A 118,759-nucleotide genomic window follows, 5' to 3' on the forward strand; every position below is an offset into this window, starting at 1 on the left:
GAGCGTTACACCTCATCAGATTCCTCCAGGAGAAATCAATTTTGTGATTTTTTTCATTTATATATTGCCCTTCTTTTGAGTTTGTTTACACCGTGAGGGGGGGGGGGGTCTTAATATATTGTATTGTAACCCGTTTTGATGGCTTTTGTGGGGGGTCCCACGGAATGAGTGAAGCTCGCTGCTTTTGGCAATCGACGCCACACGGAGCCAGGGGCATTACATTTCTGTTATATATTGCATATATGTTCGACGACGTTTTGGGCAATCCGGCCAGGCGGCTCAATTGTCGAGCGGGCGCCTGGCAATCAAAGGGAGGAAGGTTGCCAGATTCAAATCCTGATTCGGGGCTTGACTCAGCACACCATCTCGACGGGGTCGACTAAATAAGTACCACTTTGCCGAGGAGTCAACAGTGGTTGTCCTATCGATATATTCGCCCCCGCCATCGGAATGCGGAATTTACCCAACTGGCTCAGCGCTGTGAAGATGAGATTATCACCGCCTCGCTTCTTCTTGTTTGAACGGGAACCATTATTTTTGTTAGGTTCAATATACCTTATATCTGCTCTGAACAAGAGAGATCTGCGATAAAGAGGGGTCGTCGCCCTAAACGTCAAGCGCTTACACTTAAAATAAACGCGCTGCTCATTTTCATTGGTCATAAATAGATCAAAGTTTTTCCGCATAAAAAAATAAAATGCATGAACCCAAACGTTGCATTGCTAAAATAGATGCACACTTTATTTTTTTTATTTTTATGCATTAAAACGACAGTAATTACTCTAATCAAAATTAAGCATTTTTTAATGTCAACATGGCAACACATCTAAATTATTGACAAAACTATTGCAAACCAATGGAATTACCGTAACGTTAAACTCCTATCTTGGTAAACTTTTGGGGAACACTTTTTTTGGTACATCAACCTGTGCGGAGCAAAATGTATCAATAGTTTGTTGGGTCGCGGATAGACGAGTAGGCACATGAGTAGTAGCCATAGCCTTCTATTATAAAAGCCCGGCATTCCGTTTGTCCGTCAACTAAATTATAAGAGCCTTTCCGAAGGCCTGAATCGAAAAGTAATAGAAAGTGCCCACCACCCCCAGATGTCGGGGTAAAACATTTATCCAACAGGTTTACAAAAACTGTCGGACCCCCAAATTGTTTTCACTCCCCCCCCCCCCACCAAAAAGACATTTATTTTGTGGGCATATATGCCTACACGCCCTACATGCAATAGAGTCAGTAGTATCTGCACACATGGGGGGTGGAGGGGGAAGAAGAGAAGCGTGGAGAAGCCCCTCCGCAGGAGCTAGAATAAGGCGGCCGCACGCCTCCGAAATTCTAGTACAGTTTACTAAATGTGGTGTGCCGAGTGCGGAAATTAATCTTGTCGCGGTTTTGGACACGCAGCTGAAATCAAGCCTTGGGTATATGTGTCACCTGGAATACGTAGCAGGATTTTCTTCGGCGAACCTGTCAGCAGCAGACATGTCAGTCAGACCTGTTAGATGCATATCTTTTACCCCAGGATTTTCAATAGACAATGCACAGTACTATTATATTTTCAAGAAGATTTTAAAACCAATCAAATTACACTTTATAGCTTTGAAACTCCACCTGAATGCCAACATTCAAAATCGTGACTTTTATAAATCCCAACTCTGCTACAGCTCCAAGCCATTGCACTTTGTCTATGACCTCTCCGCTGCTCAAGATTTGAAAATGTTTCCCCATTGAAATTTTGAATAAAAAAATAAGAATGAAGTTGGGAACTTTGTTTTTAAATAAATCATGTTTCTCATCTGTATGGACAGATATTATAGCTCCAACCTATACGCTTATCCGAGACCATACTGACAACCTCAAAAACTAATTTGGATTAATTAAATCGTATCTTACATTCCACCAGGTGCTTTATCTTTCAAACTATTCCATTCATCACTAATCTTTACTTCAATACGGCTTATTACCCTCTCAACAACGCGAGAGACTCACGAGGCCATGTTTATCTTACATGCATACACATAACTTAGCCCATTACCCACAACTTTCGATATTTTAAATTTCCCTACAATATTGTAGTGCATTGCACATAGGACACATACAATCGCATTCCATTGCTTCAAAAATCTTGGTTACACCTCCACAGCTACGCTGTAAATTCTGTATGACAACTTTACTTGCTATTTTATTTGACATTTCCCTGTCTGTTTCCGTACGAGTGCAATAATAATCGTAAATACATGTTGATGTCTCTATAACGTAATTCTAATATGAATGGTTTTTAAAATAACTTATCCATGCCAACTTTTGTTAGACGTCGCTTGTTTGGTTGAATATTTATTTGTGCACTTTTCGACATTTGATCTCATTTCTGTTTTGTTGTTGATGTACTGTACTTGCTTTTACGTTATTGCTTTGGTCGTTTTGGTGACCCAGGTCACTTTTACAAAATAGACTATCCTTAGTAAAGTTTTTATTTATTATATCACTTAAATATAATATATATATGAATATCGCGTAGACTATCTTGTTCCTGTTCTCTTGAGTTCTCACCTGGATAAACAAAATCAACTTGAATCTTTAACATGAATTACGTTGCTATTTTACCAAATGTTAGAGGTAGGAGTACTACAGGTATAATAAAGGGCTCAGTAATCCCAAAAGTATAGTATTGTAAAATTAAATGCACCTTAAAAGTAAATGGTCACCATTCAAATGTTACACTTGAGCTCATGGGGCAAGTGAAACAGAATGAGAATACAAACGCGAGTAATAACAAAAGAAAAGATCGGATTCTTCTATCGAAGTCATCAAACAGTGACAATTAATCAACTCGTTACACACCTGTGCTATGCGTAGGAGTGCAATGGTAAAGCACGAACCGTATAGGCTTCATACAAGTGGAGTATGTCCGTGATTGAATCGTCGTCCCCCGGGGAGATTGAGTTATGAGATGAGCTCACGAGCAGGCGCGGTGTGGAACGGCCACACCACGAAGCTTTATTTTGTCATGAATGTGTCCTATGATGAAAAAAACATCGCTCGAAACGGCGCCTATTACTGTATACATTATCCTTTGAAGGCAGCATTTATTGAGGAATGTGTTTAGTTTGTTTTTATTGTGCTCCTGTACCACTGCCAACGCAGCAGCAGCACCAAATAATGCATGCTGGTGATCATTGTATGCGGGCTTAAATGTTTCGTGGTATAAACCCTCCTAGTGGAAGTAGTGATGGTGCTGGTAGTGGAGGTCTATATGCTTAATTGGTGGTAGTGGATGTAATAGTGGTGGTGGCAGTGGAGGTAGTGGTGATGGTAATGTTGGTAGTTGTGATGGTAATTCTCGTAGTAGGGGGATCACGGTGGCGAGATGTTAACTCCCTCGTGTGGTATGCTGGAGAGTTCGATTCCGACGCCTGTATATTTGGAGTTTGCATGTTCTCCCCGTGGTCGCGTGACCTCCCGTTTTCCCCTTAACATTTATCAACATGCACTTAGAGTATTTAGCTTCTGTACATTTCCACATGATAAGCCACTTAGTTGAGCTATCATTTGTGGCCAGATCGCTTCTGAAAAAAAGAGCTATATAGCTCAGTTGGTCTTACCTCGTAAAATAAAAAAAAGTTTAGTTTTATAGTTTAGTCCCACCATTCTCCTCCCCTCCACCTCCCCTACAACGGGGATGAAGGCTGGGTTGGGTGTTTTCCGGAGCTCAACTCCAGCTGCTGCTGAAACGAATCTTTGATTGTATTATCCACATCATATTCTTGGTTCTTTCGGTAAAGTCACGAAAGCTTTAAATCAAAATGTATCCACTGCATCAAGCAGCACGTGCCCGTACTGCTGCGGAGGCGTCACGTGATCCTCGCCGATGCCTCCCCCCACCCCACCATCTCCCCCCCTCCCCATGCACCCACCGCGCCCACGCCATCCCGCCACCTTGAACTCTCGCAAGACTTGTCCGCGAGTTCTCGCGAGACTCGCCGGTGGAGCGGAACCGGAAGAGGAGGAGCCTCGCCCGCCATGCCAGTGGCCGTGATGGCTGAGAGCAACTCGGGCGGCTTCCACAAACTCCTGGAGCAGTGCGAGAGCCAGGAGCTCGAGGTGAGCGATGCCCTCCTCCTTGCCGCCGTCATCGTCGTCGAAGGGCAGCAGCGGACGGAGCCTGACGCTCGGCGCCGACCCGGGCTTGGTGGAGTTGACGGCTAGGCCCGATGAGGCCTCAGGCGGCGAGGTTGCCGGTCTCGCCTAGTCGCCTGGCCGGGGTGGACTCGCGCCGGAACTCCGCCGGGGGATCTAGCCGAGGGGCCGGGTCTGAGCCGCGCCCCCGGGCGTAGCCGTGCAGCACGCGAATGGTTCTGCGAGGATCGCGGCAGGCGTCGATAGTTCTTAACGAATGGAGGAGAGACGGGGGTTGATGCGCGGGGACCGAGGTGCGATGTGTTGGCCTGGCGTGCGGCCGAACGCGCCGCGGTTGATTGAATGGGAGAAGGGGCATGGGAGGAGCAAGTCATTCTCACGGGCTCTCGTGTCGGTTTGAGTGTGGCAGTGAGTGTGCAATGCGTGTTGGTGTGTCGACGGTGTGGTGGGGGGGGCATGGACTGCACGACCAAACTGGTAGTCCAAGTTCGATTCCCACACACGACCAACATCAAAGGCGAGTTATGTCCGAACCGGGCCTCTCCTAGGTCTCTAACGCGTGCTAAAATGAGTTAACTGGTGTGGTGTATAAACATCCGCCACCCCCCTCCCCCTCGTGCGCCGTGTCGGCCTTAATAGGTGCAAGCTTTAGTTACCCAGCATCCTGTCGGTGTCAACGTTGCATGATAGATGCGGCTATACTACCCCAGTGGACAATTTAAAATAGCCCACAGGTGCGACTACTTTCACCAAACTCAAACGGTGGACCACAGTACACCACTGCCTGCTTAAATCATTCGCCGGGAAAATTTCATGCATTCACCAGACTACTCTTGCATCCGTCCACTGGCTCGTTTACATCGACATGAACATGTATAATTAACCCCCACTCCAACATACAAAAGAAGACGTGTGTGTGAACCTGCTTGTGTGTTTGTTCCAGATATTCAGTTAAGACTGACTTGGCCAAAGGGAGGCATATGACGAATTCTGATATCACTTTTAACGGATGTTAGCAGCGCTTTAGTGTGGTTGTTGATGGTTCGTTTGCGCCGTTCAGGTCTTAATAGGTCCTCACTCTTCCAAAAGTCTGTCGTTATAGGCTATCGGGAGCATATTTGCTCCTCGTGTGTATTTCTGGACATGCAAACCATTCGTGGAAAGTTATATTTACACTCGCCTAGGCGTCCTCCCTAGGTCTACTCGGGCGTAAATTGGTTTCTGGTGCTATGTATAAACTAAGGAAACAAAGATAATCTATCTGGGCGTGGTGCTAGCCCCACTACCCCATAGTGATCCTTGCAGGTGTTGACAGGTGTTTAAGTCTCTTTAACAGTCTGCGCGAGCTGAGTGTGCAGCCTTTGACTGTGTGCGTGGTGGTGTTGTCATGTGTCTGGCTCCGTCAGTCTCCAGGTGGCGTGGCCTCTCCTCAGGTGTATGGACAGCTGCTCGCACTATATCTCTTAAACAACGACGTGTAAGTGCTTTGCCAGTTCTTTAATGTCCTGCCAAAGTATTTGTTTTTAAATCACCAAATGAATTCATGATGGACGGAAATGTTTTGAATCGTTTCAAGTTTTGACCTACAATTCATCCCGCTCACTCGGCTGTCCACTCCAGCATATGACAAAGTTAGTCAATAAACAAAAATACAATATGACACCGGTCACTTGCTTAAAGTTACTGTGACCACATGAAATGCTGTCACATTCTGATGTGCAGTGTTGTACAATGTGCAATACGTTTTTTGAATTGCCGAATTATCGTTTGTTTCTTCAGGAACAATGCAAGGTATCTGTGGAAAAGAATCCCTCAGGCAATTAAAACTGTAAGTACGATCAACTGTTGGAATATATGTTTTGTTTATAATGACAGGAGTGCACAAAGTTAAACAAAGTTACTGTCAGTGTACAGTATTAGCAATTAATTGTATTGATTTGCAGTTGTGTGTGTTAGCAGCGCATGCAACTGTAGACTGGTTATTGTGACTGTCCACCGCTTTAAGCATATGCCGGGTCTGTCTTTCCCTTTGCGATTGCACCATTTGGATGCACAGTTTCATTCCAAGTTGAAGCTTGTGCAATACGTTTCCATAGTCTATGTCTTCCATTGCATGCGTTTTGAGCGCTAATGAAGCTGGTATCTCTTGCCACATTAACGCCACTTAATATTTATATAGCCTCTAAATGCAACCGCAAGATGCTTTAAGTGAGGCATAACGTTAAGAATGGTTGTGAAATAGGAAGAAGAGTGAGGCCCGGGACACATGGGAGAGAGGAGGAAGCAATATCATAGCAATGTACAGCCCTTTTGTCAATCCACTGCTGGATGAAGGCCTGCCTACACCATGCACATTATAGACATTTGCCCACTTCCCCTTGCTTATCACTGTGGGTTTATGAAGGCAGGAAACATAGACTTTGGAGCATAGTACAGCACAACAACGGATTTTTCTGCATTGCCCTCTGCCGACAACGTCTAACACGAATAGAAGTTTGAATTTTAGATTGCAGATTGGCTTGCGCAAGTGTAACATCCGGTATTCCGTAGTTTGTAAGGAAGTGATGCAGGCTGCACGCGGCGCGACGTGATGTGAGCAGGCGAACCCAGAGCTGGGGGCCGTGTGGTGCGTGGGGCAGCGGATGTGGCAGCGCGATTTCCCAGGCGTCTACAGCTCCATCGGGGCACAGTCCTGGTCGGAGGCTCTCCAGCCAATCCTGCACGCACTCAGGGGTGAGCAGCAGTGATCTCCTGTAGCATTTGCAGGAATCCCAAATGCGTCTGTGTGCGCGTGCTTGGTTATCTTTTTGCTTACTGTTACATAATGGCAGAGCCAGTCCTTGTGTTATTTCAGCTGGCAATTGATGCAGCTTTGTTTTTTACTTTGTTTCTTATTAATTTTATTGTTTTAATTTGTAATATCAACCGTTCTGTTTGCAAATATATAACTATCGTTACATTGTTATGTGGAATATATCAACTATTTTTAGTCATCAACTATTTGTTGGAGATATCTATTGGAGGGATGCAACTGAAAATATGTATACCTAGGATCTGGATGAAAATAATTAACAAGGCAGATAAGCGTAGGTTGGAATGCTTTTAGAGAGCTTTACTTTATAAAGGAAAGACATACCAGTGTGCTAAAAAATAAAGTTTAAAATGAGCACAAAGTACCAGATATTACGGTTGTAGTACATCATAAAAACAATGAACCTAAGTAAACACTTTTAATAACTTTTAAAAATAATTTTAATCAAATTGAAAGTCTTATTTGGGTTTTTTTTCTTCCTAAAGTTACTAATATCAAAATTGCTACACTTTGATGATTTAAATTTACATTTACAAGCAAGGCATTCATTTGTATGGAAATATTACATTTAATTTCTACTTTTTGTAAAGTGCTTTTGACTAAATAATGCGGAATGCACCCGATCTTGTCAGGTCTTGGAAGCTACGCAGGCTTGAACCTGGGTAATTCTCGAATTGGTGACCACGCATAACAGGTTCTATAGTATGCATGGCTACGCCATTGTTTTTTATGAAACCCGATTTAAGAGCTTATTGCTCACAGGGTAATTCAAAATAAACTGAACTGTTGTACTCTACTTCACTGCTCTGAAGTCGACCTTCCTCGCCTTTTGTTATCCCTCACTTATCAGCGTGGTGATATATGGTAAAATCGCTCCCATGACCGGCATGGCATGGGTAGGCCCTCATCTGGCAATGGATTGACAGAGGGCTGTAAATCTAAATATAATTTTGTATAAAGGCATAGATAGCCTCCTCAGTCAATGACTTTCAGAAGGCTTGTTATTTTTCTTTGGGTCTTTCGGTAAAGTTTCGATCGCAACAAGTGTCCGTCATCTTGATGACGAATGCTTGTATTGCGATCGAAACGTATTTTTTTTGTTATTTTCTTTGAACCTATCTACGAGACTTTACCGAAAGATATTCTATGGGTCTTTCAGTAAAGCCACGTAGATAGAAAAAGAATAAAAATATCACGACATTTCGATCGCAACACAAGCGATCGTCTTCAGGTGAGAAGACGATTGCTTGTGTTGCGACCGAAACGTCGTGATTTTTTATTATTATTTTTCTATCTATGTGGCTTTACCGAAAGACCCATAGAATATGTATTTAAGTCAATATTCATGGCTTATTCTGTTTGTGTCACAGATTTTCACAATGCAGGGGTTTATTTGTTGGTCTCACTGGTCATTTAAATGAGCAGGCAAAGGATGACTCATGCCACTGTACATTGTGACACTGGAAGCACTTCAATGACAATGAGTCGCTGGCAATAAGCTGACCCTGTTTGGTGTTTGTAATATACACTGATCAATAAAAATCGTCCAACAATGATTTATATTTTAATACGCTAACTGTTAAATGTAATTTTTATATGTGTAAGTATGTGTTTGTATGATAATTGCCTTTTTGTGGATGAAAAACTTTGACAGCTTGGGGCTGGTGTATTCCTTTGAGCATTTAACAAGGGTGACGTTCATGTCTTCTCTTTAAATACAACTACTGACTCAAAGCTACTCAGAACATCTACATTCAGCATGATTGTTTCAGATGTGTCCAGGTTTAAACTCATCAGCTGATGTTGAATGACCAGCTATTCAAATGAACATGAACTTATTTAAGCATTGTATGTTGACTTTTGAATGTAGCAATTGTGAATGAAGCCAACCACTTTTTGATAGATTTTTTTTGTTGTTGTAGTAAATAGACAGGCACTGATTGATTAAAATAAATAGTTCTGCTAATAGTACTTACATTAATTTGCTAGTGTAATAGTATTGTACTTGCATTTACCATTTCTACTACTCCAGTCGAATAATCAAAACATAAAACGATGGAACTTATTTGTGAGACAATAAAACAAGAATAAAAGTAGATTCTCGCGTGACATGGTTACCCCGAATCGTGAAAATCACAAGGAGGAGGAAGGGATGAATTGTTGCCTATTTGTACATTTGTAATATTGCTGGTGGCAAGTCAGTTGGTTTTTTGATAGACCCTGCTGTCCGCATGCATTCTTGAAATGCTCGCACTCAATTGTTTTTATTATTTTTTTTCTCCCCAGGAAAGCTTCACTGACTCATGATTCTCTTTAAGGAAGGTCCTGCCATGGTTTTGCAGGAGAAAGGGGGCGATGGTTTCTATGCGTAATCCAACTTGAGTATTCTTTTAGTCATTTTTCAATTTTGGATTCTAAACCCCCGGCACACAGTGGCCAACTTTTTCGAATGACTTAAAGTGATCTTTAATGTCCACTGTGAAGCAGACAACCACGTATTATTATGGTAAAATCGCTCCCATGACCGGCATGGCATGGGTAGGCCGCTCGATTCAAAACATGAACGTCTAAAAACGCGCTACCGCCGGGCAACATCAATAACCCCCCCCCCCAACTCTCGTTCACAGAAGAGACAAGGAAGAGGGCATTCTCGCTGGTCGCGCAGGCGTACACGTCCATCAGTGCTGACGACCTGGCGGCATTCGTGGGGCTTGCGGTGCCCGACGCCGTGAAAGGTACACGTGTTCCGAATGCTGCTACCCTGTGCCTTCCCTCCCCATCATCTATGGTGGGGGCGGGGAGGGCACAATAATTATTGTAAGGATAAACCAATATGAATAAAAACGTATAAATTGTCTCTTTGTGTGGCTTGCATTGTATTGTTATCGCTATTTAAATACTTCGGAGCATGCAAGCTTGTAGGAAAGTATGGCAGAATCCATGCGTATGCATGATTTTTCGTATTTGTTTGCCTTATTCTGCAATTCCATTCGCGCTGTTGCCGCCACATTGTTACGAGACAAACGTTGCCAATCAGAACTCTTAATGAGCAGTGAATCGCGCTATGTTACAGGATGGCCCCTGAAGATGACATCACCGAATTATTAGAGTCCCTTCAGTCAGCCTTTTGATCCACACTCAGAACGTATTTTTCATATTTCTTGCAAAGAGTGTTTATTACATATCAGTAATCCTCAGATTTTAATTAAATAAAAAAATACAATATGATGTCTTTTTGCTTCGTCAAAGTCATTGGAGACCAGGCTGAGACCATCAACTCACCTCGCATGGCTGATGATGGTTGATTGTGATGAACCAAAGTCGCTACCCAGATTCAAACCCAGGATCCTGGCAGTATTGGCTCAGTGCTCTAAATGGTATTATCCCAGAGCCAACCAGCAGCCTCTCCTGCCCACATAGTCATGAGGTGCACACTCGGATGCGCCATCAGCACTTGAAGGTAGAAATGTGACGTCCTGCTGGATGTCATTTGCTTGGCTTCCTAGCCACATTTTGCATGCTGGAATTTGTTTATTCAATTATAGTATTGCTTTAAGAAGGCTTTGCATAAAGTTATCAAATTAATCATTTCGCACATGGATACGCCTATATTCAATCTTGATTTGAAGCTTTAGAGTACGGATATATTATAAGGGTTTTTTCTTCCCAGAATCAGTTAGCTGCTGTATCCTCGGTTTGGTAGCCTACTTTTGTAGTTTTCCATACCGATCGATAATGAACCACTCGTCAGACCTGGGGTTATTTATAATAATAAATACAGCACACTGTTGTCTGACGTTGCAATTATGTTGATGTTGGAATTTCCGTTCGAATAACATTTACAATTCTATTTGACCTCTGTTCTGCAGGACACAGTCGCCAACATGAATATATGTCACTTGTGTTTTGACACTGCTACTTGGTGTTAACCTCTTTACGAGTTTGTTATTGTCGCCCTCTCCAGCGGTAGCGGAAGAAGGCTGGAATGCAGACTCCATCACCAGGATGATCGTGCCCAAGAAACCAGGTGGGGGCGACCTTTCTCCACTTTGCCCGCCCGCTGCCGCTGCAGCGTTTCCCCTTGGGGTGTGAAAGCGATTGAGCGAAAGTCTGCGGTTATTAAACAGCGCTGCACTCTTTAACAACATGTGATGACGTTCATGGTCACCTTGACTGCTGCAGCAGGGCCTGTCATTGCCAATACCTAATTGGGCTTTTGTAAAAAAAAAGTTATCTTGTGTGATGCATTGTCTAAAAAGATAATTTCTATTATCTCTTGGGTGAAAGGTTTCCTCATTGCTTGGGCTTGCTCATTTTATAATTTGTCATTGCTCCAGAGGAAATTGGCTAGATGTGATTTCGGGCAGTCATCTGCATGCATTCTGCTCAAGGGTGCAGCACAATTACCTAAGCGATTGGTCATAAAATCTTGAATTGCCCCAAGCACCTTCCGTTGCAGACGCCTCTGCTGCAGTCAGTCGTTTCGAATCCATTTCAGCCGACGTGCAAGGAGTGAGATTATGACAACGTAGTGTTGCCGTTGAGTCTTAAATTTGTCCCGCAGCTGTTTCAAGACCTGCAGGTACAATGCCTTTCAGTGCGAATTCATTTTAAAGTGTGCCAGAGCATGTAAATACAGATGGCAGTTAAAAAGAATCCATGCCCGCAGGAATTGGCCTTCAGAAATATATGGAAATGCATAATTTCTGTAACCTTCACATCCAGTGAAATGACTTTGAAAATTGAGTCCATAGTTGTTACTAAAAGAGATGTAATATTTAAAATAAGCATAATACAGGGTGATTGCTTCCCGGTCAGGAAGTGGCTGTGTCCTTGCCCCGGAGCGGGCAAGACCGAGTGCCGTGGTGACTTATCTGGATGCAGCAGCTCTCGTTTACTCGGTGTGCTCGCTGTCTTGTTACAATTGTTGTCGGCTACGCGAACAAACATACTCCCATGGTGTACAGTGATTTTTTCCCTAAAGAAAGGCAAATCGCTTGGAGGCGGCGAGTGACTTTTCCCACTGGACTGGTGGATGCCACACCCTGGAGTGTTGTAAAAGCTATGTAAACAAAACAACGGAACGAGCAGTGACGTTGCTCTTCAGATGTTCCCCGTGGTGCCCAAGTGCTTCTATGGTCGTTTCCTCCATTGTCGGACTTTGCCGCTGAATTTAAGCTTGAAGCTCCGGATTTCTCTCTCGATGGCCATCCGTGACCAGCTCATTCACAGTGGCTGCATTGTCCGTGACCTTGCCTGGAACAAGTTTAGAGTGACCCTTGTGGGACACTGATTCTGGAAAGGATGAATTTGTGATTAAAAGTACATTAATGGTTATTTTTGGGCTTATGCGGCAATCGTTTATTTTGAGAAAGGTGGGCAAAAGCTAACCGCTAATGCTTGGCGCGTGCCTCCCTCTGATAGAGCCCCCGCCGGCCCCGTCAGTGCCCAGCGACCAGCAGCTGGGGAGGCTAACGGACTACGTCTCCTTTCTGGAGAACTGAGCGACAAACGACGCGAAAACGGGGCGGTGACGCTCAGCGATGCAGTTGCCTACCGGGGTCGGGGGAACGCCGGGGCCTGCCTGCCCCGAGCCCCTCACCACCCGCACCCCCCCCTCCCCACCCCCCGTCCGCCCGCCTGCCCGCCAGCCATCCCGCCCATCCGCACGCACGCACGTCTGCAAGAGGGCTTTTTGGGGGGGAAGGGGAGCAGAGTCCACCTCGTGCTGGCGACTGACCAGGAGGGACTCTCTCCATCCCGCCCTCCTGCACCTCCCAACACAGAGCTCCTCGCTAGCCTTCGTGCTGCCTGCACTGGCAGTCCCCCCGCCCCCTCCGCCTTCACCTCTCCCTCTCCCCACCCTTCCTGCCAGCTTTCTCCACACAATTCTTGGCTGCCGATGCAGATGTCGGCTTGGACTAACGTTTAGAGCGGGTGGGGTGATGTTTAACCACATATTACAAAATAAGCAGAAAAATTGGACTCCCGTTTGAGTGCATTGCGTTTGATTGAGTTGGGATGACGACTCGGATGTTTCAGCAGCTCCTCCAAGGTTGCCCTAACACGCTGCGTCATTGATTGATTTTGTCTGACCCTGTCTTTAAGTTTATTAAATATCATTAAGTCACATTTGTTAAAATATATATAATTAACCCTCAAAGTGTGTTTGGTCCTACAGGGGCGAAGAAAAAAATATGGGGAAAAACAAATTACTGCCCTTATTTTTCACTGTCCCAGGATTGTTTTGAAATTTCAAATGCACCAAAAACAGCAAAGCAAAGGAGCGTTGGTTCATATGACTGGATTGTTATGTACTGTACATGCAAACGTATTGTTTTGTTTTATTAAAGCTGTAACCCCAATTTATTTTTACCCGACTGGTTGCTGTACTTTTATGCAACCTGCGTGTGAGAGACACGAAAACAAAAAGAATTGCGGACGGCACGAGAGACGCGAGAGCGTCGCACGTTTATAAAGCGCGAGTTCGGGGCCCCGCTGGATGCGCGACACTGCAATAAGAGAGGCTGTGATTGCTCGAAGCTGGGCAAATATTCGCGTTCTAAAATTGTTGCACGTTACTTTCGTTTCGGAAAACTTTGACGGGTTTTACAAGACCCTGTTTAACGAAAACCTTGGCACTGACAGCAAGTTTAATGGAACGATAAAACACCACAGTTTTTTTTGCAAATGAATTTATTCACGTATTTATGTGCTACTTTGTTCAAATATGGTGCTTGGTTATGATGGCTTTGGATGATTGCCAGACACAAAAGTGGACATTAAAGTGCCACCTCTGTCTCATTCCTTTGTCGACCTTTCCGTAAAATATTAGTCGCCATTCACCAGAAGTTCTTACAACAGACACTTAACATGCAGATATTCCAGGTACAATGTTGGATATAAGATTTCACAAGAAAGTAATCGTCAGTGCAATTTGTCTTGAGACTAGTAGCCTAGTCCAAAATTGTTCATCTGTCTTTGTCAGACGGATGCCTCTTGCGTTCTTCCTCATCTCTTAATCTCGGACACATCTGGCTTATCTGTGTGTGTTAATTAATCTCGGACACATCTGGCTTATCTGTGTGTGTGTGTGAATTAATCTCGGACACATCTGGCTTATCTGTGTGTGTTAATTAATCTAGCCGGGCATACAATTTTGTTCCACAACATGAGCAGTCGGGCGGTGTGAATCTTGGTGGTTTTTTCTTAAGAAAAACTTCCGAGAGGATTTGGCTTGCAGATGGGATGAAGTCACGTGAGTGGCGGGGGTTGCACAATTAATTGTACTCGCCAAGTTATTATTTTATGCCATGTAATCTTTCCTCAATTGAATGTATTCATTGTAATTTGAAGAGCAAAAAATAAGCCTTAACACAGCTTGAAGTCAAAATGAAGTGTTTTTTTTTTTTAAAACAACCCACGCGCACTGGCGTCTATTGTTTATAGCTGTGATTCAGAGAGCTGGCGCGTGTGGCGTTGGACACTGGGGAGTGTTGCCACCTTTTGTGTCTGCGCGTGAGTTTGAAAGCCAAAGGGAGGAGGAGGAGGTGGGAGGGCCTTTTGTGAGCCCAGCCCGAGCGAGCGTTCAAGAGGGTTGATTGGAGGCGCGCCTTTCACCGGCGGTGCTGCTTTCCATATTCAAAAATCGTGCTTCCGCGCGGTAATGGCTCTTGTGTGCGGAAAGCAGGAGTGTTCTCGTCGCTTTGTCATCCATCGAGTAGACGCGCGAGCCATTGGAACTTTGCAATTCGAGGCTTGTTGCGTCCTTTGTTTAAAACGGCGACAGGAAGGTGCACGTGAAATGTCCCAGGCGTCGATAATAAAGAGGCGTCAGCTTGGCTGTGGTGAACAGGAAAACTTAATTATGCACCCGAGATGGTTAGCTGTTCAATCTCCCGCATCTTACCTTTATTCTTAACCCTTAAGATGTGTCACCAGCTTCAGGGAGTCGGTGGGGATGAATACCACGGTGCCATGTGCGCTGGATGCTGGAGGTAGTTACCAGCGAAACGTCGGGCTGCTCAAATTGTAAATGTGTGGATTTATTCTCCAACACACTGGTGGGCTGAAGTAGTAACTAATTGGCGTTTTGTTTACGTGGCAAATCCCTTACTAATTGTGTGTGTCTGGTGGTGGAGGGTTACGACACATACTTACGCGATGTAACCCAAAAACCTTTATTATGATAAATATTGGTCGCGAAAGCCTACGTGTTAAACTGGAGGTAGTGAATTTATTACACTATGTAACACGATTTTTGCCCCTGGGTAGTAAGTGTTATTTTTTAATTGCGTATGCCTAAAAAGTATAGAAAATGGCTATTATTCCCCACAAACTTTGCATTTGTGACCAGGACCTTATGTGAAGGAATGACACAAATGCACACCACGTTTTCTCATTGAACATAGGTCAATTTTAAAATATTACTGTCCTGGTCACAAAAGCAAAGTTTGTGGGGAACAATAGCCATTTTCTGTATCTTTGAGGCATAAGCAATTAGGAAATAACACTTACTCCCCAAGAACATTTTTTTACAGTGTTATTAATGGAGTGGATTATTAACTTTGCTTTTGTGTCCTGGTCACAAAAGCATAGTTTGTCGGGAATAATAGCCATTGTCTGTACTTTTGAGGCATAAGCAATTAGGAAATAACACTTACTACCCAGGAACACATTTGTTTGTGTTACACTGTTATGGTGGCCACCGAAGTGTTGTACCTCCTACTGGTGTAGAGAGTGGAGTGAGGAGGTCTCCGACCTACATTAGTTGTACACAATGTACAGCCTGCGCTCGTGTGCAGATTTGTTTTTAACAGATACCCCTGGGTCCATCCCGCACCCAAAAAATACTCGGAAACAAGAAGTGGCCGTACATCGCGAGCAGGAAGGACCCTCGTGAAATTAGCGTCTTGAGACTCGGCGCGTTGTACACAACTGTATATAGTTGCAGCATATTTGTACCGTGTCGTGTGTGCATGGCTGGCATTACTCGCTGTTTAAAATGTTAATACATCGTTGACACTGATCCAAAACTTGGAAAGCTGTCGTGCATTAAACTCCCGAGGGACAGCTGTCACGCCGGCCGTGATATGAATAACGTGACATTCTAGAACGAAGGCCCCAAAACAACAATAACGTTTGTTGCACACGCCACTGCATGTACAGCCCCCCCCCCCCCGCTCCCCCTCGTCTAAAACCATTCCGTACAAAAAAGACCGTAGAGGATGGGACAGTCTAGATGACAGTTTAACTTACTCCAGTCGTTGCGACTCACCTCGGCCCGCCTGTGTATGTTATATTCACCTTCTGTAAAGGCACATTTAGCCGAGGTGCTCGTGCGGTTCAGAGGGCTGAGCTGCCGCTGTTCAGATCCCGTGCTCGAAATCCAGGCAGCCGCATGTTATTAAACGGGGTTTTCAAGTGGAGTGAGATCATTGTCTCAGCCTCGTCACCAATGACTGCACAATAAACGTTCACACTAAACGTGGCTTCGCTCTTCATTTGGATACGTTCCGGTTCTGAGTATTAAGCATATCAGTTTGCCATGTGACGAACATCGCTCTCTCTATCGTCGGTGGCAAAGTACCGCTGCCCCTGAGTGTGTGGATCAATGCCCACTAAAATGTCAGGTGATGGACTCAATGGGAAGTGATGCCATGTAGAACAAATGCAGTTCATGAATACATTACAATGTGGATTTATGGTGCGTTTAAAGGCAACTGCATCTCAGGACGCTGTACAGAAACAGTGATAATATTTATTGTATAGAAGGATGAAATCATATGTAGAGTGATGGAAAAAAAGTATTTGATCCCCTGCTGATTTTGTACGTTTGCCCACTGACAAATAAATTATCAGTCTATAATTTTAATGGTAGGTTTATTTGAACAGTGAGAGACAGAATAACAACACAATCCAGAAAAACGCATGTCAAAAATGTTATAAATTGATTTGCATTTTAATGAGGAAAATAAGTATTTGACCCCCTCTCAATCAGAAAGATTTCTGGCTCCCAAGGTAACGAGCTGAGATTAGGAGCACACTCTTAAAGGGAGTGCTCCTAACCTCAGCTTGTTCCCTGTATAAAAAACACCTGTCCACAGAAGCAATCAATCATATTCCAAACTCTCCACCATGGCCAAGACCAAAGAGCTCTCCAAGGATGTCAGGGACAAGATTGTAGACCTACACATGGCTGGAATGGGCTACAAGACCATTGCCAAGCAGCTTGGTGAGAAGGTGACACCAGTTGGTGCGATTATTCGCAAATGGAAGAAACACAAGAACTGTCAATCTCCCTCGGCCTGTGGCTCCATTCAAGATCTCACCTCGTGGAGTTGCAATGATCATGAGAACGGTGAGGAATCAGCCCAGAACTACACGGGAGGATCTTGTCAATGATCTCAAGGCAGCTGGGACCATAGTCACCAAGAAAACAATTGGTAACACACTACGCCGTGGAGGACTGAAATCCTGCAGCGCCCGCAAGGTCCCCCTGCTCAAGAAAGCACATACATGCCCGTCTGAAGTTTGCCAATGAACATCTGAATGATTCAGAGGACAACTGGGTGAAAGTGTTGTGGTCAGGTGAGACTAAAATGGAGCTCTTTGGCATCAACTCAACTCGCCGTGTTTGGAGGAGAAGGAATGCTGCCTATGACCCCAAGAACACCATCCCCACCGTCAAACATGGAGGTGGAAACATGCTTTGGGGGTGTTTTTCTGCTAAGGGGACAGGACAACTTCACCGCATCAAAGGGACGATGGACGGGGCCATGTACCGTCAAATTTTGGGTGAGAACCTCCTTCCCTCAGCCAGGGCATTGAAAATGGGTCGTGGATGGGTATTCCAGCATGACAATGACCCAATGCACACGGCCAAGGCAACAAAGGAGTGGCTCAAGAAGAAGCACATTAAGGTCCTGGACTGGCCTAGCCAGTCTCCAGACCTTAATCCCATAGACAATCTGTGGAGGGAGCTGAAGGTTCGAGTTGCCAAACGTCAGCCTCGAAACCTTAATGACTTGGAGAAGATCTGCAAAGAAGAGTGGGACAAAATCCCTCCTGAGATGTGTGCAAAGCTGGTGGCCAACTACAAGAAACGTCTGACCTCTGTGATTGCCAACAAGGGTTTTGCCACCAAGTACTAAGTCATGTTTTGCAGAGCGGTCAAATACTTATTTCCCTCATTAAAATGCAAATCAATTTATAAAAATTTTGACATGCGTTTTTCTGGATTTTGTTGTTGTTATTCTGTCTCTCACTGTTAAAATAAACCTACCATTAAAATTATAGACTGATCATTTCTTTATCAGTGGGCAAACGTACAAAATCAGCAGGGGATCAAATACTTGTTTCCCTCACTGTAGAGGGGAAATGGAAGGTCTTGTGCCTGGACTTAAACGGGGGCAGGAAGTCAAAGGGCCGATTTGGATTGACAGCCCTCGTTTTAAAAATCGCATTGGGCCAACAGTGAAACCCCCTATAATGGCTTTTAACACAATGAATTAACTCATTATTCAGTTACACGATCCACATAACTCCTAAAGGCCAGTCAGTTGACCGATGAAAGCAAATGCTGTTATCATTTAAATAAACCAGTTACTCTACGTGAACGTTTACCGAAGCAGCAACTTGATACCTCACATCAGCGTGGGAAGGCAGGGAACTTGAATGTGCGTTTGCGCTTGGAAGTGTGTTTCGCTCCTGCACGCTGGCTCTCTGTTCCTGGAAGCTGGGCCCCCAGGCAGGAATGTTGATGCAAGTGAGACTTGGCGTTTACGTCAGAGGCGACATTAATTCGCAATGATTTGTCAAAGTCTTCATCCCTTTCCAAAATTAAACTGTGCATTTATTTTAGCCATTTTATTTTTTGCATTCGTTAAACGCGTATTGTAAAAACCAGAGCGTGAGACGCGCGTGTCAAATATTTTTGAGAATACTTTTCGTGCAATTCACAGTTGCCTCGTTTTATTTTAGGTTACTAATACATACAGTAATAACACTCGTAGTATTACAAGAGAATAGCTATTTTGTAAACCACTGTTAGACGTAAAGCACAATATTTACATGTATACAACCAAAGCTATGTCTGCATTTCCAATTACACTCAGCAGAAGCCAATAACACAACGATTGCATGGAACTCAGGGTTTGATATATTTAATACGTTCGGACGAGCTTGACTGAGTGACTTGTAAATTCCAATTATCTTTTAGATATGCTCGAGAGATGAATATTGGCACATACAAAATATTTGCTTATAATTTGAAAAAAATTGTAAACCTAATAATTGTTTTATTTGACCCAAAAGAAGTCACAGCCCAGAGATTGATTTTGTATCACTCATTGGGCAGGCTCAGCCAGAAGTTCGATATCGCTTTAAGGGTCACACACAACACAAATCCTGTATACGAGCTCCATCATCAGTGAACCGTGTTACAATTGCAAACCTCCAAACTGTGGTTAAAATCAGGCCAATAATGGGGTTCGACTGGCAGAACATTACATTTTACTCTTATCTGTTAATACATTACAAATCATTAGCAATGCATTACAAAACATGAACAGATAACAGTTATCAGAAATAATACTCATGGGGTGATCACAGGCTTGCGACCCAGTAATGATGATCGGGTAGGTAAGTAGATTAGTGCTAGGTTGAAGAATAATAATCAATAACAAACAAAACATTTAAAATCACAGTCATGAGCACTCCAGTGGTGGCCTCATTACAGAGACTAAAGTAAAACTCAGACCAAGTACGTATGAATGTTGAACTTCGTTTGCACCGTACGTAGCCAACAGTGGTTATCGGAGGTGCGGGAAGACTACAGTAATGACGCGGCAGCGATGCCAATTTTGTCTTGTGTAAGACAGGCCAGGTGCGTTGTGGGTTTTTATTGTAATGTCCTCAATTATAATGTCCTCATTTATAATGTCCTCATTTATAATGTCCTCATTTATAATGTAAAGCAACAAACCCGAGCACAGCCTTCACGGTGCGTTTGGGGCCGATGGCGATGTACAATGGAGGGTTTTTCCCAGGGACCGGCCGTCACGACCCTTGTCACGTTTAACCCGTCATCTTCGCCAAAGCCTGATGATTGTCAAACGCTCTCCACGTGTCGTAGAGAGAGCACACATTTATGTCAAGATACAAGCTCGGCCGCCTTTGTTTCCCGAGTAGCGATGTTTTTACGCAGCGCACTAGGTATTTGAGGCTGAGTCGACCTAGGGAATGCCCAGGATCGGTTCGGATAATCGTCACTGGTGTTGGCCGTGAGCGGGATTCGAACTCGGGTAGCCGAGTTTTGTAGCGCAGCGCAGCGCGCTAACCGCTACACTACCGCTCCCCACATGTACACACACGCACATCCACCTACAATATCTGTAACGTCAAATCGTAACGATGGTTGATATTAAGATAGAAACATTACGTGTGTGTATGCAGATGTTCGTGCCATGTGGCGTGGCCAGGGCTTTTTCAAATTCAGCTGTAAATCGTACGTGTGGTGTGCTGCGTGTGTGTCCCACTTGACGCATCGAGCGCCAATGACGTTGGGAAGTGTTTAGTAAGCATCAGGCGTGTGCAGCGTGTGACGACTTTATGTGTGTGCCTGAACGAAGAACACGTGCAAAGGCGGGTCGCGGTCGGTCAGGAGGAATTGATGAGAGAAGGAATCGGCTCTGTGCACGGATACAGCTTCGTGACGATCGGCCGCGGTTGATTCCATATTCAGATGGGCTGTCCGCTCCGAGCTTGGGAAACCCCGATTTAGATTCACACTCGCAACCACAGCGGTAGATGTGTTGTAAATGTGACCACACATTGGCACAAATAAGCCACGACGGCTATATACAGTATATATAATGCATATGTGGAGACTAATACTGAGCGCAAGTGAGGCACCATGAAAAAAACTATTTTACAAATCCACAGCGCCGCACGTGTATTTATTATTGTTGTTAATTACCCATTGTGATGCGGTGCCACGCACGTGGATGAACGCTCACGCAAAGCCGCATGCAGGGGCCATGCCAGGTAACGCTTGATTGGTGCAATACAAGTGGGCACACACACACAAAGCAGGCAACGTGCAAGCCACACAACGCCGTTCACAATTAATTTCACAAGTGTCTAAATTATTCATTATCTGTTTAAGTGGCATTTACATTGATTCAAGAGCCGAATGGCTCACAGGGCTATACCAAAATAAATAAACTGAAACTGAACATTTGCAACACATTTTTTTATTTGATATATATTAAACACGTCCCAGCTCTCCCTTGCAACATATACTTAATGGGATGTTACACGGTTAAATAGACGGCTGTCTCAATGCATTACTTACTGTGGAACTCCGATGATTATTCATAAATGCACTATCATAATAACTCACTACTGATCTTAGCCATAGCTGGGAATCGAACTCAGATTCTGCCGCGAAAAACGAGGAGAAATACATCATCTAGACCGATGAATTAAATATGAAGTACCGTCCGTTCATGTATGCACTTTACAGAACTTCCAAAGGCAGGTCAGCACCACACCTGAATACTGAACAAAAGAGTGAAAAAGGACGCTGGAAAATCACTGTCAGTGGTGGTAAGGGTCAGTGGGAGGCCCAGTGTTTAGTGGCTAGTTGGCTTAAGTTGTACAGGTAGCATTTTACACAAAGCTCATTGTTCCCACACTGTTTTGGCGCACTCCATTGCAACTCATGGACTTGGCAGTTTTTGTCCACTTTTCACGTCTCTCTCCTCCCATGTAGCTTCAGTAATCAGGGGCACACGAGAGTAAAGAGCAGTCGGCTGTATACGTTACACGGGGATTTAATACATCAACCGTGGTTTGTGCTACATCTTCCGTACCGGGAGTGTCCATACGTATGAAAACTAACTGGTAATAAAACAGGTGTTAAGATGTCCAAACACCAAATAGCTACCCTTTTAAATGGATCAAGCCTGCATTATGTACTTGAAGAAAAAAGGCTTATATGAAACATAAATGAATATGATGATTGCTTGTGTTGCAGTCAAAACGCCGTGAGAATGTTATTGTTTTATATTTTTATCATTTTATTGTTTCCCTTCTACGTGACTTTACCGAAAGAACCAAGAATATGAATCTCTGCAATCACGAAAGCTTTAAATCAAAATATTAGAGGCGTCAATTAATTGGGCGTCACAAGACATCGGGGACACGCTGTAGTTGCTTGCTATGAATGTCATTGAAGCCGGAGCAGTACCCCGCCTCTGAATAAAGAAGTGCGCATTCGCCGACGATTCACCCTTTGAAAATAATCTTACATAATCATCACATGCATTATGTCTCAAGTTCTCTATCCTGTCTCCTTTATCAGCTTCTCTTTCAGCCTACGTGTTACTTGCATTCCTCCTTTACATGCATGGCGCTCAGAGATACATGATTCAAGGACATCTTATACATTATTATTATTATTACAGATGCATTTTCTTATCATGTGGACATGCGAATCACACATTAACACACAAACCACAGACTGACACATTCCAATGTACGTACGTTGAACTTCTTTCGCGCCGTATGTAGCCTACCCTGCGATTCGGAGGTGCGGGGGAAGGACAACACACTAAACACAAAAAGCAGTTGTAAAGAAAAGAGTTTCCGGTTTAGACACTCACGCAAAATCACACACGCAACTCACATGCTAACAGACACGAAGTGCACGCAAATGCAACTCGCGATAACACACAACAACAATCGCCATTCGCCATTAAGCAGCGGTGATGTCACCACAGCGCTTGTGCCAGGCTAAGTGCACTTTAAGGCCACGTGAAGTGTGGAACGCCCGCTGGCAGGAGGTCACAGGACAGACCCAGGTGCCATGGGTTGACTGACTGAGATGACTAGCAGATGCTCCACCTGTGCCCCCTACTATGCCAACTTGCTGCGTTTATCCGCCTGGCGCTCCGCTCGTTGTTGTGAGCGTCGCTCCACTGCCCTCCGCTGTTGTTGTAGGGCGACTGCCTCCAACTGCCCAGTCGCAGCGTCCTTCACGAGCCTCTTCCACAGAGGCCGATCTTGACACCGCTGGTACCAGTCATTAGGAAATCGACGTAAAGACCAAACGCCCACACAACTCGCACGCTAGCACGTCACGCACATTCACCCAACTCACATTCTGATACCAGCGTGTGCGCAATGTGTGTCCCACGTAATGATCGATACCCCACGTGGAACGTGCTAAGCGATCAGTAGCTGCTGAGTTTCCCGTGGAGGATTTTTCCTGGTCGCACGTGACGAGTCGTAGCGACAGCCACAGCGCGAGGTACAATGGACGCGTTGTGCTGGTGTAGAAGTATCGATCACATTGCTCACCAAAGTGATATTACGCCGTGACTTGAGTATGTTATTGAACTGATTACATTGGCAAACAAGAATACCGGAGTGAGACCAGGGTGTGGGAACAAAACGTGAGTTTTGAAAAATGCTGCTGTCTACTTTTTGACAATGGCCCCTCCCCGTAGCAGAGAGATCACATCTCTTATGAAGAAGGCCCATTGCCAAAATGTTGCCTATTATGTATTTGTGTTCCTTTTAGCGCAGTGTTATTGACAAATGTGTTGCATGTTTGCTATTTGTGCAAACGCACCACTGCCAACGCAATTTCACATTTTCTTAAATACAATTTTGTAGGCTAAATGGTGCGATGCTGCCCGGCCTTGCTGATTGACACCTGCGCGGCCACGCAGTCCTGACGAGGTCACGGCCCGTAGGGTCGGGGCTCTCGCAGCCAGGACGGGCGACGAGGGTCCACTCGGGGGACCCGGACCCCGAGTGGACCTGGCAAGAAGACGCTTCCCGTAGCGGCCGATTGGCCGGACACCCCGATCCACATACCAGTTCGGGTCGATGATCTTGGAGCCTGCATCCCACACACGGCTCGTGGTCACCACATGTTACCCATGGACATCATGCCATCTCTCCATTGTGAAATCTCCAATATCGTCTCTCCCATGCCTTCTGTTCCCATGACCTCTGCAACTTTCCTCTGCGCCGTGCCCTCTGTACCATATCCTCTGTCCGAGGCCCTTTGACTCATGTTCTCAGTATCATGCCTTGTGTCTTATATCCACGGCACCGTGTTCTTCCTCCCATGCCATCTGTCCCATGCCCTATGTCCCATACGTCCTCTCTCCAATGTCTCGTGCTCTCTCTCCCGTGCCCTCCTCTCTCTCTCCTATGTCCTCTGTCCCATGTTATCCATCCTATGCCCTCTGACCTTGCACGTAGGAGCAGCAGGCCACGTGTGCAGTCGTGTGTGAATCTCTGTGCGCCGTGGGCTGGCGCAGGGGCTGGGCCCAGGTGCCCGTGAGTCCGCCCGCCCACAGCAGCAGCAGGAGCAGCAGGCCCAGGGCGAACCGCCACGAGCAGATCCGGCTTGGGCCCTCGAGAGCCGGGCCTCCACTGTGGAGCACGGTGCAGCACCCGTGCATTTGTCATCGTCGTAGTCATCATCATCATGGACATAATCATCATTATGAGCACGAGAAGAAGCACTGCTACTCGTACCACCACCATCATGACCATTGTAATCACATAGTTATAATACTATTATTAATCATCATGGCCTTCACCATATTTTTTTTATTGAAGCAGCAGCAGCAGCATCGTTACAAACATGATCGTAAAATTTTTGCAGCATATTTACCGCCACTAACACACGTGCAGCAACATGGTCACCATCGTTAGTTAAAATATTAAGAGAGTATGTGATTTTATTCTATAATGATATTTGATCACACGTAAATGTATAAAATTGTAATCCAAATACATGTAAATGTAATGCAATGCTCACGCTAGATGAGCATTACAGGCGTGCAAGTTACGTATGATTAATTATTGGTGTGTGAGGTTAGGAAGGGTTGGTAGATCACATGCCCACTTGTGATATTCCCAACGCTGATGGCGTGCTAAGAGCTCGGAGTAGAGCGAGCAATGTACGGGTCCATAATGGAAGTTTTTTTGGGTTAGATCGCGTAAAATATATAAATGTGTCGTTAAACCCGCCACCACCCGACACAGCCAACTAGTAATTACTGCTGGATGAAGCTAGTTGTAATTATTGGCGAAACGTCGTACTCAGATTGTAAATGGTGTGGGTTTACTCTCCAACACACCGGTGTGCTGTACTAGTGACTAATTGGCACGTTCTGTTTACGTGATAACCTTTACTATTTGGATTTGTCGGGTGGTGGCGGGTTTTAACGACACATTTATATATTTACGCGATCGAACCCAAAAAAACCCTCTATTATGGATAATATAGGTCGCGAAATCCTGCTACGTGTTAACCTCGCTGTACAGGTATTGAACCTATCCGTGCAGACCAGCTTTGTGTGTTTTTCTACCGGTTACTCGGTCTCCTCACAAAATGCAATGGAATAATTTGAATTAGATTAAACTTTAATTAAACTTTACCAAACAATCCCCAATGCAAGACTTGCTTGAACAAAACTATTCGACTCGGGTGTTTTTTTGGGGTAAATAATTCACGTAAATAATTATGATTCAAATATCTGGTCACTCATTCTATACCCTGATTCACTTGATTATTTTCTGGATAAATAAAGCGCATTATTACTATTTAAAGCTTTCGTGACTGCAAGGATTAATCTTCTTTGGTTCTTTCGGTAAAGTCACGTAGAATGAGAATAAAATAATAAATTGATAAAATAAAATAACACAATAATATTCTCACGACGTTTCGGCCACAACACAAGCGGCCTTCATCAGGTGAAGGGACGAGACTGTCTGATGAAGGCCGCTTGTGTTGTGGCCGAAACGTCGTGAGAATATTATTGTGTTATTTTATTTTATCAATGTATTATTTTATTCTCATTCTACGTGACTTTACCGAAAGAACCAAAGAAGATGGATTATTACTCTTTGGTTCTTTCGGTAAAGTCACGTAGTTAGAAATAAAATAAAACAAATCACGTGACGTTTTGATCGCAACACAAGCAATCGTCATCAGGTGGGACAACCACAGCAAGAAACAGCCGCTGAAGAAGCCTGATGATGACGATCGCTTGTGTTGCGATCGAAACGTCGTTATTTATTTGATTTTATTTCTACCTACGTGACTTTACCGAAAGAACCAAAGAGTATGGATTCCTGCAGTCACGAAAGCTTCAAATCAAAATTGCATTATTATTATTTATAAGGCACGTTACACTGCATTACAATACCTTTCCGAGCCTGGCACTGGAACTTTATAATCTCTCCGTATTATTACTGCATCATCAGCATTTACTGCAGGAATATTAAAGTCGCCAGCTTCCTGAGATGCGATCGCATTCAGATGCTAAAATATATACTATACAGGGTGGTGCAGATGACTTGTGACCCGCAATTAATTGACCACAAACATTTTTTTTCCCTTTGCATATTTTTTTAATATAAACCTTACTTGAAACTGAACGGGAGTCGCAAGACACCCTGTACATGCACGTGGCATTGGACGTTTCGTCTCACCTGTTGGCCGTGAACTTCATGCTGGGTCCCACACGCGTTGGTGTCGACTTGCACTACAACAACGGTACCCTTACTGTATCCGTACTCCCAGTCTTGCTGCCTCGCGTGAATGACAGATACGATGATGTGTGTGTGTGAACGTACCTCGCTCTCTGCCACTGCTCTTCTACACGCTCCGAGTGGACGAACTGCCTGCATCTCGGCTTTATAGAGCCACGCAAGTGGCTCTTTAACACAACGCGTCTCCCTTTTAGCAGGAAGGGACATCTTTTTGAGATTCCCCACCCCCTTTGCTTTTCGGCATTTTGACTATCCCTTTTGTGGGCAACGAAAGAGGAAACAAGCCCAGCCCTCCTCTGCCCCTATTGATCATACCGACGTCTAAGTATTGATCATACCGACGTCTCAGTATTGATCATACCGACGTCTCAGTATTGATCATACCGGCGTCTCAGTATTGATCATACCGACGTCTCAGTATTGATCATACCGACGTCTCAGTATTGATCATACCGACGTCTCAGTATTGATCATACCGACGTCTCAGTATTGATCATACCGGCGTCTCAGTATTGATCATACCGACGTCTCAGTATTGATCATACCGACGTCTCAGTATTGATCATACCGACGTCTCAGTATTGATCATACCGACGTCTCAGTATTGATCATACCGGCGTCTCAGTATTGATCATACCGACGTCTCAGTATTGATCATACCGGCGTCTCAGTATTGATCATACCGACGTCTCAGTATTGATCATACCGACGTTTCAGTATTGATCATTCCGACGTCTCAGTATTGATCACACCGACGTCTCAGTATTGATCATACCGGCGTCTCAGTATTGATCATACCGGCGTCTCAGTATTGATCATACCGGCGTCTCAGTATTGATCATACCGGCGTCTCTGTATTGATCATACCGGCGTCTCAGTATTGATCATACCGACGTCTCAGTATTGATCATACCGACGTCTCAGTTAAGTCCGTGGGCTTTCTAGTGGCACTCGAAGCCGCCTCTTGAGCCACGAGAAAGCACTCATCGACATCCTCTCTCTTCGCGTACCGCCACGAGTGACTCCGAAAGCGCCGGCATCCTTTCACGGAGGACAAATGATGTCTCCACGTTTCTACACAGCGTTCCCATCGTGATGATGTCCGTCACCACCATCATCATCTGCCATGATCTATCAACTGCTCGATGGAGGTCTTCCCAAGCTGTCGCGATCTCCCCACATAGACCTATGATGTAACAATCCATCCCCGACGTGTTTCCTCGAGCTGTGATGTTGAAATTCTTTCGCACCATACGTTGCTACCCGTGCTAATCGTAGGCGCGTATTTGTGTATATATCTATGTGTGTATCTGTGTGTGTGTATATATGTGTATATCTCTGTATGTGTATATATGTGTGTATCTCTGTGTGTGTGTATAAATGTGTGCATCTCTGTGTGTGTATATGTGTGTATCTGTGTGTGTATATATGTGTGTATCTCTGTGTGTATATATGTGTGTATCTGTGTGTGTATATACGTGTATATCTGTGTGTGTATATACGTGTGTATCTGTGTGTGTATATATGTGTGTATCTGTGTGTGTGTGTATAAGCAACCCCCTACCACCTCCTCGTTGGTGCTGGACGGTAACATTGTGGTGAGCAGTGCCATGGGGAGAGGACCCATTTCGATTGGCCATTCCCCTCATGGCGTTTGTGGCTACCACAGCGGCCAAAGGGGGCTCTGGTCGGGTGCGAAAACGATGCTTGTGCCGGAGGACCCGGGGGGACAGGCGTCGATGACGTCTCCTGGCCAAACCGCATTTTGGCGGAGCCAGGAGACTGAATCCTTACCCTCGGGGCTCCTCCAGAAACAGCAAACCAGTACTGCCTGGATCACTGTGGAATTCAGGAGGTCCGGTGGACCGGCTCTGGCTCCTGCCACCATGAGGGGTGGACAGTGCTCTACTCGGGGCAGGAGACTACCAAACAACAGGGAGTCGCATCTTCTTCTGAACAAAAGAATGAAGGGGGCGTGGGAGCGTGGCGGTGAGGTGTGGGAAGCTGTAAGCCCCAGGCTACTTTGGGCTCGCCTTTCCATCAACCAGAGGTGAGGAGTGGTGGTCGTGGTTACTTATGCCCCCACCAAAGATAAATATCAGTGGAGGGATGCAGGCAAGGCCGATGAGTCAGATGCCTTTTATGACTTGCTATCACAGTTGCTAGCTCAAGTGGCCCCTCGGGATAGAGTCATCCTGTTGGGTTACTTTGATACCCGAGTTGGCCATGATGCTGGCACCTGGTCTGGAGTGATTGGAAGGCATGGGCCAGATCAGCTGAATAACAACGGTAGGAGGCTGCTAGACTTTGTGCAGCACATAGGCTTGTAATTACCAACACGCTGTTCCGGCATCGGCGCATCCACACAACATCATGGATGCATGCCGGGTCCAATCAAGAACATCTGCTGGACTACATAGTGAGGGAACAGCGGATGAGGGCCCATGTCCTCGACACCAGGACCTACCGTGGAGCTGATCTGCCCACTGACCATCGACTTGTCATCTGTAAGATGCACTTGCCATTCTTCCACTCCGGTGGTGGCTGTTCACCAGAGACGTGCGGTCAGGGGAAGCAGAGCCTCACCTGTTATACTCCAATGAAAATAGCTGTTTACGAAAAGTAAAAAAGTAATCAAACAAAAATTAAGATTTTTCCGCTGATCTGTTTTATGTCATTTCTGTATGATTCCAATCATTTTTTTATCGTCAAAATCGCCAAATTTGCGGAGCTCCGCTGCAAATGCAGGGAGAGGTGAGGCAGCGACGAGCTCAGCCTCCCCTCTGATTGCGCAACACCTCAGGAACTGGATGGAGCGCGGGCAATAAGCGCGTGCCTGTTACTATCTCTCTGTAATGATTGGAATCATACAGAAATGACATTTATAACACAGATCAGTGCAAAAAAAAATTCTCAAAATTTATTATTTTATTATTATTACTTTTCATAACAGCTATTTTCACTGGAGTATTACAGGTGAGGCCTCCCTCCCCTGCCTCCCCTGACCACACGTCCCTGGTGTACACCCAGGACCCCATTCAAACCCATAGTGGCCTAGTCTCAGACCGCTGATGAAAGTTGCAAGCAGTTGCAGTTGGAGTTGGCATCGTCCCCCACTCCTCCTGATGTCGACGGGAAATGGCCGAGCTTTAGGACTGTGGCTCATGCAGCTGCAATGGCTGCCTTTGGTATACGGTCCAGACTTCCCCAGAGACCCTGACTGACAGAGGAGGTGTTCAGGCTGGTTGAGAAAAAAGCGACAGGCCCACTGTCATCGTCTACAGCATCCCACGTCAGAGAAGGAGGCGGCTTACAGCAGCCTTCGCTCGGAGGTTCGGAGAGCCGTGAGGCGCTGCAAGGATGCGGGTTGCTGAGGAGATCGAATCTGCCTCAGTGGCCCTCGATCACAAATCTGTTCTGGCACTGCCGACAGTTGTATTTGGGAGTATTTAATATTTATTTGGTGTTCTTTTAGTATCATGCTGATCATTCGTCCTATCTGACCAGCATAGCATTTACCAGAAGAGCAATTCATCTGGTACACGCCTTCTCTTGATAGCTTCGGCAATCCATCATTAGTACCAGATGTTAGTTTTGTATTTTATGCACCGTGCCAAATCTCACTCGGGTGTTTTGTTTTTCAAAAAATCTGTCAAGTTTATCAGTTACTCCCGCAATGTACGGTATACGTACACCTACGACGGGTTACACTCAAAGCTTATTCAATCCACACACAAACAGAAGCCACTGAATCCATCTGTAGACTCAATCCAAGGCTGTGCTGTCATCTTCTGGCCACCCTACAGCCCCACGCCTACAGCACTCGGTGTGTGCTGGGGTCACCCGTCAAAGTACGAACCATGTTCAAACATGCTTGACTTGTGAAATTTTACACGATTTCATGCAATTATGGTCATGTCATAAAAGGCGTAATTACAGCTTAGATCTTATTATGAGCAGTAGTGGTGATTATGGGTAGAAAATAAACAGGACAGGGTATTTATTACCATGCAGACATTGAAATAAAGTAACATTTTAGTCCAGCATATGGGCCATCTTGGCCAATATTTTATAGCAGCATTTGTTTACGCGAGACAACTTTGTACCATGCAGCTCTGAATCTATGAGGCTCGTCAGTAAGGTCGGGCCGTTTATTTTATCATAGTTATGTAGTTGTTTACAGAAACCCCCCACCCCCCACCCCCCCCCCCCGAACAAAAAAAACATTTTATAGAGGCTCTCTGAAGCTCTTTCGAGGGGAGACCCTTCCGCCAGCAGTGTCGTGAACAAGACATGGCAGCGCTGCGCCTTTACATTATCCAGGGGAATCGCCCCCCACCCTGTGTGCAGCCGCTGCCCCTTGCTTTACGGCTGAGAGGATGGACACCACTTGCGCACACACGACATCGACTCTCCACTCCACAGAATGTCCCCCGTCCGAAGCCGTGCGCCAAACACCTGGCCTCGTTGGGAAGCCCAGCGGCTGTGCCCGTGATCCTCATTGTGCACGCGCGGTGGCCAGCACGGCAGCCCCAATTGTCCAGTGGCAGTGGTGCTTTTAATTACCAGATGTGTAATTATCAGGAGCGATGTGTGTGTGTGTGTGTGCGTGCCCCGTCAACCGCATCATTGGGCTTGCGCCCTTAAGCATCTGCTGAAAATTTCTACAAAATTAAAAAAAATATTGTCTTATTAGCGACAAAGTAAAAAAAAATACATTCTAGTTAAATGAAAGTTGTGGAACCTCAATCCAGGATTGAGGTCAGCATTGTGTAAGTAAAGCGAGTAAGCTGGTCGAATGGCTTTGATGCATGTTGTCTCTGCTCCAACATCCGGTTGAGTGAATCTTCTTCGAGTCATCATCAGCAGCCATGGTCAATCCACTGCTGGAGGAAGACCTCCCCAAATTGGCTTTGCCTCTCACGATGCTGCGATGTAATAATCCACAGCCACGGCACTTGAACACAGACTGGTTTCAGTTTACGTGCCGAACGACATTTTACGTGATGATGATGATTTTTATATTAATTTTGGTGTTATTTTTTGTTATTTTCTTTGAACTTATCTACGTGCCTTTTCCCGAAAGACCAATAGAATATGAATTGCTGCAGTCGCAAAAGCTTTGAGTCAAGATTTTGGTGGAGTCTTCGGTGAATGGGCTGAGACCATCAACTCCTTGTGCTTGAGAGAAATTGTAATTCACAGGGCAGCTGCTTCGATTCGTGCCCAAAATCTCAGCAGTGCCAGCTCAGCACTCAGTCACCACCCAGCCACCTCAGGGAAAGGGACAAACTAAAACTTAACAATGCGTTTGTTCCTTGTCGTCACCGCTGACTGCCTTAGACCACAATTAACTTCGCTTCAGAGACCAGTTTAATTGTAGGTTGCTGTAATCCATATTTTAACCCAGTATCTATTAGGGGTGCTGTGCTGTTAATGATACAAACCCGTAATTTGATTTCCTGAAGGACAAAGCAATAAGATGGGAACGGAGATGAGAAGTCCCCTGATTTTGAGAGAGACCAGGCTCAAGTGACTAAATATATCCTAACAACACAGGTAGAGATGGGCAGTAACTGCATTGCAAACTACATATTTAAAGTATGTAATTTAAATGTGTAACTGCATTACATATGTAATGTATGTAATCCTAATTGCACACCTCAGAGTACACTTCCTCCTATAATTTGCATGTATTATCGCAGGTTAGAGTGTAACAAACGTGGAATTCAACATCATCATACAATAAACGTCATGTTCAATTCTTCATCATCATCATTATCGCCAGCCGTGATCAATGCACTGCTGGACGAAGGCCTCCCAAACCGGTCGCCATCCCTCACAGTCCGCGACAATCCATCTCGCAGAGTGCACACGCGATTATTTCATCGCTCCATCTCCCTCCGGCGAACGCGCCCTCTGTCTCGGGCACGTTCCCTTCCTTCGGCCGATGCGTCGGTTTCGTTGACGTAACGCAAAAACGTTTCCGCAGCTCGCGATGGTTCCCGACCGTGGCCCGGGTAACCTTGGGCCGCCGTGGGGACCCTTTCCAACTCAATTAGCCACGCTACGTCTGCTCGCGAAGCGTCGATAATGAGAGCACTGGCGAAACAGCTCGCACCCTAGCCATGTCCCATCGACTGTCCGTGTCTCTTAGCGGCTTCAAATATCCCGCGGGAAAGTTACCGCGAAGGGCACATCGATTAAAACAACAACAAATAACATGTTTTGCGAACTTTATTTTATTTTGAGTGACAGATTCAGACAGAAATCGGTAGGGAACCTTTGCCGAACTGTATTCAAGCATAACTTAAAAGAGGTGTCTCACCAATTGGCTGTCGTGAGGTTACTTTTCACGCCGTCTCACGTTCCCTGTGGAGTTGTAAGCATCGTGTTTGCTCTGAGCTATGTGCGCATGTAACTCTTTCTGCTCTGCACTGATACCATCTCCATTGTAATCATTTATAACCCTCGTTTACCCAGGAATGCCCTGGGTAAAAGAAAGCCTGTGAAAGCTTCACTCAACCTCGTGACTCTTTTTCAGGAGCGTCCTGCCAAGTTTTCGCAGGAGGGGGGAGATTATTGTTCGAGACAATAACTGTATCATCACAATTTAATATTTTTTTCCGTATTGTTTTTTTCTAATTAGACCTTCTAAATGTCTTCCTTGTCTTTTCCCAGCACAAACCATGTAATTATCAGTTTAACACGTGGGCTTTCGCGACCAATATCATCCATAAGAGGTTTTTCTATAGGTTAGATCGCGTAAAGATATAATTGTGTCGAAGTGTGGTCACCACATCCACGCCTCTATATAAGGAACAAAACAGGTAGACTTCTCCCCAAATCTGGCTGTCGCCTGATGAAGCTGGTTGTAATTACTGGCGAAACGTCGTACTCAGATTGTAAATGTTGTGGCTTGGCTCTCCAACACACCGGTGTGCTGTACTAGTGACGAATTGGCCACGTTCTATTTACGTGACAACCCTTACCAGTTGGCTGTGTCGGGTGGTGGTGGGTGTTAACGACACATTTATATATTTACGTGATCTTACAAAAAAACTATTTTAAGCATGTAATTATCGCCTCGATTACCTTCTCTAGAATATTAATAACCCCCGCCAAAGCTCTAATTTATTAATTCTACTTAATTTCCCCTCGAGACGTGGGTTTGGGGACTAAGGGGTATGCGACAGTGACCCACCCCAAAGATGTGGTACACACATGACAATTGTGTGTTGCTGCGTCTCAATAAGCAGCCTTCACTGCTTTCCTGCATGGCTTCAACATCCTTCCCAGAACGCTGATACAGGGCAGACCCAGTCACTGGGAATGTAGTGGTGATTGCCTTCTTCAGACGAGGTCACAGGAGGACACCAAGACCCGGGCATCATTAATGGAGCGGTGCTGCGTGATTGACAGGAGTTTGTGGGATAGCCCAGGTGTCACGGTTCCCCACTCTGTGTTTTAGCCGCTACATCCCATTCACCCCCTTGTCGTTGACACACACGCACACAAACACATTCGTTTTAGAAATCAAATTTTCGATCAATTACGCTCGCTATACATACCGAGGCAGCCGAACCTTGCCCGCGGGTAAAGCAGCTTTGGATCATCTATATAACCTCCGTGCAGTGTTGCCCAGGCCCGTGTACCCTCCGTGCCCCAAAGTGTAACAACCGCGCCAGCCCTTCGTGTCTGCACCGAAGAGCTTGGAGAGAAATCTTGACCCGCTACGCGTCGCTCTCCCATCTTTAGCCACAGGTGAGTGTCTCCGCCCGGCACCCCTCGTCACTGAGAAACTATAACGAAACTTGACATGGAGGCTTTCGCGGCCGATTTTTGGGGTTAAATCGCGTAAGTATAAATGTGTCGTAACCCTCCACCACCAGACAGAAAATTAGTAAGGGATTTGTCACGTAAACTGTTGGAGAGCAAATGTTGTGTGGATTTACTCTCCAACACACCGGTGGGCTGAAGTAGTAACTAATTGGCGCGTTATGTTTCCGCGACAAATCCCTTACTGATTGGCTCTGTCGGATGGTGCAGGGTTATGACACATTTATACTTACACGATCTAACCCAAAAACCTTTGTTATGAATAAAACGAAACTACATATTTTTTCATTTCGCCATGTAAGGCCCAGTGAGGTGAATAGCTCTTTTTCAGAAGCGATCTGGCCACAAATGGTAGCTCACGTGGAAATCTTCAGTAGCCAACTACTCTAAAGGCGTGATGTTGATTCTAAATGTGGAGGTGAAAACCGGAGGACTCGGAGAAAAATCCATGCGACCACGAAGAGAACATGCAAACTCCAAATACACAGCAGGCATTAGGGTCGGGATCGAACCCACGGCCTCCTGTATACCAGGCGAGGTAGTTAATAACTCATAGCCACCGTGATGATGAGAGAGAGAGATGCAAACTCCAAATATACAGCAGGCATTAGGGTCGGGATCGAACTCACGGCCTCCTGTATACCAGGCGAGGTAGTTAACAACTCATAGCCACCGTGATGATGATGAGAGAGAGATGCAAACTCCAAATACACAGCAGGCATTAGGGTCGGGATCGAACCCACGGCCTCCTGTATACCAGGCGAGGTAGTTAACAACTCATAGCCACCCGTAGCGCCCCGGCTTCCTCACACCGTCGCCATCCCTCGCGGTTCCGCTGCTACTCCCTCATCGAGCTGACATCGCCGCTCCATCTCTGCAGGTGGTCGTTCTCAAGGGCGTGCGTGTTCCCATCCTTCAGCCGTCATTCCATCACCAGTCTTGTCCATCAGCCACGCATTGGGTGACGCCGGGAGGAAGAGCTTATCGCGCGGATGGGGTTCGTGGTTCGGTGCCATCCATTGAGTCCGTACGCATGGAGGGGGGGGGGGGGTGACCCCAAATGCGTTCGCTTGCGTATGGGGGGTTTACTGACAATGTTCGTACGCATAGGAAATGCGGTGGGGGGGGTGAAGCCTCGATAATAATTTGTCTACATTGGCCTTCAAATGAGTTAGATAGTCCGGTGGTGGACTATCTGAAACACGTTAATAGTATTAATCCTTGATCGTTTCTGCGTGGATTAAATATCGGCCGTTCTATAGGATTCGGGGGGGGGGTGGTAAAATTCCGCGTGCGTACAGGGAGGGGGGGGGGTCAGGTGTTGACAGATTGCTGCGTGCCGACTCAATGGATGGCCCTTTAGTAACGCGGGCAGCCGGCAAGACGCAGCAAGCGATTACACTGCGTACGGCCCTTGTCGTCTTGAGTTGCTTCGTTCATTGTTGTTCAAGAGATTGAGATTGATGAAGCAATGTATTTTGGATGCATAGTTATCGATGTGACGGGCTAACGCTGGAGAGACTTGCCAATGTTCGGTAAAGTGAATCATAAAAGGAACGGCGAGATGAAAGGAGCGTTTAGCTGTGTCAGCAAAGCCCCAAAATCATCGCCAAGGCCACAGCTGCTGAGGAATGAGCAGAACGAGAAAGAGAGAGATAGATTCCTCACTACTGTACTTGCAGTGGAGAGGGCTCGAGCCGAGCCACGCTTTCCTGGAACGTTTCTGGGCCAAGATTTACATCTTGGCGAAATGTTCCAACTACAGGCACCATTTTGGTAATTGGCTCCATTCTTGGCGATGAAAACATTGGCACGGTTATATATATGTGCCTTTTTTTAATTGGATGAAAAGGATTATTCGACAAAACGTGAATCAGACGTCTTTGTCTCTCGTGTGGCCACACATCCGTGGGCAGATTCGGCTGGTGCAGGCACGGTCTAGAGAGACGGCTGCCCCTGTGTCGAGCTAAGGCCCCTGATAATTTGGTGGCAAATGGCAATAGTGTGATTTTTTTTGGTATGTAATGTACGCACGTACACCCGGCAAAAAAAAAAAAACCCACTCGTTTTGAGATAAAAAAATAAAGTAGTCGGGGAGCACCGCCTCACTGCCGTCTGCGAGTCGCAAAGCGATTCGATGTTGAGCAAATGCAGAGAGTGCTGCAACAGCGCGGCGTGTCCGGACAAGGTGAAGAGGGAGCGGGGTTTGTAATCCACCTTCATCATCACTTGCGGTAAGCAGAGGGCACCTGCAAGTCGTTGGCACAGAAGTAAAACAACAGCAACTGCAGTGCTCCACATACAGTAGACAACGCCGATCAGTGGCGGCACAGTGGATAGCACACTGCTCTAAGAATCCGGCTACCTGAGTTGGATTCCGGGCCAGGGTTAGCATCAGCAGTGAGTGATATCCGAACCGGTCCGAGGCACCTCCACCACCCCCGCGGTCTCCCCACGTCACCAACTCGCACTGATGGTGAAGTATGGTCAAAATCACCCGCACGGCATGGCGGAGGCCCTCATCCACCAATGGATTGACGAAGGGCTATAAGTAACATAATAACTAATTGTATTATTATACATAGTGGTAGATTTTGATGTGGTGGGAGTGTTTGCTGTGCGTGCAGTGTGTGTCGGGGGGGGGTGTGCTGGGCGGACGTGGGACGCGGAGTGGAATTGCCATGGGGAGTCACTCCGCGGGGAGCAGCTCGCGATGGGGTTTACTCAGAGGCGAACAGCCCTCTCGCTGATCATTCTCCGGGTCGCTGGTAGACTTCAGTGAGGTGGCACGCGACTAAGAACCCACATCAAGGGGCGGCATACTGGATGGATGCTTTGTGTGCATGCCGGACTCAATTTCTCGCCGGATCTTTTCCATCTCGCTGGTAGATAAGAATCTGAATATTGATGTATTTATACTGGAGGGACCCGGTGAGTTATCACGGTCATTTTCACAGATGCCCATTAAGGAGCAGGCACAAGGCTTGTAAGGCAATAAGGAGCAGGCACAAGGCTTGTAAGGCAATAAGGAGCAGGCACAAGGCTTGTAAGGCAATAAGGAGCAGGCACAAGGCTTGTAAGGCAATACGGAGTAAGCCTTGTGCCTGGATGTTGTGTGTTGGGTGTGGAAATATTATCCAGGTCGCTGGTACACCGGAGCCAGATAGCCCGTGACTAAGTAGCCACAGCCATAGCGAGGGGATGTATACTGGATGTGGTGTACCGGGTGTGGGTTATGATCAACGTATTATCATTATTATCTGGGACATACCCGGCCTAAATGAAGCGCAGCTTTTACTCTTCTCCCCGCGACTGTCTCCTCCTCCTCTCCCCTCCTCCTCCTCTCCCCTCCTCTCCCCTCCTCCTCCTCCTCTCCCCTCCTCCTCCTCTCCCCTCCTCCTCCTCCTCTCCCCTCCTCCTCCTCTCCCCTCCTCCTTCTCCTCCTCTCCCCTCCTCCTCCTCTCCCCTCCTCCTCCTCTCCCCTCCTCCTCCTCCTCTCCCCTCCTCCTCCTCCTCTCCCCTCCTCCTCCTCTCCCCTCCTCCTCCTCCTCTCCCCTCCTCCTCCTCTCCCCTCCTCCTCCTCTCCCCTCCTCCTCTCCCCTCCTCCTCCTCTCCCCTCCTCCTCCTCTCCCCTCCTCCTCCTCTCCCCGGGGTGAGGACCGCGGAAGGCGGCAGCTGCCCGGGCGCCGGCGCCTCTCGGCCGTCCGCGCTCGCCACTGCCCCGCGCCGAGGCGAGCGAGACGCGGCCGAGCGTGAGCGCAGCGGGAGAGGCCTCGGTGGAGGTCAACCCCCATCCCACCCCCAGATTCTCTGGCCCGTGCTGTGCGGTGGGCTAAAGTGTTTTTACTCCGTGAGGGGGTTGATGGATCACGGAGAGACGGAGCATTGACGTAGCGTTCTTAGCATGGGTCCTGGTATATATATAAAAAAAATTGTCCCACTTTGTGGGGAAGTCAGCAGTGATTGTACTATGGGTATACTCGTCCCCGTCATATGAATGTGGAATTTACCCCCACTGGAGCAGGGCTATGAACAGAAGGTGACCCTGGTTTGATGTCGATTTGAGCACGAAAAATACGTGACTTTGGCATCTTAAAGATAAAGGCGCAGCACTGCAATTGAACACTCGCGCCACTGCTGGCCTGAGGGCTTCCACTAGAGGGAGCTCTGGAGAGCCCCTGTGGAGGGTTTTCGGCCTACTCTTCTATACTGGCTAGACATCTTAGAAGACGTGGGAGTGTACACACTTCACCCTCACTACTAGCGGGTTGCCGATCAACTGACTCCCTTGTAAACATGCAACGTTGGGGTAACGTTGGGCTAACGTTGGTTGACCCTGGCCCAGCGTTGGTCCAATGGTAACCAGAATTTGCCCGTTTACTGAGCTGTGGCGATCCCGTTTATATTGCTTGGCGGCGGGTTTAAGAAGCTGGCCTTTGTGTTTCACTGCCGTGCCGGGAGATCAAACCGGCAATCTCTGCATTGCAAGTCCAGTGTGCCAACCACTACATCACGACAGTGTCCTCTGAGCTCTGGGGCAAGGGTGGCTTGGACCACACTGTCCCCTCTCGGTCGCCCGGTGCCTGGTCCACTCTGGCACGCGGATCCCGCGATGCAATTGCACCGCACACTCGCTAGTGACATCACGGAGATGTAGGGGCATCCGTTGGGGGGAGGGGGGGGCAGAGCGGCGAGTGGGTATCTGATTGGGCTACGTGTGCGTTGACATTTGAAGCGTCCCCTTTATACGTGTGGGTCTTCTTCAGGCACTCTTGTCCCCTTCTCACTTGCGAAAAAAAATAACAGACCACAAAATGCCAAACATGTCAAGGCAGGATTCTTCTAAATATGAGACTTGAGACTCGCTGGCCTTCGCTTTTATGAAACAGAAGACATTGTGCATTTTATTCCGTTTGGACATTTTTGTTCGTCGTTTTATTATTAATTACGGTGCTTATGTTCGATTACACACTCATGAAACATCGCAAAGCTGGTGTTTGATAATAATAGCAGTCTAAACGTTTCAGGGGGACGTATATTAAGGATTGTGAAGCACAGACCCAAAAGTCCAGAATGCCAATGCGACCGGCAACAAACTACGCCATTGAGGGTGCAATAGATGAACATGAATACAGATTTGTCGCGAGGGTGTCTAAGAACATGGCAAAGTAGACAACGGGAGGGAATATAAAAGTCAAGCAGTGCGATTAAAAAGAAGTGTCTTGACTGCCGAGCAGCAGGATTACACGAGGCAGCCTCCGTGGCTGATGGTGATGCTGGTGATGTTGTCGTGGTGTCACGATGGCTCGACTCTCAGGACGAACACCGTGGGAACGTGACTGTCCGTGATCGTTTAGCCACCCGATCGTTAGACGAGCCAGCCCTGGTGGCCTGTTAAATGCAGAATTTAGAGTTGGGGTGTGGGTCACTCAAGCGATGAAAAAGTTACCACAAATTGGTTTCAGGATTGTGTTGAATAAACTCACATTTAAATTTGTCTTCATTGTAATGACTTATAATACCCCTGCATACGTATGGATATTTCGAATTGCATTTCTCCAGTAATTCTGATGTTAAACTAAGCGATATAGTGATGTTATACATGACTAGATGTCAATCGCGATAAAGCCAACGCGTTCATCTTACTCTTAAATAATTTTATACTGCGCACAAAACCGGGGTCGGGACAGATTTCGCGACTTCTCGATCGCCGATTTGTCGTAACAAAATCCGTGAAGTGCCCTCTCTGTGCGCTCAAATTGGAGCTGATTTTGTACAAGTAAAAATCATTTTCGCCGTAAATGATCGTACGTATGCCCGCTAAAGTTCGCATAGCATGGCCGAGGAGCATGTGATACAGCTGTGACATTTCCAAAGGGACAAACTGCAAAAGTAAAAATCAACCCAATCGCCGAATCTAGTGAAATCACAAGCCACGCCAGCAAGGATGGAGAGCTATGAGATGCAAGAAATTAATTGTCGTAACTCTGGTTCATATCGCGCATCATTCTCACTCGATAAATATGCTATGTCCAGACGAGTTGTCGAGTCTGCTTAACTCCCTCTGCAGTCAGCTGTGTCCTGGGATCAGCTTTGAGTCAACTTGACTTCACCAAGACATTATAGATTTGAAACTTTCGTGACTGCAAGGATTCATACTCCTTGGTTTTATCGGTAAAGTCACGTAGGTAAAAAAAAAATCAATAAAATAAATGCAAACAACTAAATTAAATCACGTCGTCATTTATTTGATTTGATTTATTTTTTACCTACGTGACTTTACCGAAAAAAAAAACCAAGGAGTATTCACCACGACAGGCAAGTTCCTCCTCCCTCCCTGGGGACCCGACCACTTCGTCCCGGTGTGTTTGACCTGCGATCGGACCAGTTTCGTTTCTGGAGGGGTGAAGCGTATGGGTCAAGTTGGGCTCTGCCTGAATAACAAATTGTGGAGATGCCCCGGTGAAGTCCTGCGTCTTCTGACTAAAGACGGGTTAATCAGTGTCCTGCTGTGGGGACCGTGTTATTGTGTGTGTCCGCTGACAGCTTATTTTGACTGCTGTGTCTTTGTTTGTATGGCCTCCTTCTACCTACTGGGGAGACAAATGCAGCTGGGCGTTGTGATACGGGCTATGTCACCATCATTGTGCACTTTTTCCGACGTTAATCGGTGCTCGCGAACAGGACCTGCCCTCTCAGACTATGTTAGGCTACGTGGGAGATGTTCGTTGTTGTGTTTGTGTACATTTTGGACAGTATTGTGTGCATTTGGTTAGCGCAATGGACTTGCAAGCCAGAGGTAGTTGGATTAATCTCCCAGTGTGTGCGTGTGCCTCAGTGTTTGCACGTGCATGTGTGTGTACAGCCAGATTATTCCGCATGGCTACCGCTTAGCCGATGTTTTAATTGTAATAACCCATATTTAATGTAAAAAAATAGCTTGATGATTATCCTCCAAAAAACGGTTATTAATGCGAAAAATCATAATTTTTCACATATTTGGGATTTGTGTTCATATACACCATGTGCTTAATTTATTAACAACCGCTTGGTGTGGATTAATGCAGTATAGGATAACTTCGTTTTAAAACTACTCTATATCTACAAAAGAACGTTTATCTGCCCATGTATTTCGGAGGTGTAGATACACTCCGGATTTTCCGCCGTCACAAAAAGCGGTTCGTTTGTTTGCTCATCGCTGCCATGCGCGTGACAATCGCACAGCTCGTTAATGAAATGCATCCCAGCCACGCGGCGCGGGTCGGTGTGAGCGCGTGCGTGAGCGCGTCCCAGTTCAGCTGCGGGGGGTTCCTTGCGACTTAGTCGCGAGCCACCTTCTGATGGGTTGGCGCTTGGGCCGCCACACTGAGCACCTGTCGGCCAGCTCCTGCGGGCCGCTAAGCATCTCGGGTGGGGGGGGGGGGGGTTAAAGACACGAGCAGCGATGTGTCCCTGCGAGCGGTTTCGTGACCCCGTTGGCTGCAGCTCGCGCCCCAAGCGCGGTGGTCGGAATGGATCACGAACCCCGCCGAGCCAACAATCCGTTCCGACCGCCGTTCTCCCCCCCCCCCCCACCCCTTCGCTCTCGCGCGAAACGATTCAATACGATCCCGGGGGAATGCCGCACTCCCATAGGATTCCACGAGAGGGGTTAACCAGTCTCAGATCAGCTGAGCGTCCTTCATTTAACCGGGGCATTAAATAATGTGACGGCGACCTGGGTTTACATCAAATCCTTAAGGAACATTATTTTTTTTACATGTATAGATACCCCACTAATCTTTCGGAAGAAATGTAGGATACCTATTTATTTGCAAAGATTCTACACATCTCCCCACCAAATCAATGAACATATTAAATCTTCTAAACTCTCGCCTCTGTGAGATACAGAGCCATTGTTGGCACAATATTCAATCAGCTGTTGAAAATAAAGCAGGGGGGTCTCTAGAAGAATAAATAGAATCGAGTATCTATAAATGGATCACCCTGTGTATACATTCAGTGTTTAATTTTAATGTTAGAAATTGCCATCGGATTTTTGTCAACACTACTTGAAAGCAAAATTGTCTACTTTACAAATTAGGAATGTATGATCAATTGAGTCATCGATTCAAATACTATCTAACACACAACACGTGTGTGGAATTGTCCATCGAAGAATAAAGTCCGTATGATTTTAGAAACAGGGTATGCAACTTCGAATCGGTGGAGTGAATTGGAGTGTAAAATGAGAAAGAAAGCAAAAATAACAGTATAACAGAAACGGTAAAAGTTCAACAACAAATTAATCAAATCTTGAATCAAATAACGAGCCCAGATTTGTCACATTTCAGTGTTGGGGAAAGTGCTTTTGTAAAATCACAGAGGAAATAAAATGCTCAAGAAATGAATTGCCCAAAACCCGGCAACGGGCCGTCTCAAATCGAGCTCCGAGACTCAGTGAGGCTTGTCTGGTAAAAAATATATATATATATTTTAAATGTGTACATGCTCACATACAACGTGTACATCGTGTACACCATGTACACACAAATCCCATTTGTATTTGTTAAATGAAGTAGTCCGCATGCCGACCTGGCTACTGCACTAGCAAGAGGGTGGGTGGCTGCTTGCCTTGGGTTCCACAAGCCCCTTCTCAGCTCTACAAGGTTTGGGCTGGCTTCGAGCGCTTACTCATCAAAGTAAGGGCACAGCGATGGCTTGGGGAGGCTTTAACCCAGCAGTGGATTGATCATGGCCAAAGATTATGATTACTCATGAAAGTGCATGGCCATACTGTCATTGCCTGTATACGATAGCGCTCGGTTTCATTTTTTTACGACAATGCCAAGACGTGTGATGTAATCTGCTCTGGATTCTACTGAAAATGAAGGCATTGGTTGTGGAGAAATAATTTATTCTGAATTATTTGCCTTCCGTGGAAATATCCTAAACGACAACCCTTAAGAAGAGGCATTGTAAATCGACGTAAAGAATGTTTAAAACACTGTATGGAAAACTTTTGAATTACATTTTAAAAATTCACATTTCATTCGAGCACGTTGGATATTTTTACAACTTTACATGAGCGCGTGCGAATGGCTTTTTGCCCTTCTGCGCCGTGCAATTGTGCTGAATTGTGCAGGTTACACCGAGACTCTGTCGCGATTAGCCACGGGCTTTAAAGGTCCCTATCATCGTCATCGCCAGCCATAATCAATCCCCTGTTGGATGAAGGCCTCCTGACATCGTCGCCATCTCTCACGGTCCTGTGATGTGACGATCCACCGAGAATCTGCAAACGAGCTGGTTTTATCGCTCCAACTCCGCGGTGGATGTTTAACGGTCCCTAGACCCTCGCACTAATAATGTTTTCGTTCAATTTGTGCTTCATTTTTCCTCGTCCAGTTTCCCTGTTCTCCTGCTTGCCAACAAAAGCAGCAATGATTGGTTTAGTTCCGCATGAGCTCCTGCTAATGTACACAGTGCATGCGTCAGTGGATGGCATCCAGAGATGACAAATTATTAAAAAAAAACTTCCCCACCCAGACCCCAATATCTAAAACATCTGATCAAGGTGTCCCTTTGTGTAAGTGTCCAGTTGTCACCTTAACGTGCTCGGAGAAGCTCGCGACACATGTCCACCATGTTGCCCTCTTGCCGATGAAATCTCTCAAGTGTTCATCATTATTTATTTCAAATCCACCGAGGGCGCTTACGAACAATTTCAGAAAATATAAAAGTCACTTTGCAAAAAAAAAAGGTAGAAAAATCTGGATCTAAAGTAAATCGAGACGTCGGTAGACGCGGCCTCGTTGGTAGACGGAAGGGACCCCACGATCTTTGGGTTTTTTCGCGTTGCGGCTTCTCATCCGTTTGCGGACGTGCTGGCCGGAGTTGGGGGGGGGGGCGGGTTGCGGGTTGCGGGGGGGGGGGTGTGTGGAGGAAAGTGCGCTGTTATGAGTTGGCGCCGCCGAGTTGCGCTCAGACCGTGCGCGATGGGACGCGCGCCCTGCGTGAGCCCATGTTCAGCCCTTCCAGTCCTCTAGGCTGCCTCAACGCAGCGCCCTATCTCACAGTGAGTTTCCGCCACACCATGAACCCCGCCGCCGCCGCCGCCGCTCCGCTCGCCGCTGCCGCCGTCTCGTCAAAGTTAAACTAAGAGAGAGCGAGAGGGAACGAGACAGAGGAAAAGCCCAAACAAAGCGAAACTGGCCGAGTTTTCGCGACACAGTTTACGCTCATAGTCCTCCAGGTGATCTTTCCGGCGGACTGATTGTAAAGCCACTGCGACCGTTTTATTTTTTAAAAAAAGCTCGATACGCCTAAGCCAAGTGATGGAGTGGGTACGTCTAGATAACATTAATAACGCTCATCTGTGTGAAATGTCCTCTTGTGAAAATGTCCCGAGAGCGGTGTGTTGTACGTAATGCATGGTGTGAATACCGCGTAGCTTGTTCGAAGAAAAATGTTTAAATGCTTCGTTTGCAAGCGTGCAAAACGTGACGACTGCCGATAAATGGTTCCTGTGATATGATCATGTTGGTGATGTTTTGCTGAAAAATTATGGTGATATAATTTTAAAGCATTGCCTTGTAAATGATTTCGAACGAGCATTTTTTGTGCTTAATGTGGTCGGTAATTCTCGTGTTTTCCATATTTGAAAGGAAACAGGATTGCAAAGTTTGTGATTCTTATTAATCAGAATTGTACGTCTTTTTTTGTCTGTAATATAGTTTGCAAGTACATTTAATATCAAAGTAGTGGGGGATTGAAGTAAACCATTTGAATTGAACAAATATTAATCCAGCTTCTTAAAAAATGTACTTGTGATATACAATTCTAAATTCACGGACGATCCAGTGTAAGCCAAATATGTATCATGAGAAATATAGTAATTTCCTAATTTCATTGAATACTAAAAATGTTATTGTATCTCTTGGTATTTTCATAAAAACAATTAATTTTAAATGCTGGAAAATGTGTATATATAAATGCACGTACACATCTCAAAACTTCGCTCTTTTTTAAAAATAATTTTTAAAATTTCGTTGGAAACATAACGATTTTTCAATAAATATACACAGTAACAACCAGAGGATATCATAGTAATTTTAGTGAGTCATATTGAAGTTAACGTTATGTTTGGCAACAATTTTGTTGGCACTCAAAGACACAACTGTAAACATCTCAGTGTGCATAACCTGCAGCAGCACGCAACATGTCATCGCGTTGCATTATTAACCATCACCCTGGAGCCCATTTATGTCATCATTAGCATCCTTGATTGGCATTCAAGCGAGTAAAACAATCGTCTTCTGCTGAGCTAAAACATCCGAGATCGAGCCACGGTTTGAGAGGTCCTGTTTCGGCAACTGACTTTTAAGCGCGGTTCCTTTATTTATAAATGTACTTATTTGTTTTGATGGGACATTAAGAGCTGCTTGTCGCACGGATTAAAAGGGTTTTTATTTGGAGCAGCCATCGCCGTAAGCTGCCTAAGCGGCTTTCAGGTTTTGATTTTCGCTTGAGGGGCCTCTCCACTCCGGCCTCCGCAGCCTTCCCCACGCGACGCCGTTCCCTGCTCCCGCGGTCAGTAGGCCTCCCTGCTCCCATCTCCCCTGAGTGCCCCCCTTGCCACTCTCGTTGTCTGCGAGCCCCCACGTGGCTTGCCCCCTCCTCGGATTCTCGGTGGTTTCCTCCCATTGCGTGTCCCCTCTCTCCACTCGTGGGCCTTCCTGCTGCCCTCTCTGATGAGTCGATCCACCTGCCCCCCCCCCCCCCGACCTCTCTCTCTCTCTCTTTGCTCCACAAGCCTCTTCCCATATTTATAATCGTCTCTTTGTTGGCCACTCTGACCCGTAGCTCTCTACCTGACCCCTCTGCGTCCGCTCCGTTGGCCTCTCCCCACGCCACCGCGTCGTCTTCCCAGACGTGTGGGATCGCCCAGGTTGGCCCTCATCTGCCCGCGCCGTGGCCCTCTGCTCTCGCTTCGCGTGAGCTTCCCTCGCCCGTGCGACGACTCCACGGCTCGAGGGCTGCCGACACGAGGCCGCTTGTTGCCGCTCGGGCTCAGCGACACCGCACCCCGCCGGGGTCAGACTGCCCCACCGCTCTCCTTGCGCTGTGCGGGCGTCCGCTGGGCCAGCGTCGGTACAGAGGCCGCCCTTCGTTGGGCTCTTTTTAGGGGAATGTCGTTCTTTTTTTTGTGGTGGTTGGACCTCACGTCCGTGGGAAATCGCGAGTCGCTTGTAGCCTGAGCTGTGAGTGTTGCAGGCGGGGGGGGGTGGGGGGGGAGGCCTGCTTCGCAAGCGAGTATGTACCTTTTTTAAAACAAAACCAAAAAAATCATCGTCGCTACTCGAGTAAAACAGACCCGCATTAGTCTTTTCCACGTACAATTAAAATATAATTGATTCTGTCAGCATGTTGGCTTTCTAGACAAACGTCACTTTATTAAATAAGCGAAAGTGTGGAGCAGTTTTGACCGTTCGCCTGTCGTTGTCAGTGACATTAGTGGAACGATCCCTCCATCCCCACGACTTGGGCCGCCCTGTTCACTGTCAAGGCGACGTTGTAGACCAGCTCGCTGAGCAGCGTCAGTCCTCCAGAATGTCTAGATCGCCTCTTGTTCTTCCCGCTTGTTAAGAACTCAAGCGGCAATTGTTTGATTTACAGGCCTGCCTTTGCACTGCACCGTGCGCTAACACGCCCGTTCACATTTCGCAGGATCATATAATTTTCATGTACAGTTAGCAGTATGTTTTGATTGTAATATTTTGCTTCCTAAACTTTAAAAAAGGTGTTTAATGTATAGAATCAATTGCTATATATGTAAACCAAAATATCTCTCTATATGCATGTACGATCGCTTGCCTGCGTGTCCGTGGCACGTTACATGCGCTGCAGGAATAAGTAATGTAGCAGGTAATTTCACCGCTGTTTGGGGACGGGCGAAGCATAACGCTTTAGTGACAATACCTTCATCCGCTGGGATGTCGCTTGAGACAATGAAGGTGAAGATTGGCGTGAGGCGAGCCGCAGGCCACGCTTGGCGAGGCGGCGCCATCTGAGTAGGCGTCAAGTCACCGGTGGTAGTGGTGGTGTTGGTGGTGGTCATGGTTGTGGTGACATTGGTGGTGATGGCGGTGGTAGTTGTGGTGTTTGTTGGTTGTCGTGGTGGTGGTGGTCATGGTTGTGGTGACATTGGTGGTGATGGCGGTGGTAGTGGTGGTGTTTGTTGGTTGTCGTGGTGGTGGTGGTCATGGTTGTGGTGACATTGGTGGTGATGGCGGTGGTAGTGGTGGTGTTTGTTGGTGGTGGTCATGGTGGTGGTGGTCATGGTTGTGGTGACATTGGTGGTGATGGCGGTGGTAGTGGTGGTGTTTGTTGGTGGAGGTCATGGTGGTGGTGGTCATGGTTGTGGTGACATTGGTGGTGATGGCGGTGGTAGTGGTGGTGTTTGTTGGTTGTCGTGGTGGTGGTCATGGTTGTGGTGACATTGGTGGTGATGGCGGTGGTAGTGGTGGTGTTTGTTGGTTGTCGTGTTGGTGGTGGTGACATTGGTGGTGATGGCGGTGGTAGTGGTGGTGTTTATTGGTGGTGGTCATGGTGGTGGTGGTCATGGTTGTGGTGACATTGGTGGTGATGGCGGTGGTAGTGGTGGTGTTTGTTGGTGGTGGTCATGGTGGTGGTGACATTGGTGGTGATGGCGGTGGTAGTGGTGGTGTTTGTTGGTTGTCGTGGTGGTGGTGGTGGTCATGGTTGTGGTGACATTGGTGGTGATGGCGGTGGTAGTGGTGGTGTTTGTTGGTGGTGGTCATGGTGGTGGTGACATTGGTGGTGATGGCGGTGGTAGTGGTGGTGTTTGTTGGTTGTCGTGTTGGTGGTGGTCATGGTTGTGGTGACATTGATGGCGGTGGTAGTGGTGGTGTTTGTTGGTTGTCGTGGTGGTCATGGTTGTGGTGACATTGATGGCGGTGGTAGTGGTGGTGTTTGTTGGTTGTCGTTTTCGTGGTGCAGTGGCGTCACTAGGGTTGGTGTCACCCCTCGTACAGAATCCTTAGTAATATTTTTTGTACTAATGTTACTCGTAAATCGTAATTCCCGTATATCACTGAATGTAATGGCAATAGTAGTGACGTAAACAACTAGCAAAATACAAATTTGATTTGAAGCTTTCGTGACTGCAGGAATTACTCTTTGGTTCTTTCGGTAAAGTCACGTATAAATACAATAACTAATAGAATACGACGTTTCGGTTGCAACACAAGCAACCGTCATCAGGTGTGAATGAGCCACAGAGAGACACACAGTGAAAGACACACATAGAGAGACACAGAGAGAGACACACAGAGAGAGACACACAGATAGAGAGACAACACACATACAGAGAGAGACACAGAGAGAGACAAACACAGAAAGACAAACACAGAGACAAAAAAGAGGGAGACAGATAGAGAGACAACACACATACACAGAGAGAGACACAGAGAGAGACACAGAGAGAGACACACAGATAGAGAGACAACACACATACAGAGAGAGACACATACAGAGAGAGACACAGAGAGAGAGAGACAAACACAGAGAGAGAGAGAGACAGAGAGAGAGACAAACACAGAGAGAGAGAGACACACACAGAGAGAGACAAACACACAGAGACACAGAGAGACACATGGGGTAGAGACATAGAGAGACACACACGTAGAGAGAGACACACAGAGACACTCTCTCTGTGTCTCCTTCCCTGTCTGTGTTTGTCTCTCTCTCTCTCTGTGTATGTGTCTCTCTCCGAGCTTGCATTCATTCACACCTGATGACGGTTGCTTGTGTTGCAATCGAAACGTTGTATTCTATTAGTTATTTAATTTTCTTTCTACATGACTTTACCGAAATAACCAAAAAGTAAAATTACACCTTACAATTACAATATTTCCTTTAATTACGACCTCATTCTAAAAAAAGTTATTGATATAGGTTCACAGATACTAATTACCACAATATTGTAGCTAAAACACCAGAACATTTTGACAAAATCAGCGACTATAGAAACACGAGCAGCGCCGAACACAACAGCGCATGCTCGAAGCGCGTGCAGACGAAACCACGTGACTCGACGCGTCACTGCGGTTGGGTAACAATGACAGCTCTGACCGGAGCGCATTAGAAGGTTCGATAAACTCGTTTAAAAAAAACAACGGTTTTATTAACAACCTTGTTTAACTCATGGTCGAGAAGTACATCAATGGCGCCGGAGACACGCGGCGCCTGCGTTTTGTGCGAGCCGATTGCACAGTTTAGGGACCGTGGCGTTTTTGACCAACACAAAAATATATAAATAATTAGGCGTCCATACAAAATGTCAATTGCTTTAAAGTAGCGAATTAATTGATTAATTGATGCCGATTTTGCTACGGGCATGCATTGTCACCGGATCTGAGTACGTGTGCAAAATTAGGGATTGATTGGACAACGGGAAGTGGACGAAATTTTGATACAAGATTTGACCACGACAAACCGAGGAATCAAGTTAAGTAAAACCGTTGAAAAAGTAAATTAGCAACGAGTTTTAGCCTTGTAGGTATATTGATACAGTACATATAAGCTGGGCTTACGAAAAAAATGTTGTTATAACTACGGGGATATTTTTTTATAAAAAGTAATACATTTCTGCAGAAACACTGCACAAAAATGTTTTATAGACAGTCATTTTGGTGTCAGCTCCTCTGATGGTGTCACCCGGTGCGGTCCGCACTGGTGGTGGTCATGGCTGTGGTGACATTGGTGTGGTGATGGCGGTGGTGGTGTTTGTTGGTGGTCGTGTTGGTGGTGGTCATGGTTGTGGTGACATTGGTGGTGATGGTAGTGGTGGTGGTAGTGGTGGTGTTTGTTGGTGGTCGTGTTGGTGGTCATGGTTGTGGTGACATTGGTGGTGATGGTAGTTGTGGTGGTAGTGGTGGTGTTTGTTGGTGGTCGTGTTCGTAGAGGTCATGGTTGTGGTGACATTGGTGGTGATGGTAGTTGTGGTGGGAGTGGTGGTGTTTGTTGGTGGTCGTGTTCGTGGTGGTCATGGTTGTGGTGACATTGGTGGTGATGGTAGTGGTGGTGGTAGTGGTGGTGTTTGTTGGTGGTCGTGTTGGTGGTGGTCATGGTTGTGGTAACATTGGTGTGGTGATGGCGGTGGTGGTGTTTGTTGGTGGTCGTGTTGGTGGTGGTCATGGTTGTGGTGACATTGGTGTGGTGATGGCGGTGGTGGTGTTTGTTGGTGGTCGTGTTGGTGGTGGTCATGGTTGTGGTAACATTGGTGGTGATGGTAGTTGTGGTGGTAGTGGTGGTGTTTGTTGGTGGTCGTGTTCGTGGTGGTCATGGTTGTGGTGACATTGGTGGTGATGGCAGTGATAGTAGTGGCGGTGGTGATAGTGGTGCTGACGGCGATGGTAGTGGTGACTGCTCGCGGTATTGCTGGTGGTGATCATGTCATATAAAGGAATTGCAATATTTGACAGAAAGATGTTATAAATTTTGATCTCCAGTGAAGAGCTTCTGGAGATGCGGAATGAATCTGAGCGATGTTTCCGTGTACTGATTAGACGTTCCTTTGTGCGACGTTCACCGCATTCGCACTATGGCAGGCACTTGAGTCTCCTGTGTCGGTAGTGGTGGTAGTGACAATCGTATTGTTCACGATAGTGGAGGTAGTGATGGTGCTGGTGGGGGAGGTAGATGCTTATTTGGTGGTGGTGGATGTAATAATGATGGTAATGTTGGTAGTTGTGATGGTAATTTTGGTAGTAGGGGCGTCACGGTGGCGAGATGTTCACTACCCCGTCTGGTATGCAGGAGGTCGTGGGTTCGATCGCGATCACGATGCCTGTTTATTTTGCGGTTTGCGTGTTCTCCCCGTGGTCGCGTGGATTTTTCCCCGGGTCCTCCGATTTTCCCCTCCACATTTAGAATCATGCTTTTAGAATATTTGGCTGCTATACATTTCCACATGACACTCCACTTCGTTGAGCTATCATTTGTGGCCAGATCGCTTCTAAAAAAATAGCTATATAGCTCAGTGGGCCTTACCTGGTGACATAAAACATAGCTTAAATGAGTTTATAGGTGGTCAGGATGGTAGTTATTGGATTGGCGGTGGTGGTAGTCGTGGTTATCATGGCAGTGGTAGTGAGGGTGGTAGTGGAGCAGCTACCCCAGCGTTTTGACCGATGAGTTTTTGGTGTCCCACCACTCTTCAGAGCAGCTGGGTCCTGGATTAGAGCCATCTGTACAGCCACTACCCGGCTTAGCCATGCAAGGATTACACAAAACCTTATCTTTTTTATTTCAAATCAACATGATTAAAAGGTTTTAGGGTTATAAGAGTCCTGCATGGATTCAGCGGAGACACTGTATAAAAGGAAGCTTTTCAGAAAAACTTGAGAAAGTACAGTACTGTGTGGTAATTTTAACCTGCAAAAAAAACACATTGAGAATGCATAAAAACAAAGTCAAAAAAGCGATCAGCCTTTTAGTAGACATGATGTCTACAACAGGGGCCAAGTTATTTCATATGTGTAGCCCTGTATAAGAATGTCTGGACACAAATTAATAATACGTTTAACAGAACAGAGTTGGTGTAAAATCGACAAAAATTGATTGTGGAGATATAATAACGGTGGATATGTTAAGCGAGGCACAACTGGGACAAGGCAATGTTCAAAGCTGGCCAGTGAAGACAAAATCTGACCCCCCTCCTCTCCCATTCCCACAGGATCCAGTGGCAGCATCGGCGATACTTGTTAGTGCAGTCGAACCTAACTCGAGTCACTCAGGTGACGAGACGCAGAGGTGACCAGGCAGGAAGGTGGTGGGGGGTGTTGTGGCGTGCGGGGCGTGATGTGGTGGGGGGGGTGGGGGTGTTGTGGCGTGCGGGGCGTGATGTGGTGGGGGGGGGGGGGTGCTCGGAGGGACCTGATGTCAGTGATGTTTCTGTGGAAGCCGCAGTGATGTCGAGTGAGACGACATCAACAGCGCCGATCGATCGGCCGCGATCAAAATCGCCCTGAACGCACCCGAGCCTGCCGGATCTCAGAAGCCAAGCCGGTTGTGGCCTTGGTAGTACTCGGACGGGTGATGGAGAGTGTTTGCCAGGTGTTGTCGGCGTGGGGCTGGGAGGCACGCCGAGGGTCACCCCCTCGCATGCGTCGAATTTCTCCGGGTCCTCCGCTTTCCTCCCACACGAAACTAAACACTCGTGAATGGGAATGGCCAAACATCCGAATGCAGGACCCTCTCGATAAAGAGTCTTGAGGCTCGGGCTTTCCTGGACAGAGACCATTGTTATTATTACCATAAAAAACTCCAGGTTGAGCTGGTTACAAACTCCACCGTGGGTTTTGTAACCTCCGATGATGCGTGCCGGTGGATTCATCGATGTGGCTCTATCATCCCTTTCTACACCAGATAGGCTGTCGCAACAATGTGCGTGTGTGCTAATAATGAATTAGTTAAAATAATTGACGTGGAAAACTCCCTTGAGGGAGAAGATCTCCTTCGCAAGGGTGTAAATTGAGCACGAGGTTGAGCAATGGGAGCGGCGCTGCTGCTCTTCACGCACAAAGACAACGTCCACCCCCGCAAAAGCCACACAAGTTTGAGCGACTGCTGTTCGCGAGCCCTGCTTAAGGCTGCAACGGCGGCACAAACGGTGGTGGCGTCATCAGCGCCATGCTCGGCCACCCGCTGTCTCCCAGTGCTGACGTTGCATACCCTAACCGAGTACCCATGTAAGGCTGAATTGACCCAGAGGACCCCCAGGGCGAGGTCGGTTGTCGTTCACCGCTGCCGGACTTTGCAGCTCAGTGTGCTATCCACCATCATGCAGTCACTGGTCGGGTGTACACACACACACACAATAATACCTAGGATCTATAAGCGGTGCTTAATTTCTCCCTGAATACTTTCCTGGTCACTGGTAGACTGAAATAGGTGGCACATGGCGTGCAGCCACAGCCGTAGCAGGAGATATGCTGCATGTGGTGTGCCTTTTTACGTAATCATTTTCAGGACGGGAATCATCGGAAATTCACTCCTCGCGATTGTAAAAGAACGTACGCGCTGTCTGACGCGGCTGGGGCGCGTGTGTGTGTGCGCGTGTGTGCATGCAGGTGTACCCGTGCCTGCCGTACCAACCCCCTAGCAATCCCCGAAAACCCTGTCCCTCCAGCATCCCCCGCCGCTACATCCCGGGCAGGATGGAGGGAAAGATCACCGAGTCGGGACTCAACGTGACGCTCACCATCCGTCTGCTCATGCACGGCAAGGCGAGTGGCGGCACCGCACAGCACCGCACCACTCGTGGCCAGAGCTTAATTTCTCATCACAGAATGTTTTCTAGGCGTCCCCCCCCCCCAACTTTCCCACCCCCGCCCCCTTTCTCCCCAAAAGCGGGGAGTGGGGTGGGTGGGTCGGTGGTGGTGGCGGCGGGGAAGTATTTTCAGGAGCTCAGTCCCTGGACAGCTCCGAAATGAAGCCCTGTTCACGACACACGCACGGCAGGGATTGCACCGTCACCAATGGCAGGGGCCTCCTGTCGAAACTTATAGCCGACCTGTGCTCAGTGGGAGGTCGCCCCTGTCCTCTGTTGCCCTCACAGGATGGGACTTCGTCCTCCTCCCCTCCAGCCATCCGTGCTGGTGGCTCCCTGCCACTATTCAATTTCAGGCTCAAGTCTTTTCCTCTATTCTTCTGCCTCGAATATATATTTAAAATGTGTACTGTCTATATTTACGGTCTACGTGATGTTTATGTCACGCTGTTTTTGTGCGGCGTCTTAGGATGGAATTTTACTTAGACGCGATATAAATCCAAATCTGATTGGTTTGTTATGACCGTAACCTTCCCGTGTCATTACACTGGTCTAGGTTTATTTTCTTCTTTTCAGCCAAAAGTCCTGTTGTTTGATGGGGTTGATTGCTTAAACGTTCTATCTCCATGCTTCTCTATTTTGTGTCTCTTCTCTGGCCACATCCACCGCCCTCATGTCTCGTTCCACCACGTCTCCTCTACCCTGCACCAGTGCCACCTCCTCAGCTCTGTTCTTTCAGAATCACAATCAGAATCTGTATTTATACTGGAGGAATCCGATAAGCTATAAAGCTCTTTTTCACAGATGTCCAGTTGGGGCGGGTCAGAACGTTACAACAACAAACAGTACAAAAACACAATCGGAGTGCAAATTATAGGAAAGGTAAACATCCTTTTTCGTCTCTTCTTGGCACGTGCCCAAGTCTCCCTGACCTCAGGAATATTAGTTACCCTGCATGCTAAGGCCCTTAACTCTTAATTGTGCCTTTAAGTTTATTTCCAAGGTATTCTCCAAGAAAATAACGAATTTTACATTCAAACCACAGCACTTCTTAAGACAAACTTCAAGGTTCCTACACTATATCTCAAAAAGAAATGCAAAATTCGTGGTTGAATTAGAATTATGTTTTATTAGCTTGCAGAGCTTTGTTACATTGATTGGCGGGTGTGAAATGGTCACAGTTATACCGTGTAGTTTGGTAGCAAGTCAATTGCAGGTTACAGATGAAATCATCAGAGTAGAACGTTGAGTTTTGAAACAAAACACCTTCAACCGCATTCTCTAATCACATTACTTTTACAAAAGGGTGGCATTCTCTGAAACGAGAATGCTAAATAATCAAATAAACTAGTACAAGACATTTCGAGACATGAGGCAGGACTGTAAAGCCCTCACCCATTTCAAATCCAATCCAAAACGGATTGTTAAGGCTGTGGAAAGCTGAGGTCCTCAATGATCATTAACAGAAGGCCACGGGACCACCAAAAGGACAATAACACCCAAAGCCCTGTCCCCTTGATGGTATAGTAGGCCTTAATCAGGTTACTCGTTTCAAATTAATTTTGTTTAACCAGGTGAGAGCTTAAAAGACCAGGATAATTTCATTTGCAAGAGGGACCTGGGGAACTAGTCTGCTCATAGGCGGTGATGATTGCCGCTCTGTGTATAATCCCAACGTATAACGAGGCAATGCCCCATCCACAAATACGAAGGAGACATCACAGGGATACACACCGCTGCTCCTGATGCAGTTATCTGACTTGACCACCTCAATGTGAAGTTGTGGTTGTTGCTCTGCACCTACGTCAGCAGCCATACCAAAGAATATTGAATAATTTGCGGTGTAATTTTCTAATTTGGCTACTTTGGTACCTTGATGCTGGCACGCGATGGCACTGCTCTAGCGAATGATGTCAGGGGGTCTTTAACATCTCCCGTAAGGCAGACGGCACGTTGTAGTAGTATTGTTATGGTTGTCACACGGCGGTAATAGTGAGGGCGGCCGCTGGAATTCCGAGCCGTGAACCTCTGCACAAAAAGCAGCGATCGAGCCTCCGCTGGGCCGGCGTCACCGCCCCTGTAAAGCGCAGGTGCAGGAACATTCTCCAAACATCGCGGGGCTCCGCTTCCCGCACCTCCGATCACACCAACGTCACGGTGACTTACGCCGGGACGAACCCTTCGGCGTAACAGCGCAGCCGGCACAATGTGCCATTTGGCAGAGTTAGGGGGATCGTGCAAGAGAGGATGCGGTTTAGTCGGTCGATTGATCGGTCGATGGATCGGTCAGTTGGTCGGTCGGTCGGTCAATCGATGGCGATTGTGGTTGAGCCTTGTTTCGCTGAGAGACGTGACAGCACTTCCACTCCCGAACCAAAGCCCTGCCGCACAACAACGCCCGCCCTCGTCCGGCTCCCACTGTGCGGCTCCGCGGAGCGATCGACGACGGTGCTCGCTGGAAGTGTTTAACGCGGTGGTGGCACGCCCCCGCCCCCCCCCCCCCCGCGGTGAGGGCATTCATCGCTGTGGCGGCGTGGGTGTCGCGGTGGATGGGGAGTGAGCGCGGCGCACAGGGACACGACATGTGCGGCTCGCCGATGCGGAATGTGGAACAAGATGAACGTTTCACACGACACAGAGCAGGGCCAGCGGGTAATGGCGGGCACTTTCAATTTCAATCGTGCTGTATGCTTCTGGCTGCTTGACGTTTTGGGGCCCCTGGGCCTGTGCTTGCTCAGCGACTGTGATTTAAACAAAACTAAAAAAAACAGCCCTCTTCTGGCTTTATAAAATATTTACCCTGTTGCGGATTGTGGAATGTATTATTCATCATACTCTATCGAACAACAAGGCATGGGGAGGTCTTCATCCAGCAGTGGATTGATTAAGGGGTGTACATTGTTCTTATATTCTACTGTTGCGTGTGGCAATATGTTCAGGAGCTAAATCCCAATGTGGAAGTCTGCTCGCCACGACCAGAGGGCTTTAGCAGAGAGTTCGTGTCGTTTTGCTGTTCCTCCTCCGTTGAAGGAGTGCAGACTACAGTGGTTTACGATATGGTCCATAGTTTGGATTGCACAGTCACAATCACACCATTCTGGCTTTAATTTCATTTTCCTTAAATTAACATCGTTTTTTTTTATTACAGATGATGGAATTTAATTCGTTTTGGTAGAAATTAGGCGAGTGTGTGTCGATATGAAAGGCAAAACTGTCTTCGTGTCACTCCAATGTATTCTGTCTTGCCTGTTTTGTGTGTTTTTGAATTCATGAGTTTTTTGCATTTGGTTTCCAAAACGTCTACCCAACAGAAGCCCAACGTACTTTTTTGCAAATACATCTTCATGATCTCCCGTTGTGCTTTTTGTACGCTGCTTCGGTGTACATACATATAATAACGATGTCCATATAATAACGATGTCCATATAATAACGATGGGACAATAAATTGGAATGCAATTAATAAAAGGCCAAACATTTCACCCACCATGATGCAGTTAATTTCAAACGTTGAATACATTCGTGCAGTGGAAACTAAAATATGGCAACAAACGTCGTATTGAGTGCTATTTAAAACAGAATTCATCCAAGCGGGGGGGGGGGGGGGGGTCCCTCGCACAAAGTCAGAGACAACATGTTCACAATGGTTGAGGAGCAAAATATTTAACGAAGGATTATTTCAACACAACATCACTCATAAACGACAGTGAGAGTATTGACCATTTGAAGCTGCGTAAAAGCCGACACACACACCCCCTTGGGAGCAAGTTCAGGTGTGCTTATATCCGAAGCAGTGTACTTGTACCAGAAGTTTCCCTTTGGCTCCACCCCGACCCCACCAAGTCCAATGCAAGCACGTGGTTCTTGAGAACTGTGCTTATATAACGTGTGCTTTTCTCCAGCTGCTGCTGTGTTATGACCAGCGGAGGCATACACGGATGGCGTTTACAAGACATTTGCCACAGCGCACGTTGCGTGCGTGTGCGCGTACGTGCGTGTGCGTCTTTGTGCGCGTGTATGCGTGTGTATGTGCGTGCTTTTGTGCATGCGTGCATGTGTGTATTTGCGTGTGCGTGCGTGCGCGTGCGTGCGTCGGATGATTCAATCTGAATTCTCATGCGTCATGTTTTGTCTACTTTGACCAATTGCCGCAGCGGGGAGGCAGTTTTTGTCATTTGGCAGGGCCAGCAATCTTGATCAGCATAACAGAGTAATTGTGGGGTGAAAGGGGGGGGGCAATTTGTGGATAGGCTCACAATTGGAGTTTGTGACTAGTGGCAAAGACTTACATTTGTTTAGTGATGAAAATTAACACGTTACTTAACATTGAATGTGCTGCTCCATTATGTTAAAATTCATCCACACAGAGCCCCAGGGAAATGGTTGTATTTGCCATCATCTATAATATCTCGATATGTGCTGACAATTGTCTGTCTAGCTGTGGCATGCCGAAACATACGAAGGGGAATGAAATCATTTGCAAGACTGCTAAGACACACATTGCCAAGCGGGAATAATATCCTTAAACGGCCATGTCTTGTGTGGTACTACTTCCCATATTTGCTGTATTCCACTTATTCCATCAGTTGGAAATTCCACGTTCTCATTACGCAAAGCCAATAACTGTATTTCAGAATCAGAATATTTATTTATACAGAAGAAAAACAGCTATAAAGCTCTTTTTCAAAAATGTCCAGGAAGGGCAGGTCAGAACGTTACAACAACAAAGAATACAAAACACGATCAGAGTGCAAATTACAGCAAAGGTAGGCAAATAACTTTACAAAAATATCCAAATAAAACGAAACCAATTTTTTTGTCTTACCAGGTAAAGCCCACTTAGCTATTCACTTATTTTTCAAAAGCGGCCTGGCCATCACAAATGAAAGCTCAACAAAGTGGCTTAGCACGCAGAAATTTACAGCAGCCAAAAAAATAATCTGAAGAATCTGAACGCGCGTTTGCCGAGGGAGAATCGCACCGCGATTTGGTGTTGGTTTTCTGCGCGACGCGCGGAGGGAATCCGTCGCTGGGTTTGCCGAGCGGTGCAGCGCCGAGCCGCTCTTATGCCCGTGGGCCAGACAGGGCCCACGAAGCAAGATAATTTAATGAAGCGCGGGGCGGAGTAGGGGGGGGGGGCTTGCCGCTCGCTCTGCTCATCCGTCGGAACGGATTTCACGGGCCCGTCGCTGGCTCAGGGCCCAAACGGACGAGATTCACGTCCCTTTCAATCGCAGTGAGAGGCGAAGGGGGAAAAAAAAATATTGTTTTGTGTTATTAGTCGGGACTATTTTTTTTTCTTCCACTGCCTCCCCATCTCTCTTTGTTGGGCTTACAATGTGAGGACAGTTTTTCTTTTGAAATCGGGTTTTTTTTATATTTCTCAGAAGCAGGACAAAAAAGTGTAATTTTTTTATTTCGGTAAACATAAAAAGAACGCGTTTGTTGCGATGTGCGTGCTCAAGTCGGGGAATAAGCGCGCAAAGCCAAGTCGCACTGCTGTCAGCGAGCACCTAATAGGGCACACAGAAGGATCGTGAAGCGAGCAGCATATACCCAGATTATTTTGTCTCCGCAGTGCCCATGTTCATGACCATCTTTCTTTTAGGCTGAGTCAATCTACGTGAATCCCAAGCTGGGTTTCATAAACCACCCTGCTGCTATTGTTGTTTTCGTTTCCCCAATTCGATGTTTAGAAACCACGTGAAGAACTTTGTGCCTCTTTGTCTGACTCCCCTTCTCATGCACTTTGATACTTTCTCAATCTTAATGACAACGAATGTTGTCTGTGTAATCATAAAATATGTCCCACAAACACACGCAACGTTATTCAGTTAGGTACAGCATCAACATACACACGTGTGTCGTTTATTGCTTCAAAGCACTGGTCTTGTCGCCTTTTAATTTATCATGAGCTATTTTTACAGTCATCGTCATCACGTGATTTTGCAGTGTTATGTAACACGCATTTTGAAAGCACAGATTTAATAATTTATGAATAATCGTAATGAAACTGAACATTGTGTACGTGCTGTTGTGACTTTTGTGTCACTGCAGGAGGTGGGAAGCATAATTGGAAAGGTACGTCTCACAAGAAATTGTTGTCACATTTTTCAAACTCTTCATTGCTTAGTTCTTCACCTTCATTGTGGTCTGTTTTCATGAAATGTTTTAGATCCTGTGATAAACTCGAAATCAAAATAAACTATCAAAAATAGCAAACGCTATTCAGAGCACACATGCAACAATGCAATATCAACCGATTCATTATTTCTTAATGCTCAGAGGTCCTCCAAATATTTAGTTTCATGTCTTACTATTTTTTTTGCTCGAATCGCCGAAGGAAAGTTTATTGGTCACAAACGGCGCGTGCAGTCACGTAGAACAACAGATGCTTCATCCCACGTTGTCACACTCATCAAGTGATGCAGCAATTCGCAATTTATTTTGCAGAAAGGGGAGACGGTGAAGAAGATGCGAGAAGAGGTAAACTTATAAGAATTGGTTTTATCCTTTCTGGCGATAAAACAGTTTTTGTGTTAAGATGTTAATGCACCAAACAGAAACCTTTTGCAAGGGATCATGTCTGCATTAACCACGTGGCTATCTTGAGAGCCTCATCTCACTAACAGCGTTAGACCAGAGAACGCCAAAAGGCGAACAGCACAAAGACAACGCCACTATCGGGGTATTTATAGCTCGGGCAGAACAACTACGCCACGGGACCTCCCTTGCCAGAATCAAAATATAAGAATTGGTTTGATCGAATCTGGCAATAAAACAGTTGTGTTAAGATGGTAAAGGTCCTATGATGAAGGTAAACATCAACAACCAGCATCACACACAGCACGTTTAAATACCAACATCACACGCTGCACGTTTAAATACCAACATCACACGCAGCACGTTTAAATACCAACATCACTCGCAGCACGTTTAAATACCAACATCACAGGCAGCACGTTTAAATACCAACATCACACGCAGCACGTTTAAATACCAACATCACACGCAGCACATTTAAATACCAACATCACTCGCAGCACGTTTAAATATCAACATCACTCGCAACACGTTTAAATACCAACATCACAGGCAGCACGTTTAAATACCAACATCACTCGCAGCACGTTTCACTCGCAGCTCGTTTAAATACCAACATCACTCGCAGCACGTTTAAATACCAACATCACTCGCAGCACGTTTAAATACCAACATCACTCGCAGCTCGTTTAAATACCAACATCACACGCAGCACGTTTAAATACCAACATCACTCGCAGCACGTTTAAATACCAACATCACTCGCAGCACGTTTAAATACCAACATCACTCGCAGCACGTTTAAATACCAACATCACTCACAGCACGTTTAAATACCAACATCACTCGCAGCTCGTTTAAATACCAACATCACTCGCAGCACGTTTAAATACCAACATCACACGCAGCTCGTTTAAATACCAACATCACTCGCAGCACGTTTAAATACCAACATCACACGCAGCACGTTTAAATACCAACATCACTCGCAGCACATTTAAATACCAACATCACACGCAGCACATTTAAATACCAACATCACTCGCAACACGTTTAAATACCAACATCACTCGCAGCACGTTTAAATACCAACATCACTCGCAGCACGTTTCACTCGCAGCACATTTAAATACCAACATCACTCGCAGCACGTTTAAATACATCTGTCGCTACTGTCATTCTCCAGTTTTGCAGGTAAAGTGTAACCACGCTTTCTTGTGAGCATAAATGCTCAATGGACCGAATGCATTTGGATACAAATTCACCGCATTCCTAAAAAAGAATAGCTATTTTGTTTTCAAAAATGCGTTAAGCAATTCACTGTGGCCATCCACGTGTCCCCTGCGAGCCTCCTGCTATTGGATAACTCTTTCAAGTGAACTCAGCCACCGATGTTTTATTAAGAAGCAGGAGAAATAACTCGGTTGATTCTAATCAGAATGCATTAAAAAGATACTGGGTAACTTTGCCATTCTCCATAATGGAAATATTCCGCAATGGCCACGACTGGCTTTGTGTGCTGGAACATACACATTGTTTGTACAGTAGACTCCTGATTATAACTGTTTCTGATCAGATGGAACCTGTCACGTGTATCTTATTTCTCAGTAGCGTTCTGATTAAAAACCCTCTGTCATTGGATGGAATCCATCACATGCAGTTAACTCTGAGTGAAGACTTATTCGCCGCATCCAAGATGCATTTTATTTGGCAACATATCGAGGACGTACACATTTTCAGCCTGTTCACTGAATAGGACGTTTCCACTGCCATTCACCAAATTACTTTTTCAAACAAATATTATGAACATCAATGACAGTTATGCAAATATGAGAGTGTGGACTGGAAACCCGTGACATTGACCACGAACAGCCCAGCCTTGCTAACATCACCCATGCACTAAGCGAAGGGATGGGCAAAATACATCCACCAGGGCAATTAATATACAAATTGCTGCAGTAAATGTAACTTCAAATCAAATGGGCAATTACTTTGAGGTGTGTCATTTCCATACCAATTGCAAATGTAATGAAATTACATCGTTTTATTACGTATGATTTTGATACCGTCCATCACTGATTAAACACTACATTATACACTACATACCCTGCATTATACGCCGTGGCTCTACGGTATACGTGTCATTTGGCACGTTTAATATAATTTAGAACTGCCCGTCTCTGGCTCGGCAGCGAGAATGATCGCAGAGTGCCAGGGTTTAGGAGGCCTGAGTTGGCGAGCGAGCGAGCGAGCGATCGGTGAGCCCTGCGTGTGGGGTTGTGCCGGCGCGTTTTGCCCCCAGAGCGGCGCACGGATAAACATCTCGGAGGGCTCGTGCCCCGAACGGATCGTCACCATCACCGGACAGACGGATGCCATCTTCAAAGCCTTCTCCATGATCACCAACAAGTTTGAGGAGGTGCGACGATGGGACACGCAGCTCGCAAGTGCCTTGGATATCCAAATTATTATGTAACCGATGACTCTGCTGATTATCGCTTCGATTACACAACAGTAATTGGGTAAACAAAAAAGTACCTGATTTTTTAAAAAAATATGGTTCCGCAAGATGGGAGGTGATAGGCGAGGATTCATGAAATCATCTGCATCATCAGTCTCGTCACGCTAAGCGTGGCTTGTAGGGGGTTTCCTGCCTTCAGGAGGAAGGATGTGGGGCAGCTGCCATATTTAAAGTCATTGACCACATAGAACAATGAATGACAATTGTTATCCAATGAATCGACATAATCAACTCATAGTCCCATCTCCACTGCTCGCATTAAGCCTGTGGTGGCAGTGTCTACACAGCGGGAAGGACAGGCAGGTACTGTCAGCCTGTATATGTGCAGCGCCCTTGTCAATTCACTGCTGGATGACGGCCTCCCTATGCCGTACGAGCCATGGCATATTTTGTTGAGCATACTTCACCACACATGTCAGTATGGGTTGGTGAAGGCGGGGAGTGGGCTACATTGTGGGCATTGCCAGCAAAATGCTGAGGTTTATTCTGCTGGCTGACATAACCATGACGATGAGTGATATGTTATTGCTCATTTTATCATCAATTTCACTGCCGTCAGAGGATTATGAACCATCCCTCAAAGGAGTGCCCGGGGGTTGGGTTTTGACTTGTTCAAGTCAAGTCAAAACACTTCTGAAAATTGAAGTAAAATTCTCACACGAGTCCTTACTTAAAAAGTATTGACACTCATCGAGGACGTCCTGGATGAATAAATCACTAAAATTAGTTACTTGACCGCTGGTGTTCTCTTGCTGATGCGCGCATTGTGGTGGTGCTCGTCTCCGTTGTGGCGGCCTGTGAATTCCACGCTCCGATGGCGGAGCACAGTCTCATCATACGAGGATCACAGTGGAATCCCTATACTGAATAACGGCGGCATGAGCTATTTTGGGGCTCTTAAGTCTTGTGGGCTTTCTATGTGGAAATTGTAAAATAAAAAAATATGTCCCTCGAAGATTTCATTAAAAAAAAACCCTCCACAATTGACGTCACCTGTAAAGCCCCTACACCCTGGTGACGAGGACGCACCCAGGACCAGCCCCCCCGTGGGCGAGCAGAGAAAACGCGACACTCAATGCCTGAGTCACAGAAATAGTGCTGGCTATATGTACGTATGGATGTTGAACTTCTTGCGTACCGTACATAGCCAGCCGCGCTGATCGGAGGTGCAGGGAGAAGGACGACAAACTAACGCAAAGAAACAGTTGTAAAGAAATTCGTTTGTTCATCTTGGCGATTTAAAAGTGCATCGCTCCAGTGGCTTCCTAATATCGGAAGGAAGAGCGTTCCAGACGGCCGCAGAAGCGCATCTTCTGCGCCGTGCGATGATGCAGTGGCCGGGGAGGGCCCTCGCGTACCCTCACGTACCCCACTTCCTCACCAGGACATCAACGCCTCGATGGCGAACAGCGCGGTGACAAGCAAGCCCCCCGTGACGCTCCGCCTCGTGGTGCCGGCCAGCCAGTGTGGCTCCCTCATTGGGAAGGGCGGCTCCAAGATCAAGGAGATCCGAGAGGTGACCCTGGGGAGGGGAGGGGAGGTGGAGACGCTGACCAGCGTGGGTAAAGTATGGTGATATTCCAACCGCGGCCTGCACGCCGTAGGAATTGATGAAGGCCGCAGCGGTGCGCGCCCGGTGACAGAATGAGGACTGCTCTAACTTCCTCTGCGAGACCCAACGCACGAGAAGCTTCATACCCTGCTCAATGGGAGGTTGCGCTCGTGACCTCCCACCCGAGCTCACCATCCTCCCCTTGTCCTCCGCTACCCCCTGCTCCTCCTGTGTAAGGTGCTTTCGGTGGCGCTTTGTTTTTACAAAATAAATATAAACAACCGCCCTGCGTTCCCTGTCGTGCACACGTCCCGGAGTGCTGTGAGCGTCTTCAGATGCAGTTGCATGTAAATGCTAAAGGCGCAGCCCTCCAATTGCTCGCTCACGTGACTGCTGCTCGAAAGGTCTCCACTAGAGAATCCCTAGAAGCGGGTATGTGGTCTACTCTTTCATGCTCACCACACTTGTTGGAAGAGGTGGGTGCACCCACATTTTACCCAGCTCCCCGTTTGCTAAATGTGGTGTACCCATTTCTACTGATGGGAGGAGAGATGTGGTAGGGTTCGTGAAAACTCATTATCCACAGCCCCATATCTTGCTATTATCGGAGATTTCACCCATAATGCATCGCGAAGCCGCTGCCTAATGTTCACCTTTTTGCAGATGAGGGGAGCCACATGCCAAACTCATGCTATTACTTGGGGGGTTATTCACAAGTTTTTACCCAGCGGATTAGAGGCTGTAAAATCGCCGATAACCCCTCGGATAATAGGATCTACAATATTGGTCCCCATATCATTGCGGAGAAGAGGAGTTCCCCTGTAGCTCATTCAGAAATTGTGTCCGCAGCACCAGCCCTGGTGCGCCTTCCAGTCTCTCGTCTTTCACCCATAAGTCTTTGTTTCCGAGAACGGGCGGGCCTCTTATGAGTTCATCCATCCGCCCATTCGTCCATGCCTCTGTCTTTGCCCGTACATCTGCCCATTCCTCTGTTCGTCCGTCCATTCGTCCTTGCTCCGCGCATCTTTCCATTCCTGTGCAATCTGTCTCCTCGAGTGAAAGCTTTGACATCAGTCTTACTCCAAAAGCGACGCTGCTATTAATGGCAACACCCTTCACCAAGTGTTAGCCTACTTTACGCAGTCGCATCATCGCTGAGCAAACCGCCAAGCAAACGGCCAGCGCGCGCTGCGATCGGACGAGTTATTAATGCAGGGTTTGGGGGGGCCGTGTGCGTGCCGTGGTCGGTGCGTGGGGGGGGGGGGGTGTGCAGTCGACAGGAGCGCAGGTGCAGGTGGCGGGCGACATGCTTCCCAACTCGACGGAGAGGGCGGTGACCGTGTCAGGCGCCCCTGAGGCCATCATCCAGTGCGTCAAGCAGATCTGCGTCATCATGTTGGAGGTGAACCCCGTAGCAGAGGAGGAGGAGGACGAGGAGGAGGAAACAAAGGGAGAGAGGGAGTGAGGGGATTCAAGAGAAGCGAGGGAGGCGGGAAGAGGAGCCTGTGTACTGTTGCCCTAATTGCTTCACCACCGGCTCGTGACTGCAGGGGACATCGTGGAGGGAGACGAGCGGGCAGGAGGACAGAGGGGCTGACGACAGACACGCCGACACACAGACACTGACAGGCGGAGTGACAGATACACTGATGAACAGACAGTTTGGTGGACAGGCAGACGGATTGACACGCACACACACAGTGACAACAAAATTACCCAATTCCAGGACTCTTTGTAAATGATTACATATTCATCATGCAGATACGTGCATGCAAACCGAAAGCAAGTAAGAGCAGCAGCAATAATAATAATATGCACGCAAAGGTGATCTACAAACAGCAGTCGGTGTAATTGTGACCAGAGGATCAGCCCTCCCATTGTGCAGTGCGAGTCACATGGCATTGCCATGTTGTGTGTGCACGTAGGAGAGAGTCAACATTCTGGCCATTGTATTTCAGATGAACACATTGTGGGCAGACTGACAAGCAGACAGCCGGGTAGAAAGACAGTCAGATATGGACACGAATGGACATACAATTCAAGTTTTGCACAAACGCAACATCTGCAAAGTGAGAGTTCTGAAAATACAAAATTACATCAGAGAACAACCCATCAGAAGGAAACAAAGTTGAGACAAAGGAGATGTCCTGTCACACTGCCTCACGCCTTTCATTGCTTCACTGTTAATCAGAGCCCGGCATTGGCACTGTTACCAAATTTGTGTGGCACCATTGATGATTCAATTCACAGCAGTACGGGACTGCTGTGAACTAATCCAGGATTTTTGTTGTTTTGTTTTTGTCGTCCGAACACTTCACAGATGTATGAGTCACTTGCAATAAATAGCTAGTCGGGTTGGAGCCGCGCTTCTTTGTGAGCAAGTGAATGGCGTCACGAGGTGGGAGAAGTGATTAGCAAGATGGAAGGGCCTCTCTCCTGAAGAGGCTGACGGGCTTAATGGTGCAGCCTCTAAGAAGAGAAACAATACAACAGAGAAAGGGCCGCTTCGGGAATCCACCGCGGACCACCTAATGGCTCCTCCGTCGTGTATTTGAGAACGTAGCGACAGCTCGCCAGCGTAAACACACTTTGTCAGTGCTATTTAAGTTAACCGAACGTTTCGCTGGAATGAGCGTTAATGGAATGAAGATTCGCTGTGGATCGAATCATTAAGATCGATTCTTTCGCCCGTACACGTGTGTCGAAGCACAGTGCGCAGGGGTAGATTATTTGTAAGGCATATTCTAACGGGACTCACAACACAAAGCAGACAAGGCGACACAGATAAACAATTACGAGACGGGCAATACAAATGAAACACTGCAATTAAGACACATTTTTATTTATTTATGGAATTGGGACCCAAACTGAATTGTCACGATTGATTGTATAGCCAGGGTCATTAATCGTTGGAGGCCTAAAAACGACAAGTTAACAATACTGATAATATAGAAAAATATTGAAATGCCACATATTCATCGGATTATTTTCTCTGTTTTCACTCAAAGTCTCTTGTAAAAGAGACGTTTTTTTCTTACGGGGCTCTCAGACGGTTAACACAATCATCTATCTATTCAAGAAAGGCTCAGCTGACTCGTGATATGGTATTTAAATTTTTGGTGTTTTGGTGGAGTAAAGGTACAAAGATGGCTGGGCAGGTGTGGTATTGGGCACATCACCCCCTCGTGTGCAATTATGGCCCTTAACAGCTGCTCTCTAACAATACTTGCCCCCTATAGACTACTACATTACGCTGAGAGTGCCTCATTTTGTCAGATCTGGAAGGGTATGCAGAAATTGGCCTTGCTAGTAGTTGAACGGATGATCACCGTGCCTGGCTGGATGTTGTGGGTGTTGGGCTGCAAAGTGTGGCTAGGAGATGGCTGTGCTGAGCATCACCCGCTCATGGAGTGTCTCGCAGTTCTCCGGGTTCCTCCCACGCGAATCCCAAACGTGCCCTTCATCGAATCGGCCAAACATACCCATGCAGGACCCTCCCGATAACGTTTTGGGAGTCATTGATGCTTTTTTTTTTCCTGGAAGAATCATCTGCATTCGTACAGACAAAACAGTCGGCAGCATTTCCACAATGAACAGGGGCATCTCTGCGTCTGCTTGTGGCTGGGGATGAATTCCCGTGGTGTGTGTGTTTTTTGTTTTTGTTTCCTCCGGTTCGATCGCTGGCGCCAACCCCAACGACTCACTGTGTCAGTCCCCTCCAAAGGGAGCCACCATCCCCTACCGACCCAAGCCTCCTGCTGCACCCGTGATCTTTGCCGGAGGGCAGGTAGGTTTCCCTCGCTCGCCGGAACGCACGACGCAACTCACGACGCAACCAATTAAAACCACGGTGATGGGCCTGACCGCTGTAGCCGGCCAGGTGGCCCAGTGCAAGAGTGAGCGGGTCGCGATGAGAAGGTCGTGAGTTCAAATCTTCGTTGGGGGGGGTGGGGGGGGTGGGTTGACTCCATCCTCCCGATATAATGGGTGCCACTGTGTGGGGAAGTCAACGGCGGTTGTCTTACGGAGAGAATCACCCATGCCATAGGAATGTGGAATTTCCGACACTGGATCAGGGCTGTAAACAGGAGATGAGCACCACCTGAGTGTCCTCGACTCGACTGAATCATCGTAGCGATAATGACTCGGTGTCCCACGTGTTGCTCCACCCACTGGCAGCTTCCTCCGGAGCTGAAGAAGCTCCCCGTTCAATATCTATTGATCTTCTAAAAACCTGGGGCAATAAAAAACTATTAAAATGTGCACAGATATAGTCGAGTCCATGATTACAGCTACAAAAATACAAACGTAATTTTTTATCATATGGGCTTCTAAAACATTGCCAGGGGATTGAATTGTTTCACTCGTGGGACCGAGTCATCCTGAAGTTCTAAGGTGCGTTAAGTCTCATGCCAAACACTTACAAATGTACGATCCCCGTCATCCGAGAGCCAAATAATTCAAAAAGTAGGGAGAGTCCACTGCCAGTTACGATCACATCATCGTCAGCCGTTGTCCGTTCACTGCCGGATGAAGGCCTCGCCATGCCGTTGCCATCTCTGACGATCCCGCGATGTAACAAACATCACCAGGCTCATTTCATCGCTCCGTCTTCGCGGAGGACTCATGCTCAGGTGCATTCCCTCCTTTGGCTGCGACTCCTCCTTTAGTCATCGTCGAACCACCGCCGAGTAAGCCACAAGCGGCGCCGAGCTATGTTTGAGATCTCCTTTGGTTCTTTCGGTACAGTCACGTAGAATGAGAATAAAATAATAAAATAACACAATAAAATTCTCACGACGTTTCGGCCACAACACAAGCAGCCTTCTTCAGGTGAAAGAACAGAACTGTCGGGACGACAGAGCTTCAATTAACGCTGCTAAGATTCGCAGCGTCTCTTTAAGCTCGGTGAGAGGCGCGGCGAGCCTTGGCAAGCTAATCCCTCTACTATTTCAATGCTAAATTCTCCTGCTCTGATATGTAAACTCCTTTGTCAAGGCTCGCCGCGCCTCTCACCGAGCTTAAAGAGACGCTGCGAATCTTAGCAGCGTTAATTGAAGCTCTGTCGTCCCGACAGTTCTGTTCTTTCACCTGAAGAAGGCTGCTTGTGTTGTGGCCGAAACGTCGTGAGAATTTTATTGTGTTAGTTTATTTTATAATTTTATAATTTTATTCTCATTCTACGTGACTTTACCGAAAGAACCAAAGAAGATGAATCCTTGCAGTCACAAAAGCTTTAAATCGAAGAATATGTTTGAGATGTTTAACGGTGTCGCTGTGCCCTCCCTGTCCCCGTCCCGGTTGTAGGCTTACGCTCTGCAGGGGCAGTACGCCGTCCCTCACCCGGAGGTGAGACTTCAGTGGGCGCCACTGACAGCCACATCTCACCGTAGCACTTGTCAAGCTTCACTGGCGACACACACAGCTCAAGTGACTGCTCAGTGTTTGTCCACTGCTGGATGAGGGTCACCTCCCCATACTGTGCGGGTTGTGGTGGTCAGTGTGGGTAGGTTATGGCAGGGAACATATGTGGGAATTCTGCCCACAAAGGAACACCGTGGCAGCCTATAACACCTGTTTTATACTTGGCGGTCACCCATCCAGGCACGATCCAGGCTCAGTTTTGCTTAGGTTCCTCGATCAGATTAAAGCGGATGCATTCTGGGTGACTTGGTCGTAGGGTCAAGTGACTCCTTTAAAATTTGATAAAGAAATATGTCATCCAAACAGAAATAGTTATTTTATGTGTACGTAGACTGTGTATTCTGGACTCTATGACAACCTGGAAGCTTTGTTCATGAGAAAAAATACCTTAAAGTGTGAGAGTTCTATATTGGCACACTTAGCACCCGAGAGATGTCACTGCATTGACGTTGACGGTGGAGTAGCAGTGATGTAACAACAATGCTATTATGACAAGGTTGGTGTTTTTTCTTTATTTTCTCCCACGGGAATATACTGTTATATTTATGCAGATTATATATATCCTGTTCTTAGTCCATACATTAGATACAAATAAAAAAACATTAAATGAGAGCTCTTGACCTTTAGTTGTAATGTGCAAAATTTCGAACCGTGAGCACATGCATTTTTTTCTGAAATCACAAATGTTTGTGCTGCTCTTGTTTGCACGAGTTTCATCCGGGCACTCTGATTTCCTTCCACATGGAAACAAAGTCAGAGAGGAAGCACTAGGGTCACATCCTCGGCATCATTAAGGCTTGACCTTTGACAATCGGTGAGGCTTTTCTGGATAAGGATTCTAAAAACTACACTCAACTTTCGATAATATAATCTGGGGTAATGTAGGGGGCCGGGGTGGGGAGGAAGACCCAGTTTCGAACTAAAACAAGGACGATACGAAATAAATGTGAATTAGGATGAGAAGCTGAGATGTTGTTTAGCTACATAGAAAGGGGCTGACGACATAAGGAGGTCATTATTATCATACGCCGCAGTAATGCAGAAAGCGAGCTACATTTGAGTGAAACACTGAAGGTAAACACAAAAGCGCCAGGGTGGCTAGGAGATGTTAACTACCTCGCGTGGTACACAGGAGGTCGTGGGTTCGATCCCGACCTTGACGCCTGCTGTTTATTTGGAGTTTGCATGTCTCTCTCCACGTGGTTGCGTGGATTTTTCTCCGAGTCCTCCGGTTTTTCCCTCCACAATTAGAATCAACATCCCGCGTTTAGTATATTTGGCTGCTATAATTTCCACATGACAGGCCACTACATTGAGCTTTCATTCGTGGCCAGGTCGCGTCTGACAAAGAGCTATTCAGCTCGGTAAGGCCTTACCTGGTAAAATAAAAATAGTTTATCGTTTAAAAAATATTTTGAAAGCACACGAGATGTGCTGCAAAGACTCGATGACCATGCTTGTGGTCACGTGGATACTGAGTCATACACCGAGTCACTGACCGCTGATGAATGAAGCGCACCTAAGAGTTCAACCTTGACAGATGTGGATACTTGATAAACAAATGGAAACATTTTTTTTAAATCTCCGGCATTGTGCCGAGACCGTGGTGACCCAGAATAAACTGTGGGACGTAGAACTACTCAATGCCCCATTCACAAATATGACGCAGGAGACACCACGCCAGTGAATCACTTTGACACGTGCTAGGCTTTCTCGACCAATGCTATTCATAATAAAGTTTGTTTGGGTTAGGTTGCGTATGTATAGACGTGGCATTAACCCGCCACCACTCGACACAGCCAACCAGTAAAGGGTTGTCACGTAAACAACACGTGACAAGTAGTTACTGCTTCTGCCCACCCGTGTTTTGGAGAGGAAATCAACAACATTTACAACTTGAGTATGACGCTTCGCTGGTAATTATATCCAGCATCATCGGGCGATTCTGGCACGTGTTGGTTACGTGACAAACCTTACTGGTTGGCTGTGTCGGGTGGTGGCCGGTTAACGACACATTTATATATTTACGCGATCTAACCCAAAAAACCTTTAATACAGTGAATCACCCACCCCGCTACTCCTAACGCAATTCCCTGCCTCAACCAGTCCAACGTAAAATTATAGTTGTTGCTCAACAACAGCATCAGCCGTATATGGAGAAGACGTTAAACCGGCGCACATGGATATTTTACTTACATAGAGTGATATAGTGCCTTACTCCAAGGCTCCTTACAGCAATGATTAAATTGTACGTAAGATGATAGAGGTTGAGATAAAGAGTGGAGTTCTTTAGAGTGATGGTGTAGTTATTGTGACAGTTATCGCAACAGGTGGGGGTGGTTAAGGAGGGGTTGGGGTAGTGATAGGGGTTGGGGTAGTGATAGGGGTAGTAATAGGGGTTGGGGTAGTGATAGGGGTTGGGGTAGTGATAGGGGTTGGGGTAGTGATAGGGGTAGTGATAGGGGTTGGGGTAGTGATAGGGGTTGGGGTAGTAATAGGGGTTGGGGTAGTGATAGGGGTAGTGATAGGGGTTGGGGTAGTGATAGGGGTTGGGTAGTGATAGGGGTTGGGGTAGTGATAGGGGTTGGGGTAGTGATAGGGGTTGGGGTAGTGATAGGATTGGGGTAGTGATAGGGGTTGGGGTAGTGATAGGGGTTGGGGTAGTGATAGGGGTTGGGGTAGTGATAGGGGTTGGGGTAGTGATAGGATTGGGGTAGTGATAGGGGTTGGGGTAGTGATAGGGGTTGGGGTAGTGATAGGGGTTGGGGTAGTGATAGGATTGGGGTAGTGATAGGATTGGGGTAGTGATAGGGGTTGGGGTAGTGATCGGGGTTGGGGTAGTGATAGGGGTTGGGGTAGTGTCAGGGGTTGGGATAGTGATAGGGGTTGGGGTAGTGATAGGGGTTGGGGTAGTGATAGGGGTTGGGGTAGTGATAGGATTGGGGTAGTGATAGGGGTTAGGGTAGTGATAGGGGTTGGGGTAGTGACAGGGGTTTGGGTAGTGATAGGGGTTGGGGTAGTGATAGGGGTTGGGGTAGTGACAGGGGTTGGGGTAGTGATAGGGGTTGGGGTAGTGATAGGATTGGGGTAGTGATAGGGGTTGGGGTAGTGATAGGGGTAGTGATAGGGGTTGGGGTAGTGATAGGGGCTGGGGTAGTGATAGGGGTTGGGGTAGTGATAGGGGTGGGGGTAGTGATAGGGGTTGGGGTAGTGATAGGGGTTGGGGTAGTGATAGGGGTTAGGGTAGTGATAGGGGTTGGGGTAGTGATAGGGGTTGGGGTAGTGATAGGGGTTGGGGTAGTGATAGGGGTTGGGGTAGTGATAGGATTGGGGTAGTGATAGGGGTTGGGGTAGTGATAGGGGTTGGGGTAGTGATAGGATTTGGGTAGTGATAGGGGTTGGGGTAGTGATAGGGGTTGGGGTAATGATAGGGGTTGGGGTAGTGTCAGGGGTTGGGATAGTGATAGGGGTTGGGGTAGTGATAGGGGTTGGGGTAGTGATAGGGGTTGGGGTAGTGATAGGATTGGGGTAGTGATAGGGGTTGGGGTAGTGACAGGGGTTGGGGTAGTGATATGGGAAGTTTTAAGGGTTAGGGTAGGGGGTAGTTATAGGGTTGGGGTAGTGATAGGATTGGGGTAGTGATAGGGTTTGGGGTAATGATAGGGGTAGTGATAGGGGTTGGGGTAGTGATATGGGAAGTGATAAGGGTTAGGGTAGTGATAGGGGTTGGGGTAGTGATATGGGAAGTGATAACGGTTAGGGTAGTGATAGGGGTAGTTATAGGGGTTCGGGTAGGGGTAGTTATAGAGGTAGTGACAGGGGTAGGGGCGGGCCTGGTCGTAGCTGGGCGGTGTGGCCAGGGAGTAGCTGCCACAGGACGGGCTAGGCCAGGGCCCTTTCAGGACTGCTGCTTTGTGATGTAATCTATTCAGGCACCACCGTCTCTCGTATTCACCACTGTGCATTGCTGCGCTTGAAATATTGAGGGTTTTTTTCCCACGGAATTCTAAACAAATGGCTATTATTGTTACTTTGGTTGCCTACCCCTGGGCTAGGGAGAAGCGATGGGTTGGTTTAAGAGATGATGGGTTGGTTTAAGAGAGGAACGGCAGCAGGTGAGTGAAGATGATTTTGTTTTCATGTGCAGCGGGAGTTTGTTCCAGTGGATGGGGGGGGGGCAAGAAGGGAAATGGAACGTGACTTGAGCGCGAGGCGAGGGGGCCACATTGCTTCGTCTTTTTTATTTTCTCAAAAGCGGTTAACCCAGCAAATGCATCATTCGTCGGGCCTACGGACCGTGGAGAGTGAACTGCTAAAACAAAGTCTTGCAAGGTAGTCCGTCGCCGCAGGGGACTCGCTGCTCAGCGGCGCCTTTCCAAATCTCGCCAACCTCGCACGAAGCGTGTCTCCACAGGAACTTGAGCGAACTTCGGCGAATCGAAACTGTTCCATCAAAATGTAATGCCGCTCACGATAAAGCGCTCACGACCAAACGCTCGGGGCTTACCAAATGACATTTATTCGGCTCGCTGAACTAATGTGGCTTTCAGCGTGTGCAGGCTTAATCAGAATATTAGGGGTAGGGGTGGTTAAACAAGGCATGCTGAGCAATTACACATCATGTGTGCATTGTTCAAATGTGTTTGTGCGCGTGGGCAGCGGTCGTGTAGTGTTCAGCGCGCTGCACTATAAACCCGGCAACCACAGTTCGATTCCCGCTCACGGCCAACACCAGTGACGGTTATCTAAACCGGTTCTGGGCCTCCCCTAGATAGACTCAGCCTCAAATGAGTACCTGGTTCGGCGTGGTGCTGACCACTCACCCACCCCCTTGCGTGCCGTGCCGGCCTTCATAGGTGATCGCTAACAGCACTTGCCCCAACGGTCTCTTAAGGCTATATGGGGAGTCTTTTTCTTTGTAGATATACCGCATGCGTAGACTCTGCACAGTGAATAGCAGGTCGAATAATAACAAAGTAGGAATTGTGTTTTCCCTTTGGACAATTCATTTTCCGTCAGTAAAATACATTTACATTTGTTGATCTGTTGACGTAGCCAAGTTGTTACGTTAGATGACTGAATGTGAACACCGTCACCGTTACACACTGCAGCATGCACACACTGCAGTTAAATAATACCGATGCCAATTGTTTATCCAGGAGAGGCAGCCACACTTATTCCCCCAACAACTCTTCATTCATGAGTGGCTTCATGTGGTAGAGAATCAAGAGCACCCCTAGGAAAGTCCACTACGCACGAGGTGTAACATTAGCGCCAGAAACTGACTCTACACATGCAACCGACACTTGAAAAGATCTTCGCTTCCCTAAGAGTATATGGGATATCTATGGAACATTTTTAGCCGTATTAAAATTACGAGAAAATAATAGGTTTTACCCTTTCTGGCAATGAAACAGGTGGTGTTAAGATGTTCTTACACCAAACAGATACCGCCTATTGCAAGGAGTCGAGTCTGCATGTACTTGTGGCAAAAACATGCCAACAAATATCCTCTGTTAATATATGCATTGTCTGATTGTCCTACACCAGAGGCAGACTTCTCTATGGCTTGGTCTCGCCGGTGTTGGACCAGAGAACGCCAAAAGGCGACACAGCATGTTTGTTTGCATGTTTTGCCACAAGTACGTGTGGTTGATGCAGGCTTGAGGCCTTGCAACAGGAGGTGTCTGTTGCGTGTTTGAACATCTCAACACCTCCTGTTTTATTGCCAGAAATAGTATAGCCGATTCTCGGTCGTGCAGATTCTTCTCCGGGTCCTCCGGGTTTCCCCTCCACGTGTAGAAACGTGTTTAGAGTATTTGGCCCCTATAAATTTGCGCACGACAAGCCACTTTGTTGAGCTATCATTTGTGATAGCCAGGTCGCTTCTAAGAAATAAAAACGAGCTATATAGCTCAGTGTGGCCTTACCTGCTAAAAAAAAAATATATAGTAGTGGTTTATTTTCTCAGTATACGAGATGCCGCGTCGAAGCCACACGAGGCTAAGAGCGGCCACCGCCCTCCCCTTGCAGCGGTCGCCCTAACGCGAGCGTTGCTCTTCCCCGTGCCCTCTGACCCCGCAGCAAGTGTGGATGCCACTGCCGAGACAAGTGCTCATGAACTCCGCTTTTCCCATGATGTGAGTTCCTGCGGCACCCTTGACGCCTCCTTCGTCTCCCGCGTGCCACCCCTGCCAGGCCACGAGGCATTGCCAGTGTCCTGGTTTCCCAACGCGTGAACACGTTGAATAATTGTCTTGTCTCCGTGTGTGCACGCTTGTGTGGGTGTGTGCATCGGTGTATTTGTGTTGCTGTACTTTGCATTGTGCGGTGTAGTTGTTTGGTCAGCATGGAATGACGCACCCCCCCCCCCCCCACCAGTGATTTGACGAATTGTCACAATTCATGCCCATTATTCCATGATGTTTCTCTGATGTTTGCCAACTATTTGTATTGTTCATCGTTTGTTCTGTCTCATTTGCACACTTGTTATTGCCCCCATTGGCCTAAGTGACAGATTATTTGCAGTAATTGTAAATAACTGATTGTTACAGGTAAATTCGATGCAAGTGTATGTAAGTTCAAGAACCGATTTTAATCGAGTTAATTGATCCGTCCGTAACATGCAGAGCACTTAGCCCGGCGACATCAGCCCCACTTGGTGGCAAACAGAGGCGGCTCATTCATCGTTTACAAAACGGTGCCGTCAATTTGCGACAGCCTCTTTTACCGAGACTACGGGTCATCTGAGGTCCTGCCTCTTAGGGAATTCAAATTCGGAGCACATGCAAGTTAATTTCGCTTTTCAGAAATTGTGCGCAGCATCTACCGAGGGGAGCATTCTGTGAGCGGTGTGTGTGGGTGCTGAGCGGTGTGTGTGCTGAGCGGTGTGTGTGTGCTGAGCGGTGTGTGTGTGAGCTGAGCGGTGTGTATGTGTGCTAAGCGGTGTGTGTGTGCTGAGCGGTGTGTGTGCTGAGCGGTGTGTGCTGAGCGGTGTGTGTGTGTGCCGAGCGGTGTGTGTGCTGAGCGGCGTGTGTGTGTGCTGAGCGGTGTGTGTGTGTGCTGAGCGGTGTGTGTGCTGAGCGGTGTGTGTGCTGAGCGGTGTGTGTGCTGAGTGGTGTGTGTGTGTGCTGAGCGGTGTGTGTGTGTGTGCTGAGCGGTGTGTGTGTGCTAAGCGGTGTGTGTGTGTGCTGAGCGGTGTGTGTGTGTGCTGAGCCGTGTGTGTGTGTGTGCTGAGCGGTGTGTGTGTGTGCAAAACAACCCCCTACCTCCTCGCGGTGCCGGACGGGCAACTCTGTCGTGAACACTGCTGTGGGGGGAGGTCCAATTCCGATTGGCTCCTCCCTTCATGGCGTCTGTGTCCACCACATTGGCTAAACGGGGGCTCTGGACGGGTGCGAGGGGCTGGTAAACCCTCCACCTTCAATTAATCACCACTAAACTACGAATACAAAATTTTACTAATAAGCTTGTGCCGGAGGCCACGGGGGGACAGGCGTCTATGACGTCTCCTGGCCAAACCCCAATTGGCGGAGCCAGGAGATTGAATCTCCACCCTCGGGGCTCCTCCAGAAACAATGAAAAGCCACTACGGATGGCCACGTGGAATGTTCGAACGCTCACTGCGGATGAGAGGCTGCCACTCCTCTGTCGGGAGCTGGACCGGTACCGCCTGGATCTCTGTGGCATTCAGGAGGTCCAGTGGACCGGTTTTGGCTCCTGCCACCATGAGAGGTGGACAGTCCTCTACTCGGGGCAGCAGACTGCCAAACAACAGGGTGTGGCTCTTCTTTTGAACAAAAGAATGAAGGGGGCATGGGAGCTTGCCGGTGAGGTGTGGGAAGCTGTAAGCCCCAGGCTACTTTGAGCTCGCCTTCCCATCAACCGGAGGCGAGGAGTGGTGGTCGTGGTTACTTATGCCCCCACCGAAGACGAACATCCGTGGAGGGATGCAGGCAAAGCCGATGAGTCAGATGCCTTCTATGACCTCCTGTCACAGATGCTGGCTAAAGTGGCCCCTCGGGATAGAGTCATCTTGTTGGGTGACTTCAATGCCAGAGTTGGTCATGATGCTGGCACCTGGTCTGGAGTGATTGGAGGGCATGGGCCAGATCAGCTCAATAACAACGGTAGGAGGCTGCTAGATTTTTGTGCAGCCCATGAGCTTGTAATTACCAACACGCTGTTCCGTCATCGGCGCATCCACACAACATCATGGATGCATGCCGGGTCCAAGCAAGAACATCTGCTGGACTACATAGTGACGGACCAGCGGATGCGAGCCCATGTCCTTGACACCAGGACCTACCGTGGAGCTGATCTGCCCTCTGACCATCGACTAGTCATCTGTAAGATGCGCCTGCCATTATTCCACTCCAGTGGTGGGTGTACACCCAGGACCCCATTCCAACCTAAAGTGGCCTGGTCTCATTTATCTGATGAAAGTTGCAAGTGAGAATTTCATCATCGCTTGCGGCTGGGGTTGGCATCGTCCCCCACTCCTCCTGATGTCGAGGGTAAATGGGCGAGGTTTAGGACTGTGACTCATGCAGCTGCAATGGCTGCTTTGGGTACGCGGTCCAGACCTCCCCAGAGACCCTGGCTGACAGAGGAGGTGTTCAGGATGGTTGAGAAAAAGCGACAGGCCCACTGTCATCGGCTACAGAATCCCACGTCAGAGAATGAGGAGGCTTACCGCTGCCTTCGCTCGGAGGTTCGGAGAGCCGTGAGGCGCTGCAAGGATGGGTGGTGGTCGTGGGTTGCTGAGGAGATGGAGTTTGCCTCAGTGGCCCGTGATCACAAATCTCTATTTAACTCCATCAAAAAAGTAACCTGCAGCGCCACACCTGTTACCATCATTAGGGGAAAAACGGTGATCCAATCTCCGACCCCCAGGAACAGGTTTGCAGATTTGCTGAGCATTTCTGTGAGGTCCTGGGGGAGGGGAAATCCCTCAGCCAGGAAAACATCGTGGCATAAAGTGGGGATGACCCTGCTGAGGCTGCGGTGCCTCAAATATTGGAAGAAGTCACCCCCTGTGAGTGGCTGGCTGAGGTGCCATCTGTTGAGGAAGTACTGAAGGCGATCCGGAGTCTGAGACCAGGATAGGCACCAGGTAGAGACGATCTCCCAAGCGAAATGCTGAGATAGGGTGGCGTTTGTGCACAGACTGCCCTTTATGACATCATAACAACAATCTGGACCACTGGACGGGTTCCGCAGGATTGGAAGGATGCCCTGGTGGTCCCCCTCTTTAAGAAGGGGGACTGCACAGACTGTAACAACTACAGGGGCACCTCACTCCTCAGTGTACCGGGAAAGGTCCTGGCAAGGATTATTCAACATCGCCTTGCCAGGCATGCTGAGGAGAGGCTTGTGGAGCCCCAATGCGGTTTCAGGAAAGGGCAGTCCTGCACAGATGCCATATTTTCTGTCCGTCTGCTACAGCAGAGGTGTAGGGAATTCCAACAAGACCTACATCTCTGCTTTATTGACCTGGTCAAGGCCTATGATACCATCAGTAGGCCTGGGCTCTGGGTTGTTCTTTGTGCTTTTGGAGTCCCTGACCCTCTGCTCACGATCATTAAGGACCTACATGATGGTGAGCGGGCCCGGGTAAAACTACGTGGCCGGGAGTCAGAGCCATTCCCTGTACACCTTGGGGTGCGACAGGGATGTCTTCTGGCTCCCACATTATTTAACATCTATTTTGACCACGTAGTTCGGGAAGCTTTCAATAGCTGTACCGGGGGAATCTCCATATGGTACAGATATAATGGGAGGCTGATCGATGCCCGGGTGCGGTCAAGGGATGGCTCCCTATTGCTCAACCACGTTATGTATGCCGATGATTTGGTAATAGCTACTCATTTAGAGGAGGAGTTGGAGACGCTGCTGCTGAGATCTGGGCAAGGTCCCATCGGTGAGCTCCTCCGGCAGGCAAGGCTGCGTTGGCTGGGTCATGTAGCCCGCATGCCCAGCCATCGCATGCCGAAACAGCTTTAGTTCGGCCGGATCAAGGGGGCTAAGCAGGCGCGGCACGGGCTAGAGAAGAGATGGAGTGATGTGGTACAGGAGGACGTGGAGCTGAGTGGACTTGCCGATGACTGGTACCAGTGGTGTCAAGATCGGCCTCTGTGGAGGAGGCTCGTGAAGGACGCTACTGGGCAGTTGGAGGCAGTCGCCCTCCAACAACAACGGAGGGCGGAGGATCGACGCTCACAACAATGAGTGGAGCGCCGGGTGACTAGGGCACAGCAGGTTGGCACAGCAGGGGGCACAGGTGGTGCATCAGCCAGTCATCTCAGTCATCTCAGTCAGTCGACCCATGGCACCTGGGTCTGCCCCGTGACCTCCTGCCAGCGGGCGTTCGACACTTCACGTAGCCTCAAGGTGCACATAGCCTGGCACAAGCGTCGTGGTGACGTCACCGCCACTTAGTGGCGAATGGCAGTTGTTGTTGTGTGTGCTGAGCGGTGTGTGTGCTGAGCGGTGTGTGTGTGTGCTGAGCGGTGTGTGTGCTGAGTGGTGTGTGTGTGCTGAGCGGTGTGTGTGTGTGCTGAGCGGTGTGTGTGTGTGCTGAGCGGTGTGTGTGCTGAGCGGTGTGTGTGTGTGCTGAGCGGTGTGTGTGCTGAGCGGTGTGTGTGTGCTGAGCGGTGTGTGTGTGTGCTGAGCGGTGTGTGTGCTGAGCGGTGTGTGTGTGTGCTGAGCGGTGTGTGTGCTGAGCGGTGTGTGTGTGTGCTGAGCGGTGTGTGTGCTAAGCGGTGTGTGTGCTGAGCGGTGTGTGTGTGTGTGCTGAGCGGTGTGTGTGTGTGCTGAGCGGTGTGTGTGCTGAGCGGTGTGCGTGTGCTGAGTGGTGTGTGTGTGCTAAGCGGTGTGTGTGTGTTCTGAGCGGTGTGTGTGCTGAGCGGTGTGTGTGTGCTGAGCGGTGTGTGTGTGTGCTGAGTGGTGTGTGTGTGTGCTGAGCGGTGTGTGTGTGTGCTGAGCGGTGTGTGTGCTGAGCGCACGCCAGTGCCCTAGAGCCGACCAGTTCGCAGCGAACAGCTTCACAAAACACTTGGATAGGGTTCAAGCTCTTAGCAATCATCAGCAAGCCGCAGCACGTCCAATCGCCAGATACTTTCGGCTCAATGCAACACTGGCACTGAGGGAACCTGTCTTTAAATACAAATACGTTACAGCGTTGGAGGGCCTAAAATTAACACATTTGTTCCCTGATGTATGAATAATTAATAGATGCTTCTAGCTGACCTTCCAGTATTCTTTCTTCTGGTAATTTGGCTAAAATGTGAGATCGAGAGGCAGAGCGTGAGCAAAGAGCCCACGAAATGTCCTCTGTGGTGCACAGGCCTTTGTTGTGTGGTGTTTAGCCGCGAGCGATCATCTCTTTGCTTTCCGCCACGTTGGCCGCACATCGGGAGTGATTACATTTGTCGTGCGCGCCTGCCATCCCTTCTGGGCCGATCTACAGCGCTACTCGTTCGCCCTCTCTCTCTCTCTCGCTGTCCTGCTCGCTCACTCACTCTCTCTCTCTCAATCTCCCTGTCTCTCGCTCACCCACTCGATCTCAGCCTCTCTTGTATTCATTCTCTTGCTCTGTTGCTCTGTCGTTCTCCATATCTCTTGCTGTGTTGCTCGCTAATACTGTCAGTCATCCGCTCTGTCTCTCGCTCACCCACCGCTCTTCATGTCTTGCTTGCTCTTGGAGCCTCTTCCATCCACTTTTCACTCAATCACTCTTTCATTCACCGCTCTCTCATCCACCACTCGCCCAGCCTCCATGACGTGCACACACTCTCCATCCTCCACTTACTCTCTCCATCTCTCTTTGTCGTCCACTCTTTTTCACCCTCAATTGTTTAACCCCTCAACCATTAAGCGGGCACTCACTTAGCCACACAAGGACAGCTGCTATAAAGCAAACAGGACAAATATCAGCATGAGCCGTGATTTATCCAGGTCAGGTGGTTGATGGTTGTCGCAGTGCGACTGTGGCCATGCAACCCAAACCATGGACCGCGGAACAAACCACCGCAGTCTGCCCTCTTCTAAGGAAGGAAGGGAAACAGCAAAACACGTGAAGTCTCTCTCCTGAAGTCTTCTCGTAACTAGCAGACAGTGGCATTTAGCCCCAGATCATGTGAGGTTATCAGACACAAGAATAGCGTAGAATGAAATATAAATAACTATTGCACGAAGCTATCGTGCAACAGATACGAGTCTGTATGAAGGCATGAGTATGAAGTAGACATTTTAGAAATTATGACCCATTAGTGCCTGTTGGGATATCTAGAATAATAATTCAGATTTTGCTTGTTTGGTTTCGTGTGTAAGACTAGCATTTGTTTTGAAACGTTACTGTAGATTTATAAATGATCTATTTGTGGCGATGATGATTATGACGACAAAAATCAATGAGCAATACATTATTAGATGGACGGTTACCAAATATATTTTGAGAAAATTACTAAATTGTTAAATAAATGCAACGCTGCGCGTTCACCCAGAGCGACGGTGTGAGAAAGTTTGTGTGTGCGGCTGGGCAGTGACGGAGTTTCGTGTTCATGATTGTCTCTCACCCCGCATCACATTGTGTTAACATCTCAGTCCGAACCCCGTGCCCCATTTTCCCCATCTTGTTATTTGTGCTGCTCTCTGCTCAGTCGGTGAGATGCTTTGTGGCGTGTCTGTGCGCACATTGATTTCGGTTGACAAGAACGTTTTTAACTTTGATTTCAATGAACCTTCTTCCGCCGCCGCCGCTTACACACAGCTTTATTTGCTGCCATCCCAGGTCTCCCTTGCAAAGAAAGGACGACGTTATCTCAATGATCTCTTACCTAGCTTAGTTCACGTAACGTGCACAGAACAACAGAACACCCACTAGACTTTGCGACGCTGTCTTGTGTGCAGCGGCTCTGGAGCACGCTCTTGAGCTCAGGCAGGTGCCCATCTATAATAATTTTTTGAACCGAGGCACTCCCCTTTCCCTACAAAATCTTCCCCTTTTTGAAATGATTCTCTGACAGTGCACTGACTGATCACGTATTAAATAGTCCCAGCGCCGAGTTATGATCATTCACAGCCTATTAGCAATCAGCAGACAGCCTATAGACTACAGGGGCATGCCATGCCCTAGGTATATAACGATTAACTTCCCGCCTCTGGCTACAGATCGATGTATTGTCACTAATCAGAGTTGCGATGCGATTATAGAATTTAGTTTTCTAAATTACATTTAATTCATTTTTTAAACATTTTGGTGCCTTCAGGGTTCGTGTGATCTAGTTATAAAATATCACATCGACGAATTAATTGTACAGCCCTTTGTCAATCCACTGCTGGATTAAGGCCTCCCCAGGATGTCTCAGCTACGGGAGTTGTTTGTCGAATACTTCACCGCGCTGATCAGTGCAAGTCGGTAAAGGCGGTTTCCAGGAACTGGTTCAGGGTTTACTTCGCCGTTGACGTTTGCCGTGGCTGGAAATGTACCCCGAGTCGCCGGGGTTCATAGTCCAGGGCGCCCAACGCTGCGCTGCCACTCCACGCTACACAAGTAAAACGCAATCGGTTCTTACGCACGCTCCTCAGTGCATGCGTCGTGTGCGTTAATCGATGGCCCGACGTGTCGTTATATTCCTACAACCTTGAGCGTCATGCCGTGCCTACTCGCACCCCTGGCCACACGCCGTCACTCGGCGCGATCTCACATTATCAGCAAGGAATTGTTATCCCTACAACTGCGCAGGCTTTCGCGGTTGCGCTGTACAGCTCTCCGATGCGTTTTCGGGTTGTACAGCCGTGCGTTGTTCGTTTCTGGCGAAGCCCCCAGCACGTGGAGCGAACATGGCGAACGTCACAGCGAACAACGCATGGCGGTACAACCTGACGACACGCCGGAGGGCCACGGCAATCCCCGCTACACCTGCCCCTCCTCGCGTCGACCCTCCTCACTGCTATTCCCTCCGCCGTCACTGCTGCCTGTGCATTAACATCAACCTGTGATGGAATGTGTGCTTGAAGTGCATTGTCCATAAGGCAGTTATCCTGTGCCCCTACAGCTAACCGGGAATTTGTCATCGGCAGACAGGGCCACAGCAAGATTAATGAGCTGCGAGAGCCCGTGCCCGCTCACGTGAAATTCCCACCGCCCTCGTCAGCAGCCCAGGCACCGCCGATACCGGCGCCGCCGCCGCCGCCGCTGCCACACGACCCACAGGATCCCACGCTGCTCATTCCCACCGCCTCGGCCCCCTGTCATAGCCATGCGCTGATGATCCAGAGCGACCACGCGCACGCACATCATCATCACCACCACCAGCAGTACCAGCAGCAGCAGCACCAGCACCACCAGCAGCACCACCAGCAGCACCACCAGCACCAGCAGCAGCAGCATGCGTCCAGCCCCACCACAGGACTGGCGCATTATCTCTCCAGCATCAGGTGGGCGGCTCCCACCCCGCCCCGGCGTACCCTCTACGTCCTGTGAGCCGTGGCAGTCGGGGGTGCTTGGTTTGGTTTGGTGGGGCAGTGCGGGAACTCGCTGGCAAAGACACGAATTGGACCTCTTAAGTCTTTAGGCGCTTGTGGCGATCGGTGCCCCCCCCCCCCCCCCCACCACTCCTCCTCTAGCATGGGAGCTATTGACGCATTACAGACGAATGTAATGTAACGATCGTCCCCATGCTATCGACGGTCAATCTCGTGCCACCCGGTAGGTGGTGGTGGGTTTAATCTGTATTCTTATTTTTGTTGCTGTAGGTCAAACACAGAAATTGCACCGTGATTTAAAGACAAACTGGATAGCAGCATGAACAACACAACACTCGATGCATTTCATCATTTGCATGGTAACGCTAAACGTATCTCTCCCTGGTACTCGCAGCAGTAACACGCTGCCAGTACTCAACATCACATCCCCCGATGGCCGCTTCTGTCCATTCGTCTTCTAACTTGAGAGGTCTGACACGTCACTCGGCAGGGGAGTCCACGGAGTGGAGAGTCTAGGTTTGGCAGGGGGTGGGGGAGTGTTTATGAATGGGGGGGGGGGGGGGCGACCGGCAGCGATCACGACAATCATAATCCTACTGCAATAGAAATTGGAGTAGTAGTAGCCTCACAGAATGCAACGTGTGTGTGTGCTTTTGTCTCGATATTGGTAAAAAATTACTTTTATGGAACAGTGAAGTTCCGTAAAACAGCGTGTCTTCATGTACACCCTTCGTCCCAGTCCAAATCACAATACGTGCTACCTGTGATGAATATTTATTGAACCAAGGCTGAAGTTTAATGATCGGATGATGAGGTTTTGTTGCTTATCATAACTGTGTCCAATCTTGAGAGATAATCTGTACCTGAGCAACAGGTTCCAGGAAAGTTTATCGAAATCATGATCATGATCATCATCATCATAAAACATTCCGCCACCATCCCCACTCCTGCACCACCCACCCCAGCTCCACACGTGCCCCGATTTCACCTTTGCCAGCCGACCAACTCTTCAACAATGCGACCGCGTGATCAAAACAGTGCCCCATATAACTGTTCCCAAACAATTGGCAAAAGCATGCAATGCGGTGTTAAGGATTGCCGAACAACAAAAAGTGAAGCGTTCACAAGGGTTGTCCTCAATTTCTCTTTTCCAAAATTCCAAAGTATTCTTCATGTGGGGCTTTCTGGCCAGACGCCTGTGCATTCGCCCGGTGGAATGGGATCGAACGTCCTCTCGATTTTGTCATGCCGCCACCTCGGCCTGCGGGTCCTGGCTCCCCCTGCCGGGCTCGGCGCGCAGACACCCGAGCCAGAACCACGGCTCCCAGCGGCAAACCCAAACAGCTGGCGGCGAAGTGTGCCGTGCCCTAGAGCAGTGGTTATTATTATTATTAACATTGACTGCAACCTTGCACCCCTTTTGGTTCTCGGTCGTCATTGTTGTTAAATGTTGTTGATAAACGCATAGGGTTTGAGTAAACAAAGTAGTTGTGCTTAACGTGCCGGTGCTTCATTTGTGTTTCGATTATTTACCTCCTAAAAAACAAATCTGGCCATGTCTCGCACCCCCAGAGAGGGCATCTCGCACGCCCAGGGGGTGCAGCGTGCACCCCAGAGTAAAGAACCACTGCTCGAGAGAGTTTGTTGGGAGAGCGGTGTTCTTCAGTCTCTCATTCCAGACCGTTGAACAACGTGCCCAAGTGTGGTCATGACAATCCCAATGGCAATTCATTTGAACGTGAATCCTATATGACCCTAAAAAATTCACCTACATTTGCGAATTCCTCGAACCACCAATTGTGCTTTCATTTCATAACATTTACAGAGTGATTTACAGTTGCTCATTTAAAAAACATTTTTTATCAAGGCGATCCTCTCAAAGTCGGCCCTTTCGCCTCCCCACTTACATCATCTAAGATATTCTATAACATTCACATTTGTCGACAGCTTTAATTGTTCATTTTGTTTATTTGTTTTGTTGCATCGTGTATTGAACAGGGTAGAGGGGGGGGGGGTGAAGTTGGTCAAGAGCATTCAAAACAAGATGCCCCACAAAACGACTCTCATGAAAATAACAACGAGCGTAGTCATCACAAATCCCCCAGAGCTCTCGGATGTGGCTTCAGGTTGCACCGCATGTTGCGTTCCATGATGTCCGACGTTTCGCTGCACCTGTTGGGAACTTCTTTCAGGAACTGAATGGCTTCCAGCGTGTGGAGCGAAACGTCGTACATGGTGCCGAACGACATGCGGCACAATCCGAAAACGCATCGGAGAGCGACGCTGCCACGTGACCATCTTATTCCAAACGGCTGCTTCTCCTTCACAGAGCGCTAATTATACAGACAAATTTACAGAACAAATGAAATAGATAAACTTAACCTGAACCAGAGCTTTTTAATTAGTGGGCTTAGTTCAAACATTGTAACTGGTTAGTTTAACACGTAGGCTTTATTATGAATTGTAACTGGTTAGTTTAACACGTAGGCTATATTATGAATTGTAATTGGTTAGTTTAACACTTAGGCTTTATTATGAATTGTAACTGGTTAGTTTAACACGTAGGCTTTATTATGAATTGCAACTGGTTAGTTTAACACGTAGGCTTTATTATGAATTGTAACTGGTTAGTTTAACACTTAGGCTTTATTATGAATTGTAACTGGTTAGTTTAACACGTAGGCTTTATTATGAATTGTAACTGGTTAGTTTAACACGTAGGCTTTATTATGAATTGTAACTGGTTAGTTTAACACGTAGGCTTTATTATGAATTGTAACTGGTTAGTTTAACACTTAGGCTTTATTATGAATTGTAACTGGTTAGTTTAACACGTAGGCTTTATTATGAATTGTAACTGGTTAGTTTAACACGTAGGCTTTATTATGAATTGTAACTGGTTAGTTTAAAACGTAGGCTTTATTATGAATTGTAACTGGTTAGTTTAACACGTAGGATTTATTATGAATTGTAACTGGTTAGTTTAACACGTAGGCTTTATTATGAATTGTAACTGGTTAGTTTATTATGAATTGTAACTGGTTAATGATTAAAGTTAACTTTTATTTCCATCTTATCCTCCTACCTTTCTCCAGAATCTTTTCATATTTTGCTTTGAAAACCCGGTGAAGAATACGATTTGATCACCAATCCAAGGCGCCGGCCAAACTGCGTTGTGGTCAAATGCGTCCGATGCACAAATGACATTGAATGTGGTACGTCGACGTATCGAAATACACGTGTTAAAGCAATACGATGTCTAGTGAGCAGCTATACGTACGCGCACCGGAGGCTCTGCTATCCACAGTGGTTAGGGCGGGTGTACACGTTGTGAATTGTGCTGGGCTGCGGGTGCACGTACGCGTGTGGCGAAAGGGGTGGTTGTGCTTGTGCAGTCGTTTTTCCCACTGCTCTCCGAACCTGCGTTGGATTCCTGGCCATGGTTAACATCGGTGGCAACTGGTATCTGAATCTGTTGGGGGCTTCCCCTAAGTCAAGTGGGTCTCACACGCGAGTAGCTCGTGGAATATGAAAACATCCAAATTGGAGAGACAAATGCAAGCTGGGCGCATTGCTGCCCACACCGCTCCATCGTGGGTTCAGGTTAACGGGCGCTCGTTAAGATACAGCACTTGCCCTTGCGGTGCGTGAGGCTGTTCGGGGGATCTTTGTGTCTGCGCATGTCACGCGTTGAGCCGCAGCATTTACGCAAAATAGCAGCGGTTATTGAGAGGGTGGTGAACTTGGGAATGCGGCGAACCCACCGTGTGGATATCAGAGTCTCCTGCAACACTGTCCCTCGTTTCTTTTTCTTGCAAATCCAATTGTCAAAAAAATCCCTAGAATCTCTCCGGAGAATTTTCCCATGAGTATTTGCTTTTCATAAATTAACTTTTATTACCAGTGTTTTTTTTTCTCAGTTCTAACATTGTGACTTGTCTCCCTCTCTTGCTCCCAAATCACATTTTTCCCATACCCTGACCCTACCCTTATGTGTCAGCACTCCCCTGAATCCGTGCCAAAAACGCTATCCCTTGTCAACATTTACCACCCCACACCACTTTATTGTTTCTACTACAACTTTAATTTACTTTTATTTGTATTATTTCATCCTTTACCTTCAATTCCATTGTTATCGTCCCTCCCCCCTCCCCCCTTTGTCCACTTTGTCCCCTCTGCCGTGCCCCCTGTGCCCCCCTGCCCGCTGGTTCTGTCCGCAGTGTAGACATGTCTAAAGCCCCCGATCCGTCTGTGACGTTCTCAGCGGGCTTTGATTCGGCCGCCACCTCCGTTAGCTCCGCCGGACTCCCCCTAGCCGCCATCCCGCTGGCGACCGTGCCCTTGCCTCCGATGCCCTTCTCCCCGGCAGCGATGCCCCCTTACCCTCCGTACCCGTGCCCCATTCCCACCCTGCACCCCCTGAGCCTGCCGGGCCTCAAGCCGTTCCCCTTCGCCCCATCGTCGGCCGCTGCCGCTCGCGCAGTGGCGGCGGGATTTACCGTTGAGCATGGCGGGCCGGAGGCCGAAAGCCACCACGCTGGCTACAGCCCCCAATTCGCCCCGGCGGCGGCAGCGGCGTCGGGAGTGCCGTCCTCGTCCGCCGCCCTGTGCGCCGCTCGGAAAGTTGAGCGGCCCAAGTTTTCCCCGTACTGAGACCGGACCACGGGGCAGCGGCCAGAGTTTCTGCCTTCACGGTGGTCGATGTTGTTGTTGTTTAGAGAAAAAAAAAACACCCAAATGCCACCTTCGATCAAGAAATATTATTCGCGATGTGTTTTGCGTGAAGAAAAAAAAAACCCAGCGCAATCTAAATATCAATCTGTAAATAAAGTGTTCTTCACTGATGCTGCACACATCTTGCATGTGGCCTTCATGAGGCCTGGTTTTTTGTTGTTGTTGCAAACTATCTTAAGGAACAACATTTTTGAAATGGCTCACATTTCTCTGGCTACGCGTGCCCATTCGATGTGGTTCGATCGAATTATAAAGAAAAAAATTTCGACGCAGATTTGCAATTAAAAAACCAAACGACTACCCGACGAAGACTTAGGAACTCTGGTGTCCACGGTGGTCTTCTCTTGATGGTTACACTTTTCTTGGCATCAACAAACCCAAGTTGTCAGCCCACCCGCGGGCATGCCATGGGCACAGCGTATTGCTCCACATTCCTCTTTCTCAGATCACGTTGACTATCTGTACTCAACCAGATCACCAGCCTATGCAAACTGAACAAATAAAGAAATCCTACAGTATTTACAGTGGTTATTGAGAATATGCAATGCGACACGTTTACTGAAAACTCTGTAAAAAAGACATGTTCATGGTAATTTGGCCCGTTATCTGAGAGGGTTGTGATGATTGCAAATATTCATTGAAAGAGATTTAAACATTCACTTTAAAACGCTACACTTAGAACGTGCTTACAAAAACCACGTGTTATGTATGATTAACTTCTTTCGCACCGTACGTAGCCATATGTTGCATTAATGAATCCCCTATAGTCATAGAAGCTTCATATAAAATAAAAATAGTGCTTATACATATTGGCTGATGACATACATTTTCCTCTTTCAGTTTTACACTCTTAATGTTAGTGTTGACCTCAAGAAAAGTGTCAGCATCTTTCATGAACCTCTTCCAAACCCAATTCTTATATCGGCTGCAAATCGCCGCACCTTCGATTTCATAACCCCACATAGGACAGGATCATCGCGTAAAACTCAACACACCTCGAGTGGCAGACTGGGTCACAGCGAGGCACTTTACAAGTGACAACAACGACATTAACCATGGGGGTTGTTGATATCGGAGCAAGGTGTTGCAACCCATGCTCGCGATGGAGGGCAATGTGTGTGGCATCACTTGACACACTGTTTTCCCACGTGGTCAATGCCGTCGCGGTCCGTGCAATCCCAACGTGATCTTTCATTCGCTGCTCTACTCAATACGCAGTGTCGATGTTCAGCGTCAATCAAATAACCGACCTGCCTGCCAGAGATGGTGCATATTGAGACGCTTCTCTGAGCAGAATAACAAGAAAATATCGCGGTCAAAAGAGCAGATGGTGCAATGAGAGGTCCAGGTTAGTGCGTTGAATAAGCATTACATATTCAAATTCTCTAATTACATGAATGATAAATAAATAGTAACAATGAAAATAAATCCCTAATTTGAGATGGAAAAAAGTATTAGTTGCATGATTATATTGTGACGTAGGTTAAAGATATCGTAAATCAGTAGGCAATAACATTGAGTGTTTTGTTGGTTTATTGTTGAAAATTCTGCTTTGTTATACATTAATGAACTGCAGCTACTGATTTCGTTACTGTTAAGCTGGATGGTTTTAAAGCCTGAGGCTGTTAGCATAATTCAGATCACGTCAAATTGTAAAAAAAAATATACAAGCATACTAAAATGTATTAAAATTAAATTGCATTCGTAAGTACATGACTTAATTATTGGTTTTTCATACTATTAATATACAATACTTTAATTGTAAAGTTTTGTAAAATCAATGTGACAGCTTTCACAGCTAATTCAACAGAATAATACATTTTTGATTTAAAGCTTTCGTGACTGCAGAATAATACATGTTAAATACGAATGTGTAATATTTTGGTAAATTACGGCCAGGATATAAAATACAAATTAGATTTCATTAACGCAGTAACAAGTCTGGAAAAAAATAACTTCAGCAAAGTTAGTTTCTCAAAAATACAGTAAATAGGTAACAAAAATAATTGAGTACACTAACGATCAAAAGTAGTGTTTGTTTAATAGCGACTTATTGAACTATCCACTGCAGCGGCGGATAGTAAAATCTGAACGACTGTATGGAAAATATTGCTGCAGCATGAATCCCGAGTGTCAGGCTTGTCTGCTGCCTTTAAGCTAAAGGTGAAGGCGCCAATGCCCACAAATCCAGAACTGAGAGTGTGTGGGCACAAGTGACTTATTTGCAGCTTCGCGCTACGGGTGAAAGGCAATGCGTGCTGCGTATTGCAAGAGCGATGATTTCGAAATCGCAGCACAAGGCTGGCAAACTCGTCCGACACCTACCCAACAAATTACGGCTAGCCCCCCCCGCACTCGTAAGGTGCGTTCTGCCGACACTCGGGAGTTTTCACAAATGCAAGGTTGCATCGTCCGCGTGTGACGCCGGTGCAGTTCACGTACGGCCGGCCACACGCTGGGTCGTGACTCCTCGCTGGCTTCAGTAGTTGAAACAAAGCGTCTTTTGTCGCCGCTCTCGGAATGTACGAGTCTCTTCCCCCCCCACCACCACCGCACGCTTTAGCCCTGCTCGTTGAAAGTGCTGGGATGGGGTCACTTTCCCGAAGACTGGCAGTCTTTCATAAATCCCCTTGGCGAGCGAGTTGGCAGTGTGAAACGTGGCTTGCACTCGTCACATGCCCTCTCTCAAACTGCGTTACATCGAGAATCTGGAGAAAGTGTAAAATCCAGAGCGCTCAAAACCTACTGATGTCAGCTATGCTTTCGTCTTGTGGACTTGTGTGATTATTATGGGGGATTTTTGTATAAAAGGCTGGCTCTTTTTCTATTTTCAGTTGGTGGTCTAGACAAGGCTGATAGCATTGTGCATGCAATGTTGCGGTCACATGACATGCGCACACGGCATGCTGGGGAGTCGTGCCTGCCTGCTGTTTGTGAGCAGCAGCACACCTTTGTGTGATATTTCTGTTTGTTTCCAGCCTGCACGATGCTGCTGTGATGATGATGAGTTATCTCATCATTTACAGGCAGTGTTGGATGTGAATCGTTGTTTTTTTTGCCAGAGGACTGTCCGAGCTGCGCTTTATGTGACCGTTTTTTTATTTTATTTTAAACAAACGCTACGTCACATTCTCCTAAATAAAGTTTTTAACGAATAATTTTAAGTTGGCACAGGTTGTCAGACTTCAACGCAAAACAAGTAACTTGAAAACGATGTTCTTCGATGCGTTTAAAGTGTTATTTTGATGAAATGTGTGGTGGGGATTTGTTTTGTTAGCGGTTGTGGAACTTGCAAGTGTCAGCAGACGAGAAAAAACACCTTTCGTTTCCAGCAGTGAAGTGAAGCGTGCCATAGGTTTATGCGCGGGCTCCCACTCTAACAAAACATCTTGTCCAACTTGAGCAAAGCCTGTGGGAACGTGGAGGAATTTGTAATTCCTCGGAGGCAATAGGATACCGAATCCCATAAGTCCTCCCGATGGGCTTGGGGTTCTGGGTTTTGATTTATTAAAGGATCCTATATATTCACAACATAAAGGATCCTATATATTCACAACATAAATCATACAGGAGTTTTGTTTCACGAGGGTTTATCAAATTTTGTTTTACATCTGTAGACAATCTTGACTTCAAGCTTTCGTGACTGCAGGAATTCATATTCTTTGGGTCTTTCGGTAAAGTCACGTAGATAGGGTCAAAAATAATAATGAAATAAACAAAAAACCACGACGTTTCGATCGCAACACAAGCGACCGTCATCAGGAGCCCCCCCCCTCCCCCCCCTTTTCCTCCTGATGACGATCGCTTGTGTTGTGATCGAAACGTCGTGGTTTTTTGTTTATTATTATTTTTTTACCTATCTATGTGACTTTACTGAAAGGCCCAAAGAATATCTGCAGGAAATTTATATTGCTTAAGTATCCTGCAAGATTTTGAGCGCATACTTCTATTTTATTTGATTTCCTTCAGCATTCCAACAAGGGAGTGATTTTTGTTTTACCCAAATAGAAGTGGCTCAATCTGGGTTTACAATTGTATAGTTCCAATCAGGTGCGATGACTTTCAATTATGACTTGAAGCACAGGCCAATGCTGTCACCGCCTGTACAAAGGTAAATCATGGAAAATTTGACAAACTCTAACACAGATCTCTTTGGCAGTCCGTCCCATTGCCTGGTTTTAATTGATGCCCAAAAATGACGACCGCAGCACGTGACTTGTGAAGAAGTTAATGTTTCAGGTCGTGTGCGGGGGAGGGATGGAAAGGGAAAAAAAACATCTATCATCCCTCCATCTGCCCACACCGTTTGCGAATCAAAGTGCAGTGTTTATCGGTTCTATAGGGAGAGGTCGTGTCACCGATAAGATTGGGCTCATGCTCTTAGCCTACACCCAAAAGTGTATTTCTCTGAGCATGTCACAGGGGTGCAAACATTTTACCAGCCACTGGCTTAAACGTCTTCGTGAAATAGACAGCAGAGCCGTTGACAGTTGCGTGAAGCGAACCCTATCCTTTGACTTGTGGCTCCTTTGGGCATGTTTTACCGTTGACACATTTTTGGATACTGGGCATTTTATTTGCATGATGTCACGTCGCTTTTTTCCCCCCACTTATTTTACGTTTCGCTCAGTGGTTGTGTAAACCGTGCTGCATGGCAAAGCCGCTCGTTTTCTAAAGTAATGCCCGCCGACGAAGTTCAGGTAGATTACTTTAAGGCGACCAGACATGTTATGCCTGATTAATGTGTATTTTTTCTTTCCCTTGTCTGTGCAATGCTAATTAGACGCTAATGTTGCCCATAATTGTCGATGCATGCTTGGTCAACCGTGTGTGCTGTGCATAGGGGTTTCTAAAAGCGACGGAGTGCATTTGACGTCAGTGTACTTTTTTTGTTTAAACGGCCGGAATTGTTGTCTCTGAATTCGTTTTACTCGCGGACGTGTGCACTGCCGAGCGCGACAAGGCCCCACGCAATCTCATTACAAACTTGTGCGCAATGGCCCGCACCAGGAGCAACGCTCACACAAGGCGGGTCTCATTGGGTCACGGTGAAAAACTCCCATTACAGGACGCAGTGTAGGAATTCATACTACCGTAATTTTCTTTTGTTCGTGGTTCTACCCGACTGAGGATGTTGCAATTTATTTAAGGGGGAAAGAAAGCACGTGGCCTTTCCCCAATGGAGCCTGTGGAGAAACAAAATGCAGAAAGACGATCCGAGATAATTTTCACGGCAAAAAGTGAATTTTTAGCCGGCATTTATAATTGTTGATCCACATGCAATTTGTTGGGATCGTTCACATCTCGTGATTTCTCCTGGCATTTGTGCAAATGTGTGGTTGTAGTTTCACGAATTCAGTTTTTGGTTCACATAGCATCACACGTGGAATCTCACGTGGGATAATTTGCAAGGGGGAGCATTGCAGTTTTTTTATAACTTAAAACAAGACATTTTCAATCCCGCTTCCCTTGATTCATTGTAATGAGATTTGGCCGTGCCATCAGTTGCGCTCGCGTCCCGATGAAATGCTTGCACGTGAGTGTGTGTGAGTGTGTGTGAGTGCGTGTGAGTGTGTGTGAGTGCGTGTGAGTGTGTGTGCGCGTGTTTGTGTCTGTTCATTGTCGGCTGAGGTTCTACGTGTCATCGGTTTTGAATATCGTGTCGTTGTGGCGTGTGCTTGCAGGGGTTCGTTTGTAGGAGGAGCTCATGAATTCCCGATGATTTACTTTATTAGTTGTATGGCATCCTTTTGTCTAATCAGACCTCGCGGATTCTGATTATACAATTGATTAAATCCTACACTAATTTTCTGTGAAGCCAAGAATCCCAAGGCAAATCCAGCCAAAGCACCGATTAATATTTGGCAGTACAGTGGTGTGTGAAAATGCCATTTGGTTGTGCTGTAAATTAATATAGCTTACAGTGTGATTTGCACTTTTGAAAGTAAATGAATACAAATGTCACCATTTCGTATTCATATACAATAGAATGTCACCCTCTTGTCGAAAGTAATGCACGAGGCTTCACAAAATGGTTCGTAATTGTTACTTCAGCAGTTCTTAAGAAGTAAATGTTCATGTGTAAAGGTGAAAACATTTCTGCTCAGCTAGAACTGCTGACTGAATCCAGGATCCTTGAAGGAAAATAAATAAAAATATTATTCAGTTGAACATGAAACAAACTCCACATGTTGAGTGAAAAAGTGTCACCCAACATTGTGACAATTTGGTAAATAATCCCACGACATTCAAAACGTAAATCCTATCATTTATATTTTAAAAGGATGTACAACCTCACACTTAGAATGATGAAATATAAATATGTACTTTGATGGTGCCCTTTTTATTACTGATTGGTACTTTGTGGGGAAGTCAACAGTGGCTGTCCTGTATATACTCGCCCCTGCCATAGGAGTGTGGAATTTCCACCACTGGCTCAGGGCTGTAAACAGTAGACGATTCGCCTAAATGCTAATTTGAGCAACAAATCACAGTTAACAATCATGTCTCCTGATTAAAAAAATGTAAATAACTTGCTCCAGAAAGGCTTACATGAAATATACATTCCTACAGTATGTTGTCTTACATTTTTTGCAATGCATTAAATGTCCCGAAGAAATGAACGTGGGCTCCACCTGCAACATAACCACTATAAGTGCAATATTAACATGGCCTCGGCGTTTCCGAGGTCAATCGGAGTAAGGTTCGTTATGGTATTAGTTGCTTAGGTGCTTCTTGTTTGCATCATTGTCTGTCGTGTTCTTTGCTTCGAAACGACATACTATTTACTCTGCGCTTACTTGATTGTGTACTAAAGCAGCGCCACTAGTCGAGCCAAGAATACACGGCAAAAAAATCAGGTGATACGGTTATTTGCACATTACTCGGAATAAAAAAAAATGAACACACACGACGCAGTGAATGCAGCAAAAAAAATTACTGCAATATATTATTGCATCACAGAGTCTTTCTTTTGTCCTACAAGGTTTTGCCGACATTCAGCAACTGTTATCCCCAGATTCTCATCCTAAATTCACCACAATGGACCCACGTTTAGAAAATTAAACCACGCTCTGTGATGTAACAAGGACACGGGATTGCGACCCTCACTTAAAACAAAGACTCCTACGGGACCTACTTTTGCAAATATATACGCCATAGATTCCTGTAGGAAACTCAAATACCTCCTATATGGATCCTTTAAAATGTATAACAACCTAATTTGCACACATTTGCTAGTTATTATTTTTAAGGAATCATGTAAAGGTCCCGTATGAGTTTTTGTATTATGTTGTAGGGGCAGTTCCGCTGCTCTTGCTAATACAGTGAGATCCGTATACAAGATCCCAAATGGGTTGCTTAACAGAGCGGTCAGTCGTTAAAGACTTAGCCTTCAAATACAAAGTTCATTTCATAAGAATACTCTGCTCTGAAGCCCAAATGTAGGCATGTGGGGCAGTGATCGATAAGTCTTGGATTATACTGGTAGGAACGAAGTTGTAAACTGAGTGTACCAGCCTGCAATAAATGAATGTGTCCGTCCGTCCGTCCCCTTTCATTAACGATGAAATCTCGTGCTGTTGGGTGTAAAATCAGCAATAGACAGCGCAGAGACTTGTCCTACCAGCCCACCCTGCAGGGACCTGTTATTGCCAATGTGCTCAAATTTGGATAAATCTGAGGGCCAGGGAAGTTCCCGATTGATGAAAAATATAAAATGTGGATGGCCTGGCAACCTTCCCGTGAACCAAGACAAGATCGTGTGTCCCTGCTCATTGTGGACAACTTCATTTCCCAGGATTTTATTTAATGACAGAGTAATGACAAAGGACATCGGCATATATAAAATGTTTCCATCATATTTTATAAATGCAATTTAAACACCATTACGTGTGAATTGAGATAATTATGGAATAAAAGGGTGATGAATCTGTCATTATAAACAAGCGCCTTATTATGCCACCAACACGAAATACGATAACCCAGGGCTTCTAATACAGATCTCACTGTAATTGCTTGTTAGAATGTTTTCACCACTTACAAAAAATGTACTTCATGTTAGTTTGCTTATCTATAAGATTGTATACAATATTGAAATGGGGTGGAACAATGCATCGTTCGATTTATATCGATTCTTAAGCTCACAACACGTACTTTCTAGATTTGAAGTTTTCGTGACTGCAATGATCCATACTCTTTGGTTCTTTCGGTAAAGTCACGTAGGTAAAACATAAAATAAAGTTAATTCAAATCACGACGTTTCGGAAGCAACACAAGCCTCAGTCATCAGGTGGGATAGTCACAGCAAAAATTACTTCTTGCCGTGACTATTACTTCTTGCCGTGACTATCCCACCTGATGACGAAGGCTTGTGTTGCTTCCGAAACGTCGTGATTTGATTAACTTTATTTTTTACCTACGTGACTTTACCGAAAGAACCAAACACGTTCTTTGCATAATGTATGTGCAATAATTAATTTGTTTATCGCTATGTGTGGTGCTATACCATTCACCATAATGTAAATCAATCACATTTTTCATCATTCCAAAAATTACTGGAGGGCGATCATTCCATTCGTGAAACTAAAGTAAATTGTTCACGTTTATTCAAATGTACCTTCATATTATTTGTACGCGTTATACAATCTTATAGAATCTTATTGTGCAACAAAGAAATGTCATGGGATCATGCATTACGTTACCGAAACACGAACCCCTAGGTACCGTACATGATTCTCTCAATACTTTCTGAATTAATGTCGATGTTTTTTTAATGACTTCAGAGGCATTAGCTCTAAAATGTCCTTTTTTTGCTAAATTTAACCCACAATGTGGAATTTATCACGTACTTTTGCAGGTTAAAAACAAACTTTTCCTTGAAATAATTGAAACAAAACTGACTATGGTGGTTGCTCCTATATATTTATGCAGGCCTGCTTAATTATTTTAGCTGCTTATTCTATGCCATTTTTACCATTACTTAAATGTTCCTCATAAGCATGTCTCCTTGTTATGAATTGATGTGATGCAAGTGTTTTATCCCTAAAAGCACCAGTATCATCTATAATCTTCGCCTAACCCTCGTTAATCCTGGATTCCGTAATAGTCCTGTAAATGTGAAATGGAATGAAACAATAATAATGATTAAAAAAGATAACAAAATAAATTCTCCGTTTTGTCTCTTTTCTCAGCATAAATTGTAACGCTGACACAGATTAGTCATAATCATTATCAATATCCATGTTCTGTCTACTGGCCGATGAAGAACCTCCCCTTCATTGTCTTGCAATGACACAGTCCAACTCCTGCTCCTGAACCGATATCATCGCTGGATCGCTTGAGTCAGACATGTTCTCTCCTTTGCGTGCCAATGCGAGACCAGTCTCGTCTATCTGCTATTCACCCCTTCTAGCAATCTCATCTTCCCAAGTCCACTTATACAATAGTCAACATGTTTTCCACTTTCTAACCTAAAGTGCAATTCCCAACATGCATCTGTCCATGCGTTTTTGCATTACTTTTCAGTTCTATTCCATCTTCTTTGTCAGTCCCATTCATATACTGTACACTATCATGGCAGGCATAATGATTTTCATTGTAAAATTACATTTTCCAAAGGCACGACATCCTGCTCTTGCTTGTTTTATAATTTAGACTCCTATCTGTCTTTCCCGCGATTGTCCTTTTGAGGTAGCTAGCCTGGGAAACGTCTGTCTGGGACATAAAAGTCTCGTTCTTTGTCCGTTACATGTGCTGTAGTTCTCCTGTATTGTTGTATCTCAGTTCTTTCTACCTTAGAGGTGGCAACCCTAGCTGCATTTAGTTTCAAAATCTTGATCACAAAAATCCATAGCAAAAAATATTCCCACTCCAAGTACTGTATATTCATTTAATGTTTGTTTTTTTCTTCCCATAATGCCCTACAGTTGAATTCACAATATAATTTGTTGGTGGAATTGCTGTTTTATTTCGGCAACTTACATCTGCTGCATAGCCAAATATTTATGATGTTGTAGAAACCAAACGTGATCTTTAACATCCAAAGCCATGATCCACTGCCGAAAGTCTCCACGAGCTTTCAACATTTCTCACGCTTTTGCAATGCAACAATCCGAATCGCTCCATTTCCGAGGCCGGGGTACTCTCGGTCGCGTACCCTCCTTTGGCTGTTGGCCATCGAACAAAAGGTGTCAGTGCATCGCGCACTTTCAGATGCGCTTCTGCGGCCATCTGGAACGCTCTTCCGATATTAGGAAGCCACGCACTTTTAAATTTAGATTGAAAACTCATTTCTTTAGAACTGCTTTGTGTTTAGTTTGTTTTTTTTTGTTCCCCCCCCGCACGTCCAATTAGCACGGTTGGCTAAGTAACTTTACCGAATAGAACCAAAGAGTATGGATCCTTGCAGTCACGAAAGCTTAAAATCTAGAAAAGTCTCAACTATTGGCCATCATCCCTTCTGGCGACGTGTCCATTGTCTTTGGCAGTGTCCCAACGTTTCTGAGCCGTGGCACAGCAGCACCGACTGAAATGTTTCCTCTGCTGGCACATTGTTCATCTGCTTCCATTGATTATAAACATCAGCTACGTGGCCTTAAGAAAATGTGCACAATAGGCGACATTTCGGGCAATGGTTCTTCTTCAGAGCACGTAATTAACCAAATACGTTGACTTGCTTGTTTATTTGAACCTCATGACGGGAGCCCGAGGTCCCGAATAAATGGTAATTAATGAATTTGTTTATGGCGACTCCGTGCCACCGCGCACAAAAACGCCGTGGGCCCGCCTGGCGAGGATCATTCTGTGGTCGTGTCGTGTACAAGGGGCCGCCCATAAATGACTTCACGCACCTGGGGGGGGTCAGACATTTGTGACGATGTGTGACGAGGGGGGGGGGGGGAGTTTGAGAAATGTGACCTCACATCAAACTGCGCAACTTTATAAATAAATATAGACAACACGTTCTACTTAATTAAATAGACTTTTTAATAAATGTTTTCTCCTACAACATCAGTGCAGCGCCACATTAAATACGCGCTACAATGACAATAGTTTAAAGCGATTTGAAGCACGTTTTATATATATATTTTGGGGGGGGGGGCATAGCTTGTGACGTCATATTTAAGAGGGGGACGGTCTGACTTTTTGTGACCCCGGTTGACGAGGGTGGGGGGTCAAAAATCGTCCAAAAATCGCGTGACGTCATTTATGGACTTCCCCCAAGCGCAGCAGCGAGGACGAATGCGCAGAATAAACAAAACTTTGATTAGCGCATCGTGTAGAGCTCGTCAAGAGGACGGGTTGACAAAGTGTTCGCCTGCAACAACAAGACACGGAATGACGTCGCGACGCCGCAGTCGATGCGACAGCCGGGGTCCCGCCACGAGGTTCAACTGTGCACCACTGACTAATACGGCATCGCAAACTTGTTGAATCGGCGGCAACATGGGCATGGCTCCCATATGTCGCATCGGGGGGGGGGGGAAAGAGCTTCGCAGCTCATCGGATTCCTCCTCGAGGCTCGACGGAGATTGCGATTGGTCAGCGTGGCGAGACCCCTGAACTTCGGCTCAGCCAATCCGCGGCGCGGGGCGTCTCCCCCCCCCAAGTTATCGTCGTCGTCGGACAGGGATACGCGGCAGCCATCTTTGTCAGGGACGCACGCCCTGCCGCCGAACGCAATTTTACCGCCTTGGCTTTCGCGAACAATGTCACCCATAAATTTTGATTTAAAGCTTTCGTGACTGCATTAATTCATATTCTTAGCTGTTTCTGTAAAGTCACGTTGAAGGGAAACAACAAAATAATAAAATATATATAAAACAATAAAAATGCTCACGTTTCGACCATAACACAAACGGTCGTCATCAGGTGTGTCGGTTTGCATTAATTTATTTATGTTTAAACGGTGTATTTATGTCACCCATAATTCAAGTTTTTTTTTGGGTTACATCGCTTAAATATACGTGTCGCTAAACCAGCAGCCACCACCCGACACAGCCAATTAGTCGTCAGGTTTGTCACAACGGGTGTGCTCTACTAGTGACGAATTCGCTTGTTCTGTTTACGTGACGAACCTTACTAATTGGCCGTGTGGTGTTGGGTTTAACGACACATATTTACGCGATCTAACCCAGAAAAAAAACCACCTGTATTATGGTCTGGCACATGTGGTTTATACCGCATTCCTTCAACTTGCGTTGGCAGTGGTGAGAGGCGCACGTTACAAAAGCCACAACACGTTCACCACTCACCCTGTGCCGCTAAAAGGTAACAACATAAGCAGGGGCGACGTCACTTGCAGCTGCCCCTCTTAACAGTACACAGGCGGAGTGGATCCTAACAATTGGAGGCTGCATCTTACACCACGAAATCTGTTTCCCGATTAAGTCTTTCAATGACGGCACGTGGTAGTTTTATCCGATTTTTGTTTTGTCCTTAACCCTCCTACCACCTGGCAAAGATCACAAAGATATATATACTGTACGTGCGAATGTTATTGTTCTAATTTCCGATGAATAAAGTTCCTCCTCACGAGCGGCTTACGACGCCGGACGGCCGCGTTCTTCCAACTTTGTTGGCCAGCTGCGATTTTCTACATCATCATCGTCATCACAGTGGCTGAGAGATGTTAACTCCCTCGCCTGGTGTACAGGAGGTCGTGGGTTCGACACTGATCATGACGCCTGCTGCTGCTGCTGTGTATTTGGAGTTTTAGTATTTTAAAAGCGACGTTCTTTAATTTGGTGAGGGCAGAACCCCGTCTAAATACGCGTGACGTCATCGCCCGTCCCTGAGCAAGATGGCGGCGTCGTCGTCGTCTTCACCGCGCGAGCGCCGAGGCGGCAGCGAAGCGCGAGGGGGCGACGCGAGCGACGATGGCGCCTCCGGCGAAGACGGCGACGAAGCAGGCGACGGGGACGAAGCAGGCGACGGGGACGAAGCAGGCGACGGGGACGAAGCAGGCGACGGGGACGAAGCAGGCGACGGGGACGAAGCAGGCGGTGAAGCAGGAGGACCTGAGGCGGCTCATGCGGGAGAAGCAGCGGGAGAAGCTGCGCTCACCGGCCGCCGTCACCAAGCGCATCGACTCCCCGCTCGCCAGATATCCTCCGCCGGCCGTGCTCGCGACCGAGACGGCGACGTTGTAGACAGGACGTGGCGACTACGCCGCCTGTCTTCACGGCGACGTTGTAGGCAGAACGTGGTGACTACGCCGCCTGTTGTCTTCACGGCGACGTTGTAGGCAGGACGTGGTGACTACGCCGCCTGTTGTTGTCGTCTTCACGGCGACGTTGTAGACAGGACGTGGTGACTACGCCGCCTGTCTTCACGGCGACGTTGTAGACAGGACGTGGTGACTACACCGCCTGTTGTCTTCACGGCGACGTTGTAGACAGGACGTGGTGACTACACCGCCTGTTGTCGTCTTCACGGCGACGTTGTAGACAGGACGTGGTGACTACGTCGCCTGTCGTCTTCACGGCGACGTTGTAGGCAGGACGTGGTGACTACGCCGCCTGTCTTCACGACGACGTTGTAGACAGGACGTGGTGACTACGCCGCCTGTCTTCACGGCGACGTTGTAGGCAGGACGTGGTGACTACGCCGCCTGTTGTCGTCTTCACGACGACGTTGTAGGCAGGACGTGGTGACTACGCCGCCTGTTGTTGTCGTCTTCACGGCGACGTTGTAGACAGGACGTGGTGACTACGCCGCCTGTCTTCACGGCGACGTTGTAGACAGGACGTGGTGACTACACCGCCTGTTGTCGTCTTCACGGCGACGTTGTAGACAGGACGTGGTGACTACACCGCCTGTTGTCGTCTTCACGGCGACGTTGTAGACAGGACGTGGTGACTACGTCGCCTGTCGTCTTCACGGCGACGTTGTAGGCAGGACGTGGTGACTACGCCGCCTGTCTTCACGACGACGTTGTAGACAGGACGTGGTGACTACGCCGCCTGTCTTCACGGCGACGTTGTAGGCAGGACGTGGTGACTACGCCGCCTGTCTTCACGGCGACGTTGTAGACAGGACGTGGTGACTACGCCGCCTGTCTTCACGACGACGTTGTAGACAGGACGTGGTGACTACGCCGCCTGTTGTCGTCTTCACGGCGACGTTGTAGGCAGGACGTGGTGACTACGCCGCCTGTCGTCTTCACGGCGACGTTGTAGACAGGACGTGGTGACTACGCCGCCTGACGTCGTTGACTGTCTTGTCCATACTTCACCGCGCTGGTGGTAAGGGGCTGTTGGGAGCAGTGATCGGTCAAAGTGAACACCGAGTCACGACGAAACGTCGATTGCGAGTCAGGTTCATTGGTGAAAGTACAAATATTATAATAATACAGAATATAATACTGTCGGGAACCTCGTAATAGTTATAACACGTGGATCGCTAGGGCAGCAGGACGCATCGCTTAACTCGCATTCTAAACACGCACACATGACCATCGTATGTTAACCTACACGATTTACAAACTTTACATGACACACAGGCGGACAGGACATAACGTAGATGCATGGCGGTACAGTCCACAAGTCTTCTTTTACCGAGTCCACCAGACTATTTGCTTAATAACATTGCTATGGAAAGGCAATAAATAGCCTGTTGGACTGAAACACATTTGTATGTGGAGACAGGATAGAGTTATGCTTATGTACAGTATATTTTTGGCGTGCATTGAGTTTGCAAACATGAAACAATAATGCATCACTCTTACGAAGGTAGCTTAGCGTTATTAAGACTAATGCATTACTGAAATGTTTCACAACAGGAAGTGATATGCATGAACAAAGTGTAGTATCTCTGCGTGTGCACACAGCGCGCAAGGCTTTGCTGCGATGTTGTTCTGAGTCGATGGAAGTGTGTCTCCTTGACGTGCACGTTTTTACGTACAACAGCCTGGGCCACCTCTACTGCGTCGTCTGCAACATCCCTATCAAGAGCGAGCTGCTCTGGCAGACGCACGTTTTGGGGAAGCTGCACAAGGAGGTGAGAAGTCATTGATCATCCCCTTTGGTTTATGGTTAGCTTCGTTCCACTTGGAGGTGCCAACGTTCGACCGTTTGTATTGTTTATTTGCGTGAAAAAAAACACAAGCCAAAGACGGTGCAGATTACAACAAAAAAGGCGTGCAGGTGTGGATGGAAACCCAAGAGGGCTTTGTATGAAAACCACGACAAAAAAATAACAATGTATATACAAAACTGAGTGATCAATCAATTAAATAAAGCATAATAATTACAATTAAACATGTTAAACTCATTGTGCAAAGGTGAAACCATAACTGTTTTCACAGATCCGTGCCAGATTAAACATCCACGTACATGCGTCGGACTGTTTGTTGAATAAGGTGATGTAAAGTGTAGAGGTTTTTGTTCTTTTCACTAATAGCCTTCTTTGAAAAGTAAGGTGTTGTTGACCAGTATATGAAATTACTTGTTTGCGCTTACAATACTGTTATAATGCAGATATAATTTGATGTACCGGGTGATCTTGGCACACGTAAAATATCGGTTTGTGTTATCACAAGTGTTCTATTTGAGTGGTGACATTTCTGGCACTCGTTTAGAACATTGCCGATGCAAAACAGAATTCAACAACACCTACAGTCGCCCAGCTCCCACAGAAAAGGAAGCAGCCTAACGGTAAGGAATGCTTTACAGCAAATGTTTTATTACTCATTCACAGCCCTCACCTAAATTGATTTCTACTACAATACAGTGAGCATAATTCGTTCCGGAAACGTGCTCGTAAACCAAGCACTCGTATATCAAAGCGATTTTCCTCATAAGATATCATGGAAACTCAGATGATTCGTTCCACAACCCCAAAAATACTGTATTCAGATAAAAATTATTAGTGCAAAATACCTTTTTATATTTGTATTATATAAATGTAATATAAAGTAGTCAAATTTATTAATTACATTTAATCGTGGCTGGTGTGAAGGAGACGAGAGAACAGTCACTACACTTGGACACAAAATTTAAAAAAATGCTTTACGCACACACCCGTGGTCACAACACTATACTGTAGTAAACAGTATACACGTGGTCACAACACTATAGTACTATAGTAAACAATACACACGTGGTCACAACACTATAGTACTGTAGTAAACAGTAAACACGTGGTCACACCACTATAGTACTGTAGTAAACAGTATACACGTGGTCACAACACTATAGTACTATAGTAAACAGTACACACGTGGTCACAACACTATAGTACTATAGTAAACAGAAAACACGTGGTCACAACACTATAGTACTATAGTAAACAGTATACGCTCGCACGGATGTTGACTATACGAGTGAGGCACGCCGACTGAGACCGAGCATGGGAGATGATTACCCACAATCCCGCAGCGAGAGAGAGAGAGAGAAGAACCATTGGCTCAGTTGTGATCACGTGACGCTCGGCAGACAAAGCATATACTGTACGTGCTGCTCGTATTGCAAGACATCGCTCGTTTATCAAATTATTTATTTACAAATTTTGCGCGTCTTGCAAAACACTCGCAGACCAAGTTACTCGCAATCCAAGGTTTCACTGTATAGGCTGTCTGAAGTAAACTTGGATTTACAAATGATGTGCAACACGTGTGCCCCAAATTTGGATGCTCTACTCTTAGCCGGGCGTTGGTGGCGCACGCCTGCTGTGATCCAGCACTGTGGAGGCGAGGGTTGGTGGGTCACAGGAATGTTGCGAAACTCCCTCCCCGCGAGTGTCGAGGTGCCATAACCCCTGGCTTGCCGCAAGGCAGTAGAGCAAAATACTTGAACATCTGTTCCGTCTGTATGGGATACAGTATTCCCTCCACGCATGCGTGGCTTATCTCCCATTGTGTTCTGATTGCCTCCCACGTATAAGTGTTCATTCATTAGCCGATAAATCATAGATAGAGGACCACAGTGTTTGGACAATTGTTGGTGCCGGCTTATCGAATGGCATCCATCTTGTTGGTCTGTGGTACCTCGTGCTCTCCAAATTATTCTCCATCTTCCGAGAGCGAATTCATATTGTGAACATTACATATTGACATTATTATTCATGTGATGCAGTGTATATTTGTTTGTACCAAATGGCTTGGATTTGTCGTGCTGGCCTCCAGTATGTTCAACTCGAATTGTTCTTTTCTTATTTCTTTTAGTCAATGATAATGTTGGTCAGTCGTCTTCTTCTTCACAAGCTGCTGGGTATGTTCCAAAAGTAGAATTTTGTGTTGTTGTTTTTGAAATGACCTACAGATATGAAATCACATTTGTAATGCGTATTTGTTAAATTTCATTGCAATTCAAGCAATTCCTACTTTAATTAAAAAAAAGGTTTCTCATTGATCCACAATCACGTGTTCATATAACCAATTTTGCTTTCAGGCTTTCAGGAAAATCTTTTGACAAGTCAGCGGCAGCTCCACCACTGTCAAAGAAGTCTTTGCTCATAGGAGGGTATGATGAAGAAGACGATGATGATGATGACGATGATGATGATGACGACGATGATGACGACGATGATGATGCAGTCGAAGAATGCAAAGGGGAGGAAGGTAGCACACCCACGAGCAACAACACAAACTCTACAGCCAGCAGCCTTCCAGGTGGTAAGTACTGTGTTCCATCACATTTAAATAGTACACGTACAGCCCATTGTTAATATACTGCTGGATAAGGCCCTTCCCATACCATGCTTCCAGTTGTAGCTATTTGATTATAGTTTATATTTGCACATGCTCGTCAATGTGGGTTGGTGAAGACGGAGGAGTAGAAGTCTGGGGGAGCATTCAATTGCTGTACAGTAATAAATTTTGCAGCACTGCCCTCTGCTACTCACAGCATAGGTTTAAATTATTGTAATAACATGTACGAAACTAAAACTACACGTTATATATAAATGACTAAAACTAAACTATTTTATGAGGTAAGGCCCACTCAGCTATACAGCACTTTTTCAGAGGCGACCTGGCTACAAATGATAGCTCAGCGAAGTGGCTTATCAGGTGGGATTTAATAGCAGCCAAATACTCTAAACGCATGTTTCTAAATTTGGAACGGAAAAACGGGAGGACCCAGAGAAAAATCCTCGTGACTACAGGCAACAGGGTTGGGTTCGAACCCATGCCCTCCTGCATACCAGGCGAGGTAGTTAACTACTCGCCACCATGGCCTAACATTATTTCTCTTGCAAGTAGCTCCTTAACTGAGTAAATTCAAAACAGTATAACAATCTAAATGTAATTTTACACAGCCTTTCCCACAGGAGACATGCCCTTAACCGTAATCACTATGCACCGTGTAAGGCTAAGTAGCGTCCTAGTTTGGCATACTGGAGTTGTTTTGAAACAGAAGGTGTTGGCATGTGCAATGTGTGTTGTTTTTATTCGAAGACTTGATTATATTTTTTGCCTTTATATTTTATAAGACTTGGGGCAGCAGTGACCATGTGCAGTGACACATTTTAATGGACATTCTTAGCATAATACAGCAGGGGAAACTAGAAATCGTTGAACAACCATGTTTACGAGGTTAAATTATACAGACTTTGTATTACGGCTTAAATTCTGTTTACTTTGCATTCTTCATTAAATTGTTTTTAATGAACATAGTAGTTCAAGCTTACATGCACAAGTACTTGTTTACCAGTTAGTGTCCATTGCAAAACAAAAAATAGCACAAAGGCTTGCTTAAAAATAATTGTGCTGACCACAATGATTATTATCTTGAAAAGAATCGGGCGATTCGCACTAAATGATGTCATTTTATGGCGTTTTTTGTTGTTAAAATCTACACGTTTTTCCTCCCATTGAATGACTTTTACAGGTTCGTTTCACTCTGGCGCTGCTGCACCACCACCTCCTGTGTCCCACTCTGGAACAATCACCAAGGCCGGAGAAACGGAGGTGAAGGCTGAGAAGCCGTAAGTTGCCACACGGCACTTTGTGATTCGTTTTAAAGGGTGTTGAGCATGGTTAGATTGAAAGCTTATTAGTTTATCTTAAAGTTCATCTCTCTTGTCGTTTAAAAAAAAAACTAAACATGCATTCTGTTTTAAATTTAGCGATAACGTTGGAATGTTTGGTTTAAAGGTTTTAGGCCAAGCTTTTGGCAGTCGACTACCAAACATCTGTTCGTTTGTATTCAAATGGTGTAAATGACAACTACAAAACAACCACTGTAACATTTCTTAAAAGATGCATTTATCCCAGAGTGCTTGAACAACGATATGCATCTCATTAAAGATGTGATAGTGATACATTTGTTATGGAATGATATTGGCCACATGTTCTAAATGCCTCCCGTTGAAATTCTGCAACACAGCAACAACACTGGTTAACAACGCTGGTAAGAAACAACTTTAAAAACGAACAGCGAGCGATTTACTTATCAACTTCGTATACAGTGCAGTTGATGGATGATTTAAGTGGTTTCGCTTGACCAAATATGAATTTATTTTGGTCACTGGTTTCTATAAAATTCTCACCCAGGTGGTAAATTTAAGGGCTAATTGCAAAAGTGTTATGTTTTTCTTGGCATTACTGCTAAACTTCAGTTATACTTGGCCACAACTGATAACAGATTTGCATAGTAAAATTCTGCATTCCTCCACTGAAATGCAAAATTTAACCAACTTCTAACGTGGACAAGTCTTGCAGCAATCGTTCTTGGATTATTTTTCGAGGCTTGTTGCCCATGTAACAAATACCAGAGAAGGCTGGAGAATGTCTAGTGCCGCTGGGACATGCATTCATGTTTAGTGTTTCTAATCAGTTCACAACCGCGTGGTTGAGAATTATTTTGTTGACCATTCCAGTTTAGGCAGTGGGGAAATGTATCAGTGTCAATCGCTTGGGGTTTTAAAGGCAAGAAAGAGATGAGGCTAGAAAACACTGAACCTTAATACAATTAGTTTGAACTACATAATTTTAAGTCTGACTTAATGTAGCAATAGAGATCAATTACAGTAAAAGTGTTCTAGTTATTCAAAGTATTCCTGTTGAATGTTGCGACTGCAAAATAAGTGCTGTCGAAAACGAGGGCAGGCTGCTTTGTAATAATTAAATGTAATTTTTAGTGCAGAGGAAATTTTGCGTGAATTAATCATTTAACATTCCCTCCATTGCTTATGCGGCTTAGGAAAGAAAATACCGTTGAAGCATTACCAGAAGGGTTTTTTGATGACCCAGTGATGGATGCGAAGGTAAGAGCTGGAACATTTAATAAGCACACATACATTTCAGAGTAATTCTAGAATATGTAATGGTGGTTATGCATATTATGGCCGCTGTATTCTGGAAGTATTCCCGTGAATTGTAGCCAATGTAGGCTATTGAACGGTATTGTTTTTCTCATGAACCCGAGTGAAATTCAATGACCACTGCATCTGGTATCCATGAGAGGACACCAAAATCAGGATGAAATCTCAGAACATTGTAGCTGCCAAGGGCAAGAGATAATGGGCTCAACATGTAGATGAAACTGGTCATCCAGCAGTAGATGGACAAACGACTAATTTGCATGCATAGTTTACACACACATTTAAGCCAACTCAAGCAAATGTTGGATGTTACGTTTATGTTAATATTTTGTACAGCTATGTTTAGATTCCATTTTGTCGTATCACCATGACCCTCTTGCTTTGTGCGCGGTGTTCACAGCCCTCAATTTTTTTGTTTCTCTTTTCAGAATAATAAATTACGTTCCCTGTACATACTATTGTACTGTTGGTAAAGTGCTGTTTTCAGAAGATTTATGTAACTCCTATAAATACCTGCTTCGTTTTCTTAAGTCTGTTGCGGGCCTTGCACTGTTTTCATAGTTCAGTCCACTAACAGCAGGGGGGGGGGGGCTTGTGAGAAGGGGGGGAGGTGCTGGTGAAACAAAATTCTGCACCCCCATGACAAAATGGATTCCTCCACAGTTTCATTGCTAACATATGGCCCTGTGTACGTACACTTTTGGAATGCTGCACAGGTGCGGACATTAGACACGGAACATTTTAATTGTTTTGGAGGTTGCTTTATTTTGCTGTGTCTTAGGGCCACCTTAGTTGTTGAATCACACTAAGTTACGTGTACATTTTTGGGAAATATGTAACATAGCCAGAATTGATGTGTAAGCAAAATTCCAAGACCGTGCATGCAAAGAACAGTATAGTTTGTTCGTGAGTATGGAGTGTTGCCTTTGCCCCTGCCATGACTCTCCATGTGCATGTCAACAGCCATAAAGCAATGGGAAAATGCACTGACGTGCTGCGCGCTTTGTGTTCATGCTTTCCTAAACACTTTAAAACATGTTTATGATAAAATAATCAATGTCGTCTCATTCCTTATCACAAGGTTTGTGTTTTGCTTTTACATAAATGTGTGTCACAGTTTGATATAAGGCTGTGTGACTTTACATGGTCCCTTTGCCACGTCACTCTGCCGTTAGTCCGCTTGCTTTGTGGCTGCCCCGGTGAAAATGCTTTGTTCACGTCTTGCAGGTACGGAAGGTAAATCTCCCCAAAGAGCAGATGGAGAAGGAGTGGGAAGAATTCCAGAAAGAAATGAGACAGCAGACCATGGTGAGGACAGCACAGCACGGTGTTACGAAGTGCCTGTTTGTACACACTTATGCTTATATGTGTGTCCTTCATGCGGCTAACAATGGTAGTACTCATGATGACGGTGTTTTTTGTTGTTGATGTACGTGTGCTTTTATATACAACTGTAGTGTTGACATGAGTATTGTTGTTCCTATGTTCTTACAAGGATATCCTTTCCATCAAAATAAATGTTTACACTAAAAATGCAGGCACCTAATTCTTGGGAGCCAGGATTTCCGTAGTGCCCAAATTAGTGACGTGGATGATGCTGTTCGTCGGATGCCCTGGGGTTCTTTGCTGAAGGGCTCTGGCCCCCCAAAAGGATGCCATCGGAATTGTTGGTGCTGCCCTGGCTGCCTCGGCTGTACCTGGGGCTCGTCGTTAGTTCTGGGCCGCGGTTGCTTGTTCCCAGGCTGTGCCGTGGTGTTGCTCTCTCCTCTCTCCCATGTTTCCCTTCCCTGAGCCCCCCTTTTTGCCCTTCCATACAAATGTATTTTTTTTGTTCTTCCATTTGTATAAAGTGTCTTTAAATGAGATTGCATTTAGACGCTATAGAAATGCTGTGTTACGATTTCCCGGCTCTCACGTGAGCGACATCACCCTCTAGTGACTGCTGTGCGCCCACAGGTGTCGGAGGCGCTGCAGGCGGAGGATGACGAGGAGGTCCGAGTGGAGCGGCAGATTAAGGAGATAGACGAGCAGATGTGAGTGCAAGGAAGCGCGTGTCACGAACATCCAGGGTGCCTGTGTCTCTTGGCAATTGGGCTGGTGTGGCACTTACTAGGAAAAGGAGACAATACCCCCTTTTAATATTGGCAACTACCTCGCCTGGTATTATACAGGACGGTTGTGGGTTTGATCACGACCCTGACATCCGTATATTTCGAGTTTGTATGTTCTCCCCATAGTCGTGTGGATTATTCTCAGGGCTCTCCAGTTTTGCATGTAGAGTATTTGGCTGCTATGGAAAAAATTCCCTGTGATAAGCCACTTTGTTGAGTTATCATTTGTGATAGCTAGGTCGTTTGTGAAAAAGAGCTAGAGAGCCCAGTGGGCCTTACCTGGTAAAATAAAATATATTTTAAGAGTTTATTATTAATAGTGACAAAGCTTTCATAACTGCACCGAATTCATATTCTTTGGGTCTTTCGCTAAAGCCACGTAGATAGAAAAACTAATACAAAATAATGAAAATAATTACAATATCATGACGTTTTCATCGCAACACAAGCAATCGTCATCAGGTGAAACAATATAGCGGGAGAGCTGCTGATGCTTTACCGAAAGACCCAAATAATATAGTTTTACTAGTAACAATAATAAAGTTAAGCTTTAAAACTTAAAAAAATGACATTTGGAGAGGCAGTTATCAAATGGCTATCGTGTATTTCACACCTTCCACCGTGAACATCGTGACCCCGTAGTTGTGGTGGCTTGCTCGTGAGCTGCACTGCTGACGAGTCCGATGTTTCCACCTGCCCCTGTGCCCGCCGCTTTGTGCGACAGCGAGTGCTACCGTCGCGTCGAGATGCTGCTTAACAAGCGCCACTCGCTCAAAGAGAAGCTCAAGGACACGCTGGCGGACCGGGACCAGGTAGACGAAGAGGACGATGATGAAGAGGAGCTGCGAAACTTCTTGTCTGGTGATTGGAGGGCTAAAGGCACGTGGCTGTGATCTCCATGTCCAATTGGTGTACAGTTTTTCTGAGTTTGTGAAATGATCTGTGTAAAGTACAGTTGCTCACCTGGTGTGTAGTGTGGTTCATCTAAGAGATTACCTGTCCTTTTGATCATTTGTGTTTGTAACGATGTAAATAATAAAATTAAAGAAATGGAATTTTGTAATGGTCTTCTTTGTGCAAGTTTTTTTTCTTCCTTGATCGGTTTGCTTTGTGAGCGCTTATTTGTACAGTTATAATTACTATTGTAGTTCATGCTATACCTACTATAATGACCCAGGAATATCTGTCCTTAACGCTCGTTACGTTACTCCACATCGACCAACCCCCCTCATTCATATTCATGCACGGGGGCGTCCTCCAAATGGATACCCCCCCACCCCTCATTAATAATCATGAGCGGGTGACATCACTAAATATGGAGTATTCCCCCCCCTCACTAATATCATGCGCATGTGATGTCACTCCACATCGAACAGCCCCCCTCATTAATAATCATAAGCAGGTGACGTCCTCCAAATGGACTCCCCCCCCACCCCTCATTAATAATCATGAGCAGGTGACGTCACTCCACATCGAACCGCCTCAATAATCTAAAGGTGACTTCCTCCAAATGGACACCCCCCCCCCCCCATTCATAATAATTAGCAGCTGACGTCACTCCACATGGGGGGCCAAGGCACCTCCTCCCCCCTCAGCGTCAACTTACAGTCCTCACTACAAAGGCAGAACCCTCACGTCACGCGATCTCCGTGACACTGTTGAGACATCGAAGTAAAAAGGACGTCATGATGAACAAGGGATTATAACCTTTAAATTAAATAAGTCTGTGTCACCGCGCCGTTACAAATTTCACAGGAATGGATGCAATGTATAGCACGTCGCGGTCTGCTTTTCGCTTGCAAGTTTCAGATGTACTGCAATACACCCGTCCTTGGACGGGCCAAAGGCTAGTGACTTCATACTTGTGTATCGCAACCCTGTGCCGATCAGCTAACATTCGGCCAACATTGCTCCGCTCCAGACCTGGGCCAAAGTATGCGGCATGGCGATGCTCTGCAGTGCTGGCCAGGACACGAATGACGCTGGCTATAAATATCGTGCGTGCTGAGCGGTGCTGTGAACTCTCGCAGGAAGACTTGCTGCTCGTCGACTTTCATGTATTTATTTTTGTTCGTCCCATTTCGTTCACACTAACAGGATAGCCGTTACTGGCGTAATTCCGTTTCGGAAGGGTAAGACTGATTATATCGTTTAAGAGACGTTACTTGGCAGAGCTGAGCCAGGTGTTTATATGTGCCTGCATGTGCGTTTTGTCAATATTTGTGTTCGTATTCTTTGGGTCTTTCGGTAAAGTCACGTAGATAGGTTGAAATAAAATAACAAAAAACTACGACGTTTCGATCGCAACACAAGCGGTCGTCATCAGGAATTTTTTAAAATTTTCTTTTGAACCTATCTATATGACTTTACCGAAATACCAAAAGAATATGAATTCCTGCAGACACGAAAGATTTTAAGTCAAGATTTAATATTTGTGTTTTCAGTTCTTCAACTGAAAGATTAGTTCACAAGGGTTTGTCTCATCTGCCCAGTTGTAATAAAACATTTCTATTGTTTAAAGCCAAGTGCCATTGATCGCCAGACTGTGTGTACGTCCGTTACAGTACACATAACTTTGTTGTTGGATCCATGAGCTTATGAGTAAATTTTAGAAAGGTATCTGGGCATGCTGCAACACGAGCCTGCCATGTGTAGGAGCTGTGACAGGGCTGATGCCACCTGTTGAGACAATATTATGGCAAATGGCCCATGACATCGAATTCTAGATACATGCCAGCGGATGTTTACAGGAAGCGTTTTCTGAGCAAATGTGTTTTTAATATAAACTAAACGTGTCTACTTTATAGCCGCTTTTTGTCAAGGCCTCTCCACACCCTTTTGGCCATTGGTGGTTGACCGTTGTACTTTACAGCGCGGGTCACTGCAGGTTTGTGCAGTGCTTAGAACCAAGCCCGGTTTGGATGTCACTCGCCATTGTTGTTAGCAGCGACCAGAATTTAAAGTTGGGTCACCAGGTTCACAGCGCAGTGTGCAAAAAAACCACCGGGCCACCGCTTCCCCCAAATGAAAATGTACGCATCTTTAATCTAACGCGTGCTTAATTATCGGGCGCATTGAGCATAGATGGTTTAATCGTTGACGCAGGTTGCACGATTGATCGTAGTCGGCATGAACTTGCGTATTAACACGTGGTCGTTATTATAAACAACCGCAGAGTGCCCCAACTCAGGGCAACAGAACGTTACTATTTGTAAATGTCATTCGAATGATTTCCCTTGCGGGCCCGAGAAATTCCACTCCTACCGTTATTCATGCGTTTGTTTTTATATGGCAATCCATACAAAAACATTATCTGAGGCACTTATCTTATTTGCATGATCCATCATATACAAGGGTATTCTCCGGACACTCCTATTTTCCTCCTAAAGAAAACAAGAATACTCAGAAACCATATAAAATATATTTGTCTTAACATTCCAAACAGAACGAAATATGAAATTACTGAAAAAAATATGAAAATACTGTCTTGAATATATTTTGAGTTAAATTCAAATTGTGCTCTTGCTGTCATGTAAAGACACGGAACTTTCAAATTGGAATTCTCAGAGATAGCGGCGCATTGCCCTGTGCCAGAGGATAACTCTGGAAGATGGCATTACACAACTGCCTAAGAGGCCACTTAAGTCGATTGCTTTATCCATATTAGGGGCCCACCTTTAATTTCCTGCGAATATATTCCATTACATGTCTAACTGACTTGGAGTAGGCCAAATGAAGTGGACAAATACATTGAATGCGATGTTTTTTTGGTGTGCAGTCATTGGGGAGCAGGCTGAGATGATAAACTTGCTTCAGTCGAGAACCCGGTTTAATCACGGCCAGCTGCTCAGATTCAAACGGAGGCCCTCAGCAGTGGCAGCTCAGAGCTCCAACCCCCTGAACCACCTTGGAAATCGGTGTCTTGAAGACTCGGGTGAGGCTTTCCTCAGCTGAAGGTTTCGGAATGCAAATCCGACCGCCCTACGTGTAACTGCCCGTCGGTGACACGTTGGCATTTACGTTCGGTGCTCCAGGCCTCCCAGTGTTGACGCGTTTCCATGTGAACTCCACGATACGCCGCGCTGCAGAGTCAGGACACATGCGTGGGGAATGCGGTGCACGCGATCTCCTGGCAAAACCGGGCAACGGTTGTGCATCAACGTAGACGCTAACAATCGACAAAGACATCGTTATTCCAGATGTTGCCGGATAGAATCCACAAAACGAACGAAAATATTAATAAAACGTGGATTCAATGAAAGAGTCAATTGAGTGAAAAGGATGACTGGAGAGCAGACATGAGCAGCTGCTGCTGGCGAAGTCAAATTTTCCACGCGTTGCAGGGACAGGAATGTGCGACTACTCCGCACAACGTGGCTATTCACATCGCTTACACTTTGCGCCTGGGTCCTGGGACAAACTGCACGTGGCCACTCGTGGCAAGACGCCCCTGGTGAAGGCAGAGAGGGCTGTGGCCAAAAAATGTCGATTCTTTTATGCGGGGTTCGGTTCGTGAGATTTCATGTCTGTGTGGTTAACCTTTTTTACCCAAAATTATCTCAATGTGGTTTGATTTTACTCGTGTGGCTGTGTGGTCGGACGTGGGACAATATTGTTGTGTGTACTGTACTCTCCTTTGTGCGCTACTTGACAGCCATCTGTCTTGTGCGGTGCATTGTGGGTTGGGTGACAGCTACCCGCTTTTATTTTGTGTCCTTTTTTTATATGCATCTCCGGCATAAAGTGAGGGAAACCTGTAAACTGTGATCAGCCACTGTATGAGGGCCTTTCCACGCCACCCAGGTCGTGGGAGTTATTTGACTGTACTTCCCACAGGACGGCACGGATTGATGAAGTCAGGGAGCATAGAAGAACCGCACAGCAATGGATTATTCTGCACTGTCCTTTGCTGCGTCTGTGCACTGCGTGGCCTTATAGCCAATAACAACCTTGATCCCATTTAAGCATGGTGCAGGCCCAATCCTGCCTAGCGTCTGAGATTTGAAGTAGTTGGGTATACTTCAGGTGATTTGAAAAATATGATATGTATGCTTTAATATCTATTGCAAAAGCAGTTGTATTATATAAGGTTTGAAGGAGTGAAAATCACGCTTTTGTATTCATGCGGAACGCATTTTCCTCTGACAGTGGAATGCAGTGATTTCATACCACTCTTCCCCCACTCCAGGGTTCACTGGATAGTTTGTTTTGGACATCGAGTTCCTTTAACAATGTTTAGTTTAAATCGATGTGTGCTAATTTTAGCAGTTGTAAAAACAGATCATATATTGTAAATATGTTAGCACGAATATTGGATTTTTTTACACACAGTGCTTGTGACTTTGCCGCTGGGGGAGTTTTATCAGGTGAAGCTGATGGGACGCAGGAAGGAAAGAGTGTTATTTGGGGTTAAGCAAGGCTGGCTTGCGCAAGTGAGGGCCGAAATAATAATGTTGACAGCAGGACATGCTCCATAAGGAATTGGGGCGGCGTTTATCGTTTGACAATGGAAATCTCTTCCTATAAATCTCTGCAGTGTGTTGAGAGAGTGTGGCTTGACATTTCAAATTTTCCGGTTTGTCCGGAAAGTGCTTGTATCATGGAATAGATGTCCAAATTGTTTAATGTTCGATTAACTGAAAACAAAAATATATAGCGTTGCTTTGGAAAAAGCCTAATCCCTGGGCTATGCGGGCAGCAGAAGTCACACACGGCCACGACAAAAAAAAACATGCTGATCCACAACCCAGTATGTGGGATGTCCGGTGAAAATGCTGATCTTAGGAATGACCGTTCCGACTCTAATCCAACGTCAACGTAAGCGTAAGCTGCTGGAAATGGTAGAATAATATGAATCCTTTTTATACTCCGGAAAGCATCAACTGAGTCAAGAATACTTTTCAGAAGGTGCTTGCTAAGGATGTTTGGTGATGTCTATTTAGAGCAGTGTTCTTCACTAATTTTCAGAGGGTTGGGGGGGTTGGTACTTTCGCCGATAAGACATCATCAGTGTGAGGTCCGCCACACATTTGAAACCATTGGGGTTTGACAGCACGATTGTATGGGGGGTGTTTTCAAATGTGTGTATTATCAGGGGGCCACACGTCAGGGGCCACACTAAAGGCCACCAGGGTCCGCCAGTGGCCTGTGGGCCTTGCAATGAAGAACGCTGATTTAGAGGATTTCTATGTGTGGCAGGAACTAAACTAATACAACTCTTTTTTTAATATTAGCAGGTCAGGTCCATTGAGCTCTACTGTATAGCTCTGTTTAGATTTAAAGCTTTCGTGACTGCAGGGATTCATCTTCTTGGTTCTTTCGGTAAAGTCATGTAGAAGGGAAATAATAAAATAATAAAAAATAAAACATAATAAAGCGAAAAATATTTTATAATAATAAAAATAAAACATAATAAAATAAAAATGTTTTTATTATTTTATTATTTCCCTTCTACGTGACTTTACCGAAGGAACCAAGAAGATGTATAGCTCTTTTTTCAGAATCTTGGTGGTGCTGGCTCAGTGCTCTGACCCATGAGCCACACAGCCACCTCAACATGGTGAGAATAATAGTAATTGCCCTTCACATTTGGGGCTGCCAAATTATTTGACTAAGACGGTATGTCACACCCTCTAGACAGAAGAGCCCAGAGCACCTCAATTTTTCAGAGTTGTAGCCCGAAAAAGGGCAAACATTTTGGAAAGTTTTTTTTTTAATTTCTATATCACATTCCACAACAACTCTTTACATATATATAAAAGCCCAATTGTGCTAAAACTTGCACAGTCTGTCAGGCCGGGTTCACAGTGAACACTGGACACGTGGCCACGGTCATCATGGTCTTATGCTCATTAAATGCCATGAGTATGTAAATAACGGTGTTGCCTACGCCACGCAGCAACGCCTCTGGCCGGCCGCGAGAGTTCCACACTGAGTTCCCAGATGCCCCGCTGGACTTGAGCCAGCCTGACACTAGCAGCAATGCAGACTCCATGTAGGCATTGGGAACACGCCCCGGTCTATAACAGTGCTTCTAATTGTATGGCAGGCATGTGGCTGGCGCAGCACTATGCTAAAACAAACAGGCGATCGCTTAAATAATTGCAGCAACAACGCACGTAACATGCTGAATTGGTTATATTGTTTTCTAAAGTCATGTTGAGTTATATATATTATAGTGACTTTATAGTTGACGGATATGAAACGAAATGTGTTTTTTGTGTGAAGTTCAGTTGCAAAGGCGCAAGCTACTGCTATTGGAAAGGCCTCCACTGGAAGGAATGATTATGAAGCCCTTCTAGAAGGTGTTTGGCCTACGCTTCCATGCTGGGCATACGTTTTGGAGGAGGTGGGAGTACCCACAGTTTACACCAAAGCATTGGAACTATCGATCGGCGATCTGG

General features: G+C 46.4%; 4 protein-coding genes across 10 annotated transcripts; 3 read left to right on the forward strand and 1 right to left on the reverse strand.

Annotated features, from left to right (window-relative positions):
* Window positions 1-3,969: 3,969 nt before the first annotated feature.
* COPS8 (COP9 signalosome subunit 8) lies at window positions 3,970-13,333 on the forward strand. Its single transcript, XM_032965716.1, has 7 exons — window positions 3,970-4,110; window positions 5,553-5,623; window positions 5,926-5,974; window positions 6,747-6,879; window positions 9,586-9,693; window positions 10,923-10,985; window positions 12,383-13,333. The coding sequence occupies exons 1-7, from the start codon at window positions 4,030-4,032 to the stop codon at window positions 12,460-12,462; spliced, it is 585 nt and encodes a 194-aa protein (XP_032821607.1). The 5' UTR covers window positions 3,970-4,029; the 3' UTR covers window positions 12,463-13,333.
* A 4,565-nt stretch (window positions 13,334-17,898) lies between these two features.
* LOC116948722 (uncharacterized) lies at window positions 17,899-26,760 on the reverse strand. Its single transcript, XM_032965717.2, has 3 exons — window positions 26,483-26,760; window positions 24,228-24,412; window positions 17,899-23,870 (listed from the first exon to the last, which is right to left on the reverse strand). The coding sequence occupies exons 1-3, from the start codon at window positions 26,500-26,502 to the stop codon at window positions 23,614-23,616; spliced, it is 462 nt and encodes a 153-aa protein (XP_032821608.1). The 5' UTR covers window positions 26,503-26,760; the 3' UTR covers window positions 17,899-23,613.
* Window positions 26,761-36,263: 9,503 nt separating this feature from the next.
* LOC116948723 (poly(rC)-binding protein 3-like) lies at window positions 36,264-84,368 on the forward strand. 4 transcript variants are annotated; one of them, XM_032965720.2, is made up of 11 exons: window positions 36,264-36,615; window positions 53,518-53,673; window positions 59,774-59,797; window positions 60,170-60,202; window positions 62,562-62,678; window positions 64,165-64,296; window positions 65,606-65,734; window positions 68,045-68,119; window positions 69,640-69,681; window positions 75,841-75,896; window positions 83,842-84,368. In XM_032965720.2, the coding sequence occupies exons 2-11, from the start codon at window positions 53,605-53,607 to the stop codon at window positions 84,242-84,244; spliced, it is 1,080 nt and encodes a 359-aa protein (XP_032821611.1). In that variant the 5' UTR covers window positions 36,264-36,615; window positions 53,518-53,604; the 3' UTR covers window positions 84,245-84,368. The 4 variants fall into 4 exon arrangements, with proteins under 4 accessions (XP_032821611.1, XP_032821609.1, XP_032821613.1 ...); XM_032965718.2 differs by lacking the exon at window positions 36,264-36,615 and adding an exon at window positions 44,346-44,438; XM_032965722.1 differs by lacking the exon at window positions 36,264-36,615 and adding an exon at window positions 44,346-44,438 and having other exon boundaries at window positions 83,817-83,962.
* A 17,404-nt stretch (window positions 84,369-101,772) lies between these two features.
* On the forward strand, window positions 101,773-112,411 carry ZNF830 (zinc finger protein 830). 4 transcript variants are annotated; one of them, XM_032965727.2, is made up of 11 exons: window positions 101,780-101,880; window positions 101,920-102,085; window positions 103,881-103,980; window positions 104,561-104,636; window positions 106,145-106,190; window positions 106,371-106,594; window positions 107,811-107,907; window positions 109,125-109,188; window positions 110,473-110,553; window positions 111,202-111,278; window positions 112,081-112,411. In XM_032965727.2, the coding sequence occupies exons 1-11, from the start codon at window positions 101,859-101,861 to the stop codon at window positions 112,247-112,249; spliced, it is 1,122 nt and encodes a 373-aa protein (XP_032821618.1). In that variant the 5' UTR covers window positions 101,780-101,858; the 3' UTR covers window positions 112,250-112,411. The 4 variants fall into 4 exon arrangements, with proteins under 4 accessions (XP_032821615.2, XP_032821618.1, XP_032821620.1 ...); XM_032965729.2 differs by having other exon boundaries at window positions 101,938-102,085; XM_032965730.2 differs by having other exon boundaries at window positions 101,781-101,879; window positions 101,946-102,085.
* Window positions 112,412-118,759: the final 6,348 nt, after the last annotated feature.

This window comes from Petromyzon marinus, chromosome 34 (genome assembly GCF_048934315.1).
Source record: "Petromyzon marinus isolate PM22_M1 ecotype Great Lakes invasive population chromosome 34, UKy_Petmar_22M1.pri1.0, whole genome shotgun sequence".
In the NCBI taxonomy this organism is placed as follows: domain Eukaryota; kingdom Metazoa; phylum Chordata; class Hyperoartia; order Petromyzontiformes; family Petromyzontidae; genus Petromyzon; species Petromyzon marinus.

Coding starts and splice junctions, on each gene's coding strand:
- COPS8 (XM_032965716.1), top strand. CDS start 4,030: ATGCCAGTGGCCGTGATGGCTGAGAGCAACTCGGGCGGCTTCCACAAA. Junction 5,975..6,746: donor TCCCTCAGGCAATTAAAACT/GTAAGTACGATC, acceptor TGATGTGAGCAG/GCGAACCCAGAGCTGGGGGC. Junction 6,880..9,585: donor AATCCTGCACGCACTCAGGG/GTGAGCAGCAGT, acceptor TCTCGTTCACAG/AAGAGACAAGGAAGAGGGCA.
- LOC116948722 (XM_032965717.2), bottom strand. CDS start 26,502: ATGAAGTTCACGGCCAACAG. Junction 24,413..26,482: donor ATGAAGTTCACGGCCAACAG/GTGAGACGAAAC, acceptor CGTGCTCCACAG/TGGAGGCCCGGCTCTCGAGG. Junction 23,871..24,227: donor CTGCTGCTCCTACGTGCAAG/GTCAGAGGGCAT, acceptor TGTGGGATGCAG/GCTCCAAGATCATCGACCCG.
- LOC116948723 (XM_032965718.2), top strand. CDS start 44,385: ATGTTCAGCCCTTCCAGTCCTCTAGGCTGCCTCAACGCAGCGCCCTAT. Junction 59,798..60,169: donor TGGGAAGCATAATTGGAAAG/GTACGTCTCACA, acceptor TTTATTTTGCAG/AAAGGGGAGACGGTGAAGAA. Junction 68,120..69,639: donor TGATCTTTGCCGGAGGGCAG/GTAGGTTTCCCT, acceptor TCCCGGTTGTAG/GCTTACGCTCTGCAGGGGCA.
- ZNF830 (XM_032965724.2), top strand. CDS start 101,859: ATGGCGCCTCCGGCGAAGACGGCGACGAAGCAGGCGACGGGGACGAAG. Junction 107,908..109,124: donor GAGGTGAAGGCTGAGAAGCC/GTAAGTTGCCAC, acceptor TATGCGGCTTAG/GAAAGAAAATACCGTTGAAG. Junction 110,554..111,201: donor AAATGAGACAGCAGACCATG/GTGAGGACAGCA, acceptor GTGCGCCCACAG/GTGTCGGAGGCGCTGCAGGC.